Consider the following 121,860-nt stretch of genomic DNA (forward strand, 5'->3'; position numbering starts at 1 on the left):
CTGCCAATTAAACTACTTTGATTGAATATTTAACCTATTCAGTAGGAAGTACAGATGTTTCAGTGCCATATTAAATTTAGTGGGAATTTTCATTTAAAGCTATGTTTGAAGATCTTACCTTTTGTTTTTTACACTGCAACAAAACTGGCATAATGAAACAACATACTGGAGTTTTGAGGAAAAGTGGGGATTGGATAGGAAATAGCAGAGGAATTAAGGCGGCTTACATCTTTCCTTTCATAATCCTCTCAGTGGAATCAAAAAGCAGCTACCAAAATGTAAATTCTTCTGGATGCATAAGTATTTGTCTTCAAGCTACCATGTGCGTGAACACAGTCTGTAACTTACTGTTGGTGGTCTTGCTGTGGCTGCTCAGGAATGTGCTGAATAACTTCATAAACCGTACTTAGCATATCCTGGCCTGCGACAAAGTCAGGGCCAGGAACAGATTGATTCGAAACCTAAAACCAAGAAAGTGTATTCCTACTGTAAGGACAAATATGAAAAGATTCAACAGAAATCAAACTGTTAATGTAACTTGTAATTTTCTAAACTTTTCATCAAAGTTTTTCTTGTGGATTGAACAGGTAATCTCTGCTAGTTTATATTTCATTTTGGGTAACTTCTCATCATATTAATAGCAAGGTAAGTAATAGTTTTAAATTCATTTAGCCCCTTATAGGATTTAGGATGCAACTTTTGCATTTAATACAGTTAATATTTTATATTAATGTACCACATTTCAAGAAAGGAGCATTTAATAAAGAGAAAAGCAGGAGAACAGACAGTAAATATTCAGGGCATGGGTTCAGCATAAAATTCCAACTGGCCTGTCGAAGAGAGAGATATGCATGGAATTTCCATAAATCAAGTAATAATATTGATTGTTCAGCATGTTAAATACATTAATTTCCTCTATGTCAGGACAACAGATTTACCTAGACTCCACATCCATAAAGAATTACCAGTCTTTCTGCCTGTACCCAACCTCCAGTTCTTCATTTTCTCCACTTTCTTATTTTCTCCTTTTTCTGCTGACTAAAATGAATCAGTGGAGCAAATGCTGACTTTATCTGCAATGTTATACATTTGAGTAGCTGAACATAAACCAGAGGATTTTTTCTTGTTCCTCAAAATTTTACTAGAAATTATAGTAAGTTTCATTGCTTGTGCATCTATCCTGTCATTCTTGTCACTTGCTCTCTCCCTCCTGACCTACTAAAGCCCTGACTCTGCAAGAATGTAATATTGTGATATGATCAGCTTAAGAGATGTAGAATCATAGAAAGTTTGGGTTGAAAGTCCCTAAAGGTCATCCAATTCCAACCCCTCCGCCATAGGCAGGGACATCTTTCACTAGACCAGGTTGTTCAAAGTCCAATCTGACTCTGAACACTTCCAGGAATGGGACATTTGTAACTGAGGCAACTTCCAGTTGCCTCATCATCCTCACAGTAAAGAATTTATTTAAGCTAAATATACCCTCTTCAGTATAATATTGCAGTGTGCTTAAGGTTGTAATGATCTAGGCCCTGATCTCTAAACTTAATAAGCCTCTTACTGGCACAAACTGTAACAGAAGCAGTTCAGCTGCTCTGTTTTCTAGAAGTCTTTTATCTCTGCTGCTGTAAAAGTCTGTCCTCTCCACTAACATATGCAGTAGCACTTTAGCCCTATAAATGTGTATTTCAACCATCTAACTCCATCAGAGAAGATAAAAAATTAATCTATGACTGTTTTTTGACATCATGTATTATAAGTACTAATCATAAAAACAAATTAGGTGTGACAATGTGACCCTGTGACCATGCTTTAAGAGCTCTCCCTTACCTGACCAGATTGATGCTCTCCAGAGTTACAAGATTACACTGCTGGCAATTTTCCCTAGCCAAGGGGAAGTCTTTCTTCTGTTTCCTCCCAGTTTTACCGTTGTCCCTAAATTTTGTGGCCCTGTTTCTGATTTCTTTTCTTTGTCCTTTTACACCATATCAGAATGATCTCCAACTACTATGCAGTAATGTCAGCAAAGACACAATGCAAGGAAGCAGCAAATGTTGTAGGATTTTTTTTCTGGTAGCAGAATTCCTTTGCTTAACTCCTCCCCCACAATACATTAAACCAACAAAATAATTTTTTGTGAAATACACCTGGGACTTACCTTAAATTTACATTTTAAATAACCTCCTGATACTTTTCTGCACTGCCAGGGCTGAATGTTGCATGAGCAGAAATGTTAGGGTCAGGGGAGAAAATGGCATCACAATAGTACACTTGCCTGTGTAACAAGTGGTTCAGTGCTATCCAACTACCCAACATTACTAATATTCTTTTAATATTCTTTTAATATAGGGTACTTGAATGGAGATTGCTGTGTTTAGAGCTTGGTTATTCCGTACTTCACTATGTTGATGATGAAGTACTGAAGTAGTAACAGGAAAGAAAGAGCAAGTACTGGGTAAACAATAGCCACGAATATGGTGTCATATAGACATCTGTAAAAAAGCAACAGAAGTAAACCCACAGAAGGATTCTGGTACAGATATCTAGTACACTTAGAGAAATAGAAGAGAAAGTGTCTGTTTTTGTTGTAAAATCACATACCCTAGAACCACTGGTAAGATCTGGGAAAGTGATGAACTCATATATCCCAAAATCATCTGAAGCGCTTTCATGTCCTAAAGGTAGAACAAAGATTAAAAAAGAGATGTAATATGAACTTGGAAAATAATGACGGGCAAAGTATTTTGCCCTAATTTTTAAAACAGCCGAATACTGCTTATGTGATCTGCTTTAAAACACTTTCCTGCCCAGTTCCTAAACTGGTGTGGAGTGAGGCAGGAGAGCTGCAGAGCTGGTATGCATGGCACTTGGTGATATCCCACACCTTGTTCCAAGCGAGGAGCTTCTTGCTAATCTCAGCAACAATTTTGGTAGAGACATTCATACTCCCTATTCTGGAAGGCTAAAATGACCAATTTACTTTCATTTCCCATAGAAAAGAGGCTAAATTAATAAACTCGGCACATCTACAGTGTAGTGAGGCAGTACCACCTAAATGTTTAACAATTCTGAGAATAATAAAAGGGAACATGGTACCAATAGGTGCCACATTATTATTTGGGACTTCAGATAGAGTTTGTGTTTAGATGTAGGTAGTCTCTTTCTCCACCTTCCCACTGTCCAGGAGATGTGAGGCTCTTGGTTATCTCTTGGACATCATTCCACATCAAATTAATGACAATGTTGAAATTCTATCCTTTGATATGACTTTAATGGACCCTCTGTGCTCAAGTGAATGTCCTACATTTGTGAACTTCATATGCTTCCCTATACTTGTGCATGTAGCAGTTTATGGTCTGCTCTGATGCTTTGGTAGAAAGGAATGGGAATAAAAGTGATATCCTTTCAAAGGATGGCTGGTGTCTAGCATCTCCTGCCTAGGATCATGTGGGAAGAATAGTGGAGGGAAAAGAGACTGTGAAAAAAACCACTCTGGGTCCTGGTAACACAGAGAAAGGCAGCAGAGAATATAACAGAAGGTTATATACATAATACTCCAATGTCATTAGCTCATAATTTTGATCAGTTGATGCCATTAACATTTTAACTAACATTTCACTGCTATCCCAGAATAACACTGATTTAAGTCATATTGGTGACAACAGTGGAATACAGGTATTCCAATCCCAGAACACTGGGATTAATAGGTAGAATTAAAGACAACAGTACATAATGCTATGAGCTCTAGGCATGAGCTGACCCCATGCTGACTTCCCATTTAAGTCTTATCTTAATTAGGCTATCACAGAGGAAATCAACATAAAACTACACTTTTCTTCTTTTCCTTTAATTTTTTTTCTGTATGTGGGGATGCTATTTTGCTGTTTTTCTTTTTCAGGAATGGACTTTGACCCTATGCTCACACTTATTTCATTACCATTACCTGAAAATGCTTGTGCCTTTCTGTAATCAGCCTCTGCCCTAGAAAACATAAACATGTTTCTCAGTTTGACGTCATAAGCCAAGGAAAGAAAATTAATATGATAAAATGCAATTTTCTGGAGGGAAAGTACTTTTAGACCTAAGATGAATTATTTTTATACCTGCTCTGTAGTTTCTGTTGTATCACTGAAAAGAAGAAAAAGAAGAAGAAAAAAAATTATTCTTTTTGTTCCAATGGTCCAAAAGAAGAACTGGACTATGCTTAACTTTTACATACCTTTATGTGGCTGATATCTTTTCCATAGGAATAAAAAGGTCATAGCTAGGATCAAAAATAATGAAATTCCTGTTATTACTGCAAGAGAAGACAAAGATTTTCCTTTCTGGGCCAGCTTTTCCAACCCTGTGACAAAGAAGATGAGTACTGTATTTAGTTCCTTGTTCTTTATAATATGCTATAATAACACTGAAAAATGCATCTTTTAAAATTATTCTGAAGCTAATAAACCTGCATGGAAATACAAAGCAGATGCAAAATTTGGGTCCTGTGAATGGGTAATATTTATTTTTCCCCACAGATCTCCTGAACTGAAAAAGCAATGACATGAATATCATAAAAGACTTCAAAGCAGATCAGTGCCTAGAGCTAAATGAAAGTCAGTAAATGTAATTCAAAAATTACAGCATCACAAAAAGAAGATGCCTATTATAACTTGAGGTATAGAGACACTGAACTGCCAAAAAGAGGGTGCAAGAGCAATTTGTGCTAGATTGAAGAGAAATCCCCCTAGTAGTAGGAGCTATAAAGTAGGAGAGGACAAAAGATTCATTAGACTTTTTCTAAAGATTTTTAGATCACTGACAGTCTGGTTGTTTACCAAACCACATCAAAAACCAATAAATTATAACGGAATCACAGAACCAGTTAGGCTGGAAAAGACCGCTGAGACCATCAAGTCCAATCTATGACCAAAGGTCAACGTGGCATTAAGTTCTATGTCCAGTATTTCTTTAAACATCTCCAAGGATGGTGACTCCACCGTGTTGTTTATATTAATATTTAAATATATTCAAAATATTTCTTTCCTTTGCTCGAGTCTTTTACTAGGATATGCATTAGCAGAAATTTTCCAGCAGGATTGCAAATAATTATATACCTACAAGCACATGGAAAATATTTGTATTGAATTTGAAAGACAAGAATGCAAAAGTTAGGAAATGCAGACATATTTGCTCGTGTTCTCCTAATTTCCTCCTTTTGCTCTGAATTGTGCAGAATTCATGTAATTAAAGGACATGTCCCATACAGGTAAATTATGTTGCATATTTGCTAGTGTCAGATTTATTAGTACAATTAAAATGTATATTATTTAGCTGGATGTACTTCCAGTAGTTGATGAGCTCTTGTGCAGAGGGCTAGAACTGCTTACATCTACTTACTATGAATTACTATGCAATTCACTGGCATTGTGCTGCTACATGTGCAGTGGTTTCTATAAAGATTAAATATAAAGATTTTTAGCCAGATGTGCCCTAAAGATATGGGACAATAAATCATTGCAATTTCACTGATTTTTTAATAGTTCTTCAGTGTACTGCTTTCCTTAGGAAGAAGAATCCTAAATGCTGGAGAATCAGATGAGTCCTTAAAATAGTTCTTTAAAGTGAGTAATTTCAAATGTAGACTCAATAAATCACGTCTCCATAGATATATTAGTGCAGAAAACAAAAGCATGCTCTTTGCATGCATTTAACACACTCAAGCTGACTAACCTTGAAAACTGAGCAATGAGATATCTCATCTTATTTTAGAATCTTGGTTAAAAATGAGTAACAACTTGTGCAACTATTGATATAATTGTAACTTATTAAAATAATTGTTTTCTTGATAATTTTTAGGATTAATTAAGCAGCTGTCCCATGGGGAAATTATGTAAGGTCTTCTGAAACATCAGAGTTTTTGTTGCTACTGAAAATGGAGTTTCCAGTATTTTGAATGCCATAGTCCAGGCTCTGTATCTAGTATTATGGGGGTAAGGAAAAGGAATATGGACAATTTTCATAATCTTTGCTTAGTATGTTTATTCAGTTGCAATCAGAATTTAGCCTGAGCAGCTTAGGTGAGAATGAACTGTGTGTGAATTCGTACTTCTTAGAATCAGTCAGTGATGCTCTGTAAAGTGTAGCCTTGACATCTCCATTTAGTGCTATTTGAATAAACACTCATCAAAAAGAAAATGGTTGAAGAGGGCAAAAATTATCTTTTTGTATTTTTAAATACTTAGGATAAAATGTTTTTACAAGATTTAAGTAAAATATTTGTAATTATGAAATCTTTTCTTTTAAGTGCAACTAAACATGATGCTGGGGAGTCCTCCCTCCTTTTTGGCCTTTGAAAAGAAATCTCAGTTGAAGATCTTATCTTACATGAACTTCCTGGAAAAATGTCTTGTTTATTTCTATAGACATGTAGCTCTGGTTGCATTTTCTTTCACTATTAACTGCAATATTTAGTTTTAAAGTGCAGTGTTCTTATGAAAATCCAATCCATCTTCCTTCCAGCATACTGAAAGCCCTGAATTCATGATGCAGCAGTAAGTAGCCTGAATCATGGATACCTCTTCTTGTTTACCAGACGAACAAATTTGTTAGCTCTTTGCTCAGCACAAGAGAAATTGCCTTGTTAAATTTTCTAACAGGCCATCTAGTCTATCTTGTTGAACATTAATAGCATATGTCCCTTTTCTAGAAATGCTTGTATCCATCTGTATTGAGAAGAGGTATCAGACTTCCTCAAGATCTTGTTCTTTGTTCTAGGTTTCTGGAGATCTTCTGAAAAACTCTTTTGTTGCTATTGAACACATTCATACAGGAGCTGAGGTTTTAGTGTATGATAAACAAAGGTATGTGTTCTTCAGAACCCAGCAATCAATCCAGAGATTCATAAATATGACAAGGAAATAATTTACATGAACATGGTAATAAAATCCCACAAAACTTCAGTGTCTTATTGGGTTGTGTTCCAAGCTGTGTCATACTGCAAGTAAAACCTGTATCCCACAGAAGTCCAAAAGCCCTTTTACTATATTCTCAGCAAGACCTACATTTTGATACATATTCTAAGAATGGTTTCCCTTTTCTGGGGCTGAAAACAGCCCACTCAGATGTTACACTTTAGAGCAATGAAGTTACATTCTTACCTACAGACATAACAACAACTGTGAAGTGAGTTTGGTCTCGTTTTCCAGTCACGTTGTTGAAAGCACAGCACATGTAATCTACTGTCTTCTGGGCCACTTTATCAGATACAACTTCCAGATGGGGTCCATATTTGATTACTTGAGTGGTATTGTCATCCCTTTGAATCCACAAATAAGTATTTGGTGGATTTGAATCTGCTGAGCAATCAAACAGTACAACTTCCCCCATGTCAACTGTAAACACTGTCCCGATATTCAGACCTTTGTCTGATTTGACTTTAAGTCCATAAGGTCCATCTGCATTGGGAAAAAAAGGGAAATACAGTAAGAAAATGAGAATCAAAGTATATAGTTAAAATTTAATCAGAAGTGTATCTTTGAAGTTAGAATATCTAAGATAGACTAGCCTTCAGAATGGCTGGCATTCAGTCATTTCAGTGAAAAGGCTTTCAGTTCAATAACTGGATCTGTACTAGGCTTAGCCCAGGCTACATCCACCTAATACTGGTCAAATTGCTGTTTAAGGAAAAAGCATGAGTCTATGGATTTCTCAGTATGATAAAAAGAATGAAAACTGAAATCAGTTGGATTTCCATGAAGTAAAGGAACACGTCTTCTTCGGGAGCATATTTGATTTCTACTTCAATGCCAAACTTACTGGCATAAGTAAATTCCCTACAAATTGGAATGTGAACAAATTTGCCTTATAATGTTACCTTCACTGCAATAATTTACAGTACAGTAATTATTTAGGGAACTAACTTACAGGTATAATATTGAGTGGGGTGTGCCTTAGATAAGTTCAGAAAAATTTTTCCACAAATGACTGCTAGAATAAACTCTAACTTCCCCCCCCATTTTAGTAGGTTTGTACTACTAAATAATACTTAAAATAATTATGTAACACTTGATTAAATAATTAAAAACACTTAAATAATTGCTTCTGTAATATGCTTTTTTTCAAGAGCAAGTTCTTGTGCTGAAAGTTGTTTTTCTGAATATAATTAGAAGAAGCATATGTTGTTCTATAGTCATGTGTTCATTACTCAAAAAATTGAGCAGATGAGTATTTTTAGTGTAACCTGCATAGGAAAATGAGAAGGGAAACAATATACTTAAATAATATAAGATTTTTTATCATGTTGTTTTTACTAGAACATTTCAGATCATTGAGGTTTTTATATCTTTATGTGTTAAAATTATTCTAACTGTTATTTAAGGATAGAAATTCATGTAGGGAATATAACAATCAAAGTGTGCCTTATTAAATAACTTTTTCTAGTTTAAAAAAACAAAACCAAACCCTAATCATTTAAATGTTGTTAATTCCCTGAGGCCTTACACGAATAATCAAAAATGAAAAGACCTAATACTGACAGAGCAAAAGAAGAAAATATGCAGAATATCTTTTTGGTAGGATCCCTGAAGATCAGTAAAGCTGCCTCATACAGAATGGTATGGCACAAAATGGGCACAGTACTGTGACCATTACAGACAGTGGAATTCAGTAATATTTCCACCTTCTCGTGGTTGTCTGGAAGAATTAAGATAATGTACCTGGGTTTGAATGAGAAAATCCCTGGTACATGAAGCTGCACACTTCTATATTTCAGACTTTATTTCCCACCAGGAAATTCAGGACGATGTTAAAACATTCTCTAATACACATTTCTACTTACTGTTTTTTTTTTTTTTTAAATGAGACTCATTTATTCTTCAAGAACACCTAAGCCACCAACACATAACACAAACCAGGCCATTTGTGTGCGCCTTTGTGTTTATTTCTGTTTATTCAGGCTTAGACAAGAGACTATAGATCAGCATATATGACATCAGTTTAGTCCACTTTGAAGCAAATGTCCGTATTTCACAACACGAAATTGTCATTTTCTCTACTTACTTCCTAGTGGTAAGCTTTTGGCAGTCTTGTTTTAAGGAATGGCCAACATCACACATAATATTTACTTGGGAAATAAAATACAAATTCACTTCAGCATGAATTAGTGCTGCTCTCACCTACATTGCAGTTGCTACTCTGAAGAATCATGGTTTTTGGTTAAATTTTAAGAGCTGGGCTGCTTCCTCACAGGTTCTGCAGTTCCTGAGTAATTTGCTTTACCGTCTCCAAGAGCCAGCTGACCCTGGCTGACCATTTCTGTGAAGTACAGACCTATACCCCCCTGTTTTGTCTTGGCTGGCCTCACTTGGGTTGCATGTTTCTGTGGAAGAGGAGCTTTTCACAGGGGCTTGCCTCTTATAAGTATTTACTTCCCTTTTTGTCAGATCTGAAAGGAGAAGGGATGTACTAGCCTTTGACATTTTTCACAAATGAAATAAAGCCCCTCAAAAACTATTTATAGGCAGGAACATGCTTTTTTTTTTTTTACTTTTCATATTTTCATAGCAATTCAATGGTTCTTCCAATCCAATTCTCCTTTCTTAAGAGAATTAACTTTTATTTTCACAGATAAATGACTTTGATATGTGTTAATAGAGGTTAATGGTGAGAATAGCTGACTGGTTTCCATGCTCCCCTCACTGTAGTGGGTGGTTTGCCACAGTCTGCAAAAGAACCAGAACTGAGTTCTGCTTTTTTGTCAGCATCATAACGGTGCAACATAAAGAGATAACACTGAGAATTATATTTTAATGAAAGCTGCAAGTTGAAAGAAATCATTATACAAACACTGACACACACTGGTTGGGAAGTAAGTTTGAAAAAGAGATTATCTTAAGAAATAGCAAAATCTCGAGAAAATCTGAAAAGTGGCATTCCTTGCTGAAGTCAACACAAGGATTAGGTAACCCTTCTGCTCTGCCTGGAGCAATATTTTGCCTCTCCTGGGCACTGTGTACATCAAGGTCCCTAAACAATGGGTAACTGACAGCTATACACAGCTTCAAGGATGATCCTGAAAAGCAGGCAATTAACCATTCTTTCACTAGTACTAAGTATATTCTATCTTTTGGAAGACTTGCGGAAGAAAATCCCACTTAGTCTGCCGAGTTCAAATCCATCAACACAATAAACAGTGTCTGCTGCAGCATACAGGACAGCAGCTTCTTCCAATCTTGAAATAATTTGTTCCTGAGTCACATGACTGCAATAGCTATGATCCAGGCTGCATTATGATCATAACTAATGGAGAAGCAGGATAATATTAATAAGACATGAATTAAACCCCACTTTTCATACTTAGTAAAAAAAATGACAGCCTTCATAGATCCCTCAGCTCTTTTTTCTCTTTCCACTATTGTTCTCTACAGAAAACTGCCTTGTCTCAGTAAAGCCAGTTAACTAAATGAAGTGTAAAATAATAAATCAATCTTTCTGAGTAGCAATTTACTCTTCTGTGGGAATATTTCCAATTGCTCCTATCACTACGAGACTGTTACAGTTTCCAAGCAGATGGCAGGTATTTACCATGAGTGACCTTTTCTTTATCACCTCCAGTAACTCCCTCACAGCAATGACATATGGCAGAGAGAGATCCTGGGGCCTGTTCTGGATTGTTATTGACAACTGGAGCTGGGAGACAAAGTACATCTGCAGAGGCTGCACCAAATTAGGTGACTTCATATAGCTCAGGAAGTAAGACCCCAATTTCCATCACTGACTTGGATATCAAGAATACCACAGGTATTTGCAGTCTTTCAGCATTGCATTGTTTGTTCTTAATACTTTTTCTCAGATTTTACATTATGCACAAAGCAAACCCTCAGTTCTGATGAAGGACATTCTGAAAATGCATATACAATAATATTTACACACATGGAGAAAAAGGTAATCTCAAGGTTTTTATAGAGCTGCGTATCATAACCATTTAAACAGCAAAAGATTCAAATAATGTGGACACTTAATAACTATGAGATTTTAAAATTTTGGTAAACAATAGGTCAAAAACAGATTTCTAGTTTAGAACTTGTAAAGATTTTTTAAATTTGCTGAAAAATGTGTGTAATTGAGTGAGGAAGAAGGGAGGAAGCAGTAGTAGAGCTGGGACTGAAGGGCACACACATGATCAGAGCAAGGGTCCCAGACACCTGCCAGTGTGATCAGTGCTCTGGACACAATCCTATGTGCAACAGGTCAGAAATTCAGATCTCATACGGGCTGTGCAATAACCAGAGCTGTCTGAAAGGTAACAGAAGTAGGAGATGTTTTCTTGCCTGACCCAACTTTATTGCATGGGAAGAAGGCTGTCAGGTTGGATACAGTGTTGACAAGTTCTATGAAGGTATTCTTTGAAGACAGACCTGTATAAGGCCAATTCACAGCTCAATAAAGTGAGAAAAACGCAGAGATTCATACACCTTCAGGCCTCATGCTTAGCACTTTAAGTACAGTAATTGCACGATTACAAGCCGCACCATTTTGACTAAAATTTAGCTCCCAACCCGGAAGTGCGGCATATACTCCGGAGTGGCTAATACATTAACAAATTTAGGAAATTTCCAAACCTGGAAATGAGAACCTGCAAGCGCGGCGGCGCTGCCTGCCCCTGACAAGCGCAGCAGTGCTGCCCAGCCCCGACAAGCACGGCGGCAGTGGCGGCTGGGCATGCCCCTCTCCCGCTTCCTGGCAACTGCGGCGAGCGGGGCCGGGACCGATCCCTGGCGGCTGCCCCGAGCAGGGCCGAGCCAGTAAACCCCGCCATCCCGCGATTCTGTAACTATTTGGCAACTTTGTTGCACACGGGTCCTCTCTGCGAATGACAGAGTGGTTTATAATTGGGTGTGGCTTGTGTATGGACAAAGAACGAAATGTTTGCCAACACCCGGAGATGCGGCTTATAGTCAGTGCGGCTTGTAATCGTGAAATTACTGTACATAAGCGAGATTGTGACTCTACAAAAGTAGGCATATAAAAGTATGCTACCTTGAGGAAAGAATGTGTTTGATTATTTTTATTTTTAATTACAGTAATGATAAGTTGAAACTCTATCAGTGCCGGTTATTTCCTTGTTTATCACAATTCCTCTGTCTAATGAGATAGAAGCTCAACTAATATTTTCCCTGTTTAGGACTCTGCGACTGCTTCTTCATCTTCAAGTCTGCATTGTTGTCAATTTAATAAGCCACACATAAGCTTGTATCAGCTCATATCTAACAATGTTCTTCCTAATCTTTACTAATTTAGGCAGTTTTTTTCTCTTCTGGCGCAGTGTAGAGACCCACCCCCCCCACACTTTTGATGCAAGTCATCCCCCTATCCAATTTTTCCAAGTTGTAACAAAAAACCCCAAACAACTAGCAGAATAGATAATCAGAGATGAAAGGAGATGAAAGGAGGAGGAGGAAAAGATGAGAGCTAGAGATATAAGAGATGTAGGTTCTGAATATATTGGTAGTGCAGTCATAACAAGTCAAGCATAGGCTGCCTATGCAGTGCCTGAAGAAAGCAGAAATGAGCACCAGCCCTTGGCTGGACAAGAATCCAGTTCCAGTCCTTGCAGCATTCCTTCCAGACTGGGCCACTGGGTAAACTGGCCATGTCTGAATAGGACTAGTGGCAAAGTAGGTCCTGGCCTTCCAAATTTCAGCTCTCATCTGAGAAGGATAATTCAACCCCTGAAGACATGAGGATTACAGCATAACAGGTCACATATGTGTAGCATATGCTATTTGAAAATTGAGGAGGCAAAGAGAATTCCTGACATAGACCAGAATGAGAAGGCCCTAAGATTTATCATATAATTGTTGAATGGTGATTAAATAATTTTTTTTGTTTCCTTCAACTCAATTAGTTTCTCAGGTGCCTTCATTTTCAGGTAAAATACCAGGTTATTTTATAGTTTATTCTTCTGTAAAAAAAGGTCTTTATGCAACGCTTCCTGCTCTCTCATGTTTCCCATTTGATTTCCCATTTGGAATGCAATCACTTCTTTCAGCTCTAATTTTGCTAAGCCTGACTGTGTCTCTTCTCCATTCTTGTCTTTCTTTTTTCCCAGTTCAAGATCAACGTTCTGGGATCTGCAGGGACTGCATGAAGTATTGTACATGTGGTGTTATCTTCTGTGTGCCATTAGCATTCCTTGTTTCCTTGTTGAAAATCCATTGCCCACTCCCCTAGAATTAAATATGTCTTTCTCATGCCTGAATCATGCTGTCAGATCATAGATTTCTCGTGATAGCTCAATCACCTAAGCTCACTGCCTTGATTATTTTCTAATCAATCTCGATTTTATTAGCAGAAGTCCATGTTTTTTATTCTCTGAAAGGGCATGCCCATTTATTTTTTTACTAGCAAATTTCATCCCAGCTCTATTACTCTAAGTCATTCAGTCCTCCCATTTAACATCATGAATGAACTTCATTGAGATACTCCCTATCTTCTTTCGCATGCCATTAATGGAAGTATTAAAAAGGACTGGACTTGAAAAGATCTTGAAGAAACCCACTAATACCAGTTCTTCAGCCTGGTACTTCTGCGCTTAGCTTTTTGATACTATTTGGTGCCACCATTTATAGCGATATTTTCATGCATAATGATCTCATTATTCTTTTCCTTTGAGTCACATCTGAAGACGTGTGAAAATCATGAAGCTTCTACTTGAATTCTGCAACTGAGACTGATCTTCACAACTACACAACACTGAATAATTTTGTTATCCCATTTTAAGTTAGAGCTACTACAAACAAGCTCAATTTGAATGCAAGTTCATATACAATGTTGACTCAACATTTTTTTGCCTGTTTTCATATTTGGAGGCACTCCTTCCAGCAAGATCATACACACAAAGATAATAATGAATATTTAACATACTCACAATATATGGTTGGTGCAATTATCTCACTTTCCATTGCACTGACAGGGTTAGATACCAGACAGCTGTAATTCCCAATGTCTTCTTTTACTACAGGAACAATTAGAAGTGTAGCATTGTTTGATGAAAAGGTATAATTAGGGCCAGCATGAAGACGCTTCCCATTTTTCATCCACTGGTAAACTACCCTTGTACCTCTATCCACAGTACATTTTAGGGTAATATTCCCTACATACTCCACTACTCCTGAAGATGGTTCAGTACGTACAGTTGGCTTTGAGACTGGAACTGTAAAATAAAGAGATATGAAGAGTTGTTAAAGTGACAAGCCATTATATTACAGTCTTCATGGTCAAGATGATTCAAATAGAAATGATCATTCTCTCTGGAAATTACTAATATTTCAAATTTTATCTCTTAAATGTAGTTAAAGGTCAAAAAAAAGAGGTCATATTCTCAGCTGGTGACTGTAAGAGTTGTTATGGGGCATAAATGAAACCAGACTGTTTGTATTACTGGTAATAGGATAAAGGCTGCAGTCATGTGTACCACAGCCTCTTGACTCATACACAAATCACTGAGTCCACAGAAATTAAAAGAGCACAAAGCATGACACTGCCCACTATGTGTGACCTCTCAGCATGACTGCTCACAGCCTTGCCCACATTGGGCACCACTGAAATCTGGGTGATCTGTCATGAGGATGTCTGCAGACTGGGATGGGTTTGGGAGTTAAATGGCAGCTATAACTTTGTCATCTCAAGATGTCATTCATCTCATTCCTTCCAAGCTCACAAGCTCAACAGTTACAGGTTTCCCTCTGTAAAATCCATAAATTACAGAAGCCTCTTGTCATCCTTTTAGATAATTCTTTTCCATTTTCATGTTCTTTTTTTTATTTTTTCTTTTTTTCTTTTTTTTTTTTTTTTTTTTTTAAGTAAAGAGGGAAATTCAGTATGTTATGAATTCAGATCTGGGCTTCTTTTACAGACACAGGGCTACAGTCACCAGCAAAAGTCAATGGCTTCTCTCTATTAAGTTGTTCAGGGAAAAAGACTACAGTAAATTTCATGATTACAAGCCACACCAAATTATAAGCCACATGTCCAGGTGTCAGCAACGTTTCGTTCTTTGTCCATATATAAGCCGCACCAGATTATTAGCCGAACTTTCATTTGCAGTGAGGATCCATGTGCAACTTTCACGAAGTTGCCAATTAGTAACAGAATCGTGGGATCGTGGGGTTTACTGGCTCAGGGTCAGGTGGGCCTGGCTTGCAGCCACCCCTCCGGGGCCGGGCTATGCCTGCCGCCGCCCAGTGCCGCCCCTCTGGGCTTGGGGCATGCCTGCCGCCGCCCTGCACCGCTCCTCCGGGGCAGCGGGCTCATATTTCCGGGTTGGCAAATTTCTGAACTTTGTTCATCGCATGTGATTATAAGCCGCACTTCCGGGTTGGGATCAAAATTTTTATCAAAATGGTGTGGCTTATATTTGTGAAATTACTATATTTGAAATTCAATGCATCAACATGACAGCACAGCAGAAACTGATTAAATCTTATTGTTTAGAAGTCTAATTTAATCGTAAATGTTTCTATACCTGTTCAGCTTCTCTTACTTACGATATGGAAACATCAATCAGTATATTAATTTTGCCTAAAGATCACATATTTTAGTATTCCCTCCAGCAGCAGAAAACAACATAACTTAATTGTTAACATTTATTCATGTGTGGTTGCATTAAATGAGACACCATTGTAACTGGATACTAAGAACCAGGACTTCAAAACTATTATAACTGTATTTTCAAAATGAAGATACTATCTTTTACTAACTTACCATCAACAGCTACTTGAATCTTTTGACTTGCAGCTATGGTCCCATTTCCACGGACATTGACTTTTACAATGTAATTGCCTTCATCACTGAGATGCAATGGATTAATCCTCAAAGATGCATTCGGTGGTATAAGGGTAAACTTGTCCTGGTATTCCAAGTCTGGCACTACTCTTTGATTTACAGAGCCAAGCACATATTTTGGATTACTTTGAGACCTCTCAAAAAGCCAAATTATCTGGATTTCAGAAGCTGTAGCATTGAAATTGTAGTCAACAGAAAGATGAAGTGGTTGCCCCTCAATACCATGAATGGTGTGAGATGGTACTGTCAATTTTAAGGCAGAACAAATCCCTGCATAAAAATGAAAGAACAAACAAATAAACAAACCCAAAACACAAACGGAAACCCCAGAAAACTCATATGAGAAATTCTCACAGTGAAAAAACTCTTAAGGCTAAAACTTACATTTTTTGCATGGTTATAATTCAGATTTTAAGTACAAAAGGGGCAGGAGCTCATTGACCTTTGTGAAGCTGGATGTAGCTACAGAGCTCTAGTCTCAAATTATACAAAAAGCCAAAGAAAGGATCTTTCATGTTGAAAGTTTGACAAAAATGAGATAATGTACAAAACATCTTCCCTTTAAAATATTTCATATTTTCCAGGTGTTACAATGTCTAACAGTCTTGGATAAACTCAGTTTTAGGATTTTTTCTGGGTTGATTCAGCTACAGAGGAGCTTCTTAGGTACTTTGCCAATTATACTGAGAAACTGACTGAAAATATGATAAGCAGAATTTTCATGAATTCTGACTAAAACTATATATAATCATTGCTGCTGACTGCTCTGTACCTGTAAGACAAAATTCAAGAAACAATACAAAGCTCAAAATACGCAAGTATTCCAGTTATAGGACATTGGCAGAATTAACCCTTGCTGTTGATATGTTCAAAAGTGAAATTTTCAGCTACATGATTGTCTGTTTTCCAAGAATTCTGTCTCTGTTATGGTGCAAAAAGGCCATTCCTCAGTCAATCATTGTCTTTCCTATAGATTTTTAACATAATTTTTCCTTGTGCTGGCCTAAGACATATTCATAGAACACTAAAAAGAAACTAAAGCTTTAGTCTTGGGACTAAGTGATTGATTTTTCACATTAAATTTTCCACAGCACTCATGAGAACAGCAATGATGTAAAGAATTGACATTAATGATCTCACTATACAATTTTAACTGATAGGACTTTAGAGACAAAGAGTTTAAGCCCAGAAAAAAATGGACAGCAAAAATGCAAACTCATTTTGGATGATCAATTTGAAATATTAAGGACATAATTTTTCAAAATACATATAAAAAGATTTTAGTATGTTCAAGATGCAACTCCAATTGACTCTAATTGCAGGTTTGATTGCTCAGATTTGTGCTCAATACTGCTGAAAAGCACACTTCAAGTGCTAAAAAACCCTGGGAAAAAAGTAACCTTTTATAAGTAAGAAATGTAAAAACTGTGATTTAAGTAATCCATCTATTACTGCATAAGAACACAGTGGAGACTGAGAACATGCTGCCCAGGACAACACACAATGCTTTCACCATGCACCATCTATTCTTTTCCTGCTAATGATCATTTTTGGTCGGACTTGATGATCCTTGAGGTCCCTCAAACCTGAGATTCTGTGATTCTTGACATGCTTCCAAACACCTGTAACGAAAAAGTAGCTTCCCAGCTGATGTACATGGAATAAATTTCTACCTGGAAAGAGCTGGGTGGGTAGGGAAGGGCAGAAGGAGCAATGTATGAAAAACATGTGACTGTATTCACTCATATCTTGCAAAGTTAACTTTGTTTCTTACATTTCCTAGTTCCATACTATTATTCCTTGTGATGGAAATTTTTAAAGGTTCATTTATGTTTAATTTCATAGGTTATTTGACAGAAAAAAGATAAATTCAGTAGCATAATATGGTATCACTGTACGTCTTTTGGGTTAGAATTATCAAATTTCAGTGCACAGTTGTTTGCCACAAGGTAATGGCAAAGCAAACTTGTTGGGGATGAGGGTGGGGACACAAAAAGGGACTGATGGTTACAGATACAGCAGTAATGCCAGTAATTAATGTCATAGGTACTCTGGAAGGGCATGCAAAGTAGTAGAGCAGAGCTGGAGTGTGAGTGGACTGGCTCACGGGCAGCCAGCAGTGCTGTACAGAATCTACCCCAAAAAAGTAATTTTGTGGTTGGCTTCCCTTTTCATAAAGCTGAGCAATATTACACTCAGCTAAAGAAAGCTCACAGAATTTCTGTGGGCATGGCAGGGAAGCCAAAGGAAAATGCTGCAGAATACTAACTGGGAAATACACAAAAAGACAGTGAAATCCTTTGACAGAAGGTCTGGCAAGCCCCCATTAATAAGGGCTAAGAAGGAAGCAGGCAGAAGGCATCAGGCTGCATGGAATGCAATTTGCAAAGGACTGGCTGTGGTTCAGACGAGATAGGAAAGCAGGGTTAAAAAAAAAAGGAAGAGTGTAGAAAAAATGTGGAATGGCTTAAGTGGAGGATACATAGGACAGAGATATTTACATGCTTAACTTTCTAGATGAAAAACCTAAAATGGATGATGCATATCAAATTGAAGCCTGCTCTCCAACACCCTTTTAATGGTATTTTTAGCCTGTTGCTCTTGCAATTTTCTAACACTGCACAACTCTTCAAAGCTTGCCAGACTCTGGATAACAGAACATTAAGCATTTTGTGGGTTGTTCTAACTTCTCAGACACTAATATGCTCCCTGACAACATTACAGTACAAATCAGATTTAAACTGCTGTTGTCCACTTGAAGGAGAAAGAGAGTAACTCCTCAGTAGAATCCTTCATGAAATATTTAATGCTGGAGATCTATTTCATATAACCTACCAATTATATAACCACCCATTTCAATTTTTAGATCAACTGGAATGAAGTCAAAAACATCTCTCACTGAGAGATGTGTAAAAGATCTGTCCATACACTTATTCATTCTTTATGTATGAAACTGTTCAATTGTTTGGTTTATTTAGTTGTCAATAACATGCCAGTAACAGAAGCAGTCCAATCATAAAATATGGAAAACAAATAATATTTCTCACAGATCTGTTTGAAGCAGGTTTTGTGAGCACCAGGATAACTGGGACCACCAATATAGAAGGTAACAGCATAAGAGAGTAATGAAAAGAGAGAGAGTCGGGGCTGGAAAATTTTGTTTGCAACTAAAAATTGTTGGAATAGAAACTGCAAATTAACTTTGTTCCACTTGATTGAAAAATGGCCCTGTGTAAAATCTCAGAAAGATATTTTGACCTGCAATTAAGGAAATTCTTTTAGCTAGGACCAGAGGTGGTGAGGGCAGAAACCCCATTTTTCCCCTCAGCCCCTCCAGGCATGGCTTTAGATAACTCCAGTTCTTGTTGCTCTCTGGCTTTGCTGGGGGTGATTCTGTGGGATGCCTGGGGCAAGTTATTAGATAACAGTGTTCTGTCAAAGGCAAGGGTTTTACAGAAGCAGTGGTAAAAGCATATTCTGGTCTTAGCAGAGACCATGTCTTCTGCAGTCTGGAATATTCTTTATTAAGAGGGTTATCCTCTTCCCTAGAAGTGTTGTCAGGCAGTGGAATGGGACACACAGAGAAGTGGCAGAGTCACCCTCCCTGGGGGTACTTCAAAGATGTCTAGGTGTGGTGCTCAGGAACATGCTTTAATGGCGGAACTGGCAGTGTTAGGCTAATGGTTGCACTTGATGCTCTTTAGGGTCTTCCCCAACCTAGAGGGTTCTATGGTTCACTTGTATTTGACAAATTTTGATTTTTTAATTTAAACTGGAGACTGTTATGACCAATCCTTGAATTAATGTTAATAGCAAAATCAAGCCAGTGTGTCAAACTAAATTCATATTTATCAGGCCCAAATTCCATAAAATTTAAGCCTATCCCTACAGCTTTACAAATATAATAAACTTTTTTTCCAAGATGATAGAATTCCAAAACCTAATTTTGTATAATGTAAGGGCTGTACCACAACGACCTCCATTTGGAGCTCAGTGATCTGTGCTTTTCTTCCATCTCACTTCGCTGTCACCAGTATTAGCAAGGACAACAGAATTGTTGTTGACATAAAACAAGGGCTGCAGTTTTAGTTTAAATAAAAAACTATGACATAACTTTTGAGTTTATGGCATAAACTGAAACCTGCCTAGCAAGGTTTTAGCATTCTCTGAATTTAACATGCACATCTCCTTGTTAAAGTGAGTTTGGATTCTCAACTGTTTTTCACTAGAAAAAAGTTCTCCTGAACTTGGTGCAAAATGTCACTAGATCAGTGAAACATTTTTTTTCCCTTTTTACAAGTACGTTCATTTATGGAAAAAAACCCAACCAAACAAGCCAGATGTAATGGTCCAGGAAAGCTGCAATTTCTATACTTCCATTTATATAATGGAAAACTTGGGAATATTCTTCCCTGGATTGGGATTTTTGCCCAAGAAAAAGTTCCACTGAGCTCTGTTACAGGACTTAATTTTATTTGCTGAGGTCAGTGCCTTTGTGTCATGTCTCCAATGCACCTGATTCTCATCATGATATGGAGTATGGGCAGTGCATTTCCCTTTCTAGAAAATGTGTAGATCTGGATAAGGATGTAAGACTTCCTGGTGAATAAACCTGTACTCTAAAGCACTCTGCTTGCATGACAATAACTCTTGTAGGATTTTAATTAAAAATATCCAATAAAGTGTTAAAGTAGCACATAGTCACTGTTTTTTATTAACCAAATATGTTTCATTTTAAAGAAGAGATCCAAAAATTGTCATATAAACCATCAATCATTAAGAAGTCAAAAGTCTTGAAAAAGTATTGAGCTCAAAATTAAGGAAATTAAGTGACTCTATAAGCTAGAACTGTAAGGTTCACAAAGAAAAGTTGTCCCTATACATGAATGATTAGAGGATGCACTACATTTGTAATATTATGTATTTCCTCTGTTGACATTTACAAAGAATTAAATATAGAAAAGGGTATTTACAGTAGTTTGTAGAAATAAGCTTATCTAACATTTGATCAGAGGATATTTCTGTCAAAGTACATAGAATATCTATTTTTTATCCATTGCACGAATAACAAATGCACACTTAAAAAAATGCACCCAGACACCAAACAAATGCACTATTAATGGGGAGATATTCTTCAGTTGACTAAAAGCTTAATTTAGTTTCAATACCAATTACATTTAAATATTGCACATAAATTACTTAATCATAAAGAAGTGAAAAATAATGTATCAGTGCTGTCTCAATAAATTTTTAAAGAAGTGTGTAACAGCTTCTGTTAATCTTTGGTTCAGAACCTGTCCAGCCTTACTTGTTAAAAGAAATGCACAATGTATATGTTACTCAATAAAATGTAATAATATGTATTTAATCAATACCCATGTTTTAAATGCAGATTATGTATATTTAATCAACGCCAAGTTTTACATAGAGATTATGTATAGCATTAATTTTTCAGTTCTGCTGAAACTTTAGCTTCACTCATAAAACAAGGCGCCACTATCTGATGAAAAGCTTTTAAGCTGCCTTCCTGAAATCAAATACCTGACAATACAATGGAAATATCTTTAAATTTATAAAGATGTATCTTACAGAATCAATTCACATTTCCACAATGACAAATCAAACATAATTTATACCGTATCTTACCTACAAGCAGAAAATATAATTTGCACTGTAAGTCCCAAAAGAAGTTGGCTAAAGGGCTCCATGAAAGCATCCTGTTCCACACAAATGCCACCTTCTCAGCACTAAGCCAGGGCTTGGACCTGCAGCTGCTGGTTTATTTGCTAGGGAAATCAGCAATGAGTTAACAGGCCCTATCCTGTCCCCTGCCTTAGGTGATTTGAATATGTGTATACAAAGAACAAAGGAGTGGAGCACCTGTTAGATGAGGACCCATCTTCATTGCCTCTGACTTTATCATAACCCTTCCCCAGCCGTCACAGCAAATATGACACAGAATGTAATAAATGGGGCACACGATACAAAGTACATTTAATTAATAGAAGTAAGTAAACGCACCAAGTGAACAGGTTATACAGTTATTAACTTCCTTTAGCTACAGTTTCATAAAAAATACTGTGATGCTACATGCTTATTTCAAACTAAAATTAGTATTCAGAATATTTTTTCAGAACTTTTCTAATGACAGCCTCTCATTTTCTGTTACAAAAAAAAGAAAAACCAAAAACATTAAACAGTTGTGAAAGAGCCTTACTAATTTTTTTCTTAGCACTTTCAAGCCTGTAAATTTTCTGTGTTTTTTTCCTAAAGTATAATTCAGCAAAGAATTAATTCCCCTTCTCTAAACAACATGTGATTTCAAGTGCCTCTGAGACATCTTTGAAATTAAAGTCCTATGGCTCGAGTGGACAGCTTACTACAGTTGTTAACTGCTGATTATTGTTTCTTGTCCATTAACTTACATCAGTTTAACTTAATATTAATGTAGGGTTTGGATTTTGTCCAAAGCTGTCGCTCACCACACATATCAGCAGCAAACTGGACAAACCCCCTCAAACCTGTGCAGTAACAGTTTACAACAGCAAACATTAGCAGCGACAGAGATGGTTTATCCATACAAAACCACACAGTATTTTTCACTAAACAGCACTTAGGCAGACTATTACGGATTAACAAATATTAGGCTAGACTGTATCTTGCTTTCTGCAGGAGCAACTGGCAGGAAGGTATTGCCTCCCTCTCACTGTGTGCTAGGAGCAGGGGTCCAGCAAGGTGATAAGCCCCCATCAGAAGGGCTGAACAGTCAAGTTTTATCTTAGTTAAAGAGAGGTGAGAACACCCAGATGCTTCCAGGTCCAATATAAGAAACACAAAGGTTATTCCAGCAGAAGGGTTAATAAAGCAGCAGTGGTCCCACCAGAAATAGTATCACCACCCAACATATGTCAGGAGATGAAGAAGATATTTCACATATTCCCAAAAGCTTTCTGGCTCCATTGTCCTGCCCACTTGAATGCTGTTGTTTATAACCTGCTTAATCCACCTAAATGTAGGCTTGATATATCAAATGGCAACCTTTCATAAAACCTAGAAATTATTAGCTGCTTGATTTCACCATGTAATAAAATATTGGGCATAGGTTCTAACTAAGTTCTAACTGAAATGATGGGACTTTTAGCATTGGAATAAAACCCATGTTGGAATTTAAAGAAAATAATAATAAAATAAGGAACAGATTACCACAGTTACGTTTTTCAATTGTCCTGTCATTTCCAGCATATGAATATATTCTTGATGTCATTAATATACTGCAAGTTTTTACACAAATTGACACAAATGTCGTGCATATGAAAAATGGAATTTTTTTCTGTAGAACTGTAGCTTGCACTAGTTGCAAAATGGAATTTAGACTTAACACAAATCAAACCTCCCTCCTTTTGAACAGAAGCAACTACATTAAAGCAACACTATTTGCAATGCCAACATTCTGCAATTTGCAGTTATTTTATTAATGAGAAGTAACTTTATTACGTGCTAAACTTGTTAGAGGCTTTCCACAAAACAATGGCACGATATTCGCAGTGGCAGCCAGAAGCAATGAGGTGCTGCTAAAGAAAGGGAGGGAGCAGGCGCTGACCCTCCCTTTGTCAATGTGTCGTTTCAAAGACACCTGCTCCTACCTGCCCTGCCCTGCGACAACAGCCCGGCAGCTGGGGCTGAGGAACAGCGGCATCAGGAAACAACCAGAGCTGACCTAAGCGCACTCCAGAAGGAAAATAAAATCCCTTTTTCTACAGCTACAACCACGCCTCGCTGGATGTGCCGGTACTTTCACCACTGAATGCTGTCCGCACTTAAGCAAAGACTGTAGGATAAATTCTTTCTTTTCTTGTGCTGATATAAAGTAGATTTGAAAAGCTATTTGGTGGGTCTTGGTGTGTGTATTTTTTTAAAAAAGTTGCTATCAATACAACTAGAGTGACACAAGCCTGTTCAGGCGACACAGAACTCCATCCATCACCCGCGGACACGCCAGAGGGGCTCTGTGCGTAACGCCCGAAATAACCCGAGACAACCGGGAAATTCTCCTCGGCTACGTGTACGCTCCAGCTTGTCTCCATAAACAGAGCGTCGTTTTCTCTTCTGAGCGAACCACGTCCAAATCCTCACGGGCTAACCCCACGCTCAGACACCAACACGCCCCAAACCGCAGCTCCAAGTCCCGCCCTGCCGGCCGCGCTGCCGGGACTTGTAGTGGAGCGGCGGGCCCGGAACTACCGCTCCCAGGGAGCCGCGCGCGGGCGCGGTCAGGTGGCGCCCAACATGGCTGCGCCGTGCCCCGGCGCCTTGCGCGGCCGCTGAGCGCACTCGGGGCGGCGGCGGGGCCATCATGCAGAAGATCAAGTCGCTGATGACCCGCCAGGTGAGCGGCTCTTCTCGGGGGGCGGCGGGGTGCAGCCGCGGCCGGGCCGCGCTCTCCTCGGGGCCGCCGTGCCCGGGCACTCCGGAGAGCCGCCGGTGCGCGGACCTCGCCCTCTGCCCTGCCCGGGGAGGGAAGGCTCGGGGCGTGCGAGCTCTCGCTGCACACGCATCCACCTTGTTTTTCTCGTAACGCCGGGAAATGGCAGCGTGCGCAGGTGCCAACGCGTAGCTCATGTCCCAACAGAGAAATCGCTGTTGAACATGACAGGGCGGGCCTGTGTCAGTTCGCTTTTTCGACATAAAATGTTGAGCGCTGGGCTGTGGTTCTGTGACATGGCTTTGTCTGGCAGTAAATGCGTTTGGTCCAAAGGGAGGCGAGGCTGAGGAGGTGCCAGGACATACCTGAGTGGGCACATAGTGAATGCGTGCCAGAGCACTCGGTGTGTGTTTGTCAGCTCAGTGCTGTGTGCCACTTGGAGCGGTTGTCTCCAGGATGATGTAGATCTAAGCCTACGTTTAGACCAATATTTCTAAGCTTGAGAGTCCTTTTAAGGAAGTGTATCGGCAGAACATTCCAGTTATTCACATATATAGGATACCCCTGAAAAGAAGCTTATTTACTGGAGAACTTTAAAAAATCACTTGTGCCGCCCACATGAGATATTCTAGATCGTTATATAAAATTATGGGAAAGTCAGAAACGTTTTTTTTTTCCCCCTAAAACTATGCATTCAGAGTTGTGATCCTTGTGCAGGAGGCTGGGCTTAAAAATGAACACTTACACGAAAATGGAATTGCCAAAATAATGTTCTGTTCCGCTTCAGTAGAGGGGTACATGATTAATTTTCAGCTTGACTAGGAGCAGTGCCGGGAAGCCTGCCCAGTGCAGAGATGATCTTTTCTACAAATGATACAACTTAGGCAATTTTCAGTCATTTGGAAGATTAGGTTCTATTTACTGTTTGATAAGTGAAACTTTTTATTTCTTCTGGAGATAAGTCACTAGAACTGCATATTTTTGAGAGGGGAAGATTTTGTGTGCAGTATGAGAAACTGCAGCAGTTGCTTACTTCAAATTTCTGATGCGTAGAGGTGAATCGCCTTTGGTGGTGGCAGCTGCAGAGGGATGGTATTTTGAAGTGATGTGCAGCAAATCTGAGAATCAAAACCAAAATGGAGAAGTTTTGCATCTGGGGAAGATGAGACAGTTGTAAAATGTAGTAGTTACCACTGAAGTGATTTACAACACTTGTACAGACTTTATCACCATGACATAGTAGTTGCATAGGTCCTTTTAGAAATATAAGGGGACAGAAAAGGGCTTGGAAAAAATACTGTTGACATCGATCACAAGAGCAGGGAAGAAGTCTGCCTGACACCTGAATCTCAAGGGAAGCCGGAGTTAGAACTATATCTGAAACTTGAATGTGTGGCTTCATTTCTGCCGAGGGAGCTGGCAGAAAATATGCTAAGCAGCCTGTTGTGTGGTATTGCTGCTTTAAATGGTGAGATGCTGTTTCAGGTTATCAGGGAAAGTTGTGGATGCTCCTTCCCTGTAAGTGTTCGAGGTGAGGTTGGGTGGGGCCCTGGACAACCTGATCTAGTGGAAGGTATCCCTGACCATGGCCGAGCTTGGAACTACATGATCCTTAGATTCCTTCTAACCCAAACCTTTCTATGAAAATTGTGAGTATGTTTGATACTCAACAAACGTACATGTTCATTATGTGGTTATATGTGTTTTAAGGAGTAATAATTCTATAAAGCAGCTAATGTGGATTATACAACCTTTTCAGTTCAATCACACATAGGGAAAGCCAGTCCTAGTAGTGGAATATGGTAAATAGAAAACTATGCCATCAAGCAGAAATAATCTTGCTATAGAGTAGGTGGCACCTAACTTGAATTCAGGTATCTGATTCCATTAACACATTAAGTTAATGGAACAAAGTATGCTGTGTTTTTTGGACACGTGTTCATTCTAAAATTTAAGAGAACATCTGGACATTGACAGGAGGATGTGAATGAGTTTTATAAAGAAAATGTTAGTGAACTGTACTGAAAAAGTACATTTTCAAGTACAAATAAAACTGGAAGTACTAAGATGTTTGAGGAGCATAATTTCTATACCAATGGTCTTGCTTAACTGTTTCTAGAATGAGGTCTTAGCCTTCCAGCTACATGTCAGAATATTTATTAAGGGACCTGTAGATGTCTATTCAACATCAGGTAAGACTTGATTGCAAGATACATAAAGAAATCAAACTTAACTGATTATTAACATTCTTTTAAAGGGTCTAAGAAGTCCTCAGGAGAGTGTTAATGACCTCAGTCCTATTGAAAGCTTTCGGATTCCTACTAAGGTATGATACAACATCCCTTTCCTTCCATTCCCTTTTTTTAAGCTTTTAATTTTATAGTTAAGGTGACACTTAGTTGTGTCTTTTTTTCCCCCCTTAACACCAGGTTTGCTATTGTTCTTTTTTCAGTTTTATTTCTTGCTGAAAATCTCTTAGAGTGTTTTAATGAAATAGTTAAGAACTGTGACACAAATCATTCATCAACTCCAAATGAACTTGCATGAAATTTTTTTTCTTGAAACTTTTCTGTTGTCACTGGATGCTGATCTTAATATTATTTAGGCTTCTTGCTGGCGTGAATTTAAAGAAAAATAAGGAAAAAGAAAAATGCCTTTTTTAGTTTTATTTGGAAAGTAGATGCTGTGTGGATGGCCTGTGTAGTTCTAGTCTTAACATTTAGTTTCTTCATGGTTTGGTGCTGTAAGTATATTTTGTAATTTCATAGTTTTAATCTTCAGCATATATAATTAACTTCATGTTCTACTTTAAAAGTTATGTCTTTATCATAGCAATAGTTTTTGGTATTTTTGAGGTCTCACTATTTAAATGAAACCAGCTCACTGTCATCTCACAAGTCATGCTGAGTAAACTGGGTGTGAGGGAGCAGTTGTCACAATAATTGACTGTTCCTTATACCCTGTTTATGTGAGGGGAGGATTCTCGAGACTTCTGTGGTTATTGTCTATTAATTTCTGTGAATTTGGTCTTTGCCTTTAACCAATAAGATACTTAAATTACTGACTTAAATATAGATGACCTGTTTTATGATAGTTAAAAAATCAAACCTAAAGACCACTGGTGTTTCTTTGTACAAGTATTGTGTAATATGTTGCTTGTGCTGAGGCAGATCAGAAAATTGGCATTGCTGTATATTTAAAAAATCAAGTAAGAATCTCTGAATTGGTACATTATACTTTGTGGCCAATATATTGATATCAAAGAACAGAAGCATTCAGTTGTGGCAATGTTGATAGAACTGTCACATCTCCATGGCTTAGATTTCACAATTGCAGATTCCTGCCACTCCCTGAGCAACCAGTTTCACACTGTCTTTTTGCCAAGGTGTCTCTCCAGCTAAAAGCAGATGTAGGGTATCTTGGCTGGATTTCCATTCTGTAATGGTTTGATGTTATATGTCTGATAAGTATACACTGTGCAGCAATGAATATTTTTATTTATCTCTTGAATCATGGGAGTCTCAAGCTGTTTTGATGACAGAATGGTTATGATGCTGCACTTTCATCGTCACACTTCCATGTTCAAATTGGTATCTCCAGACTGATTTAGGGCAAATATTACTGAAAACTTCAAAGGCTGCGTTAAAGCTATATAGAAGTATACAGAATGAAAGGCTGCAGGATCAGCATGAATTAGAGCCAGCATGAATTACTGGTAAAAGCACAAGTCATTGTTTAGCCAACCCTAGGTACAAACCCATGATTTGAAAGATGAGGGACTGTCACACTAGTTTGGAGGTCAAATCGGAAATATGGAGGACAGGAAGAAGAAAATGCTGACATTTCAGCCCTTGAGGGCAAAACCAGCAAAATTCTTTTGAGTCTTGATATCTGAAAGTTGTTGATTTGCTGACTGCTTGCTGACTGGCCAGCATGACGAAGTGATGACTGTACTCCTCAATTTTTTATTTGTAGGCAATGAAATTGTTAGTGTATTCACTTATGTTAACTGGTACTCCCAATAAGTTCTGCAACTATTTTGAAAAATTTCAATTTTTTATCATATGAAGGCAAATCACTAGCAAACTTGCTATACTTGTTGTTAATACAGATGCATGCAGTCAACTCACACAGGGAAGTATCTCAGTAGGAGGTAAGTGTGTAAGTCTGTGCTAAGTCTGTAGAGAAGCCAAATATGAACTGCAAGGCTGTATATAAAGGGTTGCCCAGAGAAGTTGTGGGTGCCCCATCCCTGGCAGTGTTCAAGGCCGGCTTGGATGGAGCTCTGAACAATCTGTCTAGTGAAAGGTGTCTATGACAGGAGAGTTGAAACTAGGTGGTCTTTAAGATCCTTTCCATCATTCTCTGATGATTCACTGATGACTCCCTGATGATTCTCTGATGATTCTCTGATATCTAGAAGAGATATCTGTAGAAGGACATAATGTCTATTTTGACTGAGATGCCTTACGTCACTGGTATACCCAGATTACTCAGGGAAATTACAGTAATTTCATGACTATAAGGCGCACCCTTTTGGCTAAATTTTTGATCGAAACCTGGAAGTGTGCCTTATAATCCGGTGTGCCTTATATATGGACAAAGTTTGGAAATTTACCGACAACCTGGAAGTGCGAGCTGTGAGCCATGCGGAGCTGTGCACCATGCCGAGCTGCACGGAACCACCTGGAGCCGCATGCTGCGCCGAGCCACGTGGAGCTGCGAGGTGAGCTGCGCCAGTTGCGAGAGCCACGCCAGCCAGTGCTGGGGCGGACAGAAGTTCCGGGGCCTCCGGCACAGGGAGGGCACCTGGTGCTGCGTTTAAAGGCTATGCCAAGCCGTGAAAAATGTTTGCAAATTGAGCACCTGCCAGTAAACCCCGCGATTGCACGATTCCGTTACTAATTCGTTACTTTGTTGCGTGCGGATTCTCACTGCAAAAAAAAAAATGCGCCTTGTAGTCCAGTGTGCCTTATATAATGTACAGTTTGGAAATTTGCCGACATCTGGAAGTGCGCCTTATAATCCAGTGCACCTTATAGTCGTGAAATTACTGTAATTTTGAACCTTTCTGTTTTTGTTTCCCAAGCTGATAGCAGTTTTGTTTAACAGATTCTGTCACAAAAGGCTGAGGTAGGTATTTTGCACGCTTGAATTCAAGTACAGTAATTTCACAATTATAAGCCGCACCATTTTGACTAAAATTTTGATCCCTACCTGGAAATGCGGCTTACACTCATGAGCGGCTAATATATGAAAAAAGTTCTGAAATTTCCAAACCTGGAAGCGTTAGCCATGATGCTGAGCCAAGCACCTGCCAGTAAAACCCAGGATTGCGCGATTGTTACGAATTGGTTACTCCATTGCCCGTGCCGGCAGTGCGGAGGGCAGACGGGGGGCTCTCTCCTGCCGACCCTGTGGTGGGGGATGAAGGCGGGGGCTCCGTCCCTGCCTGCCGCCACTGCCGTGGGAGGAGGTGGGCTCTGTCCCTGCCTGCCGCCACAGGGCAGTGCTGGGCCGGGGCGAACGAGCCCGGTGGCGGCGGCAGCGGTGGCCGACCCCGAGTGGCCCCGCTGAGTGGCAGCGCCGAGCTGGGCCACCTGGCCCCGTCGGCAGCCCCGAGCGAGCTGAGCTCACCCGGCCCCGAGCTGAGCCAGTAAACCCCGTGATCCGCAGTTCTGTTACTAAATGGCAACTTTGTTGCACGCGGGTCCTCGCTGCAAACGACAGTGCGGCTTATAATCAGGTGTGGCTTGTAATGGTGAAATTACTGTATGTTGCATTAATGGTGAGTTGACCTTGAATTAGATTATGTTTATTTTGATGATAATGAGCTCATGTGCAATATATTAATATTACTTGGCTTTGTAGCTTATCATGGTAAATAACACTGAGGGTTTTTTTTTTAAATGTTTTTCCTATATATGTAGGAATGTGGGTTTCTATTTCCCTGGCAGAAGCAGAGTGCTTTTCAGGAGTGCATGAAGTAGTAGTGTGGCTGATTTCTGTGGATAAGCTTTGTTGTTCTCTCCATCAGGAGAGTTGTTTTTAAAGTATGATGTTTGTTTTGGTAGAGTGAGAGCTTTTTAATAAGTGCTCTCTATACATACTGAACAAGGAAAGATCTGAAGGAGGTTCTGGGCATTTTGTATGAAAGATAGGGAATACCACAAACTTGTCTGTGATACTGCCTTCCCTAACTGGGGAAGGCAGAGCAGGGAGGAAAAGCAAAGTAAGTTTATAGATATAGTTATGCATTGCATTTTATGATATTATAACATTAATTCTTATATAAAATACATAGAGATATATTAGGTTGTTATATAAAAATATATATAGTTACATACCATGTGTATGTTGTTATATGAAGTACATACTGTTACGTTAGAGTATAATACAGTATAATCTATTCAAATACATACATTAGATTAGATACTAGATAAGCGTTCTTAACCCAAGGGTGGTTGAGCACTGGAACAGCTCTCTAGAGAAGTGATCACAGCAACCAAGTCTGACAGAGTTCAAGAAGTATTTGGGCAATGCTCTCAAGCACATGGTGGGACTTTTGGGGATGGTCCTGTGCAGGGCCAGGAGCTGGACTTGATGATCCTTGTGGGTCCTTCAAACTCTGTATTCTGTGATCATAAGACAAATACAATCTCTAAATATATCTTTGTTTATAGATAAAATTCAAAGATTGTGTTTGCATGTGTGTATACAGATATATATATATAAATACTTTAATGGTTTTTCTTCATAGTGATGCAGTGGTGCGGTATACATGTTAATTGAATCTGTTGAGCACAGCCCTCATCCTGGTATTTAGGATTAGCTTTTAGCACAGGTGTTATCCATGTTCTGAGTGGAGGGATATAAATCAACTGCGTATTCATTGGTTATGGTTATTGGTATGTTTTTGGCTCATGACAGAAAGGGAGGCTGTATCCAAATGACTTGGCCCGCTAGTAATCTCTGGGTAGAAGTGAATAGGCTGTTGCTGAACTTCAGCTTTTAACTAGATTAGAAACTTTAGAATTTTTTTTCTCTGAGTAGTATCAGTTAACTTTTTTCTATGTCTTCACTTCCCAATCTTGTAGGTGATAGTGACTGGAATGCAGAAGGTGTTTGTTTCTACTCCTTGCCAGTAATGCTTCATTCAACAGAGCAATATTGGTTTTCTTGCTACAGGCAACATAGCATGCAAGGAGTGGGAGTGTGATGTGCTGGGAAATAGCTGGGTAGGCGTCTAAGACTTGCTGAACTGCATTTCAGATGAGTCTGCAATGGGATGACTCTTCTGAAATACATATCAAGGAATTGCCACAGGCTTCTAAACTGTAAACTCCTATTTCCATAGAACAGAAAGACAAAATGATGAGATGTGTGTGGATGTGAACACTGTGCTTTATTTAGCAATGGCTTCTTGGAGTACACAAAGCTGTTAGACTTCTTTTTACTTCTTTTTTTTCCTTCCCAGATGCTGTCTTTCACTGATCTATTTAGGTGGCATAATGAGAGAGACCTGCTGTTGAAGGTTGACTAATGGTAACCTGACAGGATAAATTGTTTTTCCTTAAAAGTATAATCCCACAGTACTGGGAGGAAAAAAGGTGCAATTGGCACCACAAGTGACACGAGCTTTAGGTAGGAGGTGAAGCCCCTTGCTGAATAAAACTTTGGAAAAATAAGTAACCTGTGAAAAGGTATCTTAGCTGGGCTGTGTTGGCCCATTATTGATTGGAGGGTTCCTACTGCTTAATGTGTGTGTTAAGCTGAACAGGTGGATTCAAAGTGAGTATTGTGGGGTCTTCCTTGCCAATATGCTGCTCTACCTGACCTCCTATGTATCTAATTGATTCAGTTTAGCAGTGGCAAAGTTCTCTGCAAAGGTATTACCTCGAGATTCCTGCTGTCACAATTTTTGACAGGTTTTTCTATTCAGAATAGTGCTTGGAATTGATGAATTGTTAAATGCGTTTTAATGCTGACTTTTTTTTTTTTTCTTTTTAAGGTAGATAATTACAGTAATGTCACAACTATAAGGCGCACCCTTTTGACTAAAATTTTTCCCTGAACCCGGAAGTGTGCCTTATCTGATGTACAAAGTTGCAACATTTGCCACCCTGGAAGTGTGATCTGTGAGCCGTGGGCGGAGCCAGAAGTGCCACGGCAGCTGGGTGGAGGCAGACCCGGGGGCCCGTGGCACCGCCCCTCCCGGGTCCAGGCGGTCCCGGGGGCCCATGGCTGCTGGGTTGAGGGAGTCCAGGGGGCCTGTGGCACTGCCCCTCCTGGGTCCAGGCGGTCCCGGGGGCCCATGGCTGCCAGGTGAAGGCGGGCCAGGGAGCCTGCAGCGCCGCCCCTGCTGGGTGGAGGCGGGCCCGGGGGCCCATGGTTGCTGGGTTGAGGTGTGGCCTTGGCCAGCAACTGCACGGGGGGAGCTGGAGGCTGAGCCTCGCTGCAAAGAAAAGTGCACCTTATATGATCTACAAAGTTGCGAATTTTGCTGACTCCTGGGGGGTGCGCCTTATAGTCCGGTGCGCCTTATGGTTGTGAAATTACTGTATATGGCAATAGCTAGGAAGGTTTTGAAGTGGAAAAATACCTTGAGGGATTTAATAGATCTTCTCTCTTTTCTTCTGCTAAGTGTGTGAGTACCAAACCCACAGAGCTAAACCAGCCCTTTGCCAAGACCCCTGAAGCTATGGGCTTGTTTCTATATGGTAAAATTGTGTATCTCATTGAAAGGATGAGGAAAATGGAATATCAGCAAATAAACTTTAGCAGGGGATGGTTGCCTCCTTTAGTGGTGAGTGAATAAATTGGCTTTCACTATGTTGGTGTTTGTGGTTCCTTGTGGGACCCCTTGCAAGGGAGAACAAACACGAATGAGGAGACCTGAGGATACCTTGAGTGCTTAGGAAATTTTCAAACCTGTTGCTCTTCCCTGCAAGAAATCAATTACCAGAGTACTATTTCTAATACAATAGCGAGATCTGTTATTGTTTACTAGAATTAAAATCTATTACTATTTCTAATGCATTCTAAAAATCTGTCTTAAAAATCTGTTATTGATTTCAAAACATTTCGGACATGAACAGATGAATATTCTCTGCTTGTAGAGGGACCATATGATTGGTGATCGGTGTGTTGTTCAGCATTTGAAGGTTGTGCACTGGCCACATTCTGTTTCTGGTGTTGCATGTCAGGGCGGACTCACCTTGCAGGTAGCTAGTGTACCCTGATACCTGTTAAGACGCAAACGTATCTGCGACCCCAAATGATAAGTTCATGCGGGCCCTCCCACTTGTTCATGGTTAGGTCACGTATAAAGACCTTTGCTCAAGGCAGGCATGTCTCGTCTGAAACCTGTAACAAGATAAAGTGATTTACGATAACAGGATTATTTGAATCTTGTGACATTGTAAGGTGATTGATGGCGTACAAAGCTTTTCCCAATTTTTTTTTTTAATTTCTTTTTTTTTTTTAACAGAAAAAGCAAAACCGCATTTATTGGTGAGAAAGAGGCTCTGATCCTGTAAATCCTGGACTACACGCCAGGCTATGACATCATGTCTATCACATTGTCCTGTATTGGGGACAGCTTTAAACATGGGAAAGGCTTGAGCGTCTCCTTTCATTTGGATGTCATCGCTGTAATTTTGCAGTAATTCCTTCCCAGAGATGGGGTCAAGCTCACAAGCATCCACTTGAACACTTTCCTCCACCCCTTCCATATGAGTTACACCATCCCTGGGCATCCCCATGTGTTCTAACATGTCCCAGTCACCCTGTTGCAATGCTCGAAGCTTGACTGCTTCTCAAAAATCACGGTGATTTTTAGGTCTCACAGTGACTGAACATGGGGGAAGCATCCAAAGATGACTCTGGGGGAAAATCACTGGACTGTTACAGTGTTGGCTTTTCGAAGCGAAGGCATGCACCCAGGGGGAGGGTGCTGCCCATCAGTGGTGTCAGCATGGGGTGGGAGTGATGAAGGCGGTGCCTGCCTGACAGAAGATGGCACAGTTACCAGAGGCATTGATGGAAGGGGCCTGCCCACAGGCGCACAAGCAGTGGCATCTTCTTTGGCTGGCGAGGTGGGGCACAGTGCTGGAGGCGGCTAGGGGGCCAACACCGGCCCCGCTGAACCCAGTGAAGAGGCCATTGCTTCCAGGTGGGCGGGCTGTGACGCTAGGAGTAAAGCAGAAGGCAGGAGCAGAGGAGGTGCCCATGGCCCCGCCCCAGCAGATGGGCCGAGCTCAGACAGCAGCGATGAGGGAGGGGCCGGCACCACCCCCATATCTGCAGTGGGTGATGCTTGCAACCCCACCCTGGCAAGTGGGCATCCACAGCCAATGGATGCTGTGGGCTCACATCCGCTGTGGGTGTGGACACCACTGCCGCGGGCTGCCCTACACAGGCAGCCACCAACACTGTCATTGCCTGCTCTGCCACTTAGCCTGCTACATGAGCCTCCACCGCTGCTTGGACTGCCACATCCATAGGGAAAAACGGGGCATGTGCGGATCCCATAGGCAGCAGCGGAGTGGTGGTGGGAGTGACTGTCACAGTGATGTCAGTGGGTGCCTGGCCCTTGCGAGTAGTCCAAACACAGGCGCCTGTTGGGGAGGGGGCAATCGCCCCCTGAGGTACAGACGGTGGGGGGGCAATCGGTGCTGTTATCTGCTGCAGTTGGCTGCCCCATTGCCATTGGTGAGGGATATATTGGTTTAATATAATCTTTTGGGGAAGGGTATATGGGCAGAACACAGTTCTTAGGTGAAGGGTACAATGCATGAGGGGTTGCTGGGCTCAGCAAATTTCCAGGGGAAGTCACAGAGCAAGGGACTCCTGCACAGTCCTGTCCCTTGTTGGACTGGAAGGCAGATTCTTCCTCATCGTGTCCGGATGCCAGACCTGATTCACTTCCTTCCTGTGCCTCACTGTTTTGTGGGGTTCTGCCCATCATACTCCTGTTAATTATTCCCAAGTACCTATTAGAGAGGAAACTGAAGTGTCCCTTCTCCGAAGAAGGTCGCATAGATGGTCCCCAAGTGTTCCCCACGCTGTCAGAGAGAATGCCACTTCTGTATCATCTGAGAAGCCACAATCTTTTGCCCAAGCTAACAAAGTACAGTAATTTCATGACTATAAGGCACACCGGATTATAAGGCGCACTTTCTTTTTTTGCAGCGAGGAGCTGTGCTGCGCACAACAAAGTAACGGATTAGTAACGGAATCACACGATCGCAGGGTTTACTGGCAGGTGCTCAATTTGCAAACATTTTTCACAGATTGGTGTAGCCTTTAAATGTTTCCCAGGTGCCCTCCCTGTGCCGCGGGCCCCGGCACTCCTGCCCGCCCCCGGTGCTGGCTGGCACGGCTCGCGGGTCCCGGCTCCCACTGCGTGGCCGCGGGTCCCAGCTTCCTCCCCCCCCGGCAGCTGCAGCTGCCGTGGGCCCCGGCACTCCTGCCCGGTGCTGGCTGGCGCAGCTTGGCTTGTGGCTTGGCTGTGGTCCAGGGCAGCTCGGGGCTGCCTGCGGCCGCCGGCCACCTCCCTCCCTGTGTGGCTCCTGGCAGTAGGGGCCGCCTGTGGCCGCCAGCTCCCTCCCTCCCCACGTGGCTCCCGGTGACCAGGGCTGCCCAGGGCTGCCCGCTCCCTCCCCGTGTAGCTCCTGCTGGCTGCGGCTGCCCGCTCCCACCCCACCTTGGGACTCGGTGCTCCCATGGCACTGCCCCCCCCATTGCAGCTCGCACTTCTGGGTTGGCAAATTTCGCAACTTTGTCCATTATATGAGGCGCACCAGACTGTAAGGCGCATTTCCGGATTCGGGCCAAAATTTTAGTCAAAAGGGTGCACCTTATAGTTGTGAAATTACTGTACACAGGTCTTCATCTGAAACCAGAGTCTCCATGCCTGCCAAAACATTTCTCCATATTGAGAGTTCAGTTTCCTGTTTCTTAGATAGTTGGCTCCCCATCTTTAAAGAGAGCTCTTTCCTCCTAGCAACTAAGCCAGGGGGTTTGCCTTTCCGAAATGAGCCAATAGGCTTCTGAGCTATGTGCTCGTGTTCCAATAAAATTGATCCTAGAAGCGAGGAAAAATGGTGAGATGCAGTTACTACAAGGTCTTTTAAAGCCAAATAGTTCAATGGAGAATTAACACCTGTATTATTTATACTTTTGACCCAATAACTGGATTCCCATGACCCTTAGAGTGACATTGACTGACCAACCAGAAACTACTACCTGAAATCCGTGAAGAAGGAAGAAGAAGAAAAAAGATGAACAAAGAGACACCACCCAAAATCTTCCATCTTGTCCCATACCTATTGCTATACTAAAAAAACCCCAAATTTAAAACCCATCACCATGTGAAAGCACACACTTCTAATTCACTGCACACTTGTGATTTTTACTTCATCACTCGTATTTAGAAGGCATCTCCAAGGCCTCAGGTCATAAGTACTGTTCTCCAGGGGGTCTGTGCTAGGAAGCACAGAAAGCACAAAACCATTGGTATACATGCACCTCAGCTGGGCTACTGATTTCACTCCTAACCCAGGCTTACCACCCTTGGGCCTGCTTCCAGAGAGCCCAGCTGCACCCCCTTCCCCCCTCAAGCCTAGCTTAAAGCCCTCTCAACAAGGTCTACCAGTTCATGAGCTAAAAACCTTTTGCCCTTAACTGAGAGATGGATCCCATCTGGTTCCAGCAGGGCAGGTGCCATGAAAGTTGCCCCAAGAGCAAAGAAATCCAAAATCTTGCCAATGACACCAACCCTTGAGCCACTTGTTAATGATATGGATTCTCCTATTCCTTTCACTGTTTATCTCAGCCACCAAGGGGACTGAGGAAAAGACCACCTGTGCCCCTGTCCTATCAACTACTTGACCCAGTGCCCTAAAGTCTGTTTTAATTGCCCTGACACTCCTCTTTTCAGTCTCATCACTGCCAACCTGGAGTATAAGTAGTGAGTAATAATCAGAGTGCTGGATCAACTCAGGGAGTCTCTCAGTGTCGTCCCTTAGCTTGGCCCCAGGGAGGCAGCACACCTCCCTGTGGGATGGGTCCGGTCGACATATGGGGTCCTCTGTTCCCCTCAGAAGGGAGTCACCCACTATGATTACCCATCTTTTCTTTTTGATGTAAGAGGTGGTGATCTCTCTGACATACCCTGCATTGTAACCCAAGACACTCCTGTTCCCTGCTGCCCCATCACAGTTCAGAGGCTCCTGACCTGGCCCGTGCCTGAGCACTGCTGGCGCAAGTGCCTGGCGCCTTCCTTCATCCTCGCTTCTGGCTGCTCGGGGACGTGAGATACACTTGAAACCCGTTTTTCTCTGTATCAGAGTAGTTGCTTTTTATTTCCCCAGTGCCCTACCTTTTTCTTCTATTCTTTTTTTCCCCTCTTTTTTCCGTGAGAAGTATTTCAGAGGAGCAGCTGCTCCTCTAGTACTCTTCCAAAATTGCCCACTTGTGACCCCTTGGCTGCCTCTTACTCCCTAGAGAAACAGCACCTTGCTGTGTATTGTAAGGGTCACTTTGCCTTGGAACATCTACACATTGACCTTATCTCAGCTGACGTGTGTCCTGGTTTAGAGGACAGGTGTCTGCTAAGAAAAGCAGAAGACTCTCTTTGAAATGGAGAATGTAAACCCCCTCCCTCCGAATTACAGTAGTTTCACGAATACAAGCCGCACGGATTATAAGCCGCACCCCCGGTGCCTCGACAATGTTGCTGTCTTTGTCAATAGATAAGCCGCACCCCGAATATTAGCCGCACTTTCGTTCGTCGCGAGAATCCGTGCGCAGCTTTCACAAATTGGCCAATTAGTAAGAGGATCGCGGCATAGCGGGCTTTACTGGCTCGGGGCGGGGCCAGGCAGGCTCGGCCCGCTCATGGTTGCCGACGGGGCCGGGTGGCCCAGCTCAGCGCCACGGCTCGGCGGGGCTGGCCGGGTGGTGCTGCCGCCGCCGCCGGGCTCGCTGGCCCCCCTCTCCCGTCAGCACCGCCCCGCTGCCGCGTTCGCTCGCCCGGCTGGCAGGGCTGCCGCCGCCGGGCTCGCCGTCCGCCCCGCTGCCGCTTTCGCTCGCCCCGCGCCGCGCCTCGCGAGCGCCGCGCCCGCCCCGCGCCGCGCCCGCCCCGCGGCGCTTTCGCGGCTCGCGGTTCGCGGCTCGCGGTTCGCGGCTCGCGGTTCGCGGCTCGCGGCTCGCGGCTCGCGGTTCGCGGTTCGCGGCTCGCGGTTCGCGGCTCGCGGCTCGCGGTTCGCGGCTCGCGGCGGCGCTTTCGCGGTTCGCGGCTCGCGGTTCGCGGCTCGCGGCTCGCGGTTCGCGGCGGCGCTTTCGCGGCTCGCGGTTCGCGGCTCGCGGCGGCGCTTTCGCGAGCGCCGCTTTCACTCGCCCCGCCGGCAGGGCTGCCGCCGCCGCCACCACGCTCGCCGGCCGCCCCCTCCCGTCTGCACCGCCGCCGCGTTTCCTCGCCCTGGCCGGCACTGCAGGCCCCCACACCGCCGGGCTCCCCCACGCTGCTGGCCCCGATTATGCTGGGCTTCCCCCGCTGCCAGGCAGCCCCACCCGCCGGCCTTCCTGCTTCTGCCATGCTCCCCTGCACTGCTAGTCCCAGTTCTCCCGGGCTCCCCCGCCATGCTGGCTCAGGCTCTGCCGCCCGCCCCCGACACTGCTGGCCCCGCCTCTGCCAGGCTTTCCCACCTCTGCCGGGGCCGGCCGGGCTCCAGCTTGGCTTGGGGCTGCCGCGGGCTCTCACTTCCGTGTTGGCAGCTTTTAGAATTTTGTTAATAGATTAGCCGCCCCGGAATATTAGCCGCACTTCCGGGTTTCCACCAAAATTTTGGTCAAATTGGTGCGGCTTGTATTCGTGAAATTACTGTATTATTATTTTGAAATTAAGAGGCTCTTAGGCAAAGATATTAGAATAGGAATAATAGTTCTTTACTAGGAAAATTAAAATAAAAATACAGTATTGCAAAGAACAAACCTAAAATGCTGACAGAGTCAGAGTACTACCTGACACCCCATCAGACAGGGTGTTGGTAGCAGTCCCATTAAATGGTGGCTGCAGTCCTCTTGGAATGACAGATGCGGTTCAGTTGAAGCAGTGCTCCTGTAGAAGGTGCAGTTTTCCTCTGAAGGTCCAGTGATGATGTGGGAAAGTCCTGTTTTCCTCTGGAATCCAGTGGAAAAGGCTGCTTTGGTGTTCCAAATCTCAGTTTTTATCTAAGTCAGGCTTGGCTCCTGCCCCTGTCTGGAGCGTCTCCCAGTGGGATGAAGTACAGTAACTTCATGACTATAAGGTGCACCCTTATGACAAAAATTTTGATCGATACCCGCAAGTGTGCCTTTATAGTCCAGTGCGCCTTATATATGGACAAAATTTGGAAATTTGCCAACCCAGAAATGCGAGCCAAGCCATGAGCCGAGCCGTGAGAACCGCGCCAGACATGTGCCGCAAGAACTGCATGCCGTGAGAGCTGTGCCAGCCACGAGAACCGTGAGAGCCATGAGAGCCGCGCCAGCTGCGAGAGCCGGCACCGGGGGCAGGCAGGAGTGCCGGGGCCTGCACACGGGGAAGGCGTCTGGGGCTGCGTTTAAAGGCTACACCAATCTGTGAAAAATGTTTACAAATTGAGCACCTGCCAGTAAACCCCATGATCGCATGATTCTGTTACTAATTCATTACTTTGTTGCCCGCAGATCCTCGCTGCAAAAAAAAAGTGCGCCTTATAATCCAGTGCACCTTATATATGGACCAAGTTCAGAGATTTGCTGACACCTGGAAGTGCACCTTATAATCCGGTGTGCCTTATAGTCGTGAAATTAGTGTAATTTTATCAGTCATACGGTGGACTCAATGGGCCATTTGAAGATAAGGAAGGATGGATTGTGGAAAAGATAAAGATGACTGCCCCACCTGGTTTTAACAGATGGCCCATTTAGCAGATTATATGTCCCATGGAGATAAAGGTCACAGATGGTGATAGAATACACATTTCTGGTCACAACCTGTGTTGCAACGCAAGACAACGTGCAAAATAAATTAGTGATTGTTCAGTCATTTAATCTAAAGTTGGATACCACTAGCTGGTGAAATAAACGTTTGATCTCTTTGTGATGAAAATCCCTGCACCTTGTCCCCACTGGAACAACTCAGCACTGCTTGGGGGCTCCAGGGTTGTTATCAGACTCCTCAGTCTGCTGGATTGCTGCACCAGAGTTTAACTTCAGTATCAAGCAATTTGATCCATTTTATCTTTATTTTATGGTGAAAGAATATTCTAACACTTCTCCCTTTTGAGTCTCTGATAAAGGATTTTCCATTCTGTTTGAGAGAACAATTATCCAGGAGAGGGGCAGTATTAGTTGCAATGTCCAGTGCAGCAGAGGAAGAGGAGGGTCATGCTGAGTCCTTGGTTTGTTTCAACTATTGGAAGCATCTGGATTGTTGGGGAACCCTTCCAGAGGAGATTGTGACAGCAAGGAGGGGGATGCTTATCTCTGGAATATTAACTTCCAGAAAGCTGACAGCACAACTCTACTTAAACCACTGTGTTAGAATCCGAGAGCTGTTAATATTGTGCAAAGAAGGCAGATCTGTTCTTGTTTTACCTGTAGAAATCAAGGGTTTAGTGGCATGACTTTTATTTCAGTGAATGTGAGGGCTGAGCTGAAAAGTTATGCATTTGTAGTGGCACTGTCTACCTATCATTTACAAAGAAGGTTCTCCTGTTTTAAAAAACTCAGGTTTTATTTGTTTTGTTCTGTACAGTTTTTTTCTCCTTCTGGAGAAATAGTCTGCTGGTTTATTTGTAGTTTATTATGAGAATTTTTAAAGTTAAGGAACAAAAAACTGGACTCAACATGAACTTGGTGCTGTATCGATGAATAAGTGTTTAAGTGGAGTGCAACGTTGAAGTCTACACACTGTGTTTTTTTGAAATGCTCTCCCTAACAGGAAGTACAAGACAGAGTGTATTGATCTTTCTGTATTTTGCTATTGCTTCTCATGCTAATGTTGGAAGTGCCTTTTGAAAGATGTTTGTTTTGTTAAAACGTTGTTCTTCCTAGGATGTGTTACTAGATTATGGAAATGCTTTTTTGTTTTGTGCAGGAGGAGCTCAGAGAACTACAGGAAGAACCAACTGATCCTCAAGCACAACAGGAAATAATTAACAGCATTGAAGAAGTTTATTTTTCCAATGATTCCTTTGATATTGTGAAGTATGAGTTAGAGGTAAGCTGTCATCTTAAAAGAATACATGGTGACGTAATGAAAAATGAAGACCAAAAGTATGCTTGTTTCAATGACCTATTTTTTGTTTCATAGATGTTTCATTATACAACATCATATTCCCCTGTGTCATCTTGTGGTTGTATGGAGCTTCTAGCATAGAGTATTGGTGCATATATAGTATATAGTCTCTTTTTTTAATGTGGTAGAGTGTGTTAACAGGCATTTCATAATTTAAACTGTAGTGAAAAAGTGTAGATAGCTGAGGAAACAAATCTGTTTTATATTTTGTGTATTTTTTGGCAAACTGATTGAGACAATAATTTCTGTGATTGAGTGGGTGTATGTATACATATATGATGTAAAATAAAGTAACTGTGAGGTAATTATGATATTATATGAGGCAATTATGATCATATGTTGTTTATCAACACTAATTGATTTCAGTATCCATAATTTGAAAAAAATTGATTTATTCTGCAGATTAGATTACAGAAGCCCTAAGAATGTTTCTTTAATGAAACTCATTGCCTAGCTAATACTATGTGTGAGTAATCAATCTTTAATTTCTCACTGATTTAAATTTATTATTTAAATACAGAGGCTTCCTCCAGTACTTAGTCTTCAAGAACTGGAAGAGTACAGAGACAAGCTAAAACAACAGCAGGCTGCTGTAAGTAAAGTTTTTTCCTCTGTACCCTTACACGATTTGTTGTCTTGTCTGTAAGTCTAGCAAGAAGTGTAACTGAAAAAGATATAATTTCTTAACACATTAGATACTAAATATGTTTTTAATATCATGTCGTTGTACCTTTATAGTGGAAAATCATCACTAAATCATAATCATATGAAAGAATGGAAGTAAATCTTAGTGTTAAGTATTGTAACAAAAAGCAAATGTATTAACTGTTTTTTTAGAAACTTGACTTTTTGAATGTTTGTCTTGTAATGTTCAACGCAGTCCTGAATAATGGAGTAGTATCTCTTTGAGGAATTTCTGGCAATGTAAAGCATAAAATGTTTTAAAAACCCTCTTCTTGAAGATGCTGTTTTCTCTTACTTTTCATTTGCCAATATGTTAATTGTTCACAAGGGTTTTTAGTGAGCTCTGATACAGAGTTATTATGTAATAAACCAAATGAAATGTAATGAGTAGTAACTTCAAGGAATGAGGAGAAATCAGAGTTACAGCATTTGAAAGGTGCTTGTTATGTTGCAGACTTTAAAATTTTCTATTCATGTGTTAATTGTTCTGTTGTTCTTGAGGTGAGTAATGTGGTGCAGGAAACAAATCTATTAACTCTGGCATTTGGAGAGTATCTGCAAGTAAAATAGAAGTAATAATAATAATTAATGTCTTTAAATAAATGAAATATATTGGAGAATCTTACATTGTTAACAATACATAAAGCAAGTGCCTTTTGCTTTAGACTGATTTCTCCATAATATACATATGAAGTTTCGTGAAAAATTAGTGAAAAGTTGAGGAAATGAATATTTCATGTTTCTCACCAAGATTTATAAGGAAAGAAGTTGGAAGTGAGTGAGAGATAGATAGTAATTTTTTGTGCGTCTGTTTGTGTGCTGGTGGTTTTTTTAAATTTTAAGAGGACATCTGGTGGTGACCTTGTTTTGCAAGGAAGTGCTCTCAAGACTGAGACAACTTCATTGAGATACACTATATAATCCTAATATTTGTTATCAATGTTTTGGCCAATTTTTGCTTGCAGGATGGGAAGTGGCTGCGACTGGGGGAGTAGTTTCAGAGCATGGCTGTTGCTTGAACATTTGAACTAGAAAGTGCATGCAGCTAATGAATAACAGGGGAGAGAACTGAGCGCAAGGCTTCCAGTAAATATGGCCAGATGTGCCTTTCTTTTAGAATACAAAGAGGTAAAAACTCTCAAAACCAAAACTTTTGACAAGAAACATGCCCAGTTCTTCCCTCACCATCCTCCCAGTCAGGATTGGTCCTTGTTTCTTTCTTAGTCTTACCAAAATGTGGTTTCTGGTATTTCATGTCCTTATGTCATTTTTTCATGCAAAATGTGAGAGACTGTTGCATGTTTTCTTCATGTGTCTCAGTTATTATCCATTTACCTTGTGATGGGTCATTTAGAGAACTGTCTACCTTGAAGGACATAAGTGTCTTTCATGGAGGACAAAACTGCAGAATGTTGTTGTTAGTTCAGTCCTAAAAATATTTTAATGGTGAATAGATTATTAGATAGAGGATTCAAGAAGCCTGTTGACATATCACACAGTTGCTCTGCTTTTGCAGAGAACTAAATAGTGCCTTTTTCACTTCAATGTCTATGCCTACAGTTGGCAGAGGAATTTACAATAGGAGTTTGGAGGTAACTTCAACTTCTAAATTTCTCTAATGCAAAGTACTTATATGAGTGTGAATTACAGGTACTAGAGCTCTGGTCTTCCACATCTCACTGACTGTTACTATCTGCTTTCGCACAGCTGATCTTGGTCATCCCGTTGTTTTCAGGATCACTATAGACTTATTTTCTGTAGTTTGCTCATTAGTTTTCTATTCCAGTGCAAGGATGCCAACTTGCTCAAACATTTTTTAATGTATATATCATAACAACTTTAATTTGTAATCGTCTTGGTACAGACAATTTGGATTTGAAAGGCTTTTTAATTGTATGTCTACTGGACTTCATTTTAATTAGTAATCTAATATCCTTAGCTATTTTGTTTTATCTTCAGGAGATGAAATATTTTTTACTGATGTGATTAGGAAAGAGAAAATTGTTTGTCCCTTCAGCAAACATTGTTGACAGGCATTGATAACCATGGTTACATTCAGTGCTAGCAGTCACAATTCAGGATTCCAGGACTTACCACAGCACAATTGTATGGAAGATGCCAAAAGGGGTGTGGCAGTTTGGAAATAAATGAAGTAACTGGGGATAATATTGCTCATCTGCAAAAATACCTGAGAGAGTAGCTTGGAAGTTCAGGAAGAAAAGTAGTATCACTAAGTTCCGGGAAAGAAAAAAAGTGCCTGTGGCAGGTGCTTGTCAGTGTTGAGGTTGTTATTAGTCAAGGTAACTGAGGACTTGCAAAAGAAAAAGAGTGTAAAAACTAAAAACAAATGTATTTTTATTCATGTGTACTACTTGAACATTGCTTAGCAGTGAAGAATAAAACTGCTAGGTTTGTACTAGAGCACTGAATAACTAGCAGGTATATCCATGTCCTGAAGTTTTTTACAGGTACAGGACTAGAATGAAGGATATGTTGAAAAAAGAAGGTGAAAATTTCAGAGCCCCAGGGTCATGTAGACTTGTGTAGCAGCTAGCTTGATAATGTGCTATCCTGACCCCACCTCCCTCTGGTTCTTTTGCTGTCCTGCAGATGAAAGCTTTATTTGTTGTGGAACAGCTAAAAGGTTAAGAACAACTGAAAAGTTTTAAAATTGCTTTGTGGTTCTGGCCTGCTTTTGATTTGAAAGGAGGAAAGTATAGCAGGGCACATGCCCCTTGTCCACATTGCCCCCTGATGGCACTGAAATACTTCAAACACCGTTTATGTGCGCGTGCTGTTCCGGAGGGTGGGAATAGAGCTGATGGAGCCAATACACCGTAATTTCACGGCTATAAGGCGCACTGGATTATAAGGCGCACTTCCGGTAGTCGGCAAATTTCTGAACTTTGTTCATATATAAGGCGCACTGGTCTATAAGGCGCACTTTTTTTTTGCAGTGAGGATCCTCGCGCAATGAAGTAACGAATTAGTAGCGATCACACCAGCTGTGCTGTCTTGGGTTACAGTACAGGATGTGATCATAGTATCTATTCTATCACCACCTGTTGTGACCAGGTGGGGCAGTGATCCTTATCTCTGCTAATGGGCCATCCATTGAAACCAGGCAGGGCATTGTTCTTTATCTTTGCACCCCCCATCCTTCCTCCAGGGAGTTATCTTCTGCTAATGGCCCATTGAGTCCCACTGGGTGACTGATAAAATTACTTTATCCCATTGAGAGTTGCTCCAGGCAGCGGGGAAAGCCCAGCCTTTCCTACCTAGATAAAAACTTTCCAAACTTTCCATATATAAGGTGCTCCAGAGTATAAGGCGCACTTCCGGGTTCAGACCAAAATTTTAGTCAAAAGGGTGCACCTTATAATCGTGAAATTACTGTAGGTTTCTGATTGAAGAGCTCAACTTGGTGTTATGTTTGCCTTAGCAGTCAAGTTTACAAAAACTTCTTTGTTTCTGTTTGCCAGTAGTGCATTGTGGGCTGGCTGTCTTAGCCAGTTTGAATTTATTTCCATTTCTGGGAATATTGTTCCCCCAAAAGAATATAGGGCAATACCAGCAATTTCTTGATCATGTTTGAAACAATTTCTTAGGTATTTTTAGTCCCTGATGGAAAATGGTACACTATTCTCAAGCTAGCATTTATAAGACTATTACTGTTGGATTTCTTTTTATGCTTCTATGTTTGTGGAGAAGAGATTGATTAAGGTAGCAATGCCCAGTTTTTAAATTCAATACAGACACCAGCTCTCAGGAGCATTCTACTTAAAATTATACTCAGAGCAGTGGAGAAAAGTTTAAAATTTACGTATTCTGTCTTCTAAAGAAAAGTTATAATGTGTAGAGGGTGCATATTCATTATGACATTGTTTTAATTTAATGCAGTGTCAGTCTCAAAGCTAGATGTTCTTGTGTTAAATGTGTTGTGGTTTGACTCTAGATGGCAGTGAAGTATCACATAGTCTCTCAGTCACTTTTCCACCAGTGAGTAGGGGGGAGAATGGGAGGAGTAAAAGGGAGAAAGCTCGTGGGTTGAGATGAAGGTAGATATTGAAGAAGAAATAGCTAAAAAATAGGTAAAGCAAAAACATGTGAAGCAAAACAAGGAATTAATTCACTGCTTTTCATGGGCAGGCAGTTATTCAGCCTTCTCCAGGAGAGCAGGGCTCTATCATGTGTAGCAGTTATTTGTGAATACAAATGCCATTGACCTGAGCATCCTTCCCTTCCTTCTTCTTCCCACAGCTATATATGCTCCCCACAGCTGTATGTAATCATGACACCATATGTTTAGGATATCCCATGGGTCAGTTGGGATCAGGTGTCTCAGCTATGTACCCTCTCAAAGGTTTGTGCACCCCCAGCCCACCTGCTGTTGAGGTGGTTCAAGGAGTAAAAAAGGCCTTGATTGATTCTCTGCAGGCACTGCTCAACTGAAACACCTCTGTGTTATCAAAACTGGTGTCAACCCAAGTCCAAACCAGCCCCACACCAGGCACTTTGAAGAAAATTGAATACCCCAGCCCAAGCCAGGACACCATGCTATATGGTTGACTTAAATTTGTACTCTAGCAATAGCATGAGCAAAATGTAAACACTTGCAGTGTCCCAAATTATTTCTATTTGCTTTTCTAGTGCGTTTCTTAACAAGCAGAGAGTTAAGTGAGTACAGTAATTTCACGACTATAAGGCGCACCCTTTTGACTAAAATTTTCCCTCGAACCCGGAAGTGCGCCTTATAGTCCAGTGCGCCTTATATGATGTACAAAGTTGCGACATTTGCCACCCTGGAAGTGTGAGCCGTGAGCTGTGGGGGGAGCCGGCAGTGCCGCAGCAGCTGGGTGGAGGTGGGCCCGGGGGCCTGCGGCCCCGCCCCTGCCAGGTGGAGGCGGGGCTGGGGGCCAGCGGCGCCGCCCCTGCCGGGTCCAGGCAGGCCTGGGGGCCCATGGCTCTCGAGTGGGGGTGGGCCCGGGGGCCCATGGCTGCCGGGTGAAGGCGGGCCTAGGGGCCTGTGGCACCACCCCTGCCAGGTGGAGGCGGGCCCGGGGGCCCACGGCACCGCCCCTGCCGTGGTGGACATGGGCCCGGGGGCCCATGGCCGCCGGGTTGAGGCGGGGCCTCGACCAGCAACCGTGCGAGGGGAGCTGGGGGCAGAACCTCACTGCAAAAAAAAAAGTGCGCCTTATAGTCCGGTGCGCCATATGGTCGGGAAATTACTGTAGTGTAAAAATGCCCGCTATTCACTAGATAGAATTATGAACACTTCTCTTATCTTGGTTCTAAGGAAAGCTGATCATAATTTTTACAATTTTTTACATGTTGTTGTAAAATATTTATTAATGAATTTGAAAAATGCAGAGCTTAATGGTAGAGAATCACAAATTTGTAGAACTTTAGTATGGGCTTGGCCTTCTTAATTGAGATTACTGTGTATCACATGGAGTATTCTTCTTTTTAAGGTGTCTAAGAAAGTTGCAGATTTAATCCTTGAAAAACAGCCTGCATATGTTGAGGTAAGACAACTAGCACTTTCTTTTCAAGAATAAACTGCTCAATTTTGTGCTGGTATAATGCTGCAGTTGTGTCAATATAATAATTTGTAGTAGGGGTGCTAGTGCCTGGCTGGAACCAGCCATTTTTGAATGCTAAAGCTCTGTCTCTGTAGTGAAAATGAACGGTGTATTGAGTTTAAAGTTCTTAAGATGATAAAAATTTTGGCATATGGTCATTTCACAAGGCTTTCTGAAAAATTCAGAATTAATGAATTCACAGACTTGGCAATACCTGTAATGGACATGGAGCTGCTTTAGTGCCCCTGTTTAGGAGTGGTGTAACATCTTATTCCGTAAGACAAAACAGGAGTGATCTTTCTTAAGATCACTTAACTGCCACTAATCTCAGACAGTTTTGAGAATCAGTGTCACAGAATATGTTGTGTTGGAAGGGACCCACTAGGATCAAGTCCAACTCCTGCCCCTGTACACAGAGTCATCCCCAAAAGTCACACCATGTGCCCAGGACTATTGTCCAAACAATTCTGCAAAGTGACAATGGTGATTGTTATTAAGTTAGGTCTGAGAATGATCTTGTGTTGAATGCTTCTGTTTGTGTACGGCACCTTACATTGCCATTGTCATACTGGTGATTATGGCAATTCTTATTTTGGGCAAGAAGCTGGTGGGAGTGTGGAAGAGCAATGGTGACTTCCTGGCTATGAACCTGTGATAGATGTCATGGAGCTGCAATTATTTTCCTCTTATCCAGAGGACACAACATCCCTTTTTGTTTGCTTGTTCTCATGGCCAGTGCATTCAACCTTAGTGAGGTTACCATCTGTGTTCTGGCGCTGTTGCCTGGTGAAAGGACTGCTGCAGTTTAAAGAACAATGGAGGAGGGAGAGGTGACTGTTGCTTGCGTCATCTCCTGCAATAGCAGGTGGAAGAAAAAGGCTGTAACAGCGAAATTGTTTCAGTTTTAGTTAAAGGGGTGAGGTGGGAGGCTGTTGCAGAAGGAGGCTGGTAAGTGTTACTGTGTTTGAGTCTTCGCAAGATAGTATAGAAGGGGAAGAAAGGGTAATTGTATGGTATAAAAATCTTCTGGTACTATTTCACTGTTGTGTAGGTTTGAAATTGATAGTTTTGAGTGAGTGCTGCTTTTTCTGAATCTAGAAGCTTCACTTTGAAAACCTCTCACTGCATAATGGAACTGCAGTAAATGTTCTTGCATTTTGCTGTGTAACGTTAATGTTCTCATTGCAGACATCTTAGTGAGGTGCACCTGTTTTATACCTGAAAGTGCTTTCAGATGTTCCAGAGGGACAGTTAGAAATCCATTGTGCCATTAAAAATATTTTAAAAACTTTTCTTAAATGCATTTGTGCCTGATTAAGTCAATAATGCTTCAGGATTACTTATGGGCAGAGGTCTTATCAGTAGACTTATTGGAGATTTCTGGTGGGCGTTATAGGTCTCACTGTCTCACTGATTCATGAAATGAACCTCCTGCTGTGCTATGTGAACTTGTAATGGCAGCTCCAGTTCAGTGTTCAACTACAGTAAAAAATCATTACAAGAACCAAAAATGCAATTGAGCACATCTCCTGGACACATTTTCACCGTGCAAAGTGCAGTTTAGGGATATCATGGTTTGAAGCTCATGCTTAGTATGAAGTACTGATCTAACAGGCACTCTTGTGGCCAGAAGAGCATGGCACAGACACGTAAGGGATGTACGGTTTTCTGTTCTTGGAAGAAAGACATGCTTTAGGAACAGCCAGTGGGTGAAAGACTGTTTTTGAGCAGAGAAAAACAGTATTCAGCCGTCATTGCTGGGTAGAAGACTCCCTCTTTGGGAATGTTTAGATTGCACTTTCTCCCCATTCCTCTCCATCCAGTCATGTTCAAAGGAGAGATTTTAAAGAGTCTTTGCAAGAGGTAAGACTGGAGTGGAGTTGCTCCGTATTGTATGTGTTTCCTCATGAACAAGGGAACAATAACTGTTTGAATTGCTCTGGTATTTGCAAAGTATGTTTTTAGAGAGAAGTAGGTATTGAGGAAAATAATCTTTGAATTTGGTTTTGTAAGATATTTTGCATATCAGTAACTAGGCTGTCATTTATGCAAAAGCAACATAAAGGAGCAGGTTTTGGTGGAAGATGCAGCTTAGTGATTTAAGAGTGACCAGGAGCTGATCTAAAACTGAACTGAACTTTCAACTCATTTTTGCTTGTCATATTATTAGAATAAAATTAGTTTTCAAAGTGAAAATATCTCTTCTCATGAAAAGCACTTGATACATTGTGAAATTATGAGCAGAATTAAAAAATAAAATAATAAATAAATAAATAAATAAATAAATAAAATCTCTTTTTCTGTAGCCTGGGGAAAGAATGGTCTTTTCTGCAGAGCTATTCTAATAAAAGAAATCTTAGTAGTTATATTATAACATTTATTTTTTTCAAGGAGTTGAGATTATGCTAGGCACTTCACTAAGTCAAAATCAAGCTAAATTCAGGTCACCTCTACTGAAGAGTTTTCAGCTGAAAGTCAACAGGATACAATTAACGTTCATAATCATGTGACATCTATTAAATTGATAGAACACAAGTGCTTCTAAACAAGAAAATGCTGTGTGAAACATAATTTTTTTTTGTTTTGCAGCTTTCTGGAATATTAATGTAAATTAAGCCCTGCACTTCAATCTCTGACGCTTTGATCATTCTGTTGTAATGCATTAATGGTATAGAAATTCTTAGGCTAAATGTGCAATATATAAATGTAGAGGTTCCCACTGCAATGAAAACGGATTTTAACTATCTTATCTTCAAAAGAGAATTGCATTTCAAAATATAGTTTATATTAATGTTACATTGCAGTACTTAGTGCATATAAAATGATGAAACAAATAATATATAAAGTAACTCTACAAAGTTGTTATACCATCTCAAGAGAAATCTACCAATCAGTAGTCTTCACTGGTGTGTAACTTGTATATTTGTTTAACCTGTATATTTGTTTAACCTATTGTCTCTCTGTAGGAACTTGAACGTGTTACATCATTGCAGAGTGGCCTTCAGTTAGCAGCGGTGATTTGCACAAATGGAAGAAGGTATCTTGCTTAAGGAACTGCAGAGATTGAAAGTGGGGAAGTATTTAACAGGAAATCCGTGAACCCAGGAAGTTTGCTTGCTGATGATATTTCCTGTTTATGTGCTGAATGCTATTTGCAGTGGTAGTTAGAGATAGTGAAACAGTTGCAATCTCTTGCAGCTCTCACTTCTGCAATTGGGAGTTCTTTTTGAAAAGGAAAGCTTTGGCGTTTTATCACTGATCCACAGCAAGTGCAGAATGGAGGATGTGCCTTCTTAGTAGTCTGTTGGTACAATCTTGTTTTCTGAGTTTCCCTAACAATGCTGACAATCTTATTTTCTACCATGTATTTTGTTGGATCAATTAATTGTTAGAATTGGTTAGAAGTAAGCCTTATTTTATGAACTGTTGAAGATTATTTTATTTCTACCTTGCAGACACCTGAATATAGCAAAGGAAGGTTTCACACAGACTAGTTTGGGGCTTCTTGCAAATCAGAGGAAACGACAGTTGCTTATTGGGCTGCTGAAATCTCTGAGAACAATAAAAACACTGGTATGTACTGTTGTTTTTGTTCAGTGACAAATATTTTTCTTCATTTGTGCATAGTAATGACTGGAATTTTTAATTTTTTTATTTTTAGCAAAGAACTGATGTGCGTTTGAGTGAGATGTTGGAGGTAAGTCCCTACCAGACTGGTGTAATTCGACGCTGTTCTAAGTCTACATTCATCAGTCATCTTAATTTTGTCCCTTCCTTTCCTCTTGCAAACAGGGTGTGTGCATGGCCTAAAATTATATTTTTATTCTTCTTTTACATTGAGAAAAACTTAATAACAATTTAGATAGCCCCTCTGCTGGAGGAGTATATTCTATCAAAAACTCATTCCTGCCTTTAGATCTCTGCACTGAAACTTGAGTTAGGTCAGTAAAAATATTGAGGAGTCTCCACTTATCCCTGCTCTCAACTTAAACCTCTTTTTTTTAGCTTGATGTTTGGGAAAAAGAAAAAGGTGAGATTTAGCTGACTGTTGATATGCTGGGTCTGGATAAAGAATTTATACAAATTTATATATGGGCTCCCTGCTTAATATTTTATTTGTAAGGTAGTAGCCTTCTGTCCTTATTCATTGAGTTGGCTTTTTATAATTCCATTGTGGAAAACATGGCAGCATTCAGGCCATGACACTGAAAATTCTGGTACTGTTATGTATGCTGCCTAAAAATGCAGTAGATACTGCACAGAGCAATAGATCTTGTCTTAAACCTATGAATTGTATGAAAGAAAGCGTCAGGAATTATTGACAGCTATAATACTTGTAGTGTAGCAATATCCACTTGTGAGTTTGCCAAATATTTAGAGCTAATACTGGATGGAATGTCATGATGACAATCCCCAGTTATTAGATTTGGAAATTGTATGTTAATAGTTTTAACTTTCAAGATTCTGTGAATTTAATTCCATCTTGAGTAAGTTACCTTGTCAGCAAACTTTCTCACTTTTTATCAAGCAAAACTGCACTCATTTTCAGATGGCCTAAATGCTTTCTGCTTAGTAAGCCCTGTACAATGATTAGCTTTTAATTTCTGTGCTGTATATTACTACACAGGAAATAAACTTCACTGTCTAGTGGGAAGAGTTGTCCTGAGGAGGTGTGGGTGTTGCATTCACACACAGACTCTAATGTATGATTATCATGATTGGTCAGTGATTTTTAAGGGCTGGAACTGTTGCTTTTGGCAGAGGGCAGTTTTAGAGCTGTGCTCAGTGTCTGCTCCCAATAAATTATCTGAGCTACTCGCCCATTTATTTTCTGTACTCCAAGAAGTTAGTAGGTTGGAATATGCATGAGAACTATTAGTAACCACTCACAGAAGAGCATTTTGAAAGGGTTCCTGATGAAGAAAAGACCTGGCATGAAGCTACGGTAGCTTACAGGGCTGAGCTTCATCTGGAATATATTGTAACATATCTTATGCAGGCAGGCTTTCTGATTTGAGCTCTGTTCGACTTAGTGGAGCAAGTACCAGGTTTCCAGTGGAGAGAGATGTAAAGAGCTATAAATGCAACAGTCCTTTTAGACCAATGTACTATTCTGTTTTCATCTAATGGGTAATGTATTTGGTGGTTTTTTTGGTGTTTTTTAGCTAAATTCGATCTGCATTATAACATTGCTGTTAAAACCAATTTTATTTCATAAACTCCTGCATGATAATAGCTGAATATAAATTACCCTTGCATTTTTACTCTTCAATCAATGACTGAAATTCCAATAACAGCTTTGAGTTTGAGCTCTCTGAAGCTTGTAATATAACAGATGTAATTATGACAAAATCCAGAAGCTCTTAGCAATTAAAGAGGGTTTTTCTTCCTGCAAGATTCTTTCTGGTCTCATGTCTAACAGAATACAAAAATAATAGGAATGCCCAAGGCAATGCCTGTGTCTTGTTGGTGGGATCCTTGGGTTTTGCATTTTTGTGTTATGTTTTTTTTTTGTCCTGACATCCTCATATACCTCCTGATTCAGCTGTCTGCCTATTGGATATTACAGTAATTTCACGACCATAAGGCGCACCGGACTATAAGGCGCACCCCCCGGGAGCCGGCACATTTTGCAACTTTGTAGATCAGATAAGGCGCACCGGTCTATAAGGCGCACCGGGTTTTTTTTTGCAGCGAGGCTCCGCCCCCAGCTCCTCCCGCACGCTTGCTGGTCGAGGCCCCGCCTCAATCCGGCAGCCATTGGCTCCCGGGCCTGCCTGTACCCGGCAGGGCCGGGCTATGCCCACCGCCGCTCCGTGCAGCATCCCCAGGGCCCCGCTGTTCCGGGAGTTCCCTGGCGCTCCGGGTGACCCAATGCCGGCAGGCTTGCCCCGTGCCGCCGCTGCCCCGATTCCAGCTGCTTGCCCCCTCCCCGCGTGGCAGCCGCTCCGATTCTGGCGGTTTTCCCCCTCTCCGCATGGCGGCCGCCGTGCTTCTGGGGGTTTTCGCCCCACCCGCGCGGCGACCGCCGTGATTCCGGGGGCTTTCGCCCCCCCCGCGCGGCGGCCGCCGTGTTTCCGGGGGCTTTCGCCCCGCCCGCGCGGCGACCGCCGTGTTTCCGGGGGCTTTCGCCCCCCCCCGCGCAGCGGCCGCCGTGATTCTGGGGGCTTTCGCCCCGCCCGCGCGGCGACCGCCGTGATTCCGGGGGCTTTCGCCCCCCCCGCGCGGCGGCCGCCGTGTTTCCGGGGGCTTTCGCCCCGCCCGCGCGGCGACCGCCGTGTTTCCGGGGGCTTTCGCCCCCCCCGCGCAGCGGCCGCCGTGATTCTGGGGGCTTTCGCCCCGCCCGCGCGGCGACCGCCGTGATTCCGGGGGCTTTCGCCCCCCCCGCGCGGCGGCCGCCGTGTTTCCGGGGGCTTTCGCCCCGCCCGCGCGGCGACCGCCGTGATTCCGGGGGCTTTCGCCCACCCCGCGCGGCGGCCGCCGTGATTCCGGGGGCTTTCGCCCACCCCGCGCAGCAGCCGATCCGATCCCTGCGGCTTTCGCCCCCCCCGCGCAGCAGCCGATCCGATCCCTGCGGCTTTCGCCCCCCCCACGCAGCAGCCGATCCGATCCCTGCGGCTTTCGCCCCCCCCACGCAGCAGCCGATCCGATCCCTGCGGCTTTCGCCCCCCCCGCGCAGCAGCCGATCCGATTCCTGCGGCTTTAACACCCCCCGCAAGGGAGCCGTCCCAATGTCGGCGGGCCGGCCCCGCGCGGGGGTGGCCCCGAAGCCGGCGGGTCCGCCCCGCGCGGGGGCGGCCCCGAAGCCGGCGGGGAGGCCCCGATACCAGCGGGTCCGCCCCGCGCGGGGGCGGCCCCGAAGCCGGCGGGGAGGCCCCGATACCGGCGGGTCCGCCCCGCGCGGGGGCGGCCCCGAAGCCGGCGGGTCCGCCCCGCGCGGGGGCGGCCCCGATGCCGGCGGGACGGCCCGCGCGGGGGCGGCCCCGAAGCCGGCGCGTCCGCCCCGCGCGGGGGCGGCCCCGAAGCCGGCGGGGAGGCCCCGATACCAGCGGGTCCGCCCCGCGCGGGGGCGGCCCCGAAGCCGGCGGGGGCGGCCCCGATACCGGCGGGTCCGCCCCGCGCGGGGGCGGCCCCGATGCCGGCGGGGGCGGCCCCGATACCGGCGGGTCCGCCCCGCGCGGGGGCGGCCCCGAAGCCGGCGGGTCCGCCCCGCGCGGGGGCGGCCCCGATGCCGGCGGGACGGCCCTGCGCGGGGGCGGCCCCGATGCCGGCGGGGAGGCCCCGATACCGGCGGGTCCGCCCCGCGCGGGGGCGGCCCCGAAGCCGGCGCGTCCGCCCCGCGCGGGGGCGGCCCCGATGCCGACGGGCTCTCACTTCCGGGGTGGCAAATGTTGCAACTTTGTAGATCAGATAAGGCGCACCGGACTATAAGGCGCACTTCCGGTTTTGGGGGGAGATTTTAGTCAAAAGGGTGCGCCTTATAGTCGTGAAATTACTGTATTCTTATATATTAGGACAGTGTGTCCATAGTGTATTCTTTATTGCCTGAAGACTTCTGTGAGTCAGTTGTATTTAAGTTAATTTCTAATGAGCTGGAAGAGTCTCAAATTTAAATAGTGTTTATTTGGGCATAATGTTGGGAGTGTTCTTCCTTGTCTCCTTTTATGTTTTATAAACTGTGGGAACAGCCTGCCATTGCCTGAATGAACCTCTTTCCATGCTTGTGAATAGATTACTGGGAAGATATTAGTTGTTCTGTAATAAAAACTTTGTGATGTATTATTTTTAATGTATGGATAAGGAAACAATACAGCAAGTTGTTTGCATGAGGTAATGTAATACCTAGTGTTTTCAGATGTTGCTAATTCTAAGCTACTTGCAGATTAAGTGCTGCGGTAGACTCTCACTCTTTACTGTATAGACAGGAGACGCAAATTATTTTATTCCTAATGCTTATACATAAGCATGCAAGCAAAAATGGGTATTGCACTGTTGCTTCAGATGAGCTTTCAATTGTATTTTATCCTAAGGAGGAGGATTATCCAGGAGCTATTCAACTGTGCTTGGAATGCCAGAAAGCTGCCAGCACTTTCAAACACTACAGTTGCATAAGGTAGGGTGACATTGTACAGATGTCAACTTCTGTATTATTTTATTTGTAACTGATATAAAATAGTGATCATTCTCATTCTCTAAAGGAAATTTAATTGAAAAGTAATTTTCAGCTTAGAAAAGTAAAATTGAGGAAGGTTTAAAAGCGTAAGCATCCTCTGTACTTTCCCACCTCCCTCTACTACAACTAACCAGTCTTCACAGCCATAACAGCACAAATTCAGTGTTTTGACTATATAGTTGTTTTGTAACTGTTGTAATATATTAGCAGGTAAGTTTCCACTTACATTGAATTATTACTGTGCTACAGCCTCCTGCTTAGAGGTACCTGAACTGAGTTTTTAATGAGAAGATTTTATTCTGGAATTAATTTGCCTATAACAAGATGGCTTCTGCAGGATAACTTACCCTGATTCTTGTCAATGAAATTAGCAAGTGCAGAGTTTCATGCTGACATGAAGAAATTGCTTTCAGAAGTGAAACTAATCCAAATATCTGTAGTTTCTAACTTACAAAGACTTAATGTTTCCATTGTTTAAAAAAAGAAAAGAAAAAAGAGAAATAGCAAGAAATGTTCATAAACTCCAGCAGGAGATGTAGTAACAGATTATTAGAGGAGGTCCTTCTGTTTGAAAGTTCATTGCATGTGAAAAAACAATAAAGAAATACTGACTACTCTCTTTAGTGTTTAATGGCAGTTCTTTTTGATGCCTTTTTTTTCTATTTAAACTTTTCTTTGGAGGATGTTGTACCCAATTTATCTGATGGAAACAAAAAAGGAGGGTATATCATTTAAGCCGAGAGAACTAAGCAGAGATGCTAGAATCTGGCTTTTGATAATTAATGTGGGCCCCTAAGGAGAAGATTCACAGCACAGAATGAAGTTGTCTAAAATAGATATGATGATTATTTAATGAAAACTGTTCTTTCTGTGCTAGAAGAGAATATCCTGCCTATTTCTTTGTTACTTTGACCCTTCCAAACAAAAACATGGTAGTCTTTTTTTGTCTCTTTTTTTTCATTGCTGCTGTTCTGGAACTTTTAAAGCTGGTTGTTGCAAAGGTGTAGTGGTGCCTTTGTCCTAAATAGTTTTTCTTATGATAGCTATTTTTGTTAATTTTTTATACCAACTTTAGAAACTTTTCTGAGAAAGCTTAAATTCTCTTTTTCCTATAGCATTTCTGTAAGGGATTCCTGAGCAGCAAATAAAAATTACTGCAAAGACTTGACAGCCCTGACCCTTCTGGCTATGTTCTGCTGTAGACCATGTAGACCACAGTGCCAAACCAAAAATTTAAAGCAACTTTCTTGACAGTTGGGAATGTCTTTGAATTCTTGGTTAAATCCTAGCAGGATGGAATCTTGTATAGATGTTCTTAACCCTTTTGCATTATAAGCCTAAAATAATGTGCCTTTCCACATAGCAGTGGTATGATGGTGCTAGCCTGACGCAGCAACAGCAGCTTAATGGTTTATGATGAATTACTATGATGTGGCTCAGTAGTAGGGTTTTTGGAAATGAGAAATGGTCTGAAATGTTTATATAATCAGTAATTTTATTCTAAACATTTTTTTTTGTTTATCAATAGTGAGTTAAATTCAAAACTGCAAGACACCTTGGAACAAATAGAGGTAAGAATTAATATACTAATGTTTAGTATACATTAATATTTAACTTCTAAGTTTGTACTAGTGTTTAATCTCTAAGTAGCTTTCTAATAAAGTGTTGTTAGCAATTATAGAATGTGTACATTTCTTTCAAATACTCTCTTTGGATGCTGTAGTCATTGGTGTTTATGTAGACTTTAGGGCTGTAATCAGCCTAAATGCTCTGTAATATGTTATCGTATTATGACCCAGCTCAATAGTTGTGCTCACTGTAAGTGGTAGAGCAGTCAAATTGAAAAAATGACGTAACATTTCAAGTATTGAACATCTGAAGAGTTGTGAAAAGTAAATTAATAGCAAGCCAGTAGGTTTGGATAAGCTATATAAGAGATCCGAGTTTCACAGGAAATTTGAGAGGTTGGCAAACTGGAAACTGCTGGATAGAACCAGTGCTAAGCTGTAGGAAATATGACTTGAGTAGATGTGAAGGATGAGACTAAGGTTGGTTTGAGTTGGTAGAAGTATCACAAAAGCAAAGGAATAGAAAATGCTAAGTGTCTTCCTGGAAACTGGTAGAAAAAAGAGGAATTCTTTGAACTCCACTACTAGGTAATTTTGAGCTGGAACTTGCTGGAACAAGCTTTTCCTAAGAAGTCTAGCAATGTTGGTATGTATAGTGTGTATGTGATCATGTGATGCATACACATGTAATGTTTAGCAGTAGTTTTTTGAGCAGCTGTCTACACCCATTGTCACATGCTCTTCAGAAATAGCACATGCTTTGTCATACCTTGTTTTTTGATTCCCTGTAAAATTAAAACTTTGTAAATTTTCAACTGTGGTGTCTTTGTACTTCAGCTTTTATGCAAAGTTTTTTATTCCTTTAGTCTTTCTTTGATAGTGCTTTATTCAGAGCATGTCTGATTCAAAAGAGCTGATGGAATGAGTTTTCTTTGTGCTCTAACACAGGCCTAACACAGAGTGAGCACTCATTTTTTCCTTGTGGACGAATACTGATGTTGTTTTAAAAGATACATGCATCTTTGCTTCCTTCCAGTGACAGCTTTGAAGAGGAAATTCTGGTCTTGTCAAAATATGATAAAATTTGCCATATTGGTTGGTGAAAGCAATTCACAGCTGGCTAAATAATCACATTCAAGATTTTTATTTGTTACTTGTGAATTTGTGAAAATATCTGTCTTTCTGTGAAAGTATCTTATTTTCTACTGGAATTATGCCTGTGCATATGGAACAAACATAAGTCATCCTGGGATCCGTGGAGTATTGTTGAGAAATACATGGTCTAATTAATATGGAATAATATTCTGCTAGTTACGATTTCAATAATGAGTGTTTTCAGTAGTTGAGTGCCTCTACTTAAGTCTGTTCCTTTTTCCTTTTTTGTCTTTTTTTAATTTAGGTTTTAATATAGATCTTACTTTTATATTATGTTACAAATAAAATACAAGATGGTATTGTGGAAGGAACTGTTGAAAAACGCACCAGAAAAGATTAATGTTCTCTGTTTAAGAACTCTATTCATGTGCGGTTTGATATCCCAGTTTTTCTCTTTTTACAGCTGTTCTGCAAGAAACGAGGGAAGGAATTTTTTTTTATCAGTATATGTCTGCAAGTCAAATTACTGAGTAATGTTTTAGAGAAGTTCTGAATCTTTAGGTTGTCCTTTTACCATTTGGCTTAGGGAAGAAAGTACAACAAATAATCCCCACCAAATCTATAGGATTAACACAAAAAATATTTTGTGACTAATGATGTAATTAATGAAAATGTTCCAATCATTAAGTAAAAGTGCGTAAGAGACTAAACACCCATGTACTGAGGTTTTTAAGAGCATGACTGTATTGCAAGATCATTAAATAATAAATAATAAATTCATAAATTCATAAATAATTGAAATGTTTTTAGTATCTAGAAAGGAAAGAAAATATTTGTTAATAGTGTACATTATTATATGTTATTGATTAATTCTTTTTATTTTTTGCATTGTTGGTTGAAAATAACTAAAATTAGGTTGTGTATCTGAATGTATTATGGCATCTACATGAGAATTGTGTTATTAAGCTACACAGTCAAATCTTGAAAGCTTTATTAGTCATTAAATACATGATCCTATTGAAGTTTTTTTTTTCACTTAGTTTACATAATAGATGAACTTCATTTGCTGCAGAGCTGTTCAGTATGCTCAGACACAGCTCTGCAGCAGCAAAACCCATATTTGTGTGTCTACTTTTTCTTGACTCCCTCAGGTACTGATTGTTGTGCTGATGTAGTATTCTATAAATACTACATTGGCTGTTTGCCAATGAACTTTTAATTCAGATAGTGTTAGTTCCATGTAAGAGATGCAGTCAGAGGGTTAAGAAGTCTGTAATTGAATTGATTAAGCTGAAGCCCCCAGATCTGGGTGTTACATTGGGGTGGAAGTAGACTAACTTAGAAATCCCAGCTCTCCCATACTGAGGTTCCTGGCCTTCTCAAAGCAATCATCACTTTGAATTTTACTTCATTGTTATTGCTTGTTCTTGGGAGTGGTGGAACTCTTTGGCTGACACTGAAGTACCTACACCACAAGAAGTAACACTTAAGTACCCCACAACAATCCAGTCACACACAGTCTTGATTACTTTACAACTATAATTATCACACTGTTTAAATAAATATCTTCCTTGCTTGCTGTTGTTTGAGTAATGTATTACTTGGCCTGTTTTTGTTTGGTGTTTAACACATTTTTTCTTTCATTTTTATAGGAACAATTGGATGTAGCACTTTCCAAAATATGCAAGAATTTTGATATCAATCATTATACAAAGGTTCAGCAGGCTTACAGGCTGCTTGGAAAAACACAGGTTAGTACCTCTCTTCTGAGGAAGTCACAATGAATAGTCAATATCACAGCATGAAGCTTTGAGTACTGTGATGGAAATTTATTTTCCTAATTGTTGCCATTTAATCCCCAATGGCAGCTAAGCCCCACACAGCTGCTCCCTTCCTCCTCCTTGGTGTGATGGCAAAGTCAGAGGGCAGGCAGGTGTTCAGTCATCCCCAGACAGCAGGACTCCATCACGTGTAACAGTGACTTTTAAAGACAAACTTCATCCTGTTCTGTCTTCTTGCCCCAGCTTTTATTACTAAGCATGACACCGCATGTTATGGAATATCCCTTTGGTCGGTTGGGCTCAGCTGTCCTGGCTGTGTCTCCTCCCAACTCCTTGTGCACTCCCAGCCCACTCTGGAGGCTTGGGGTGAGAGGCACAAAAAGCCTTGACTCTGTGTAAGCCTTGCTCAGCAATGGCTGAAACATCCCTTAATTATGAACACTGATTCCAGCACAAATAAAAACACAGCCCCATGCCCCATACGAGCTACTGTAAAGAAAATTCACTCTATGCCAGCCAAAACCAGCATACTAATGCTGATGGATCTTGCCAAATATATGTACACAAAGGTTCTTACAATGCTCATGTAATTTTAACAGTACTTGCTAAAGATTAGCTGTGTGTTACTGCAACATCTAGATTTTGGATAGGTTATAACTGTAACAGTTGCATTTTTCAGCTCTGTTTATACTGCTGTTTGCAGTATATATTCTCTTTGGTCCTGTGGAATGCTGTTTTTATAATTAGGTCTGTTTTTCTGGGTTATGCACAACTTCTGCCTTGAGTATTTCCATTTTATATTGTAGTGTTAACATGATGGAAATGGATCACGTGTGGAGATAGACTTTTGCAGTAAAATACATCCCATGGCATGTCAAACACATACTATGGGTATGTCCTGAAATTTACACCTGTGTGTGCCTAGAGCATTTTCTGTTTATATAAGAGCAGACCTGAGTTCTCCCATAGGATGGAATTCTGTTCTGTTTGGTGTACTGCCTTGAGGCTTCATATTAGTTTGTTTCTCTGAGAAGGCAATTACCAAGTTTCCTTCAGAAGGTATTGAAGTATGGGAGCTGTTATCAATGTCCTGTGAAGTAAAGGGGATAAGGAGACATGAAAGTCTTGGAGGCATGTTTTGTCAGGATCAGTGTTTACAATACAGACTGAATGTGGTGGTGCCAGTGTAACAGGAATTTATTTACTTAGGGAAGAGGATTCCCCCAGAAAGCTTTAATTGCTAAAGATCAAGTCAAAGCACCTGTCCCCTGATGAAGACAGGACAAGAACCCCAATCATTTTTTATTATGTTTGGCTTTTTTAATGGTCTTTCAAGATTTCAGGAGCATATCTGATATAAGATTGCCTTTCTTGGGTTTGTTTTAAATTTTTATTTGTTTGTTTTGCTTCTTTCTAATTAGAACATTTCTAGTAAAGTTGGGTTCTTTTTTTCCTGGCTTGACTATAATAACAGTGTAGCTCTGCAATAGGATAGAAATGGAGTTATCTTCTCATACTTTGTTAATGTGCAGAACTATTAGAATGAGTAAAGACTGCAACTTAAAATCAGGGGAGAAGATTAATTAGACTTTTACTTTTTTTAGTGCACTGTTTTTTAAATTTGCTCAACAAAAATAGATACAATGCATTCACTGCATGTCAAGTGCATGACATGTTGAGAAAGGGAGATACTTGTTGGAAAGGAATGAAGTTTCTGACAAAATGAAACTGTTATTTGTTACTGCATGGTTTTACTTGCTTTGTTCCATTTCAGTGACTTGGTTTTGACATTCTTTTTATTACTAGTAAAGTACATGTTTTGAACTTGTCCTGAAAATAATTTAGTTGCATTGTTATTCATATCTTTCCCATGTTGACCTCTTCTCAGTAAACAAAATGTCAAGATTCTTCAGTATCTTCAGTACTTTTCATTATTCCATTTGTCATTCTGTTTTCTTTGGCTACTTCAAGTTAGGACTAGCTATAGAAGATGGGCTGTTTTCGGTAGCATTTCAGCAGAATTGCTTCTTCATTTCTTATGGAGTGATTGAGTTCTCAGCTCTTGTCTGTAGCAAAAAAAGTCAAATAGGAAGTAGCGAAACTGAACACTTTCAAATCTGCTGATTGCATGTATGTGAAAATAGAGAGAAAATTCAGTTTCTGAAGTGGAATACTGTTACATGCAATTTATTAACAGCAGGGACTCTTGGGAAACATCCTGACCTGAAACTCAGACATGATCGCGGCAAAACTACAGTAATTTCACGTGTATAAACCGCACCCTTTTGAATAAAATGTTGGTCTGAACCCAGAAGTGCGCCTTATACCCCAGAGCGCCTTATATATGGACAAAGTTCGGAAATTTGCCAACCTGGATGTGCGAGCCCACAGCAGCCCCGAGCCGAGCCCGTAAACCCCCGCGATCTCTCAATTCTGTTACTAATTCATTGCTTTGTTGCACGCAGATCCTTGCTGCAAAAAAAGGGTGTGCCTTATATACTGGTGCACCTTTTATATGGACAAAGTTCAGAAATTTGCCGACTACTGGAAGTGTGCCTTATACTCCGGTGCACCTTATAGTCGTGAAATTACTGTAATGTGTTACATAGTCATTAGTCCTTAGTACATTACTTTTTCCTGGAAAAGGTAGTCTTTTTGTTTAAAAAGCAAATGACTTTTTTTCTTTCAGAAAGAGGAGTTTTATAGGAAATTTATTTGTATGATGTGCATACCTTTCTGTAATGCTTTATGATACTCTGGGTTCTTCACTCTGGCAGGTGGATGAAGATTTTGTAATCCTGCTTTTAATTTTAATGACTGCAAAGGAAGTATTTTTGATTTAGTTGGCAGTGTTTCCACTGGGGGAATCTCAACTAATTTCTTTTTGACACATTATCAGTAATTGGGAGGGTAAATAAATACGTGAGTAAATTCTATAATTAGCCATATTATATTAATATTTACTAGTGATGATATACAAAAAAGATAAATTACAGAGGGAAGATGGCAGAGGAAACTGATTTTATTTGCAATACCTGAACTCTTTTATGTGACCATATTGTAATATTGCCAAGATCTCTGTTAGGTATTTTTAAGAGAGATTGGAGGATATACTTACAAGTGTTCAGTACTGAAAATGATGTAGTCAAAACATGATAGCTAAAAGATGGTGGCATATTACCAATTGAATTTTACTATTTGATTTTATGTTACTCCATTTCTTTCAGACAGCAATGGACCAGTTACATATGCACTTCACCCAAGCCATTCACAACACCGTGTTTCAAGTAGTCCTTGGATATGTGGAGCTGTGTGCAGGAAACACAGACACCAAGTTTCAGAAGTTACAGTACAAAGACCTCTGTACAGTATGTAATTCTTGCATATATATGTATGGTTTTTAATATGAATTTTTTCACTGTTATTGGTGTACCTTTCGTCAATAGGGAGTCAGTTTTTAACCTCATAGCTACTCTAGTTTCTCAATACGATTTTTGAGTAGTTGAGATATTTGTTACTCATAACTTAATGTTGATTTTGATTGCACTAAATTTTAGCACCTTGGAGTTATCGTGCACTCCATCTAACAAAGACCAACATTTCAAAATGTATGTGTCTTCAGTACGATGTGCTAGTTAATGAAATAATGATTATCTTTGAACTTTATTCCAGTACATTTAGGTAGTATTCACAATTTCTCTGATGCTGCATTTCAGTAAGACTTCTTTTAAATATTCTAATTTAGTTGGAGTCTTCCTGTTATTCCTGTCTTTGTATCATTCACTTTTCATTCTCACATTTAATTTTGCACTTTTGATACCAGGCTAATGGACAACTGTAATATTGAGATACAAAAGCCTGGTGATAGACAGATCATGAGCTGGGAATATACATATATTTTCCTCTACTACAAATTTTAAGTGCAGATTCTTGCATATTTAGTAATGTTGTTAGAATGAATTACTGTAGTTTGAATAGCATTTTTAGTTCACTCTTCTAATTTTTTCACTTGGGATTTTACTGTTACACCCTGAGAAATTTTCTAAAACTTCAGTGATGGGGAAGAAGAATATGAAATATTTTAGGTGGTTCTAACATTTATTTACAGTTTGAAATTATGTTTCTATCTTGAATATTCTTTAGGATGTATGTTGCAGTGACAGACTAAGCCTTCATCATACTTCATCAACTTAAGGACCCACTCTATTACTTGCAATTTATTAAATTAAAATACAGTCACAAGGAGATTGAAGTTTGTATTCTGATCCGTTTTCTGTTCTTTCCCTTCTCGTATCTCCTGGCATTATGTAGCTGCCACTAGTAAACAGCGCATCTGCATTCATTTTAAAGAGGTGCCTCTTTGACTTTAAAAACTTACATAATCTAAGACCCTTCATATAAATAAAAGTGTCATAAGCAAAATAAATTTATTGAGAATAATTGACTTAAGTATTCATGAACATAATGAGTAAATTTATGGATAGTTGGTATTTCCACTTCAGTGAGATGAATTCTAGCTACAGAAAGCCAGCAAACCCTGATCTTTGTTTCCCAGACTGCAGGCCTTTCATTTCCTGCTATAAACCTTCAGGGTGTGGTTTTGTTTTTGTTTCTTAGTTTCTGATGAACTTTTCTCCCAAGTTTTTTCACTTTTCACTGTATCCTTCTGTATGTCCAATTTAATTTTCATTCCTTGCTAATACTAATGATACCAAGCTCGTTTATTTACACTTACAAACAAACTACTGAGCTGCTTCTGACCTATTTTAAAATACAGGTTGGTGCTGTTATTCCTTCTAATTGAATGTGTGGAGGGATCTTTGAGGTACTCAGAAATACCACATTTTGTAGTACACAGAAAGAGGGTGGCTTTAATGGCATAGTTACAAAATTACTGCCTCATTATTTCTTTTAATTTTTACTTATGCAAAGCTTTAATGAGATGATGCTTAAGTTAATTTGAATAATGTTTTAAAATATTAAAAAAGAAAATGTTTGAAATTCTTTTTAAAAAGAATAATGTTTTCAGAAATTTTTAAACATTTATGAAAGTTAGTGCCTGTGCACTCAGTCACTGTTTCATTGTTGAGTGTTTCTTTTTTTAGCAATATCCCATGCTTTTACATATTTTCTCTTTGAATATTGCTGGAACAGGGCAAAACTTGGCTGCTTCTGTCTCAAGTTTTGATTTTCTTCATTCTAGTATAAGCACAAAGAAATTCAGTTGTTTCCTTAGTTGAAATTGAATTATCTTGATATTTAGTAAGTAATCCTTTCTTCCTGTCTACCTGAAAGTCAGTATATTGATTTGCACAAGCAAAATTTAGATTTTAGATACTAAAAGCCCTGAAATACAGTAAGAGTATAATTTCCTGAAAAGTTAGTAGAGAAAATTGCTGAATCACCAAGTTTGTTTGATTTTTAAGACTACTTACTTAATGATCAAGATCAATTCAATAGGGTATTTGCCAGGAAGTACACTGAAGTGCACTGAAGTACAAAAGTACTTGTCATTGAAGTGACACACAAGGTGGCTGCATCCCTCTGACAGTGAGATAGCCTTACTTCTGTATTTGTCTCACTGTAAAATAAATGTAAGAGGTAGTTAACATACAGGCCAATTGAGAAAATGAAAAAAAAAAGATGCTAACAAAAGCACTCTATACTTTTGGACAGCTTGATTACTTGACCAAAATCAAGAATCTGTCACTTCTTAAAATATATTTGAAAATGAAACTGATGTGTGTCAACTCAGCTGTATGAATTTGGAGAGTTTGTTATGGTTTATGTTGCTGCAGGGAGCACAGTTTTGAAATTTCACAATGCTATGTTGTTGTTCTGTAGCATATTACATCAGACAGCTACATTCCATGCCTTGCTGATCTCTGCAAAGCCCTTTGGGAAGTCATGCTCAGTTACTACCGAACGATGCAGTGGCATGAGAACCATGACCAAGATGAGGCAGCAGTTGTGTCTTCTGGTAAGAAACTGCTGGAAACAAAACTTCTGATATTTGGAAATAACTTTTCTTGTGCTCAAGTTATTAATTTATGTGTTGGTATCTTTGTGGTCTTGACTAAATGGCTTCAGCATTTTTGCTGAGAGCGTGCAGTAAGGACTAAAGCATTCACTGGATTTTTTTACTCTTCAATATTAAGCTAATATTTTAATGAATATTTATATGTGCCAGTCTTGCAGATATAAATGATTTTATTTTAAACAATGCTTAGAAATGTCCTTCTGCTATTGTATGGAATCTTAAAAAATAGATAATAAAAAAAATTTCTTTAGTAAAAAAATTATTTTGGATTGCTGGAGCTGTTTTTTGAGTTGAAGCCATTACTTGAGATGAAAGTTATTATAGCTGTATCAGATGTAAAATTCAGAGTTGAAATATTTGCTTTTGCGATGTGCTATGTGAAGAGAGATTCCAGAATTTTTGATTGAATTGCCCATTCTCAATAATATTTACGTTTACAGTTTAAATAAGATAGTTGCACTTTTCAATTATGTCTGTTTTGCTGTGGTTTTTGCAGGCGTAAAATCAAGCAGGTACCATAAAGAACTTACTTCATGGAAAAATTATCACAATAGACTCCTAATTCAGCCACATATGCACTTAAAAAACTAGTTCCCCTTAACATTGTTACTTGAGAAAAGAGAATAACCTTCTACAGGAACCATTAAGCCTAATAAAGTGATATATACAGTCAGATACATAATTTTAAATGCACTGCTTTTAAATGCATGCCAGAGTGTTGTGGTATGTTTACTACTAACCTTCTGTCACTCAGTTTTTAATTTTCTGGAGATATGGCTTAGCTGTAATGTACAACTGAAAAGTAGTGCTCTACTGAATCACTTTTTCAAATACATTAGCAATGATAAAGCACACAGAAAGGAATTTTACAAGTACAGTTTAATTTCCGAGGGAATATTAATATCTACTGGGTTTTTTTTTCTAAAACTCCTTGCTTATTCTACAATAATTATTAAAACTGTACATGGAATTATCATTTCATACTTACTGATTTGATGGCTGTGATACATGATAAAGTCAAAGAGAAAAATTCCTGTAGAATGGGCACGTATATCAGAGTGAACCAGGGAGGCATTCAGGAGATTATGCTGAAGTTGTTCCTCAAATAAGCCCCATAGACTGGAGCAGTAGATGTACCACTATGTCTGACTTTTATAATTTTGGGAACTCATAGCTGTCCCAGTGTTGTCCTGGCTAATCTCAGCACTCTTAGAAAGTACAGTAATGTCACGATTATAAGCCGCACCATTTTGACTAAAATTTTGCTTCCAACCTGGAAGTGCGGCTTACACTCAGGAGTGGCCAATATATGAGCAAATTTTGGAAATTTCCCAACCTGGAAGCGCAAACCAGCAGCAGCCCTGAGCTGAACCGGAGCCCGCCCGGTCCCGGGGGGCGCAGCAGCAGCAGTGGCCAGGCACGCCGCTCTCCCTCTTCCCGGCGGCAACGGCCGGGCACGCCGCAACCCCACTTCTGGTTGGTGGCGGCAAGTGGGGCTGGGGCCACTTCCTGGCAACCACCCCGAGCAGGGCTGAGCCAGTAAACCCTGTGATCCCACGATTCTGTTACTAATTGGCAACTTTGTGAAAGTTGCACGCAGATCCTCGCTGCGAACTAAAGTGTGGCTAATAATCTGGTGCGGCTTATATATGGACAAAGAACGAAACGTTGCTGACACCCAGAGCTGTGGCTTATAATCAGGTGCGGCTTGTAATCGTGAAATTACTGTACCTTAAATGTGTCAAGGGACTCTTGATCTTAGGGCACAAGTACGACTGTGGAAGTGACACGCTGGACTTGAAAGACATTATTTATTAAGCTCTTTGTGTTTTAGTACTGAAACTTATCCAAAAGAAGTCCTTGGAAAGAGAGAATTAAGTATTTATATGTAGAATTTGTTTAATCAAACTGAAGATAAAAGTAGTGAACGAGAATTATCAATATAATGTGAATTCTGTGTCATATTAAATGAGCTGCTACTTAGTCTATGATTTTGTTGTTTGTACAGTAAACAGCAAATTGCTGTGATATGGGCTTTCATCCCTCAAAATAAACTACTTATTATTAAATTTTCCATTACACTGTTTTTTGTGCTCAGAGCATTATAATGGTTTTAGTAAAGAATCAAACAGAAAATGAGTTTTAAAAAGACCTATTAAAAAGATAATTTTTGCCTTCCCTACTCAAAGCAAAGTGAACTTTAAAGTCATACTGGTTTTTGTGAGGTCTTACCATGTTCATCTGGATTTTCATGTACAGTAATTTCACGACCATAAGGCGCACCCCCCGGGAGTTGGCAAATTTTGCAACTTTGTAGATCATATAAGGCACACTGGACTATAAGGCACACTTTTTTTTTGCAGCGAGGAGCCGCGCAGCGCACAGCAAAGTAACGAATAAAGAACAGAAGCACGCCATCGCAGGTTTACTGGCATGTGCTCAATTTGCAAACATTTTTCACAGATTGGCGTAGCCTTTAAATGCAGTCCCAGGCGCCCTCTCTGTGCCGTGAGCCTTAGCAGTCCCGTCTGCCCACGGCGCTGGCTGGCGAGGCGGGGCTCAGCGCAACCGCGGCTCGCGGCGATCCAGGGTGGCTTGGGGCTGCACGTGGTCTGGGTTGGCTCGGGATGGCCACGACTCGCGGCTTCTGTGGCCACCCGCTCCCACCTTCCCTGCGCGGCACGCACCGGGCCAGCGGTGGCGCTTCCCTCTCTTCTCGTGTGGCGGTCGGGGCCAGCGCCGCTCCGCTCTCTCCCTACACGGCTCGTACGGGACCAGGGTGGCGCCGCTCCACTCTCTCCTTGTGCGGCTTGTATGGGACCGGGGCGGCGCTGCTCTCTACCCACGCGACTCGCGCGGGACCGGTACCACCTCCTTCTCTCCTTGCACTGTGTCCGGGGCCGGCGCCGCCTTCTTCTCTCCCCGTACCACGTCCGGGGCTGGCTCCACCTCCTTCTCTCCCCGTGCCACGTCCAGGGCTGGCTCTGCCTCCTTCTCTCCCCGCGCCATGTCCAGGGCCGGCACTGCCTCCTTCTCTCCCCGTGCCACTTCCAGGACCGGCACCCCCTCCCTCTCTCCCTGGGCGGCGGCTGGGCCGGCGCTGACTCCCTCCCTCCCCGTGCGGCTCCTGCCGGCCGTGGCCGCCCACTCCCGCTCCCCCCTTGCGACTCTGCGCTCCCGCAGCACCACCCCCCCATTGTGGCTCACACTTCCGGTGTGGCAAATGTCGCAACTTTGTACAAAATATAAGGCGCACCATGCTATAAGGTGCACTTCCGGGTTTTGGGGAAAATTTTTGTCAAAAGGGTGCGCCTTATAGTCGTGAAATTACTGTACCAGGAAATGTACTATGATATTGAAGTAATTTACTTGTGTTAATGAGACATTGGTTTAACAGAAGACCTGAAATGAATGGTAAAATGATCACTGTAGCATTTAAACTACTGATTTCACAAGTTGGTAAAAGTTGGTAACAGCTCTAGTATCTGTAAAAGATTCAAAGAAAAGCAAGAAGAAAATAATGTAGGATGTAAAGTCGATTTCAACTATTTTAATTTTCAAATTTTTTTTTTTAATAGTACTGTGTAAGTTCTGTGCAACACCTGCTTAGTATTGAAAGAGTGAAGCTAGAAGACAGAGATTTGATTGAGTCCTTTTTTTTTGCTTTCCTCTACCATGCAAGGATTAAACAAAAACCTTTTGTTACAACTGAAAGCTGCCTTTTTGAATTTTGAGAAATATTGAAAAACCTGAAGAATTACTGTATTTATATCAGGCATCTAGAATAATAACTCCTATGTGGTTTTTGATCTTTTTTTTTATGTCTAGTTATGAATGTTTATGTGTTCTCTACCTGTTCCAAATTCCTCAATGCAAAATGTGTAAATGCTTGTGCAGTCCTTGATTTTCAGGGAAGTTATCCTAAATTAATGTGTTTGCATGTGTGAAATTAGCTGCAGTGCAATTCATTAAAAGACTGGAAACGACACCTCTTAGCATGACTGGCCATAAAGCAGGACCACTGGGCGACTGGCAGAGAGTGAATATTACATTAATTTTTTTAGTGTTCATTAACATCTATATTGCAGTGTCTGTTCAACCATTCCTTCATGAATGACAGTTCGTGAGTGCAGGGACTATGGTCTTAATCTAGAGATCAGACTGACTTGTTTAGCATTGGCTTCAGTCTGCAGATGTTTAAAAGAGAGGAGGTTACAGAAACACACGAAGAGTGTGCTGTGGCTAAGATTGCTTGTTTTGTTTACTTGATAGTCTGGGAAAGGTTAACTCCACTTAGAGGTTTTCTTTTTGTAGAAATAAGATTCATAGATTCTTTATGTTTCATTTAATCTTCCATGGAAGATCAGGAAAATGCATTTGTCAGAATTATTACTTTCAGAAGATGAGCATATTTAGATACTAAATTGTAATTTATGTAGACAGTGGGTAATATTTGTTTTATGATTTGTCATTCATAAGGAAAATTTTTTGCATGCCCTGCAACAGTAGATATAGTATGGAATTGTGTTTAGGTCTTGTTTGCACATAAAACAGCCTTTTATAATCCCATTTTGAGTTATTAGGGTAAATTCTCAGTTAACCTGCAAAAGCAGTCTCAATGTCTTAACACAGGAAAAGTTGAGCACAGATTTGCAGTCTTGAAAAATGAATATCCCTAACATAAACCCAAATTCTGGACTGTATTTTATTATGTTTTTAATTTTGATGAGGAGTTACTCAATTCACAGTACTGGAACTTTTACATTCTGGCTGGTTATTATGCTGGTTTTGTATTCCAGTCTTATGGGCAGACATTTTAACTGAACTGGCCTGCCAGTTGTTCTTGGTAGTGTTTGTATGTTCACTACTGCAATCCCTAGCTTACAGATAAAACTTTCTCAGTGTTTGATAAAGTTAATAATTTTATAACATATCCAGTCACATCTTATGGCTCTGTCTGAGAGAAATCAAGCAAGGCCAGAATCCTTCTCAGTATTCATATTCCCCGCATCTGTAGGTACACATGTACAAGATATCATATTTTTGTTTCTCCCGTTAAACTTATATGAACACTCTTATAATAGGCAACAGTTCTTGTTCTGAGAAACATACTCTGGAAAGGTTCAAATCAGAAACCAGATGGTTGATGAGGAGAAGGATGATGTATATAACTCTGCTTATAAAGAGTCTGGCCTAGGACTGGGAGAATGAGGCACAACTAAGTGCTATTTATAATTGGTGATTGTTACAGAAGGAAACTACTCACTTGACAGTGAGCACTGGATGATCTGAGGAAGATACAATCAAAACATTGTCAGACTGCTGTACTCTATTGTTATTTTGGTTTAATTGAATTATCAGTGTCTGATAATTGTCTAATTGAATTATCAGTCATAACAATCCCTGTTAGTGGATGTTTTGTCTTTCGTTCTCTTACATATGTGGTAGTCCAGATAATACTGCAGGTCTGTTCTGCACACATCTAAAAAGGTTGATAAAAATCTTGTATCTGGTGTCCCATTCCTTACTGGCCTCTTTAGTAAGGTGCTCACAGTATTTACAAGATATTCATCTAGATTACAAGGTCTGGATTCAGGGCAAGGAGTGACAAGCAAAGAGCATTTACTTTGTTGATGAAAATTTCTTGATACTGACAAATGAAGACATATGTACGTTGTTTATGTTTCTGGACTCTTCTTCAATAGACAACAGTGTTAGACATGAAAAATTGCTCTTTTCTCTAGGGAAAGTGAAACTAAGCCAGGATTCTGTCTGGAAAAAACTGTGAAGCCTAGTAGTGGAGAGTTGCAAGGGTCAGTCAGGATTAGCTTCCCTGTGATCCTTGCAGTACATTACTACCTAAGGAACACTACTGGGACAGGTATTTGGTATGCAGGTGATGAAACTCTGCTGGTCTACAATTGAATATAATGATTATATGCTTATGTGTGCATTATTCATTTCTGTTCAGAAGTTTAGAGCAAAGTAACTCTTCTGGCATTTGCATAACCAATAATATAGCAATAGATAAGGAAATGTAATTCCATCTAGGATAACTTTTAAAGCTTTTGGAAGTATTTACAATGCCTTTAACCTGAAGTTTCAGATGGCAACAATGTGATTGGAACTGAAGAAAACAGTTTTGACCGCAACTATGTAAAAAAGAAATTGGAGCATGGGCTTTCACGAATATGGCAGGTATGGGTTTTGAATTTTGCTTCCCCTAAGTATTTAGCCCCACTGCCTTCCACCTCTCCAATATTAATTATGGCTATATTTATACTAATGTTCTTAAAGAAATGTCTCCAGGTTGGTTTTTTTTAAGTGATTTGTTTTGATGTGAGTGTATCAAGACCACAGAAGTATAGTTGCAATGGTTGCAATGCTTCCAAACTCAGTCAAGATACCAAAACATAGTGACAGGACTTTTAGTCTGGTCCTGTTTCTTTCAACCTGGGTGCTGCCACACAATCTCTTTTCTTTTCATGTGCTTTTTCTCTGTATACTGCTTTATATTTCTGCTATAACCATAGCTATGGAGAACCTGGAGCCTTGAGAACCTAACTGGTTTTATGGTATTCCTGATGTGATTGCTGGATCAGTTTGGTGTCAACCAAAATATATGATGAAAAAGCTGAGTTCTCATTTTGCATTGACAGTAAAGCATCTAGGATTGACTCTATCTATGTTATAGAGTGCTAAAGAAAGTGATTATAAAATTATTTTAGAGAAATTATTTATGTAACAGAAAATGGAGTTCTATTCTAAATCTCAGAAAAAGAATTTATAAGTTCAAGCAATCAACAAGTATTAATGAACCAGGCATCCATGCCTTCACTTTTGTCTTCAGTGTATTAAGTACACAAAAATTTGTTTGTGTTTTGCAGGATGTTCAATTGAAAGTGAAAACATATCTTCTGGGAACAGATCTGTCTAACTTCAAATACGATGACTTCATATTTGTACTTGATGTTATCAGCAGGTATGCTGGTGTGTTCGTAAGACCTTTTAGTACCTGTCCACAAATCTCTGGTGAGATAGCAGTGTTGATTAAGGCTGATATTTGCATTTTGATGCCAATGTCATTCAAATGTGCTGATAGCTTAAAGAGCAATTCTATATGTCAGAGTTTATAAGAATGTATTTAGAAGAGGTAGCATGAGCTACTTTGCTGCTTAAGTGTGATATGATTTTGGTATTGTCTGCTTTTAAGGTACAGGATGTCCAGGTCTAGCAATTTTTTTCTAAGAGTTTTTAGAGGGAGTCTGAGTCAAGCAGAAAAGTACTATGGTACTGCCAACCTGTGCAATATTATATTCTTCTGTTTTAGTAACAAATGACAGATTGAAACTGCGAGCTGACAGCTTTCCCTGTGTAGCAGGCTCTCAAAAATGCATTTATTTTGCTTGTGGCTCTTTTTCTCTATGTGTATGGCACGCAGTGGTAGGATTTGAAGGAAAGTGAGACATGGGCTTCTGTGGAATGCAACCTTAATGTTGGTTAGTAACATTGGTGCTCTGTGTTCATGAAGATACATCTACACTCACAGTTGGAACAGCAGTATTAAGAAATCAATAAATATGTCTAAACTTTGTTTTATTACTCTAGGCTGATGCAGGTTGGAGAAGAATTTTGTGGCAGTAAGTCTGAAGTTTTGCAAGAATCTATCAGAAAACAAAGCGTTAACTATTTCAAAACATACCACAGGTGAGACTGTTATATGTGCAGTGGATGATTCTAAAGGCATTTATTATTATTGGGTAAATGCTTTCCAAAGGAATTCCACTGCATCATGTTCCTGCATTGAGATTGACAGTACAGTATGTTTACTGATGAGAATAAGGCTCTGAACCCTGGAGAAGGGGAAAGGATATGGAAACCTTTGCTTCCACTGGGTTTGTGGAAAACTGTGTAGTTCTGCAACAGGCGAGCCAGATAAAGATGAGCAACTTTTTAATGGAGAATTTCAGTAGTTTTTTAGGTTACCTCCTGTCTCCTGGCATCCTAAGGAGGAATGCCTCTGAAGTCCGTACTTCATAGCAAAATTGTGTCTTCTTCTTCTATGCTATTGCTTAAGAAGACTCATCATGTATGACTATGAAATGTTTTTTCAATGTGCAGTTTTGTCTTGCATCAGGTAAGATATTTAGAACTGAATCCATCCTTTTGAGTCATGTTTTCATGGCTTGTTTGTTGGCAGGATCTAATTACAGTAATTTCACAAATACAAGCTGCACTGACTATAAGCCGCATCTCTGGGTGTTGGCAAACATTTCGTTCTTTGTCCATAAATAAGCCACACCTGAGTATAACCTGAGTATAAGCTGCTCTGTCGTTCGCAGGGAGGACCCGCGTGCAACAAAGTTGCCAAATAGTAACAGAACTGCGACAGGGCGGGGTTTACTGGCTTGGCTCGGGCCATGAGGGCTCGGGGCGGCCGACAGGGCTGGGTGGCCCAGCTCGGCGCTGCTGCTCGGCGGGGCCGCTCGGTGCCAGCCGCCGCCACCGCTGGGCTCAGTCACCCCGGCCCAGCGCTGCTCCGTGGTGGCAAGGGGGGCACAGAGCCCGCCGGCACCTGCAGCGGCGGTGGGAGGCGGGGATGGAGCCACCCCGCTCCTGCGGTGGCGGCATGCAGGGACGGGAGCCCCCCGAGCTGCGGGGCCAGCAGGAGGGAGCTGCCCTGCTTTCCCCACCCCCTGTGCTGCCTGCATGGAGCAGCTCCACCCGCCGCGCAACAGAGTAACCAGTTTGTAACAACCGCGTAAATGCAAGGTTTTACTGGCAGGTGCTCGACTTTGCAGTTTGCACTGACTCGGTTTGCACTCCCGGGGTTGAAAATGTCAGAAAATTATTCACATATTGGCCGCTCCTGAGTACAAGCCGCATTTCTGGTGTGGGAGCAAAATTTTGGTCAAAATGGTGCGGAAAGTACATTTCAGTCAGCTCTGTTGTCATATCTGAGACCAGTCATGTCAGGGACGGGCATTCTCTGGAGTCATATATAATATATGGCTATAACAGGATCAAGACTTATCTTTCTATTTGTTTGTTTCTGTTGCCTTGATTTTACAAAAGTTTTGGTTTGGGCAATCGGCATCTTTTTAATTCTAGTTGTCTGGCATTACATTATTTCTGGGGGTAAAAACTAGGAAGATATGAGAATTACAGCCTTCCGTGCTCTAGGAAACGCTTGCTTTCCTCATCTTGATCTGTTGTCCTCTTTTTGGGGGCTGTCATACAAGTAATACATCCAGACCTATTTGAAAAGTCTGTGACTTTCTGCCTAAAATCCATGAAGCATGAAAATGATGGCAGGAGAACATGAATCGGTGTCTAAATTCAGAAGATGAGAATGTGGTTTGGGATTTCTTCCAACTTTGGTAGTTTGTAGCTAGGAATGCTTTCTAGACATTTGATGAAGACCTCAGTTCCAGCTGTCTGAAAAACTTGAGCCTTCATCAGATCCACATTATGTCTTGTCAGGAGATGCCACCTATTTTTATTTCTTGAAATTTTTCTTAATCCTGAATGGAATTTCATGAACCGATTTTGATCTACCAAACCATCTTTTACTACACTGACTTATCACATAATGCCTTGTTAAGTAAACATACTTTTGACTGTTACAGTTTTGCTTATGTGTAAGGAATCATAGCTTAAGGAATTATAGACTAATTTTCTGAATTATCTTTGAGTAAAATAAAGGTTAAGGAACAGTAATGGAATATGTATAGAAATAGTAATTTTTTTGAAACAACGTGTGTTTTTTAAGATATGTACTTCTTGTGAAAATAAAATGAAATATTTATTGACATAAATTATGTGAAACCTTTTAATACTTTCTACATGTTTTATGCTGCATGGGTATTGTGAAGATTAATTGGCTGATGTTTTCATCCTCAGAAGGAAAAACATAAAAAACCACTGTCTCAGAACTAATGTCCCCTAGGGTGTTTTATATAAAAGCTTTAAGCGTCTTACCTTTTCAGATCAAGCTAATGTGGCTATCACTTCTCTTGGGTATTTAATTGGAGAGGGGAAAAAAAAGCAGGAGTGCTTTTAAGGATTCATTAGTACATGAAAGCTACACAGAGCTGAAATGCTTAGAGTCCAGGAGTAATCAGTTCTTTCTGTAATTTGACATACGTGGCCTCCTGGGCAGTGTGGTGTAATATAGAACTGCCAACATAGAGAAAATATTGAAAGGAATTGGCAGTGTGATTAAAAAAACATAGAGAAGAGCATAGGACTAGAGCATACAGGAAGCCCTTTTTTTGGATGCAAGTTGATTGTTCTGATAAATCAGAATGAGCTTTTGGCAAAGAGCATTAGTAAGATGATTTTTGAAATGCAATTTACTTTTTGTACTGATACACTTGTGAAAAGGTGTCTCTGATCACTTGAACTTTTCAGAGAATGAATGCATCAGGTCTTCATGCATTCCCCTTGCTGGACGTATGTTCTGGTGAAAAGAGTGTTTCTTAAGTACTCTGTCAGAGCTTGGTTTCAGATTTGAAATGCTACAAAACCTGTTGTGTGGCTTTTAATGTTTGCTTTTCTATGACTTTCACTGTAGTCTCCCCCACAAAGACTTTTATTCTCTAATTCTGGTGTTCACAGTATCTGTATCTGTTGGCTGTACTGTGAGAACATCTGCGATCTATGAGTACTCAATGCCATGAAAATAGAACTTTAAGTCTATTTGTATTAACTGGTGAATTTAAATAGATACAGCAAGCTGTAGTCCCCATTCAACACATTTCTTATCGTGGCAAGCAAATTTTAAATGTAGTGGTTGTAGTTCATTATTGAAGTTGTGGTATTCCTAGAGTATTTTGTTGCCTAATTAGAAACCCCGTGCATAATTTACCAACTGTTACTTGTTAAACAAAACAGTGTGCCCTATATTAAGAGGAAATGATAGAGCAATGTGATCCCAAAAAGCATTCATTGGTGTCTTTTCCTGTATGTTTCATTTACGTGGCAAATTTTTTTCTTTCTTAAAGATGTTTCTGCTTATGACAGTGTGGAGGCTTTTGTAGTGATTAAAAACGACAGAGGAAATGCAGAGATGTTATGGCTTGATTACTTTTTCTTATTATTGTATTGATACTAAAGTAAAATTAAGCTATGAAGAAAATTAGAGATTAATAGGCATTTAAGTTTTTTCTTTGAAAAGTTGAGATGTCTGTAGAATATTAGTTCTTTCCACTTCCCTTTGCTCTCTGTTGGCTTCAGTGTGTTTGAAAGAAGCATCTGTCTTATGTGAACTCTCAGAAGCTGTGCTGCTGCTAGTGGAGTATTTGTATATACTATATTGCTTTCTACAGTTTACAGAGAAAAAGATCCCGTAATTCTATGTAATTGTAGGTGTTGCTCTATAATTTGTAATGGTTTTGACTAAAAAAATTAGTTTACAAATTTTGGAGATAGTCTCAAAGAATATGTTTCTCCAGAAGTGTCATAAAGAATACACTGCTTTGATAGCCACAGCTTTTGAGTGGTTTGTCAGTTAGAAGAAATGCTTAAATACTTGTTTTAAAGTGTAACTTTTGTACAATTTTAGAAGGAGTTTTTCACTACAGAACTGAAGTAATTGCCAACTTTGTGATTTACTCTTTCTGCCAATTAAGAGTATTCATTTTTGTTTCAGAACCCGTCTTGAAGAACTAAGAATGTTTTTGGAGAATGAGACCTGGGAACTTTGTCCTGTTAAATCAAGCTTTAGTATTTTGCAGCTTCATGTACGTTCTATGAATAAAATATACAAATATATGAATACTTTAATAATTAAGAATCATGGTGTTCTAAGAAGGAGTAAGATCCATGGACTACTGTACAAATGTGTTTAATGGCTTCTTAAAGCTCCTTAATTTTGCTTCATGGTATTAGAAACTTAGGAGTCAAATGGTTTTGAAATAGTAGTGTTTCTGTTTCAGGCAGGCAGAGGTGTGGAAGATGCTAGAGTTGTAAGCATAATGATAACCTTTATTTTTCCTGTTTCAATGTGTCTGTTTTTCATTTCTAAATTATTTATTTGACAGTAAGATGCTAAAACATGAGTCCCTAGAAGTTGTTGCATGCGCACTTTCTAGCTTGTACCAATTTGGCATCTGTTTCTGGAAACATAGGTCATATGGCCTCACTTGGGCAGGAAAAAAAATATTCTTCTATGGAGAAGTTCAACTGAAAGCAAGTAACTACTGTACTCACCTTCTAATAATCTGAAGTGATTTTTTTGATGTGTAGCATGTGGTGGATGAAATTAACTTGGTTTGCCAAATAAAACATGATGCTTGTGATTAAAGCTGTAACTAAAATTCAGAAATGTTTTTGCACAGCCACGTTAAGCAAGATCATTGTGCAACTTCTGTGGAATTAACTGTAGAAGTAAACAATAGGCTACTGGATCACTAAAGTATGGAGGGAAAGGAAGGGAGGACCCTCAGTAGCATGCAGTACCAAAAAAAAAATATTGTTAATGAAGAAATGGGTTTAAAAATCCATACATACTGCTCAAGTGACTGTGGCATCAGAATATGGCAGAAAGTTACTGATTTGTTACGCAAACAGAAATCTAACATTGTAGTCGTTTTAGCTGCACGTGTTTTGATCTTTAAACCTTTAGTTCAATGAAAATGTACATTTTGCCATTATGAATATCCATAGCTAGAGTTTAATTGATAAAAATCATATGTCATCTGAGATAAGTTGTGTTTTTTAGGAAAAAAAAAGTAAAAAATCATGCCTTTTGGGTCCTACTTGGTTCATACACTTGCAAGAGTTTGTGCACTGACCCAGTGATCAGAAACTATGCAGTGGGTTTGAGAAGTAAATAAATTTGTCAACTTTTTAAAAACAAAGTAGCAACAAGAAAATTTCAGCTTTAGTAAATTACTAGGTAACTTGTGTAAAAAAAAAAAATTAAGAATTTAAGTCCTCTTTATGTGCTTATTCCTGTGAAATAAAAAACACAATTAGTTTTCACCTGGTTTTAGACAGTAAATACTTTCAGAATGCAGAGGTATTTCATGTTGTAGCAGAAAACTGCTAAAAGTATAAGCCAGTGCAAGGTTGCCACTTTCAAGTTCAACTTGAGCCAGCATGAAAAGCATGTTTAAATAAGCAGCAAACTTTGGCTCATAGTTAATTGTCCACAAGTTTGTTGTTATCCTTTGTCTTTGTGGAACTGGAGTCATAATGACATTGAAAATGACTGATTAAAATGTGATTTATTTCTGCTGACAGGAGTTTAAGTTCATGGAGCAGTCACGTTCCCCGTCCGTGTCGCCGAGTAAGCAGCCTGCCTCAGCAGTGTCATCGTCCGTGACGCTGTTTGAACAGTACTGCAACGGAGGAAACCCCTTTGAAATTCAGGCTGACACCAAAGATGATGAGACAGAAGACGTCTTGGCTTCCAATGGGGTATGGAGTGTTTCAGGAAAAAAGAAAAGGAAAAAAAAGGGCAAATAGTGCTTTCAGTAAATGATTTATTTTGTGTGGCAATGATGACAAAACGTCTTAGTACAATAATCTGATACCTGCAGTACTGTGCTGCTTTGCTTTTAAAAGCGCCAGAAAGCTAGGCATCCTGTTGAAAGTTCAGTTTGTTTTGCACTGAATCAGTACTTTATTTCAACTGAGGTAAAGCGTTCCTGAAGGTTAGCAAGACATGTTCCACCTAAATTAGTGTTTTTCCAAGTATTTAAGTTAGCTTTCTTTGTGGGGGTAATTTTGTTGTTTTAGGACTTGCTTTCTGGCTTCATAGGAAAGTATCATTGTGGGTTGCTCCTTTTGTTGTATTTATTCACTCCTATGTGATTTTTCATAGATTTTCTGATGTATATTACATCATTTTTAGTTGTAATTTAAATGCTCAGGACGCTCTCTTTATTGTGAGTTCCATAAAACTGAGCAATAACTCTGTGGGTTTTTGTCAAAGTCTGTCAGAATCTAGCAGTGATCAAATGTGTTTCAATGTAAAACTTCGTACCATTCTCTTAAATGCTACATTAGCATGTTTTTGTTTCTTTTGTTATTGTTTATCCCTTTGATGAGTGATGTTTTCTTGGGCTTAATTTGTGCTAACGAGACTGGATAGCATCTCAAGAACAAAAAAGAATAATTGCTGTGATTGTTAGTGATTTCAAACTCCTCTGATACCTTGAAGATTGCTGCTAGCGAATGAGAGCCTACATTTTTCCCATATTTTTTGTTTAGTGACTTGTACGCAGGATACTTACAATTGTAGAAGACTAGAATTGTCCTAATTTCTTGGCTGTGGATGTACTGAGGTGTTTTTATTTCTCTGCACATTTGTATGAGATATGAAAACTCTGCAAACGAGTCAGAACAGACCTTCTTTGGTTTTTCCATTTCTTACATTTTATCATTCAGAATTTGTTTCTCTTAGCTCGAAGAAAAATTTAAAAAACTGTCTTACTCTGTACTAAACTTTTGCTTTTACAAACATGAAATTATTTGATGAAAAACTAGGTAACAAATGCTGATGAGCATGTTGGAGACATGCTTTTGTTGGCTTTTGCCAGCCTGAAGTGTCACACTGCTGCCTTCTGTCAGTAGGATCAGTGAATTGTTAGTGTTTGAAGGGACCTCTGGCACAGTCACTGCAGGCTCATGAGAAGTAGTAGTCCTGCAGTCTTACTGACACTCTTTGAAACTTGCATGAGTTACAAAACATAAGTGTAAAACAGACAGAAATCTGTCTCTCTGAGTGGAGGCACAAGATGGGTTAATTAACTTGTCAGCAGGTGTACAGGACATCTCCCAGGGCTGGTATTGGAATGAAGGTATTTTATGACAGAGGTGACTGTACAGATGACCATCCTACTTTCCATTTTGACATTTTTAGTCTCCTCTCTGCATTATTGTCCCAGAGCAGGGTAACTGAGGTTCTTGTTAATAGATCCTTTGGGATGGATTAGAGTGAAACAACACCGAATGATTGATGTTTACATGTACATATAAATGGCAGATTTATTTTAGAACAATTTGGTTTCAGTGGAAATGAACTGAACATCACTGGGCACTGTTTGACCTACCTTAGTTAGCTAATTATGCGTTATTAGAAGGGGTGAATACCTTAAGGCTTATGTGATACCTCCTCATAGGAAGGACATTGACATGATAAAAAAGCAATATCGTGTCTTGCAGGATCTATTTATTATTGACCTTTTTACTTAGCTGGGTAAAAAAATGGCTTGTTGCTAAACAGAGGCTGGTTTTTCATGGTCATCCTCTGGTGGTGGGTTTGCACCTCCTCTGTCTTATGGAGATCAGAGGTTCTGCCAGCACACAGTTGGTGTGTACAAACCTGGCCTCAGCAGAGCACCTGCTGCTCTTGCAAATTGCTGATTACTCGAGCCGTTAACCTTTAACATTTCAGTCTCTCACAACTGTCTGTTCCATTGTGCTGACACAGAAAGAGCTTCTGTTTAAAAAGTAGAAGGTACACCTATTTTGATATTCTTTAGATAGAAAGATTACCACGGTAAAATTTTTACTGAGGTTTTGTGTTTCATTGTCTTGACTGACCAATTAAAGTGGAGGCACTAAAATAGCACTGAAAATTGGAATGATTCCAGATGGAGGTTCCAGAATTTTGTTTCCAGGCATGTTGCCTAATGTAGAGGGAAGAAGCAAGATAAGACATAAACAGTTGATTTACTTGCCAGTTTATCTGTAGGATGGGAAGAACTGTCAGTATTTCTTTTGAGAATTTTAAAGTCTTTTTAAGTGCTTAGTTGTTGCAAAACGGGGCCCCTGGACCAAATCACCTCAGCTCAGTATCTGGAGCTTCAGTGAGACACTTTATGACTCTTTTCTGTAGCTTCTTAAAACTTCTCTGTTGTGATACAGTTAACTTCCAGTATTGTAACATTCTTCAACTTTGATGAATCTTACCACTGCCTGTGGATTGGTTTGAGTAGATTGTCTAAACACTTGTAACTGATTATTGCTACAAGTTACCTGAATTCATGTTGCCACTGTAAAATTTTACTGCAGACTGTGCATATTCAAAATTGATTTATAAGGTCTCTTCAGATTGAGGTCACTATTTAATAGTTGTGAGTTAATGCATACTTTAAAATATAAATGCATTTGTCTCATAAATAGCAGTTCCACATAGTTAATAGTATTAGATTGAGGAGACCTAATAAAGTGTTTTTCCATGTTAAAAAAATCAAAAATCAAAATCCCTCTTACTCTATGATGTTAAGACAATTAATGTCAACTGACAGATTCTTACATCAATATGAATTGTGGTTAACAGTTTGTAGTCAATTTATTGTTTTACTGTCACTGGATAATTAAATTATTATATATTAATGCATAATAAGTGGTGGTAATTCTCTGTGCTAATACTCCAGCCAATTAGTTAAACTGTCGTTCTTTTTGTCCTTAGTCAAGGCTGACCTCAGCTCGTTTTTGATATAAACTGAGCTGATTTCTTTAAAACTTTCCTTTGTGTAAAATGTTCATGAGGCAGATATTTTGCCTGGGAATACTAATGGTCTGAACATTTATTTTGAGTATCTCTTACCACATTCTTTTTTTTCCACCTGTACTGTTTTTGTTTTGAATTTTTTGCACTGTGGGGTTCTTGCTTATATAACATAGTGCTTTCATAGTGCTAGCCTTTAAAACTCTCAGCAACTTGGGGCCAGGGCATGCATGACTGAAAAAACACGTCCTAGTGTGTTTTGGCTGCCATTTCTTAGGGATCCTGGAACCAGACTATGTTACCTGTGTCACTATTGACTGTGTTACCTGTGTTACTATCGACTGTGTGTATAAAGTGGCTTCAAAGCAGTGTATGCATTAAGGAAAAGTTTCTCTCTTCAAGTGTCTCTTCAAATGCAGGTGCATTCTGCCTAACTGCAAGGGGTTTTTTTGGGTTTTTTTGTTTTTTTTTTTTTTGTATTGGGTTATTTTCTTAATTAAATATATGCAATATAAACAAGTATTTTTGTGAAGCAATAGTTTAGCTCTTCTTGCAATAATAATTAAGTATTATGCAGTGCCAGGGTTTCTTCTTTTTTATGTTACTGAACTGTATGGACGAATTTTGAGGATTTATTACTGGCTTTTTTTAGATTATAAAGCAAGTAATAAGAGCTCAAATATGCTTTATGGTACTTTATACATCAATTAGAAAGCAACAAAAATTATCAGCTGAAATGGAATGATGCTAATATTTACTCAATCAACATAATATAATTTGCCTGCTGCATTTTTAAAGAACATTGTTAGCAGCCTTTCAACCAGCAATGTTATTTGTATCCCAATCAGGGTAAATGCCAAAAAATGACCAAAGTGCAACATTAAATGAGTGACAATATTATAAGAAAACTAATGGTAGTTGATTTGTTATTTTCTTTTTTTTTTTTAAACAGTATGAGTCAGATGAACAAGAAAAAAGTGCATATCAAGAGTATGATAGTGACAGTGATGTTCCTGAGGAATTGAAAAGAGATTATGTGGATGAGCAGACAGGAGATGCCCCAATAAAAAGGTAAGTAGGTGTGTGTGTCCTTGGTCTAATTCACATGCTTTTCATCTCAGTATTCTAATTAGTTCAGTTTCTATAATGTACAAAGTGGAATAATTATCAAATAAACATTATACTGCCTGTGCGGTTAGAAGGCTCAACCCTTAGATCTCCAGAATGGGGAGGAACATTAAACTGCCCATCATTATTGCAGACAAAATATGAAGAAAGGAACAATTTGAAAGCAGATAAAGGCTCTCTGAATCAGGCAGTGGAAAACTGACTAGTAAGGACAAGATGTTAACTGAAGATCCTTCTATAGAAGCTGTTGTGTATATGTGTAGTTTCTGTTGTGTCAAAAGTAGTTGTTTGCAGACAAATGCTTTGAGTTTTGGGCTTCTGCATTACAGTAAACTAATACAGGTTAAGAAAAAAAATAGATTCTTCCGTAACTTGAAGACAGTACTTTTGAATTTAAAATTCTCTTTTTCTGCGATACACACAGAGATATATATAAATGAATATAAATATTTTATTTTGATGTATATAAAAAGTATTGTATTTATATATATTCATATAAAAAAGCCAACTTTGTATCCTTTAAAAGAATCTGAAAACAAGTTTCTGTCTAGGACACTGTACAACTTAGATGTACACTCAGACTTTGTGAAGCAGGCTAACATTTTTTTATGTAGGGTTTGCAGGACAGCTAGTATACCATCAAAGCAGAGTAGCAGAGTAGTTACAAGATAAGTCTTTAGGATAAAATATTGTTAGTATGATTCTTTCTGTAAGGTACATCTTGTAAACTGCCTCCTTTCAAAGAAGTGGTGGAGATATAGTGAAAAATTCCTTAATTGGAACAAACAAGAGTTGCTGTCCATAGGTTTGTGCTGTGAAATTGAAATTTTTGAAAGAATATAATTTTGAGGTATAGCAGCTGGCAAAGGATTTACCTTACAGAAAATTAAAATGTGTGTAGTTGGATAAATATCATTGAGTCCAAATTCCTGCATCTTTCAGGGCTAAAATTTATGAAAAATTTTAAATTTCTTAGTTTCATCTTCCTCAAAATTGCTTCTATTTATAGGTAGTAACTTTCAACTATGGCTGACTAGTCTGCCTGTGTGTTGTTGTGACTTGTTTTTATTCTCTTAATGAATTATTAATTTGAGTCAGAGCGATTAAAATGACTACTGGGGCCAGCATTAGAATAAAAGTAAAGAATTCCTTTCTCTAGCACATATCTATGTAAATTAGATAGGGCTTCTTTCTTAAATAGCACAACTAACCCAGTTGTGCTTCGGTGTAAATAAAATTCTGCACTGGAAGACATACTGTCATGTGAAAGCAGGGAGGAGGAATAGTATATTTTTCACTAAATTTCATTTATATGTCTTTGAATGTTTTCACATTTGCTGTGTTTTGTTTTCTTTCAAGTGTTTCTCGAGAAACTCTGAGGAGCAGAAAGAGATCAGATTATAATCTCAATAAAGTGAATGCACCTATTCTAACCAACACTACACTGAATGTAATAAGGCTTGTTGGTATGTAGAATAATTGTAGTTTTTTTATAAGTGTTTTTGATTTTTGTGCAGTCTTATGGACTATAGCAAATATATTAAATGATATTTAAGGTCCTGAAAAATATACCCACTTGGGCTCTATTTCTACTCTTTGAAAATGTTAATAAAATAGAAATAAAGCACTAAACAAATTCTTTAATTAAATAGAGAAATTTACTTACATCTTGTGAGTTATTTTTACCTGGAAAATTAATCTTCATGCATATGTTGGTTTTAATCTATAATGATAGTTTATTTTTCTGAAATAATGAATGTGTTAGAAGAGTAGAGATAGCAAGCAAAAAGATTAGTGCTCTGTGTTGCCGATGCCTTCTATGAAATTATTCATTTTAAAGTAGAATAGTTGCAAAAGTAAGAACTTTAAGACTAGTGTTTTTCTTCCATTCCATTATTCAAATTCTCACGCTCAGAATAACTGGTTTTACTACATAAAAGTAGTAATTGTCTAGTAATCAACTAGAAGAAAAGAGCTCTCTCATACATCCTAGTAATCCCTAGGGAGTTTGGGAATCTTTATCCCTGGAGGTCATCAAGACCTACTGAGCAGCTTCATGTCTCTACACTTGCTCTGAGCAGGGGGTTGTACTAGGCCACTTGAAGTCTTTTCTTGCCAAATTTTTCTATGAAAACACTGGCCTCCAATTCTAGATGTAATGGGATTGATTTTTTTTTGTGATCATACCTTCTGTGTGATGATCCAGATAATTGTATGATAGCAATTTTCTGCTACTGGCTTCTGTTTTATTTATAGAGAAGGGTCAGTAACTGACTACGTTTATCTTGAGTAGGTAGAAGAGAGAGGAATTTTGTATGTGTTGCATGAATGAGGTTTGCTGTCAAAGTTTGAAAATGACTGTTGTTGGGCAAGCCCTTTTAAAAAAGGTTACTCTAACATCTGGCTAGCACTTTTTGCTGCCTTTGAGGGCAGCATGAAAGTCAAGAATTAGTTTTCAACATGTTTTTGCAGGTTTGCTAAAACCTTTTTTTTCCTTGAGCATTTAGCATATAGACCTGAAATGAGAGTTCATTCTCTTGTGACTTTTCTGTGATTGATCTGTGACTTAGGTTGGAGTGATTTGTTTGTTGCTTTCTGCTATAAGGTTTTGCTCTAAGAAAATTGAAGATTGAATCTAGAAACCAGTCATGGCACTTTCATGCAAACTCCAGCCTCTGTCCCTGCCATAAACTGTCCAGTAGGTGAAACAGTAGTTCTGGTTTTCCAATTTTACATAAGGAGTCCTATTTGTGGATTATTTTCATAACCCCAAAATTAAATATTATTTTAAAAGGTTATAGATGTGCTTTTTTCTCCTTCTGGAATTACAAATTTTCAAAATTTCTGCTGTTTGGAGTGTTTGATATTGTTTTGGTAATGAATGATGGTAGTGCTATTTGAAACATGGAATTGGAAAGGGACCTCCTGTGGGAGGAAGATGTCATTTAGTACTGCCTGTAAATATGCTTGTTTTGAGTTCCAGCTTAAAAATACTTCTGTTTCCACCACTCATTCTAATAGAAATTCTGTTTCAGAAGCCTTGTCAGCCTATAGAACAAAAAAAGAAATTATCCTCCTATTTTCTGCTGACTTGATCCTATGACAAAAGAAATTTTGAGGTTTAACAGATCGTTTTGTTTTTGATGCATACTGCTCTGCCGTTTTTACAGGAAGCAATCCTATTTCTTCTCAGTCTTTGATTTGTTGAACAATGTACCAAGATTTCTAGTGACCTCTGTATTTATCCACCAGAAACTTACATTTTCTGCTCTTGTTGTAATCTTACCAAAGTCACGTGCAATAGTTTGGGTGAGATCTTCCTGCATTGTCTAATTCTTATATTATTGCATCATGGTCATAAGTTCCTTCCATTTGGCACCTCTTTTGATTTCTTACAGCTTCCTTGTACTGGCAGTGTGTAATGACCTTGTACAACCAACAGATCCTTCACTTTCGCAGTTTTTTCCAAGAGATAAGGTGCTAGCTTATAGTAGAAAGATGCATGTTTTTTAATTAATGGTTCCCTAAATGCATGGATTTACAATTTGTGCTACTGAATTGCATCCAATTCTTATTACAACAATCATCAAGTACTCTTGTACATTATGTTTTGATGGTGCCACTTTATTTTTTTCTGTTATCACTCTTATTTTTGTGCCAGAGTAATTAATGAAAATGTTAAAGAGATGGCTGGTTGCAGGGGACTCTACCAGTAGCTTTTTTAGTTACTTCCCTTTTCAACCCACTGTAGCTTCATTTATGTACTGTGCAATGTTGTTAATTTAATACTTTTGCCAGACCCTAGATATATGAAATACACTGTGTCCTTTGTGTAGAAAAATCATGTACCTTAGTCTGGTACAGTTCACTTCTATTAGATCCATGACTTACCTAATTTTATCTCCATATTTCTGTTTCTGTCATTTCCATACTAGCTTCAAAACAATCTGAAATTCTGCATTCTAAAAATTAAAATTGTGGATCAGTAGTTATTTGAATTACTATTTTTCCTCTTTCATATGTTTTTCTTTCTGTTTTTCTGTAATAGTGATGAAAATGCAGATTTAAGTTAACCAATCAAGTAACAGAAATAATTGCCTTACTTTTCAGAAAAGTAGAAGTGCCCACTACTTTTAGGAAAGTAGTAGTGCCCATTGTGTCATCCTGAATGAATGTGACAGTGTTTGTTAACCATTTTGAACTATTCTATGTGCCCTATGCTTTGAATGGATAATGAATAAAAATAATGTAGCTGAATATTTCTAAACTACATAAATGAATTGCTAATGTGTTATTGAAGTTGGAGCTGCTACAATTGTGTTTGAATTTCAAGTGAACAGTTCGATTTATCAGATTTCTCTCACGTTAACTAAGGTAATTAGTTCTCTTTCTAGTATGAAGTAACCATTAGACTAATTTATAAAGTTAATTTTTACATCAAGCCATAGCATGTTGACTTAAAATGTAAAGGAAGAATAAACCTGTGTTAAATTTGTATGGAATATTTTAACAAAGCACTATAAATCAACAAGAATAATTAACTACTATATCATTGTATATATATTGATATCATTAATTAATGATAGATCTAAGAAATAATTTAGTGGATGTTTCTTATATTAGTGGGTTTTAATGTTTTTTTGGCCTTATTTTTGCCTGTGTTAAGAATGGATTTTGAGGTCAAATTCTTAGATTTTGCTTGCTTTAAACCCTATTATCTTTCAAGAAAAAAATGATAGTGATGACAAACCTCCCAGCAGAAGTTGTTAGCTGAAGTGAGTGATCACAGAACATAGAACCTCATATGACTTAAAATACCTTAAATCACACAGTCTTTCAAAATGATTTAGCTACAGCAGGCTTTGCACTTTTTCCTTCAAAGCAACGTTTTAGCTCTTAATGTGTGTCTTTCTTCCACCATTCCTTTTTCCTGGTCACCTGGGTCAGGGATTCCCAAGGGCTGGTCTTGTCAGTGAAGACTGATGCACAGAACGCATTTTGTATACCAGCCTTTTCTGTGTCCCCTCACCAGGGTTCCTTCTCCATTTAGCAGCAGACCTTTTGTTATTGATTATTGAAGAAGCCCTTCTTGTTGTCCTTGACATTCTTGAGCAGATTTAATTCCAGGTGGGCCTTGACTTTTCTTGTCTTACATCTTCTCACTCCATAGAGATGTTTATTCCGAGTGGCTGATCCCTGTTTTTACCTCCTGTATATGTCTGCTTTAGTGAGTTTTGACAGATGTTCTTAGTTCATCCATGCTGCCCAATTTCTTACTCATCTGGATGCACCATTCTTGAGCCTGAAGGAAGTGGTGCTTGAATACTGACCATCTGTCTTGGACCCTTTTTCCCTGCAGAGCCTGGCCCCATGGGATTCTTTCAGAAAGATCCCCAAAGAAGCTGAAGTTAGCTCTTAGTTGCAATTTGTCTTGCTGCCCTGCTTCCTTCATGCAGGATACTGAACTCCACAATCTCATGGTTGCTGTAGCCAAGGTTGTCCCTCTAACAAGGTCTGCCTTGTTCATTAGTATAAGGTTGAGCAACACACCATTCCTCATTGGTATCTTCCACCATCTCTGTCAGGAAGTTGTTGTCAATGCTTTACTGTTTGTGCTTTGCTGTTTTGTTCTTCTAGCAGATATCAGGATGACTGAAAGTCCCTGTGAGAACCAGGGCCTGTGACCATGAGGCTACTACTTGTCTATTAATAGACTTCCTCCACTTCCTTCTCCTCATCAGGTGGCCTGTAGCAAACACCCCCGACAGTGTCACCCTTACTAGTCTGCTGTGTTATCGTAATACTTAAGCTCTCGACTGACTCATCATCCACCCCAAGACAGAGACTGATATATTCCAGGTGTTGCCTCACAACCACGGCAACTCCACCACTGTGCTTTCCAGGTCTGTCTTTTCCTGAACAGCATGTAGCCCCTCATGACAACATTCCAGTTACACAAGCTATCCGAACATACCTCCATAACTGCAATGAGATCAAAGCCCTGTGACCGGATACATATCTCTAATTCCTCCTGTTTGTTCCTTACACTGCATGCATTGGTGTACAGGCACTTCATAGAGGTATTTGAGTGTGTCAATATCCCAGTGAGTGTGCAAGGGGATGTCCCATAGTCCTGTCTTATAGTTATGTCTTTGGCTGCTTGTACCTGCTGGAGGTATCCCCACTTAAACCTTATTTTGCTGCATGCATGGTCACTGTAACTCTCCTCCTACCCCATCTTTCCTAGTTTCAAGCTCACTCTACCAGGTTGGCCTGGTAAAGATTGGCAAAGATTTGTGTGGGCTAATTTGTGAGATGCATCAGTTTTGTATAGTTTAGTCTGATAAAGAATACTCTCTACCTGTTATCCTTAAGGACAGGAGTTCTACAAGCAGTACTTCTAAAGAAACCTGGCAAATTTTCAGCAGTTTAAGCTATCTATAGCCTCTAGAAATTCAAGCTGTTCCAGTTGCTGAAACTTTTAAGTGTTTTTTTCAAGTATTTCTGGAAGTTTCTATTTTGATATGGCTTACAACTGTGTTTGTGCTGTTTGGAAATGTTCTTATGTATCCCATTTTAACCCAAAACAGTAACTTCAGCACAAGTAGGTAATAATATGTAGACATTAAAAATTGGTGTCCTGCTAGAGAGAGCAATGAGAAGGCAATGTTCTTGGAACACTTGTTATGTCAAGATGCTGAGTGATGTAGTAATAGAGAAATGTTCTTGGCACTGGAAGATTTTTATAGGGACAGTACTTGGGCAGTGTACAGTGCACAGTCCTTTGGAAAAGCATAAGATACTGCTCAAGAGATTATCTTCAATATTCATGCCAACTGCCAGATACTTGGAAGTCTTAACTGTCCGGAATGTTACTAATCACTGATATTGTGTTTGAGTTGTAGGTAAATTTAAAAATATGTTTATCATAGAGTAAGTGGAAGAAGTCAGCTGTCCGATACAGAATATTCAGATAGTGCAGATGAAGGTGGCACTTGCTTTCATTAGGGTTCCAATATCATCCTTACACAAACATCCAGAAATTGATTTTCACTTTTAGCAGACAAATAGAATTTTTAAGTCCACTGTTCAGTTTGTTCAATGCTCTGGGTCAAAACATTAATAATTAAATAGTACAGAGTTAACAAATGGGCTAAACTGACAAATATTATTTATTACAACCTGTGTCAAATCTCTAAAAATAACAAAACATGTCCTTGTGTGTATTAGCAAACAGGGACATAGTCACATAGTATTCAATAAGGAGTCTGAATTAGATAGAAACCCGGAAGGTAACAATGTCAAGCTATTGCTTGGTTCTTACTCTGGTGCTCTACCATTTTATCAGGTATGTAACTGTATCATGCATTTTTTGATGTTGTTATCTTTGCTGGCCTGTACAACTACTTGCTTGAAAAACTCAAATAACTCCTCCATTGTTAAAAGATAGCTTTGTTTCTTTGTTATCCAGTTTCTCTGATTAAACCAATATTTTCTCTATCTATTAGTAAATTACTTTTCTGGGCACAGTATTAACTTGAATGTTGTTGTCTGCAGGAAAAAGAAATTGTTTTAGCACCTTCCTGTAATTTTTCTGTCCTGTCACATCTAAACAAATATGACAATTTGTGAAATGACCTGCTGTATGCTACATGCTGGGGTAGAGTGCATTTGTGTTTTGGTTTAAAAATTGCTGTCTGTCTCTTAGTGTAATAACCAAAAGTTTCTTATATGCTATGTTTTTACAACAATAAAAGGGCAAGCAGGATGTCATTTTTGAGGTAGCCAGCAGGAAATGTGGGGTCTCTGCAATATCAGAATTTTCATTAAGTGTGCTTCTTTTATGACCCAATGAAGAGCCATGTCCTATGCTGGAAAACAAAAATAACTGAAAACTATAGGCCCTGTGTACTAGGTCTGTAGGGAAAAATCCCTTTTGAACTCAGTTTGAGCATATAGGTGAAGATCCTGAGGCTGGGGTTTTAAAATTTAAAAATTTAAAATTTCCCAAGTCCAATATGTTACAACAGAGAATAGGAAGGAGAAGAAGGAATTATTCTTCTCCCTGGATGTGCCAGGGTGCTGACGTCCTCCTTTACTCATAGTCTGTCCCCCTGGAAACATTTCTAACTTAAAACTACTTGAGATTCTTACCACAAGATAGAAGGGAAGGAGAGCAGAAAATGCTGTATCACTGATACAAAGCACATAATTCCTAGAGTTGTTGGGTAAAATACAATTTGAGACATAGAATTTTTATTCTGTGTTTTTCTATTGCTTGAAAAATACCCATATGTGCGTATATAAAGACACTAATATATAAAATATTCAGTGGCTTTATATAGCATTTTCTGGAAATTGCTTTAGCAGATTATTATTTTTTAGCTAAGTGAAGCTGAAACTTGTAGAGGATCCAGATAGTTGTATGCTTTGAATTTGGTACCAGAGGGCCAAGAACTGTTGAAGACATTTTGATATGAATTAACATGGACATTTTGAGAAGTCTTTAAACAATTGTGGTGACCTAAGCCATCATTTTAGCTTTGTTTTTAAACCTTTCCAATCTGTAAACTATTATTAAGTGTTTGTTAATAAACATTGAAGGCTACATAATACACTTGGTAAAGCTGGCTTTGACTTTGTCTAAACTGTCTTTGTAGCACTTGTGCTGAGGAAACTGATCTTCTGTATTTAATTTTTAAGGGAAATACATGCAGATGATGAACATTCTGAAACCTATTGCATTTGATGTGATCCACTTCATGTCACAGCTCTTTGATTACTATCTGTATGCCGTCTATACATTTTTTGGCCGAAATGATATGGTAGGTAGAAGCATTTTTCATTTTCAAGTATCACTGTACACAGAGAATGAAAATACAGAGGTGATCTCTTTTTAAAATACTACTTAATGTGTAATTCCCAGAAAAATTATCAACAACAGAATGGATTTGAATGTAGCAGTAAGAAAAGGCTGATTAGATCTGCAATAAGGGAAAGAAGTACTGGGAGCATTATTGTCAGTGAGACATTAATCATATTATGTTTTGAATAGACAGATTCTCTATTCCTTTTTCCTGCACTACTGAAAAGGAGGAAAGACAATGTGAAATACCTAGAAGTAGTGATAGAAAGTGGGTAGCAAAGGAGCCTGCACAAGGAAGGTTGTTTGAGCCTAGACAGTATAAGGTGATTGAATTTTTCTATATGTATTTTTCTGGTTTGCATAAGAATAGCAAATGTAGGAAAAGAAGACCATGAAAGTTAAGTAGTAACTCAAGTTTAAGAAGTTTGAAAGACACTTCTTCATATCTACTATTCTTCTGTCAAACTACTTGCATTAATGAAAACAATGTTTTTTTGAGTGGTCTTGTAGTTGAAAAAAATGCTTATTGACAATGTCTTTACATAATAGATCAGCTTTCAATAGAATTGTCTTAACAGCTGCATGTAAAAGGAACTTTCTCCTATCTTGGCCCCTAAATTACTCCACAAGTAACAATGTCGAGGGGTTCCAAATCCATCATCATGTGTTGGCAAATTGTAATGAATTTTCAAACTCAGCGTACGGTTCTAAAAGATTTTGAACTGTTCTCTTTGGCAGGACAAATGTATTTGCGATTTGTGTTTACAAGATGGGTGGAGGGTTTCTTTTTGTTGGGTTTTTTGTTTTTTATGTTTGTGGTTTGGGGGTTTTTGGTTTGTTTTGTTAAAATAATTGATTTCTGTTGGCTTAGTTGCTCTGATATTCACATTGTGTTGGATTTATTGTTATTTTTTTGCACCTCCTGTTTTGTGTTTCTAAAGCCCATACCAGCTTCCTCATTTTGTGCTTCTAACAGAGAACAGCACAGTGCTAGGCAGGTAAACAGATGGGTGGTAAAATTGTGATGTTTTTGTAGTGTGCCTAGTATTAGTTTTGACAGATTGTTTTCCATAGGAAACAAATGCTTACAAGGGTTTATGATTGTAATAAAACCTCTTGTAATGCTACTTACATGTCCTCACTCCCTGTAGTGTTTCTAAACCTTTAGAAATTAGAGATGGGTGACGGTATGTGATTTAGACTACTCAGAGAGTACCTGTTTTATTTTTGTTTAGAAAATAATGTCAAATGGGATTCTTGGAGTATGTTGGTATAACTTCCTTAAATGTTTAAAATTATTTGTGAATAATTGTTGAAGTTATTTTGTATATGTGAGTTAGTACACACATAAGGAGAGTGATTGGTTACACAGAGTTCATTGCCAGCTCAGTGAAAAACAGGGATTTGAAATATACATGTTGAGTTCTATGTCTGTTCATGATGCTGTCATTGCTCTTTCCAGACCTCGTTTGAACCATTATCCCATGTAATCAGTATTTGGCTTTCTCCACTGCCAAAAATTAAACACTATTGTAACCAGAATTGCTTTCAAAACTTCTTTTGTTTGTGGGATGCAAATTAAGCCTGGCTTATCTCAAATTATGGAGCAAGGAAAAATTAAAAGGATTGGCTGTATTTTACATCTACTCACTAAAATTTAAGGCATTAGTGAATATGCCACAGAATAGTTTTCCTTAGGAGAAACAAATTGAGGTGAGCTTTTTTTATGGTGCATTGCACTAATTTTTAAACTTTTTAAAAAATAACTATAGGAGGTTATTATAAGAGGTAATTACTATAAGAGGTTAATGATAAGAGGTAAAATTGATGATTAATAGAATTATTCTGCAAATTGTTTTAGGCTCTGCTTACTAGCCTTAGGATTTAGAAAAATCTATACTTCTACAAATAGAAATAATGAAAACTTGTCTGGAGTGAGTCAGATGTACTGATGAGTGAAATGTTCATAGTGAAGCCATGAGGTTCTGTTCTTGTGGACATGTCTCCTAGATCAGGTTTTAGATTTCACCAGAGTATACTTCCAGTGGGAATTCAATTCAGATGTAAATTTTCATTTAATATATAGAAGGATTGGGGCAGATGGACATTTTAAATCAGAAACTTTAGATGCAGTAAATGGGGACCTAAATTATACATGTTAGTATTCAGAAAGAGGCGGGAGGAAGTCACATAAACACAAATACTTCCTTCTGTGATTCCGCCCACTGAAAGGAAGTCTAATAATGCAGTGTACAAAAGTGCCCTAAATGTTGTTCAGCAAATTGCCTTTTGGTGTGAATCACATACCAGAACTGTATTCCAGTCCTTCCAGGTTGTTGACTTAAATGTGTGTTTCTTACATGTCCCGTTTCCACTTTCTTTGTTGTGTTAGTTTGTTGGGGGTTTTTATTAACAGTAGAAGATAAGAAGTTATAATAATTATGCATGTCAAATCAGACCCTCAGCTGGTATAATCCAGTAAATTAGTGTAGCTATATATATATGTGCATATATATGGCATAGGTATATATATATATATATATAACTATATATCCCAGCTGAGCATCTGACCCATACACTCCTGAGCCATGAACATGAAGATGGCACATTTCTGAGGTAGATCTTTGTAGGCATTAAGTAATAGTGACTGTTGTCCTAGTTTAGAGAACAGGTGTCTGCTAAGAAAAGCAGAAGCCTCTCTTTGAAAATGGAGAATGTAAACCCCCTCCCTCTAAATTATTATAATTTTGAAAACAAGCGGCTTTCAGGGAAAGATATGGGAATTAGGAATAGCAGTTCTTTACTAGGGAAATTAAAATGGAAATACAATACTACAAAGAAACAGACCCCAAGCCCTGACAAAGTCAGAGTACAACCTGACACCCCGTCAGGCAGGGTGTTGATAGCAGTTCGATTAAATGGTGGCTGTAGTCCTTTTGTAGTGACAGATGTGATTCAGTTGAAGCAGTGCTCCTGTAGAAGGTGCAGTTTCCTTCCAGAGGTCTAGCGGTGATGTGGAGAAATCCAACTTCCCTCTGGAGTCCAGTGGGGAAGGGGGCTGCCTTAGTGTCCCAAAACCTCTGTTTTATCTTGGTAAGAAAAGTTGGGCCCTTCCCCCTGGCTGGAGCAACTTCCAATGGGATGCAGTAATTTTATCAGTCACACAGTGGGACTCAATGGGCCATTAGCAGAAAATGACTGGCTGGAGGAAGGATGGGTTGTGAAAAGATAAAGAACAATGCCCTGCCTGGTTTCAATGGATGGCCCATTAGCAGAACATCTCCCACGGAGATAAGGATCACCGCCCCGCCCCCACCCTCAAGAGATGGTGATAGAGTAGACCTTTTATCATACCCTGTATTGTAACTCAAGACAACTGTTTATAAAGATCAGTGGTTATAACTTTTACATATACAAGATATATATCTGATAATTACAAGAGATTTTATTGCTAGGAGTGAAAACCATTTGACTTGGGTGTGTTGTGAATGCAAGGCAAGGAGGTGGTGTTGTGGGACCCCATTCCAGGCTCATCACTCAAATGAGAAAATCTAGAGTCCTGCTGTCAAATACAGAACTATAGCAATAAAACATACTGGATGTTTTATTGGTGTGAATGGTACACTGTCATCTTCATGAAAGATTCTTAGGTTATTCTTCACACCAGTGCAGTGTTGAGTGCTGTGACCTCTGTCAATTTTACTTTTCATTTTGTATGGTTGTGATTCTGTGATAAAGTTTTGTGTAAGTTGTAGATACTCTTTGCAAGCTCAAGTGTTGCTGTATCACTTCAAAGCTTGAGCCAATGAGCTTTCCTTTCCTAACTTAAGTAGAATGTATTTCTTCCAGTTTGAATCAACGGGACTGGGCCTCAGTAGCAGCAGATTGCGCACCACACTGAACAGAATCCAGGAGAGCCTGATTGATCTGGTAAGCACCTGGATTTTGTTAATGCTCAGTGGGATAGGGGTCTGTGTATGACATTCAGGAATTATGGTTCATCATGGCTTTTTGATTTTTTTTCTCTGTTCACATTCAGTGTCTAATAACAAAGACTTAGTTTCATGATGTAGAGGTCATTATTGTATCAAATCATTTGTTTCTAATGTACAGCAAAATGAATTAAATAGATTTTGTGAGATGTAACAGTGGAATTATGTTTTTAAATCCTCTATTATGGTTCATGTAATAGAGACGTTCAGTATTATCCTTAAAAGAGACATTTTATAAAAAGAAATAGATGACTCATTTTTCTTCAGTAAAAGAATAGCGAAACAATAAGCTATCCTGAAGATTATTTACCTTTCAGGATAATAGAGGTTGTATACTGAGACTTTCCTTGATTTTGGGGAACTTTCTCTAAAGTTTTTTTTTTTTTTGTTATATCCCATTGATAATTTTGTGATTTATTTTCAAAGTGTGTGAAGTAAATATGGTACTTGTATCACACTGGCAGCAGATTACTGTCCTGCACAGGAGGGTGGTGAAGGAGACTGTAGGTAGTTTTTGTGGATTCAACTGAACAGCAGAGTTTATGAAAAATATTGCTAAAAACAGCACCAGAAATGGAAGTTTGAAGTTCTCATATTCCACCTAAATATAAAACCCTTGGAACAGTGTGAAGAAATTTCCTCAGGGCATCAAAATAGCTTGTGTATTAGTTAATACTATGGATACTACAAGAAGGTTTTATTTTCTGAGGCTTCTGTCTTAGAAATAACAAAAATATGTTCTTCTCTGTGCACAAGGATTTGACACTCAACAGGAATGTACTTTATGCTTTTTTAATTCCTTGAAGCATTATACTAAATCCTAAACTGTTCTCTCAGAGAAGGATCTTAAAGGTCTTGAGGGCCATTTCTTAAACAGTCGGTAGAGGGAGCATAAGATAACTAATAACCCCTAAGCCTCTGTAAAAGAGAAAAATACTTCTTGGTATCTTCTCAAAGGCAGTGCATGCACAAAGAAATTCTAGGAAGTACTTGCAAATGAATCAGTGATTATGGAAAAATGGCAAGTTATGTAATAAATTTAAAAATTTTTGCTGTAGTGATGGTTTCTAACAGTGCTTTACCAACTTCATTTTTTTAGCAGTTAAAATAATTTAAAAAAAAAATCTAGGAGTGAAATGGAAAATAACAGCAGTTTGTTTTTTTTCCTCAGTCATTAATAGTACTGTAACAGATAACGTTATTGCCAATTGAAATTAATAGCTATGTTGAATGTAAGATTTGAAAGAAGAAAGAAATCTTAGCTAAATACTATTAACTTGGACATTCCATGAGGTTTGTTAATATCTTATGAACTTACGCCAGTCCTATACTGTAAATGGAAATTTTTCACTTTTTGATTTATGAGGAAGTAAAAGTATTCTGGATAGTTTTGTTTGTTGTTTGCTTATTTTTAAGAGATTGTGAAAGTCAAGGTTCATTTTTATTGTGTCATAAAAAGAGTATTTCTCGAGACTGTATGGATAGTTCTGAACTGCTGAAGGGATTATTTGACCTTATTTTAAATTTTTGTAAATTTACTTCTGAAAGTATTCATGTTTGTGTTGTGGCATTCAGTCCCATTGCCTGTTGGGATTTTAAGGTTGTTGCCTTGTCTTCTATCCATGGTGACTTTACTAAGAACTTCATTTCTGTCGCATTTCAATTCCTGATGGCAGCATCAATATTTTATTTCCATAAAGATAGTCTGAATCTGAATCTGACAATTCTGAGTCTATGACCAAAACTCGGCCAGACTTGCATGTAGATCAGAATAATTTCACAAATCTGTCAGTGTCTGTGAAGGTTGAACTACATGATCTGTATCAAGACTCTTCAGTAATTTAGACTGGATTATTTCTAGCTTTCTTCTTGGACTTTCTCAATTCCTTTTTCTTTAAATATCACTGGCTGAAGACCTCTTTACTCAAATTTATTGTCAGGAGTTAGAGTGATGACTGGAGGGTTGAGTGGCCATCCCCTCCAGCTTTGTGCAGAATTCTGGTATTTTCTGTTTTGGATTGAATTAATGCTATCTGGTTTATACCACTTAACGGGTTTTTTTGGGTGTTTTTTTTGTTTGTTTTGTTTTTGGGGTTTTTTTTTTTTAAGAATACTACTTTTATTGTTATTCAGCTGAATTTTAAGTTTCCTTTGTGAAAAAAAAAAGCAATGTGAAATGGGAGTTCCACTTCTAGCAAATTAAAGCACTAAATGCTTTTTCTGGCATTTTTGTAGCATGTTCAGTATGAAGAGTATGGAGGTTAATTGGAGGGATTCCCTGAAACTCCTTATGGAACTGCTCTATTTTCCCATTATTACAGTGCAAGAAGTTTCTGTCCTGTAATATAGACTGTGCTTACAGTATACTGACCATACTTGAAAAAGAAATACTATCCTGGTTTTCATTTCGACCACAGAGAGACTAAGTCAAATTTCTGACTTGTGGCCAGTGTGCAAAAGGCTGCAGCAATTTGAAACACTTCCTCTACTCTTCCCTCCACCCTTTCTCATGCATCATGTGCCTTCTGCTTCTGCTGGAGGTCCTTGTTCCCTCCGAGCAGTATTCAACTATAGCTGAATTACTCCACTGTTTTTTGCAGTCTAATACTTCATAGCAAAACCAACTGTACTTTATAAACTGCAGCAAGTCCTCCTGCAGTTTAGATGAATGTCTTAGACAGTGATTGGGAAGTAGCTGAGATGCAAACATGTGTTCAGTCCTGTTAACCTCTTTGCAAGGCAATAATGTGGCATCTCAGCTGTGATGCATATTATTCATTGTCAATATGTCTCTCCTACAATGATAAATGATAAACCACATTATAGTAAAAAAACCCCCTAAACAATAAACAGTGATCAAACCACTTCAGTTGGTAGGAAATGTGCTCCTGCTGGTTGTAATTGGGATACAAAAACATTTTAAATTTTAACTTTTCTTAAAAAATGGATGTTCTGTATGATCTAATCAAAATGACAGTGATGAATAACTTTATTAAGACAATGATAAAAGGACTTACAGTAATTTCACGAATACAAGCCGCACCAATTTGACTAAGATTTTGCTCCTAAACCGGAAATGCGGCTAATAATCAGGAGCGGCTAATACAACCTCAGAAGTGCCTGCCAGAGTGCTGAGCCGAGCAGCTGCAAAGTCGGCATTTTGCGATTGTTACAAATCGCTACTTTGTTGCACCGCGGGTGGAGCCTGGCTCCCTGTAGGCAGCACGGGGGGCGGGGAGAGAGGCGGGAGAGCTCTCTTTCCTCCTCTACCACAGCCCAGGGGAGAGACGGGGGGGGGCCCGGCGCCGCCATTGCCGCAGCCCGGGGAGGAGAGGGGGGACCCGGGCCGCCCCTACCGCGGCCCGGGGAGGGGGGGGGAAGCCCGCGCCGCCATTGCTGCGGCCCGGGGAGGGGGGGGGGAAGCCCGCGCCGCCATTGCTGCGGCCCGGGGAGGCGGGGGGAAGCCCGCGCCGCCATTGCTGCGGCCCGGGGAGGCGGGGGGAAGCCCGCGCCGCCATTGCTGCGGCCCGGGGAGCCGACAGGAGCCCCGCGCAGCCATTGCTGCGGCCCAGGGAGGGGGGGGAAGCGCGCGCCGCCATTGCTGCGGCCCGGGGAGCCGACAGGAGCCCCACACAAGCCATTGCTGTGGCCCGGGGAGCCGACGGGAGCCGCGCGCAGCCATTGCCGCGGCTCGGGGAGCCGACGGGGTGCTTTGTCCCCGCCCGCCGCCGCCGCGGCAGGAGCGGGGAAACTCCGTCCCTGCCCGCCGCCGGCACCACGGGCGCGGGAAAGCTCCGTCCCCGCCCGCCGCCGCTGCCGTAGGAGCAGGGGAAGCTCCGTCCCTGCCTGCCACCGCGGGGCAGCGCCAACCCGGGGTGACCGAGCCCAGAGGCAGCGGCGGCCGGCCCCGAGCTGCAGCACCGTGCTGGACCACCTGGCCCCGTCAGCGGCCCCTAGCGGGCCGAGCCTGCATAGCCTTAGCTCAGCCAGTAAACCCCGCCCTCCCGCGGTTCTGTTACTAATTGCACGCGGGTCCTCGCTGCGAATGACAAAGCGGCTTATATTCGGGTGCGGCTTATCTATGGACAAAAACCGAAATATTTGCCAACACCCAGAGATGCGGCTTATACTCAGTGCGGCTTGTATTCGTGAATTTATTGTAACTCTAAAATTGAGCAAGCAGGTTCTTAAAACATTAGTCTTTAGATATGCTTCCAATCTCAAACTGTTATAAGTTTAATAATAATGCAATTTAATTATGCCTCGTTTTAAACTCTGTACTGCTAATACAGATACTGGTTTAAGTATGTTCTGATATTTCTTTTGGTAAATAAATGGACTTAGTTAAAAATAAAAAAAAAAGATACCTACCAATTAGTACACCTTTCTTGTAGTAAGTTGTGTGGAAGTGTGCTGACAGCTTACAGTGATTGAGTAGGCCGTTTCCTGTATGTAACCTCTTTGTCTTTGCCTTAAAGAAATACCTCTAGGCTAAATCAAAAGTATAAAAAATAAAAGCACTGTGAATATTTCTTTTAAAGTAGTTTAGGGTCCAGTTTAATTTCTGAGAGTTAAGAGAACAGTATGACTTTCAAAGATTTATTTGACTACACTGTACTAAACTTCATATGTGTGTCTGAACTTCATAGTCTGGTCTTTGCACATCTAGCACAAAATAGCTTTCATACAGATTTCTGCTATGCAGCAGCTTCAGAGTTAATACAGTAATTTCACGAATACAAGCCGCAGCAAGAAGACTAAAATTTTGGTGGAAACCCGGAAATGCAGCCAATATTCCGATGCGGCTAATCTATGGACAAAAATGTGATATCTGCCCTTACCTAGTATCATGCTGGTCCAGTCCCGAGCCAAAACAGTCTGAAATCCATGGTTTCCCGTTGTTCCGACAATGAACCAATCAGAGAACAGCTTATTGCCTGCCTGTGGATGGCGGCATTACTGAGGGGCGGGGGTTGTTATCGGGGTGAGTTACCTCGGCAGTTCGATAAAAGTGTGTGATATTTCTCTGTACTTTTTAAAGTGTTTTCAGTCTTGTGCGGCTACGGGGCTGGCTGGGCTCGCAGGGAGAGGGCTGGGGGAGCCTCTCTCCCCGCAGGGAGAGGGGTAGAACGGCCACTCGGCTCGCAGGGAGAGGGCTACAACGGCCGCTCCCCCCGCGGGGCTGCGAGGGCTACAACGGCCGCTCCCCCCGCTGGGCTGCGAGGGCTACAACAGCCGCTCCCCCCGCCGGGCTGCGAGGGCTACACCGGCCGCTCCCCCCGCCGGGCTGCGAGGGCTACAACGGCCGCTCCTGTGCCAGCACGGAGATGTGGCTCCGCTCGGAGCTCAGCTGCCTGCCCGCGCGGCTGAGCGGCTGTTTAAAGGCAACGCGGATCCATTGGGAATGCTCGCAAAATGACCACACTATTGTTCCTGTCTTTTTCGGCTTGTAAATAAAGGGTGTGTCTTTTTTCGCTTGGAAACAATGTTTCCGAGGTCGGCAGTAAGCCAGTAAGCCCCGGCAATCCTGCGATTGTGTTACTAAATGACGACTTTGTGAAAGTTCGCTGCGAACTAAAGTGCGGCTAATATTCCGGGTGCGGCTTATCTATTAACAAAGACATCAATGTTGCCAACACACCGGATATGCGGCTTATACTCCGTGCGGCTTGTATTCGTGAAATTACTGTAATTTAATTAAGTTGTTACTTCTAGATCCTCCAAAAGTAGCACTCTACAAACACTCTAATCATTCATATAAGCAGATTGTTTTTAAAAGAAAACACAGAAAGAGAAGACTGAAAAGGGGATGAAGAAGTGCTGTTCTTCCAGCCTCACTGAGATGTGGTTTAGATTAGGCTAGATAGATCAAAACTAGCCCCTTTTTTGAGTTGCTTGTATCTCTTTGCTGACAGTTTCCAAGTCAGTATGTAGAGGTAGCTACACACATTATGTCTTGTGTTTGTAATTTCTAACAGGAATGTGTTTTTACACAATAATGATGTCCATATCAGTTCACTGAGAGCTTTAAGCTGCTAGGTACAAGGCATCAATCAGTTTGTTGTGTGCTTTGGTAGGAATAATTAGTGCTTTGGAAGGAAAATACTTCTGATTCCTTGCTTTTTCTGTTTTTAAGCAGCTTTCTCATCTTCACAAAATGTAATGTAATGGAGATACTACTGTTACCTAGATCTTGTTTGTGAATATCCTGTGTATATAAATAGCTGCTTTGAGTGACATTCCTGCAAAAAGAGATTTGGGGGGCAAATAACCATGGAATACTCATAAATAATTCATTGCAAACAGGTTTGCTCAAGCAAAACTAAAATTTAGAAGTTTCTTAAAGTTACTGTGTCTTACAGCAGTAGAACATAAATCACTGTAGTAAAGTATCTAAGCATTGCAATGCAATGTATAGAACAGTAGATGGAAGGAATTACTGATATAGGTGAGTATGGGTCAGTGTATTTTAGAATCTGTCTTTGGCTTTTGGACTCCTTCCCCAGAAAGTATGTGTCTTTTGGCAGAGTCAGTTTAGAGATTGATGATACAGAGATGGAAAATGTAGATTATTCAGATGTACAAATAAGATAAAGATTGGTAGGAATAATCTTTTTCTTCATGTCTGACTTCCCATCCCATTTTGGCTTTGACTCTTTTATCCTGTGGAATGGTACAATTCAGTTGCATTAGTCCCAGTGCTGGAAACAAATACTTTGGTTTTAATTAAAATGTCACATCACAGGCCTGCATTCCATAGTGTGGATGGGTTCACTGTCACATATGGTTTGGCAAAATATTAGTGGCAAGCTCTGGAGAGTCTTGGCTGTGGAATTGTTTGCCTGACATGGCTGTGCCAAGCAGCTCCTAAAGGGCATAGCTAAGGTCCTCAGTGAAATAGCAGCTGTGATGCTTGGTGAGGTTTTATTTGGCTGAAGATACCTTGTGCGACATTTCTAATCCATGCTTGGTCTCCTGGTGCTTAAAAGGAAAGGAAAAAAAAGCCTGAAGAAAAAGAAATAAAACGGTTTGTGGATTTTCTCTTTCCTCTCTTTAAAAGAGATTTCTAAGTGTACATAGTGACAATTTTTAAGGTGTTGTATGATTTGCTTGTCAAGGGAAGAGAACTCTGTGTATACAAAGTTCTGACATGATGAGTTTGACATGCTAGAACTTCCACAGGTGTTTTCCTTCCTCACATTATTCATTTAGAGTTCTTCATACAGCTTTTCTTTGTTTACTTGACTGTATTACCAAGTAGACTGGAATAATTTACTGAAGTTGTTGAGCTTATTTAATTGGATATATTTTCTGGGTTTTGGCAATTGCTTGGCCTCTCTTTAAGCACTCTCTGGGGCATTTCATTTTTGTCACTTCAGACTCTTCTGGCTGGGCACCAAAAATGGGCTTTTTCCAGAGGAGTGCAAGTGTCCTTAGAGTCACAGCTGAGCACTGGGAATCAGCAGCAGCTCTTCTTGAGAAAATTTCTTTGTACAAGAAAGTGCTGCAGTTAAAATGTGTATGAGCAGACCAGACCAACTTATATGGTTTTTTTTTGCAAGGTAGTGGTTCAGGTTCTAATGCTGCTGGTGCATGTGCTTTTCTGTGGAGTTTCTGGCTCTTCAGTCATTCCATAAAGTTGCCACTTGCATGAAAAAGATTATAAATAATAGAAAATTAATAGCATGGTTTGTCAAGACGATTTGTAGTTTGGTTTTTAAAGATCGGCTTTCTTAAAGGCTGTAGAGTGGCGATCATCATAGTAGCTTACATTGTTTAGGTTTGATTTACTTTATTGAGGGTTGAGGCAAGATTACCTTCTTGGTAAATTTTGTGCCTCTCAGCAAGAAAATATTAATCTTGTAACTTAACACCTAGTAGGAGTATTGTAAAATACTGTTTTAAAACCTTAACATGTTTACAACATATTCAAGAAATACTTTTACCTTGAAAGCAATGTGCATTTGCAATTGGCCCTACCTATAATTTTCAGCATTCAGTTTCAAGAATAATTAGGGAGTTTAAGCTCAAAGGGGAGACAAAAAGCCTAATTGATTGCTTTCAGTAGATTTCTTGTGATAAAAAATTATTGTATATTAAGCATCTACTTAGAGTTAGTTGAACTATTTTCAGACAGCTCTTGAATACATGATGAAGTTATGCTTTCTTTGATCAGTTTTTCTTGTAGTCAATGCTTGTGATATTACAGAAGCTGAGATTTACAGTTTTATAAACAGAGATGGATGTTAGAGCTATCCTGTTTTATGTAAACATTTGGGATTAGTCTGCTTTTCCTTGTCCGTCAAGTTCTTGGTAAAAATGTTGGTATGTCACAGCTGCTTTAGGCTGTTCTACTTCCACAACACTTTCAGATAGTACAGTTTTGTCCATGCTTTTTGAACACAACTTACAGTAATTTCATGATTACAAGCCGCACTGACTATAAGCCGCATCTCCGGGTGTTGGCAAACATTTTGTTCTTTGTCCATACACAAGCTGCACCCAATTATAAGCCAATCTGTCGTTCGCAGCGAGGACCCATGTGCAACAAAGTTGCCAAATAGTAACAGAATCACGGGATGGCGGGGTTTACTGACTCGGCTTGGGCAGTGAGGGCTTGGGGCTGCCGACGGGGTCAGGTGGCCCAGCTCGGCGCTGCCGCTTGGCGAGGCCGCTCGGGGCCAGCCGCCACTGGGCTTGCTCACCCCGGCCCGGCGCTGCACCGCGGTGGCAGGGGGGCATGGAGCCCGCCGGCACCCATGGCAGTGGTGGGAGGCGGGGATGTAGCCCGCTGGCACCCACAGTGGCAGTAGCAGGAGGGGAAGGGAGCCCCCTGGCTCCCCCCGGGCTGTGCTGCCTGAAGGAGGGAGTCCCCCGCCTTCCCCGCCCCGTGCTGCCAGCACGGAACCGGGCTCCACCCGCCGCGAACAGAGTAATTTGTAACAATTGCGCAGATCCCGGGTTTTACTGGCAGGTGCTCGACTCAGCACCTCGGTTTGCACTTCCAGGGTTGGAAATGTCAGAAAACTGTTCATATATTAGCCGCTCCTGAGTGTTAGCCGCATTTCCAGGGTGGGAGCAAAATTTTAGTCAAAACAGTACGGCTTGTAATCATGAAATTACCGTACTCCTTTAACATCAGGATTTCTTCAGTAACATTTAGAGTTATTGCAAAATCAAACCAAAAATTTTTGCTATTGTGTATGTATATTAAATCAAAACAATTCTAAAACTCAAATCTTGTGCAAAAAGTGCTAGGCCAGAAAAAGAGCAGTTTTAAAAGATTATTGGTTGTGAGTGTGATCTGCAGAACTTCATGTGCTGGAGACAGGTTGCGGAGTTTACTGGTTTTTGTTTAAAGTTAGTGGAGGTGGATGACTGTAATTAACTGTCAACTATTTCACCATAACTGACAGATAATCTGCTTCAGTCATAAATTCTTTTGGATAACTGAAATGAAAGTGTTTCTGTTCTCACAACGAAACTAGCCCTGTAAAAATGTCTCTCTTCCAAATTGAATGTAAATTTTTAAACTTAGATAATTAGCTTATATAGTTTATACTTCTGAATTAGGTAATTAGTTTATACTCTCCTCTTCTCATTGAGATGGAAAGCTTAGCAGAGGCTTGCCACTGGGTTCAGGCAGACTTGAAATGCAAATATCCTTTTTTAAGAGATAACATTTTTAGAGGAAGAGATTGAAGGAGAGGTTTTATTTTTCTACTTGTTTATTAAAAATTTTCTTCTTGGGAGTAAACAATTAAATGATAAAGTGAAATACTCCACAATTAAACAATATCACGCTCCCATTCATCTGATACCTGTTATTTGCCAATACATACCTTTTTGGTTGTAAAAACATGTTCCAGATGAATTTTAATTCAACTATAGGTATCTTGCAAAGATACTTCCCAGAGCATACACTGAGGTTGATACTACTGTTATTAGCAATCTTTAAATAGGCAAAGCAGTCATAAGCCTGCTTTAACACTTCATCCTGATATTTTCAGGTCTTTATAGCAAAGTAGCTTTTAAAAATAGTTGCTAGTTGGGTATGCCTATCATGTATAGCATTAGAAAACATAGTTCTTTTCATGTAACAGTATGATGAAATTAAGCTAAGACTAGAGAAAATTTAATAGGTAAGACCTGCTCTAAGGTGTCTGCAGGCAATACTGGTTAACCTGACCTGCTGTGCCTGCTACAGCTCATTTGGGTATTGTTCAGATAAGTCTGGTGCTTTTAATATGGTTTTAAAATTTTTCAACACTTTGGATTTTTTCTTTTTTGGCAAGGAAGGAGAAGAGCATCTTGTAGTTTGCATCAGTTCCATGTATACCTTGAAATTATTTTATCAAATATATTTGTGTAGTTTTCTTACAAGTATGTTGTGTGGGCTGTGATAATGTCTTTGATGTATCCCAATTCTGCTGGATCAGCAAGACCTGCTACTCTGATACAGGGAGGAGTTAAGCAAGTTTATTCTGCTTTAGCATTGCTCTCTGTGTGCTTAATGCTGGGTGCTACAATATGTTCCAGTGTAACTTGACATTTCTTGAAATTAAAGTTCGGCGGGCTGCTAATTAATTTTCTGGCTTCTACTCCTCTCCTTCCTCTTGAGGTTGGCAGTTTTACAGGACTCTGTTTGCTATGGCACACAAAGGGAATCTCTGGCAACAGACATTTTCTTGCAGATTTTCTTCATTACTGAAAAGGTTAACTTTAACAAGTCCAGTGCACTGAAAAACATCTGATTTCTTTAAATAGCCTGTAGCCCTTTCTCCTGTTTCAGCCTGTGTGTTTTGCCCCTTTATTTGCTGCTTTCAGTCATTTGGTCATTTCTGTTAATGAAGGCAGGAGGAAAAAAGCCATGCATCACTGATGCCCTTTCAGAGTGATCCTGTGCTTCTTTGGGGTATTGGCGCACTGGCTGTTTGGTTTCTGCTATCAGCATGCTTTTGCAGTGCCTGCTTTGTAGAACAAATTAGGAGAATGAAATGCTCATGCTGCTTGGCCATGATACTTGAAACAGAGTTTGACTCCCTAGTTGAAGTAGCATATCTTTGACTTAGCCAGTTCTCATGTACCTTTTGTGTTCTTCAGATGCAACACAATTTTGGCATTTAAAAGATGTTGCTTACATTCATGGGAAGCAAAAAGGAAGAAAAAAAAGGTTTGAAATGTGTCTGAAGTGGCAGGCAACTTTGAAGTGAGATAAATACAAAATAAAGTCTTCATAATATTTGGGTTTTTACATAATTTGTAACTGGTCTTTGAAAGAAAGAAAGAAAGCTTCTTACATGTTTGCTGCTGATACTCTTCCCCCAGCTCTGTCACTCATTGTCTCTCCTAAGGATGCAGCATTGTTTGGTGACCTGTGGGTTTGGCTACTTTTGGCCTGTGTAATCACTTCAAAACTCATTTTTAAAAAAATTTGTTCGTTTGTTTTGGTTTTTTGCCTTTGATCTGGGTTTTTGAGAATGGAATGAAGTGAAAAAAGTATCAGAGCTGGCAGATAAAGAGGGAATTTTAATAATTAATCGATATTGTCTTTGCCTTAATTAATGTTTTTAGAGAATTGATTATTTTGGGTAGATGGTTAGATGTCATCGTCTATCTGTAGTAAACATGTGGATGTGCTCAAGAAGTACCTTAGAGCTCTCTGAAAGCAAGTATCCAGGCCTTTTGGCGTACTTACTTACTTACTCAGCAGAATGCAAGCTTCATAGTATTGTGAAGCATCTAGTCAGTTTAATTCCAGATTTATCTGGCTGAATGTGAACACAGATCAGAGCAAGGAAAGTTAATTTTTCAAATTACATAACATTATAGCTAGGCTTCATAATTGTTCCTGTGCTCAGTGCAACTGCATCTGATCACATTTGCCATAAGCTTCTTTTAGAAGTTTTATCTTCTGCACTTTGGTGTATTTCTGTGAGATCTTTTGGTGTTACAAATGATGTGTTAATGGAGTTTCTCAGTCAGCAAACCTTGTTTTTAATGTCAGAATTTCTGTGGGGAACCATCAAGCTTCCCTGCTTTATTGGCTTTTTATGTCTGTAACCTTATTATAATATTTTTTTCTAAGTCTGAAGGTACTTCCTCACCCTTGTTAGTGAGAACTCTGCTTTCCGAGACTGTGCATTGTTCCATCTGCTGTAGCCCATTTCTGTTTGTGTTTGACATCTCTGGAGATGCAGAACTGAAAGAACCTTTCTGATTTAGCAAATCCACCTCCTATTGCCTTGGGCTGTCACACCACAGGAGGAAACTGCCAAATAAAATCTGAGAGAGTTAATGTGGAACTTGTGAATTTTTGTTCCTCCACACCTCAAACCCCTTTTAACAGCTTGGGCACTATTATCATCTCAGTTGTCTTATATTCTTAATGTCACTTTTAGTTTGGCATCCATCCAAGCAGTAAGCACATTCTGGTGCTGCTTTGTCTATAGCAGCGAAGTTTTGATCTTTCTGCTTGGCCTGTATCACTTAAATTCTCACCAGGTCCTTACACATTTTGACATAATCAATTTTCACCTGCCCTACCTTTAATTGCTGCAACACAACCATGATGGGACTGTCAGATATGTTGCTGTGAGAATAACTGCCCTGTTGGTTTTCCACTTTTCACCTGATCATATGTGCGGTACTTTTTCTCTTAGCTCTGTTTGAGGGTTTGCAATGAAATATTTCTCTTTGTCTCAATCCTGACATATAGAATGAGTGACACCACTTCTAATTTTCACCAGTGTTTCAGGTGCTCACTGCTCTCCTCCTTAAGCTAAAGTGTCTGAACAGAACCTGTTTGAATAGCAAATACTCTGTTTCAGGTCTCACAGTTGTTCTTGACTGTAAAGCCCAGAAGAAATTAGTGACTACTGTTGTGGTTAGCTTGAATCCATTTTCCTTCCTCCTTCCTTAGTTACTTCACTGTGATTTCTTCTCTTGTTATTTCTATCCCTAGTTGAAACAAAGAAACACTTCACAAACTTGAAAGCTGCTTTTTTCCGTTATGTTTATCTTTTTTCCTTTTTTAATGGCAATTTCAGAATTAGACTAATTTGGTTTTTTGAGTCCAAACATAAATGTTATGTTTAAGCATTATTGTTGTCATATTGGTTGGTTGTTGCTACGCTGTTTACAGCAGCTGTGTTGGACAACTTACTTTACTTTGGTAAAAGTTACTTTTCCCACTACTTTGTCACTGTATTACTGTTATTTATTTTCATTCCATACATACAGGCTGATATGTTGTAGTATCTGTAGACTGTACACTCTGATCAGGGTTTCTATCCCCAGGGTTTTGAAAGATTCTTACTAAAATCAGTGCCATATCCTGCCTGTCTTCTCACCTCTTCTGGGTGCTGTATTACCTTTACTTTGTAGCGTTTCTCATCTTCCTGTGGCCTGTGTATAAGCATGGTATGAATAATTAATCCAAACCTGCCAGAACTGCCTTTATGTTTTCATATTTTCATACCCCAAAACCCTCAGAAGCCTGTGAAATAGCCAGGCTTCAGAGGGTGTCCCTTTGTACACCTGCTCTGGGAATTTCTTCCTTCATGATTCCTCCTCTAGCTGTACCCTGTACTTAGATGTGGGAACGCAGGATATTCCCCTGGCTTCCCCGGAACCTGGGCAGGGGGCTCAGATGCCTTAGCAAGGTGCCCAAAACCCCTGTGAGTTTGATTTAAGTCCCTGGGTGAAATTACCATCTTTATATAAAGAATTACAAAGTTGCAAAATATAAGTAGAGTATAAATTAGAGTATTAAAAGGTAGAAAAGTGACGTTTTAAAATTGTTTATATTAGGGGTCTGAACACAAGATGGAGGAATTAGGGCGTGGTATGTCTTTCTTTCTTCTTCTTCATGTCATCCATCTTTTGGGTTAGGATGCCAATCCAGGATTGGTTTAAGGGAAAACTGGACAATGCAATGTATATGTCATGTATCGGAGATTAATTATAAACAATGTATGCTTAAATTATAGTATAAAAGATAAGTCCTGCCCAGGAGGGCAGGCAGAAAGCCTTGAACGAGATGCAGGATGAACTGCTGTAAGTCAGAGAGAAAATTCCTTAGATAAGAAAGAATAAACAACCTTGGAAACCTCAGAAAACGCCTTCTGACTCTTCCTTCGGTGCTCAGGCTGGAAAATAACTCTCAAACCACCACTACTGTGTGGTGAGTGATCTCAGACCATAAAAGAGATTGCCGTCGTTCACACTTAGATTCCTTAAATATGGGGACAGAATTTTTCCTCTATTTTTTTCCTTTAATTTTGGAACAAGGCACTGGTATAACCTGTTTCTCACTACAGATTCTATTCCTTTGCTGTGAATATTTCCTTGTTTTCTAGCATCAAAATATCTGCAGGGTAGATGTCTGCATGGAATGGTTTAGTTAAGGTGTTAGGGTATGGGTTGGACTCGATGATCTTAAAGGTCTCTTCCAATCTAGTGATTCTGTGGATGAGAACATCAGTTGTTTTTTACCTAAGTTAACCACAGCTCATATAAGCAGTAAAGCCCATGCAGAAATAACATTCCTTTGATATGTCTGTATTTGTTTGCTGTCAGATTGAAGGTAACTGTCTCCAAGGATGAGAAGTCAGTCTCCCAAAAGGCTGAAGCCTGTTTGGGTGTTGAGGTGTAGTGAGAAGATTGTTCACTGCCTTCTTATTTTAATTTTTTTTTCTTGTCTACTGATTTACATGATAAGATTTTTTTCACTCATTTCACTATACTGTTCTAATAGGAATAGGCTTGATTTAAATTGTACCTTAGAATCTGAAACATTCCTTCATCTTATCTGGCAACTGAAACTGTTTAGCTGGAGCCATCCTTGCTGGTTTTGTGGGGTTTAATTTGTTTAATTCTTTGTTTCAGGAGGTGTCTGCTGATCCTTCAGGAACTCTCACAGCTGCAGAAGAGAGAAAAGAGAAGGTGCCAAGCCCACATCTCAGTCATCTCGTAGTTTTGACATCTGGCAATTCTCTGTATGGTTTGGCAGAGAGAGTGGTGGCCACAGAATCCTTGTAGGTTGTTTACTGTACACACTGTATTTGTGATCACTGTAAAAAGCTATTGATTGTTTAAGAAACTGGTTACAATCCAAAGCCATCTTGACAGGTCAAAAGTTCTTACCTCTCAGTGTGATTTTAAATATTACCGATAAAGGTACAGTAATTTCACGACCATAAGGCGCACCGGACAATAAGGCGCACCCCCCGGGAGACGGCAAAATTCGCAACTTTGTAGATCATATAAGGCGCACCGGACTATAGGCTGCACTTTTTTTTGCAGAGAGGCTCCGCCTCCAGCTCCCCTGGCGTGGTCGCTGGCTGAGGCCCTGCCTCAACCTGGCAGCCATTGGCCCCTGGGTCTGCCTGTACCCGGCGGGGGGGGTGCCGCAGGCCCCCGGGCCCGCCTCCACCCGGCTGCCGTGGCATTGCTGGCTCCCCCCACGGCTCACGGCTCACACTTCTGGGATGGCAAATGTCGCAGCTTTGTACATCATATAAGGCTCACTGGTCTGTAAGGTGCACTTCTGGGTTCGGGTGAAAATTTTAGTCAAAAGGGTGCGCCTTGTAGTCGTGAAATTACTGTAATTTCTTTAGTAAAGGTACTGGACTCTAATTCTTTGGTCTAGCAACATGCGAACACAAGAAATGAAATTTTACTGCAGATGATCCAGTAATCTGTGACAATACATGGCCAAGTCTAACACAAAAAAAGTTTAATTTCAAAGAGGTTAATGGGAATATTTAATCTGTAAGGTTCATTTTCACCTTACATTAAATATTTGACTCAGAACTGCTTGGTTCATATCAGTTTGGCTTGAATTACCATGTTCTTTGCAATGGGTGGGAGTTGTACCTATGTCACACCACAGGAGAAAAAGAGATTGTAACCAATTAATGGAAATGTTGCAAAACAATTTTTATTTGATAAGAATAATAGTAAGAGTCACATAGGAATTATTTTTTCCTCACATGAGATGATACTTAAAGATTAGGAGTTAATTTTAAAATATTTTTTAAAATTTATGCTTACTTAGAAATATATTTTCTGTTGCATTGTTATTAACAAATTATACCCCTGAGAATAAATGATATTTTATAGATTCACTAGTATAAAATTAATTGGGAATTTTATTTTGAAATTCTGGGATGGATTTATTAATATTGATGTTAACTGTCCTGCAATGGAAATTGTGTGACTTTTGGTCACTGACTTTACTAGACCTTGGCTCAGACTTTTGCAGTGTATCCTCAGTAAAATGGAAATATGAATTTTTGATATTCAAGCCTTGGTATCTTTATTCAAGTATTTTCTTGTTTGCAAATACATTTTAAAATTGTCAGAATTGACAATGCTAGTTGATATGCTGGCACGCAACTGATAAGCTTTTTCCTGGGACTAAATTTTCCAAGGTTGCTATTGTTATTGCCAGATATGTCAACTGTAGAGTAAAATTGTAAAGAGACATGCCAAATGTTGCACTTAGTTCACAGTAAATTTTTTTTGCTTTCACAGGGTATTTCTGGCTGAGCAATTTGAATTTCTTCAGCCTCATCTTGATGCAGTGATGCCAGCTGCCAAGAAGCCTTTTCTTCAGCAGTTCTATTCTCAGGTCAGAATTGTGTAATTCACAGCTGATTTTCATATAGAAGATTTGAAACTTGTACATTATGGTGCAAATACTTGTACATCATAGTTATATATTGCTCCTACAGGCCAAATATTTACTGAGGTGAATTGTATTTGTTTTCTATTTCAGACAGTGTCAACTGCCAGCGAACTGCGTAAACCAGTTTATTGGATTGTTGCTGCTAAAGCCATTGACTATGAACAAATGCTTCTTCTCATGGCTAATGTGAAATGGGATGTGAAGGAAATCATGTCACAGCACAATGTATACGTAGATGCTCTTTTAAAGGTGAATAGTTTATGGGAAATGGTGTGCTAGAGTTTATATAAGCACTAAATCGCTGTAATACTTCATTGAAACTGTTAAAGTGGCATGACTAGGACAATACATATCCTGACAAAGGGGAAATTACTATGAGGTCTGTCCAGAAGTGTCATTATTCTTGCTTCTAATGCATTGCTTTCAGTGATGATTATTGTGACTACATGGTGTGTGAAAGTGGCCAAAGCAGTTTAATGAGTCTCATGTCATAGTCTTGAATGGTAGAGAAATGTAAACAGAGTAACACTGAGGGAAATTTAGTGGCCAGAAACAGCATTTTAAAAAAAACCTCCAAACCACTATTTGCTTTTCTGGATAATTTTGCTGATTGTCTTTGAGATGTGTCATAGGAGCTGTAGGTCAAATCAGCACCAATAATTATCATGCAGTATCTAATTGAAGTTGCTATGTTTAGAAGTTCACATTTGAAAAGGAAGCTAAAGGGAAGTTATTCACTCAACTTGTCAGTTGCATTCAGTAGATGTCATTTAACAATTGCCATGTCTTATGGCATACAGAACTAGATCTTGGGACAAGCCCTTTCTCATCCTTTTATATATGCTTAAATAATGTTTCTGAAGGTCTTCAGAGGGAAGTTCTGGCAGTGTTAAAATTATGCTAATTAATTATACTATATTAATTACTAATTCTTTTTAGAGAAACTGAAAATTTTATTTTAAAAATGTGTGAAGTGTGAATCACAGAAAAAACTACACAACTGTGTGGAATAGCAGTTTGGATAACACCTTCATACTTTGTAGCTCTTCTCTGCTAAAAAAATCAAGGCAAAGAAGAAAGAATTTGACAGAGGATATATCATTGCACTGAATTTGATGGAATCTTTGAGATTATCCTTGTTTATGCTGCCGTGACTTTTTTATGTCGGTTTGTGCTTAAGATAATTGAACTCTGAGGCAAAACTTTTTCCTTCTGTGAGTATGCAACTGCTGATGAATTTTGCTTCAGCACAATCAACCTAATACCATTTAAAACCAGTTTTGTCTCTCTATTCTATAGCTAGTACTAGTTGGTACAAAAGCTTTTAACTAACTGCTAAGCAATAAGTGATTTTCTGTGTACACTGGGACTCCAGGAACATCAGTTATGAGCAAGATGTTTAAAGTAATAATCAACTACTTTCAGCCGTGTGCACATATACAAAGGTCTGTATTCAGTCATAGTATGTTGGAAACAGATAAAGTGGGGAAAGAGGATTGTTGATGAAATAGATTATGGAGCATTAGGCATCTTCATCTTCAGAAGAATGAGTTGTATGCCAGTTAAAGCATAACACTGTGGTATCCTGCATCTTGCCAAATTTATTTTTCAGAAAATTAGTGTTAAATGCCAGTTGGTTACTGAGGTTCTCTTCTGATTTTCTTCACTTACTGAATTTTTGAGAGGGGATGTAAGAAAAAAGGAAAAAAACCCTAGATTTACAACCTTGGAAATAAAATCTCTGTTGGGCAGGTATGGTCTTAAAAGACTGCACTGCAAACAACTTTTGCTGGTTATACAGAAAAGTTCATTACCAGTCTGCTTGATATTGAAGTAATTTGATACTTTTTTATGTGATAATAAATCATTGACAGAGGACTTCTGTTTCACTTTAAGTCACAAAATCATTGTAGCAGTAATTGCATTCAGTTATGACTAGTTTCTCACTCAAAGTGTCAACTGCAATCCATCCAGGCCATTGATGATTCATGTGGAAATAGGTACCTTCCTTTAATCTGAATTGTTACTTACTGCTGCAGAGTTGTCCTGAACTGTTAGATTTGGCCTCTTTCAATGGGTTCTCTCAGCTTCTGCTAAAGCACTGAGGAATTATCTCTTGTGAAAGGTTGAAGAATGAAAAGTGGTTACAATATTTTTAAAAGGTGGTGGGATGGGTATTTAGAGGGATAAAGAGATCATCGCTGGATTTTCTTCAGTGGCTGTATTTTGACATAAAGAGGTTAAATATGAGTTTAGGGAGTGAGGCAATGAAAATGACATTTGAAGGATAAGCTACTTGGTTCATTTCAGAGCTGTCACTTTCACAGAGAACTACAACTCTGGGGAGCAGAGCAGCAGTTGCTTTAAAAAATCACTGAGAATGTTGTGAGTGATATACTAGAAAGTGATATGTTTTCTGCTTTACACATTGAGTTGTCTACAGTTTGTGCCTATTAATCCTCGCTTCTTTGCTCTTACTTTTCATTATTCTCTTTCATGTGCATTTCTAATTAGTTGTTGCTGTTGTTGGATGTATGGAGTATGATCCACTTTATCCTAAAAGAATAAACATCTTTGATGTTTTATTAGGAATTTGAAGAATTTAACAGGAGGTTGAATGATGTGTCGAAGAGAGTCCGTATTCCATTGCCAGTCTCCAACATCCTTTGGGAGCACTGCATACGCTTGGCCAATAGAACTCTTGTGGAAGGGTAAGTATTTATGAAAGTCTTGCTTTTGGGTAAATGTGTCTATAATGATAATCGTTTTATAGAGTTGAACATTCTAATTTTATAGTGTCCTTGTGAGTTCATGTGCTTTTGGGGACCTCAAAAATTATCAGTGCTTTACACACTCCTTAGCAGTTTCTCAGTCCAGTGCAGCATTAAGCCTAAAGAGGGTGGTCTTGTTCCTAGATACTGCTGAAGAATGACACTGAATGTATTACTGAAGCATTTGAAAATACAGTACTCTTTCAAAGAAAACTTCTATATGAAAATTACCATTTCCCAGCAGAGCAAAGAAGGAAGTTAAAATATAATAGTCAGTCCTTCCATGGTGATGCCATTTATCTTTGCCAGGAAGAAAAATGGAGTAATCAACACTATCAGTTTTCTCAAAGTAGCCATGGAACATGATTTTTCCAAATTCATCAAGAGCAGAGAGACGTCTTAGTTGGCTTGCTTAAGCACCTTAGTCAGGAAGCTATACCTTGCTCATTCCTTGCTCTTGTAATCAGTGTCCCAGTCTTTTTGGACTCAATTTTGTTGCCTGAACATTGTAGACTTTTCATCCCCTGCATTTATTTTTATAGTTTTGTCCCCCTGCTACATATGATTGGGCTCTTACAAGAACTTCTGCATTATAGAATATGTGCTGTGTTCCACTCCTTCTACATATGTTTCCATAATTCTTTCCTGGTTATCTTTACCCTATTCACTCCCTACTACCTATTTTACTTCTTTCAATCCCACTCTCCTGCTGTCTGCTCTAAATTAGGACCTCAACAAAACATCTTTCTTGAAGTGTTAGTTGCCTGTTGAGGATCATCAGCTTCCACTGCTTCCATAAAGCTATCATTTTTTTATCTCATGCCCATTGTTTTTCCATGTCATTGTCCTTTTGCAGTCTCTAGAGACATCAGTTTCATGTTCAGTAACTAAACTAAATCCATCCATGACTTGTCTCTGGCTTCTCAATTCCTTCATATGACATATACAACCAACTTTCCTTTTTGAAATTTTATTTTCTACTCAACATGCCTAAAATAAAAGGAAGTGAAACAAAGGTCTATCTCTGCTCTGCCCCATTCTCCTTACCTTTTGAGTGGATAACACTGTCAGACACTATCAACCTCTTCTATCTCAGCCTTTGTGTTTGTTTTCAACTTGTTTTCTTTTCTTACATCACGTCTCATTCATCTATTGTGGCTTCAGTGTTCATGAACCATTTAATCCTTAGCTCTGAAGATCATCACTCATGTGTCTTCCTCCCTGCTGCAGTTTAGGTTCATGCTTGGGACTTACCATGAAACTTTGACCTTTCACCTAAGCAGGTTGGAGTAGGAATACTTTCCTGATATAATTTGTCCTGTACCATTTCTGAGAGTGTAAAAAGTATTCATTATAATCTTCTCCTGAATATTTGATTGTAATTTCTTATTTTTGACCATTTCTGTTATTTTTACATATCTTGTAGGCTCTTTTCCCACTGTGGAAAGGGAAGGAAGGTATTCTGAATATTCTGAATAGCCGACTCTCTGAATACCTTCGTAACTTCTTTTATCTCTGAATTCAATTAATGTATGGAGTTAAAAGCCATGAAGATGTTTCTCATCCAGTCAACTGAAATTGCTTTCATCAGGCTCTTCACTGAGCGAAGAATTACCTCCACAGCAGTCAACTATACCTTTCTTTAAATTTTGTCCTACCCTATCTCCTAGTTCTATGTTCTCCCCTATTTCACAGCTGGCTTCTTGAGCCTATTGAAAATAATCTGCTAGTGTTCTATGGATCTCCAGAAGACTTTTGCCTTGTTCCTCTCTCTTTTTGCCTCTGTTACTTCTGCATTTTGCAAATTCTTTCTGTGTACCCCAACTCTAAGTGTGAAATTTCTTCATATTCTTAACCTGACCTTTTTGTGTACCCAATTTCTGCTGCCTCTTTTGCATGAAACCTAATAATCTAGGGAGTGTATAATAGTTAGGATCAACTTCATGAAAAGCTGAGCTTGTTTTAGATTTGGTAGAGGGGAAGAGTGAGACAGAGTTGTCACTTGTGGGAGCAACTAGTGGATGAACTGGATTAAGTCTCCCAAGTCACTGTGCCCCAGACCCTGTACACAGTTGAAATTGGCTTTCTTAAGGGCACTGCAGTGTCATTTCCTTTGATCAATGCAAATGCAGTTCCTTATCCATTTGAAGAACTGCAAAGATAATTTTCCTTGTTTGTTGCTTATCACCCCACTGTGATCCTTGCTGGTATTACCCTGCCCTTAATCTCATATGCTGTCTCCTCTAACCTGTGACTGGTTTGCTGTCAATCTGTTCTCATTAAATCATCAGCTTCTCACAGAGGTGAGCCAGTCCTGCCACATTTCATCCTCTGGTTGTTGTGGCTGTTTTTGAAGCAGTAGCTTTGTGTCTTAGATGCTCCCACTTGGTTCAGCAAACTCTCATTGACCATTCCTAAAGCTGCTGTGGTACCTTTCAGACTCCAGTGGTTGTGATCACTTGAAACCTCTGTCCAGTGTGCTAATTAGCATTGGCTTAATTTCCTCTAACTTATATATAGTAAGTTGTTCAATGTCGGATTTTTGTGGCTTTTGGGAGAGGAGGGCATGATTTTTCTAAGTATTACTGGGTAGAGTAGGGTTCTGTTTGATGACTGGGCTAAAATGTGTTATGGTAATGCAAATAAAGCTCTTCAGCAGACATCCTAAGAGAAGTTCTTGTCTGCTTTTGACTTAAAACTATAATTTTGCTCCTTCTCAAGGTTCAAAAGAATAAGTTAACTTTGAGAAGCAAAATTAATTTTTATTTCCTTCTAAGTTTTGCTTTCCACTGTTTCTCTTTTTAGTTATGCCAATGTAAAGAAGTGCAGCAATGAAGGACGTGCCTTGATGCAACTGGATTTTCAACAGTTCTTAATGAAACTAGAAAAGTTAACAGACATTAGGCCTATTCCAGATAAAGAATTTGTGGAGACCTACATTAAAGCATACTACCTGACAGAAAATGACATGGAATCCTGGATAAAAGAACATAGGGTAAGAGTTAAATTTGCATTCTTTTCCTCTCTATTGAGAAAATTCACCTTGATGATAAAAACATGCTATCAATTATAAATAATCAATCCTTCTATGTGTTAAAAATAAATATATAGGCATATATATGTATATTTTCATTTATTATAAAAAAACATATAGGAAGCAATATAAATATAAATGTATGTGTGCATGTATGTGTTCATTTTTATCATATGAGGTTGGTATGTGTTTGAGCTGGTTCAACAGCTCATCGATGGGGAGGATGACTAAGCCAGTCACATCTGCCTATTGTATCAAAAAGTGTAGAGAATTAGAGCAAAGGGAAATTGAAAGCATTTGTGAGTTGTTCAGAATATACCAAAGTGCACAACTTGATCATCAAGAATTATGGTTTGGGATTGCACTGTTAGGTTTTGTATTGCCTTTAGGAGTAGACTGCTTAAACTAAGTTGCAAGGCACAATGGAGAAGAGTCACTGCCTTTCCTTTCTTCACTTGATAATGCTTAATCAGCATTTCTTGTGAGCTAAGTCTATATTTGTATTTTGAAAACATTCAGATGCTTTCACTCTACCATGAACTAACAATTATAACAGATTTGTGTAAGTAATAGTCACATGCTATTGGCGATACCCATTTTTGAAGTAAAAATTCTTTTGAATTGAAGCACTTAAATCTGTGCTCTGGGATTACTTTAAATCTCACTAGAAATAGAGGAAAGAAATATGTCTTTGATTGAATTTTTCTTGTATTGTCTGGAGCCCTAAGAGAGATTGTGAGCTGTGAGGTTTGATGACCTACAGGGAAAAACTCTTTTTTAAAACACATTGGTGGAAGCTATGTTTTGGATAGTGTTAAGACATAAAGGCAATACTGGAAAATATAGTGTTTCCACAGGTGTTAAGAATTCTTTTCTTCACATTTTTGACATTTTTTCCTCTTTTATCATGTACTGAAATCAAAATTGTTTGGAGACTCTGCAGACAGAAGCATTTAGAAGCCTATTGGAAATGGGAAGTCAAAATAAAAAAAGATCACCAACATTTATCACAGTTTGTTAAAAAATAAGTTTTTGTGTTGAAAACTTAACCATTTGCATATGTATTTCCCACTAAGCCTCCCAAATAATGGAAAATACATTAAAAATTGATTTATATACATGTTCATAGAGTTACTTTCTGTGAACTCTGTCCAGTACTTTAAAAGTATTTTACATTATAAGCCACCATGTAGCAAAATACAGTTTTGTCCTCTGCTTCAACTATGAAAACTATCCAGACATGACTAAAATAGAGCTTTAAATCTCTCCTGTGTACTGATGCTTCCATCAGTTGTAAAATCCACACTATGTCTGTGTATTTTAAAATTTTCTATCTGTCTGATGTTTTATTCTGCCCTAACATGATCTGCTTTTGTTTGCCAGGAATATTCCACTAAGCAGTTGACCAATCTGGTGAATATTTGTCTGGGCACCTACATCAACAAAAAGGCAAGACAGAAGCTGCTAGCTACCATTGATGACATAGACAGACCTAAGAGATAACTGGACAAAGCTGCTTTCTCTCTGACTTGTTCCTTTTTCTGTTCGTGTGAAGCACGCCGACATTTCTCTCCTGGACTAATGACAACATTAGAAATGTTGTGCATGACCTTTCTTAGCAACATTGGAGGCACTCTGAAGTGACAATGTTCTAAAATATGACTTTTCTAATCTGTAGAATTCTTTTCTGTTGTATTTCTTTTTTTGGTTACCTGCCCTTAGTAAAGGGCCACTGTGTATCATTGATGAGCTGTATGTTTTGCAAACGTGTATACTGTAAGTAAAATCAAAATCAGAGAGAAACACAGTGGCTTAATATATCATTGATGCTCTTTTTAAATAAAAGGGCTACTTGAAAATATGATTTCTTTCCGCCCTGCTTTCATCTTCAGAAATTGTGCTGTATTATAGACCAGTGTAAAATGAAAGGATATCTATAATAATTTGATTGATGTATCCTGCATGTGGATTAAGAGTGCAGATGAACTAAGTACTCTCATGTTAAAGCCCATCATCCTCATATGTATTTAAAGATGTCTGTTTATTTCAGAATTAATTTAGTCATATCAAAATTATTGACTTCAGATTAATAGAAGGTAATAAACATTCTATACTAATATGATCTGTTTGTGAGACTTTGTTTTTCCAATTCAGTGCAAAATGCCAGCAGAAATGCCAGGGAATTGGAGTGATGTTTTTCTGATGGAAGTTTTGGATTGATAGTAAGATAATCTTCCTGTTTCCTGCTCTGCTGTAGACATCCTGAGTGGTCTTGAGCAAAGTAAAATGGCTTGTCTGCATATGTGCCCTAGAAATTAATTTTTCAGAGCATCACTGATTTCACTGAAATTTTCAGGTTTGCCTTTGGTTTTCAGTATGTAAAGTTTCAGGAATTTTATGTTTTAT

The 121,860-nt window shown here is 39.6% G+C and overlaps 2 protein-coding genes across 2 annotated transcripts; one reads left to right on the forward strand and one right to left on the reverse strand.

Moving 5' to 3' along the window:
* Positions 1-344: 344 nt before the first annotated feature.
* On the reverse strand, positions 345-21,544 carry HEPACAM2 (HEPACAM family member 2). The gene is made up of 9 exons (XM_033074486.1): positions 21,475-21,544; positions 15,748-16,098; positions 13,913-14,197; positions 7,143-7,439; positions 4,220-4,345; positions 4,104-4,128; positions 3,944-3,981; positions 2,602-2,675; positions 345-461 (listed from the first exon to the last, which is right to left on the reverse strand). The coding sequence occupies exons 1-9, from the start codon at positions 21,542-21,544 to the stop codon at positions 345-347; spliced, it is 1,383 nt and encodes a 460-aa protein (XP_032930377.1).
* Positions 21,545-24,103: 2,559 nt separating this feature from the next.
* VPS50 (VPS50 subunit of EARP/GARPII complex) lies at positions 24,104-121,576 on the forward strand. The gene is made up of 28 exons (XM_033060341.2): positions 24,104-24,214; positions 26,508-26,576; positions 41,379-41,501; positions 42,100-42,171; positions 47,738-47,791; positions 50,815-50,885; positions 51,304-51,421; positions 51,510-51,545; positions 55,879-55,961; positions 57,550-57,592; positions 60,337-60,435; positions 63,693-63,833; positions 66,310-66,445; positions 72,606-72,703; positions 73,393-73,487; positions 74,114-74,212; positions 78,159-78,249; positions 79,754-79,930; positions 83,923-84,041; positions 85,458-85,564; positions 92,802-92,923; positions 96,814-96,894; positions 111,846-111,994; positions 113,496-113,592; positions 113,740-113,898; positions 116,239-116,360; positions 119,226-119,415; positions 120,838-121,576. The coding sequence occupies exons 1-28, from the start codon at positions 24,182-24,184 to the stop codon at positions 120,955-120,957; spliced, it is 2,904 nt and encodes a 967-aa protein (XP_032916232.1). The 5' UTR covers positions 24,104-24,181; the 3' UTR covers positions 120,958-121,576.
* Positions 121,577-121,860: the final 284 nt, after the last annotated feature.

Source organism: Catharus ustulatus, chromosome 1 (genome assembly GCF_009819885.2).
Source record: "Catharus ustulatus isolate bCatUst1 chromosome 1, bCatUst1.pri.v2, whole genome shotgun sequence".
Classification (NCBI taxonomy): Eukaryota; Metazoa; Chordata; class Aves; order Passeriformes; family Turdidae; genus Catharus; species Catharus ustulatus.

Excerpts from the sequence above, each read along its gene's own strand:
- HEPACAM2 (XM_033074486.1), bottom strand. The coding sequence starts at position 21,544 with ATGCTTTCATGGAGCCCTTTAGCCAACTTCTTTTGGGACTTACAGTGC. Across the intron at positions 16,099-21,474 it reads ATTATATTTTCTGCTTGTAG|GGATTTGTTCTGCCTTAAAA; the intron begins GTAAGATACGGT and ends ATTTTTATGCAG. Across the intron at positions 462-2,601 it reads ATCTTACCAGTGGTTCTAGG|GTTTCGAATCAATCTGTTCC; the intron begins GTATGTGATTTT and ends TCTTGGTTTTAG.
- VPS50 (XM_033060341.2), top strand. The coding sequence starts at position 24,182 with ATGCAGAAGATCAAGTCGCTGATGACCCGCCAG. Across the intron at positions 57,593-60,336 it reads ACACCTTGGAACAAATAGAG|GAACAATTGGATGTAGCACT; the intron begins GTAAGAATTAAT and ends TCATTTTTATAG. Across the intron at positions 84,042-85,457 it reads GGAGATGCCCCAATAAAAAG|TGTTTCTCGAGAAACTCTGA; the intron begins GTAAGTAGGTGT and ends TTTTCTTTCAAG.